The 112,149-nt window shown below is 40.1% G+C and overlaps 1 protein-coding gene across 1 annotated transcript; it reads left to right on the top strand.

Moving 5' to 3' along the window:
• Positions 1 to 19,364: 19,364 nt before the first annotated feature.
• TFAP2D (transcription factor AP-2 delta) lies at positions 19,365 to 78,201 on the top strand. The gene is made up of 7 exons (XM_086370754.1): positions 19,365 to 20,092; positions 23,558 to 23,618; positions 34,120 to 34,285; positions 34,627 to 34,745; positions 51,894 to 52,035; positions 56,606 to 56,719; positions 77,442 to 78,201. Exons 1-7 carry the CDS (start codon positions 19,544 to 19,546, stop codon positions 77,659 to 77,661), a joined length of 1,371 nt encoding a protein of 456 aa, XP_086226880.1. The 5' UTR covers positions 19,365 to 19,543; the 3' UTR covers positions 77,662 to 78,201.
• Positions 78,202 to 112,149: the final 33,948 nt, after the last annotated feature.

Below are 112,149 nucleotides of genomic sequence, written 5' to 3' on the forward strand. Positions count from 1 at the left end.
GTCTAATTTCTGAGTCTGTGGTACTCTGTGTGCTAGTTTATCACTTTAAAAGAAACTCAATTGAACGTTCAGTGGCAGGAATATTATCCTTATTTAGGAAGACTTAAATTGCAGAGCTGACCTGAAAATGATCGGGTACAAACAAAATTCACTAAAACTGACTCTCGCCTCATGCTTTTGGTTTGATATGATATGACCTGCACTTCTGCCCTAATGTAATTCTCTTATCCAGTTATCATCTAAGCTATCCCATGGGAAGTTCAGGTTTATGCTTTGAATGTGAGTATCACTTCCTTCCTTACAGCAAAGAGAACATGAGAGTTTCTTGGGAGAAAAAAAGGCTTTATATAAAGGACAAAATAATGGCCATGTTCTAATATAAAAGTGGAGAAAATTTTATCTGTCAAAGAACTAGAGGTTGAAAATGTGAATAAATTATTATGATTTTGTAACTTGATTTTAATGCCAATAATCAATGCCTAGGCTATAACCATGCTGTTTTAGAATGTCCCTCTTCATCAAATCCCAGAAAACTAACCTATGCCATTCTCTGACTCACCTCATGAGTCACACTTTATTATCACATTTTGCCTTTCATTATAATTGGTTTTGTATTCTTAATTTACTTTTTTATGTGAATACTGTTTTCCCAACTAGATTGTAAATTCCCCACTGAAAATTATTTTTATTACTTCCTAGTGCCTTCCTCACTATTTAATAACATATTAGATATAAATATAATAGGTTCCTACTAATTATGTAATTGTTTTTATTGGAATTTAATTAAATTATTGAGAAGCAACATGTTAAACCTACATTTAAATAGAGTCAAAAATAGCATTGAGCATCAAAATCAGTTTAATTTTGTGTAACAAATTTTTTCAAAGTAAAACAAAACTTTGATGATAAAAACATCAAGTCATAACCTTGATCGACTATTAAGAAATCAATAATAATCATTTTATGTTTTGACAAACAATTAGTTATTCAGCAACAATATCACCTAAAGGAGATAGGAGTAAAGAAATAAAGTAAATGTCAGAGACAATAAGTAAAAACTGAAATAATCCTGTTGATTTCAGCTCTGTTAACTAAAATCTCCATTTAATTACATCTTTATTAAAGATAAACTAAAAAGAGTGACTCAAGAAAACTTTTAACTTTGATAAGAATATCATGATGGGCCATGGAATGAAAATTTCAGGAGCTGAATTCAAAGAAGATCAGAGCATGAAGAAATCTGAAAAATGCCTAATATACTGGCCTGACATTAGAGGTAAGTCATCAGAGACCAAAAGATTTGTTATAGATGGAAAAATTAGAGACTAAACCAAGAATGCAAAAAACTCTCTATACGTTTACAGGCTATTTTAGCACAATATACAGATATTCACTCATCTATCATGAATAGTAATGCACATGGGCTCAATTGTAATGCTGCTGTTTTGACTCAACTAAAACCATCTACTTTTCCAAGGAATGTCTGATTGTCCATTTATCATCTTTATTCTCCACCTGCACAATATGTCAATAGAGTATTACTGCTAATCTTCCAAGTTGTTAGAGGAAACATTTGTTTATGTCATCCAGCACATCATGGACAAAGGAAAAAATGGGATTGAAATGGACTCTTTACGAGTCTAAGGCTATATGCATGCATACTAAGTTGTTTTCAGTCATGTCCAATTGTTTGCAACCCCATGAACTGTGGACAATTCTGAAAGAGATGGGAATACCAGACCACCTAACCTGCCTCTTGAGAAACCTATATGCAGGTCAGGAAGCAACAGTTAGAACTGGACATTGAACAACAGACTGGTTCCAAATAAGAAAAGGAGTATATTGTCACCCTGCTTATTTAACTTACACGCAGAGTACATCATGAGAAACACTGGGCTGGAAGAAGCACAAGCTGGAATCAAGATTGCTGGGAGAAATATCAATAACCTCAGATATGCAGATGACACCACCCTTATGGCAGAAAATGAAGAGGAACTAAAAAGCCTCTTGATGAAAGTGAAAGAGGAGAGTGAAAAAGTTGGCTTAAAGCTCAACATTCAGAAAACGAAGATCATGGCGTCTGGTCCCATCACTTCATGGGAAATAGATGGGGAAACAGTGGAAACAGTGTCAGAATTTATTTTGGGGGGCTCCAAAATCACTGCAGATGGTGATTGCAGCCATGAAATTAAAAGACGCTTACTCCTTGGAAGGAAAGTTATGACCAACCTAGATAGCATATTCAAAAGCAGAGACATTACTTTGCCAACAAAGGTCTGTTTAGTCAAGGCTATGGTTTTTCCAGTGGTCATGTATGGATGTGAAAGTTGGACTGTGAAGAAAGCTGAGTGCTGAAGAATTGATGCTTTTGAACTGTGGTATTGGAGAAGACCCTTGGACTGCGAGGAGATCCAACCAGTCCATCCTAAAGGATATCAGTCCTGGGTGTTCATTGGAAGGACTGATCCTAAAGCTGAAACTCCAATACTTTGGCCACCTCATGCGAAGAGTTGACTCATTGGAAAAGATCCTGATGCTGGGAGGGATTGGGGGCAGTAGGAGAAGGGGAGGACAGAGAATGAGATGGCTGGATGGCATCACTGACTCGATGCACCTGAGTTTGAGTGAACTCCAGGAGTTGGTGATGGACAGGGAGGCCTGGCATGCTGTGATTCATGGGGTCGCAAAGAGTCAGACACAACTCAGTGACTGAACTGAGAACTGAACTGAACTGAACTGAACTGTAGTCTACTATGTTTTTTCTGTCCATGGGATTCTCAAGGCAAGAATACTGGAGTGGGTTGCTATGAGCTCCTCTACAGGATCTTCCTGACTCAGGGATTGACCCTGGGTCTCTCAAGTCTCCTGCATTGGCAGGGGGGTTCTTTACCACTAGTGCCACCTGGAAGACCCAGTCTGATGCTACTTATTACCAACAGATAAAGTTTGGGCAATTCACATTCAAATCTCTCATACCCTTAAAAACTAGTTTCACTAAAATTAATACAAACTTTAAATTTTAAATGCATATTTTAAAAATACATTAGCTTCATTCTGTGTGCATTCTGGCAAGATAAAGCAAGAATTACCCCAATTTAAGAGGTTCTTTCATTAATTTAGGATTGTCCAAAATATGTAATCAAAAAATAAGTTTGGAAAATACGTCATGCATAAAATCAGCACAGTGAAGGCTCACACAGAGCATGTGATCAATAAATATGTATTTAATAAGTTAGGCTTTTTTAAAGATAGTGTTAGAGCTTTGATCTCTTTTTGCCTGGGGATTTACTGTCTGCTAAAGTGTCTTCCCTCATAGCTCAGTAGGTAAAGCATCTGCCCGCAATGTGGTAGACCTGGGTTCAATTCCTGGCTCAGGAAGAGCGGCTGGAGAAGGAAATGGCAACCCACTCCAGTATTCTTGCCTAGAAATGGAAAATTCCATGAACAGAGGAGCCTGACAGGCTATAGCCCATGGGGTCACAAAGAGTTGGACATAACTGAGCACACATACACAAAATTATAAAAACCTCACACAGAATTAAGTAGGTGTGCCAAAAAGTACATTATCAGGGCCAGATGTAGATGCATAATACAAACAATATGTGCTCTAGTAGTTCAGTGGAAGGAGAAACGCTTGGCAGGGGGTGGGAGGAAGAAATAAGTCACGTAACTGGACTGGATGTTGTTGGTACAAGAACTCTTCAGAAAAAAAATAAGAACGACTGTACAATTAAAGACTTTGAAGAGTTGTTTCACTGTTTCCATATAGAAAGCTTTTGAATGCTCTGTGTCGGACAGCATACCCAACTGAAGTGCAAAACCCCTTTTCAAAAAAAAACCGCCTTTTCCTTATTACCTTAGGATCAAATAATAAATAATAATAATAAATGCAGCTTGAGGAGGAAAAGCCACATTCCCATTTATTCTTTTTTGTGTTTTACCTTAAAAGAAGCTTTGATATTTTTATACATCAGTCAGCATCCAGCTCATTTCCGTGCTGGTGTGTTAACCTTCTCCCTCTGGACACGTGCGATATTAATATTATCCCCTGCAAAAGTGAGCAGAAGAAATAAAGCACTTACGCAAATACTGCAAATTAGATTAAACTGCAGTTCTGATGTAACCCTGTGACATACAGTTTCCTGCGAATTAAGCCAAATGTACAAGCATTTAATGACTAATCCTTTTAGGTATTTTAATGCCCAGATGAAGATTTATTGAAGAGAAAGGGAAAGCATATGCGGTTTTCCGTTAGAGCCTGCCTGCGGGCGGAGGATTGAGCAGATTGGCTTTTTTTAATTAATATTTCAGTTCTTTGTGTTTTGGCGGGCAGGTTGCACGTGGCCCTGGTACTGAACGGACAGCTCCTTTCTCTTAGACTGTGTGCTGGGGGCTAGCAGTGTAGAGGGCAGTGGCAGACCCAGGAGAGAGAAGAGAAAGAGGGAGCGGGAGAATGAGAACAAGTGCTGACTCTCCCCTCACCCCCTTTTTATGCCCCACACAGCCATAGGCTTGCCTCCCCCAGAAATTAACCTACCGATCTATATTGGTAAAATTAGTCATACTAGAAGCCTGCTCAGTTCAGCCACAAAAGGGGAGGAGAAAGCTTGTCAGACCCTCCTCTCTCCCCTGGGCTTACTACAAACAACTTTTCTGATGCTAGGAGGAGACCTTTGAAGATAAGAAAAGGCAAGTTCGCCTGCATTTTAGGAATCCCTCCTGCAGATGGGAGGATTCTTACTAATGAAATCTCCAGGATCACATTTGTTTTTAATGTTTTGAATCCTTGTTGAATAAAGTAATACATGCAGGTGAAATGTGTCTCTGTGTGTGTGTGTGAATACATATATGTGTGTGTGTGTGTGTATATATCTGTATGTATATGTATAATGAGACATGGAAATAGAGTTGATATAAATATAGATATAGACATAGAGCCTGATCCCCAATTGAAGAATATTAATGATCTTGAAAAGCTTCTTCTTTTCTATTTAATTCAATTATATACCGCTTTCAAGCAAAGTTTCAACTTTCTTTTAAGGTTCACCTAGATATAAGAAAAAAGATGTAAGTAATTGTGAGCTATTGGTAATCACACGTTGTGTTCATTTAAAGGGAACTTGAAACTTTAAAATGTTATCAAAGAAATGTGAGTCGGAAAATTTAAGCATTTTTTGACCATGTGTCAAACATTGTAGATGTTCTCTGAGTCTAGGTCTCTTAAATAAAATACCTTTACAAGTTTGTGTTAAATTGAGACCTAGAACTTGTATCTCTATTTACATTTCTCCCCTTATGGACGGTATTAATTACTATTGTTTCTCTTTTTCAATTCTCCCCTCTTTCTGGGCATATGGGAAGGTTACACTCTCTCTCAGCGTTATACTTAACCAGTGCCACGTGACTAGATCTGGCCACTTATTTCTAGAAAAAAATATCACTTTCAGTTCAGTTCAGTCACTCAGTGGTGTCGAACTCTTTGCAACCCCATGGACTGCAGCATGCCAGGCTTCCCTGTCCATCACCAACTCCCAGAGCTTGCTCAAACTCATGTCCATCAAGTCGGTGATGCCATCCAACCATCTCATCCTCTGTCTTCCCCTTCTCTTCCTGCCTTCAATCTTTCCTATCATCAAGGTCTTTTCCAACAAAGGAACAAAGGATAATTTACTTAATTTACTAGTGCTAGACCCTGCAGAGCACTCCCAAACCTCCACCTTGAGATACTGTAGAGATAAGGATCTCAGTAGGTCCCTCAGGCTATGGAGATAGAGGCTAGCAGCAGGAAGACTCCAAACCCAGGATCAATTGTGTATTTGAGAGAAATAAACTTTTGTTGTGTTCAACCACAGAGATTTTGGAGTTGTTACTACATTGAAGCATTTTGTAATTTAACTAATAAACTCCTTTAGAAGAAAAAAAAAAAAAAAAAACCTGCAGTAAGCTGTCCATGGTTGGAATTCTTAATAATTGACCTTTGGGGGGACATTATAAATCAACACTGCTCAAAAGAAATAAAATGTAAGTCACATAAGTAATTTTAAATATTTAGTAGCCACATTTTAAAGCAAAGAAACAAATAAATAAACATTTAATAATGTATTTACAAGTGTGTCCAAAATATTATCATTATAATTAGTACAAAAATTGAGATATTTCACATTATCTTTTTTATACTAAGTATCTGAAAATCAGGTATATGTTTCACACTTTGTAACACATTCAGTTTGGACTAGCTTCATTTCAAATTGCCAATGCCTTCTAGTCAAAAACCACAGAACACACCTCTGCAGCTGAAGAAACTGGGTTTATAACTTGTAGCAAGAGAGGACATACATCACAAGGATCATGGAACATCCAACAAAAGGTATTAGGAAGAACTTATTATAGGATATATGTCTTGGTTGGGTGATTTCAGGGACGGGCAAGGAAGCAGAGGTTCACACTAGATAAAGTGCTCTCAGAAAGAGAGAATTTTATGATTGGGTATATCAACAAACCTTTTATTTTGCCATGCCACAGCTTGTGGGATCTTAGTTTCCCAACCAGTTTGGGCCACGGCAGTGAAAGCACCGAGTCCTAACCACTAGACCACCAGGGAAGTCCCCCAATGAACTTTTTATAGAGAGGAAAAACTACAGCTAAAGTTGTATTGGTGAGGAAGCAACAGTCATCCGCATTAACCAAGAGATGTATATGCTGGGTGCTTCTGTGTTCTGTGTTCAGAGAGGCTTCCAGGGTAGCTTTAGTTCCGTCTTAATCCATCATGGTCACAGCGTGGCACTGTCTGATGTTGACATTCTGTGAAGGCTTGTGTTCAACGGGACACCAAGATCTGACTGTGAGTGTCAGTCAGGCTGGCCCACAGCAACACCAGCGCCTAACTGATGATACTAGTCCAACGCTTGAACAATGGAGAATCGTTTTGCTTTTTGGTTTTTTTTTTTTTTGTCTTCCTCAAAGTGCCTGTGTTAGTCTGGTTAAGTTCACCACAATAAAATATCAGTGACTGAGTAAAGGACAGAAATTTATTTTTTTACAGTTCTGGAGGCTGGAAGTCCAAGATTAAGGTGTTGGCAGGTTTGGTTTCTCCAGGAGGCTCTCCTTAGCATGCAGATGGCTGAGTTCTTATTCTTATTCTGTCCTTACATGGCCTTTTCTTTGCAGGTACACATTTCTGGTGCCTCTCCCTCTTCTTATAAGGACATGAGTCATTCTTATGGCCCATTTAACCTTAATTATCTTTTTAAAGGCCCCATCTTCAATTATAGTCACATGGGGGTTAGGGCATCAATATATGAATTTGGGGGGTTGGGGACACAATTCAGTCCATAACAGTGTTCAATAGCCACATGTGGCTAGTTATTACTGCATAAGACAGCAGTTATTTCAGACAATCTGAAATTGATTGTGTCTACTTGTTAGAGAGTCACTTTGACTGGAGATATTTTCCAGTAGAATCAAAAAGATTTTTCAAATTTCACTGCTAGTGAAGAAGCTCTGGATTTTCTTTGGTCTCTCTTTCTCATCAGTTTTTTTTCCCTATCATGTAATGTACTGACTACATGATGAAGAGTTCTGTAATTAGGTGTGTGAATATGGCCTAATTTTCTGTGTTGGTGTGGAATTGCATAAGCAGTTCAATAAATGGGTGAAACATCTTTCTACTTTTTAGCATTTCTGAGTGTCCAGTCAATGAATCACTTCTTAAAAATAGGTTCTATGATGTCATAAAACACTAACTCTGTCATTTCAAGTCACCCTATTGACATTCTTCTCAACCAAGTAAGAGTCCTAACATAACCTCATCTCATGTTAGACACATCATCTTGGGAAGAGGTAGGATGACCTTCCTACAGTTATTTTCTACAATGATGATAAAGACATTGTCAAGGTATACAATTTCTACATTTCAAGGCTTTTGAATTTTGCTACCAACTGTATCTGAAATGCACTTGATCTCATCAATGAAAAGAAACATTAAAAGGATGTCACTCTAACATTTTGCATTACTGCAGCTCCTCCACCGCCAGAATCCAAATAACTGATGGGAAAGTTTCTCCTCTAAGTCAAAACTGAATGTGCCAAAGCAGAGCAGCTACATGTGCTTAGTTCTGTCACCATCTAAATCTTAGCATTCAGATTGGAACACACTCCTTTCAACGTATTTAACTAGGGAAAGAAACCTGTTCTCTTTAACTGCTGCCAGATAAATATATGAGAAGTAGATAGTGTTCAGTCATACAAAGAACCTTACACTGTATTATTTATCAGAATGTCTGCATTCATTACAGATATTTCTAATATATGGCACATATTTAATACATCACAGTCTATACATGTTTCCAGGTCTTGTACCAGAGAGAAATCTCAGTGCTAGACTTAATCTCTAATTCCTCCAAAAGGGAAGGCTTGAGAGGTGTCATTTTCACATCTGAAGATCACAAAACATTAACCCATACTGTCCCACTTTACTAAACTTCTTAAAATGGACCTTCCATAACATAATCTACTCCCAGGAAGATTATCGGGGTACCCCTCAGGGGGCAAAGCCCCAAGTGGGTTGCTTCTTTCCTGAGGTAATTTCTTCCTTCAGTTAAGACTCTCCATCTGAAGACAGGGAGAGAGAAAGGGAGTGAGTAGTTGAGAGCGGAAAAGGAAATTGATAGGGAGGGGATTACCAGAGGGCAGGAGTGCTGATGAGTTGTTTCTGGGACTGCAAGCTCCATCTTTCAAAAAGCACACTAAGATCCAGGGAATTGGTACTTCCCTGGTGGTCCAGTGGTTACGAATCTGCCTTGCAATGTAGGGGACACAGGTTCCATCCCTGGTTGGGGAACTAAGATCCCACGTGCTATGGAGCATGTGTCGCAACTAAGCCCATGAGTCACAACTACTGAGCCAGCGAATTATGAAGCCCATATGCCACAAATAGAGAGTCATGTGCTACAATGAAAGACCCCACATGACTCAACAAAGATCCTGCAAACTGCAACTAAGATTCATTGCAGCCAAATAAATAATAAAAAGAGACCGGCAATTTAGAAGGTGCATATAGGTTCCCTCGAGGCTTTCTGTGATTCCAGAATGGAGAATAGACGAGCAAAAAGTGTCTCCTGATTCTAGACTTCTGGAACACAGTCTTCTGATATGGAAATTAGTAGAAATGTAAACATTTCTACAAAGACAGACAAAGCAGAATTTACTGTTGGAAAGGATGAGTCATGGAAGAGAAACAACACTCTTCATCACAATTAGTAAACTGAAAGTCACTCAGTCGTGTCCAACTCTTTTCGACCCCATGGACTATACAGTCCATGGAATTATCCAGGCCAGAATACTGGAGTCGGTAGCCTTTCCCTCCTCCAGGGGATCTTCCCAAACCAGGGATTGAACCTAAGTCTCCTGCATTGCAGGCAGATTCTTTACCAGTTGAGCCACAAAGGAAGCCCTCATCACAATTAGAGCTGATACAAAACTAACGAGGCAACTTGGCTTATCAGCAAGAAGGTGATTTTCAGAAATAAATCACACCCAATCATTTTAAAGCACATTATCAGTTACAATGCTGGTTCATACATATTTAGCCCCCATTTAACATTACCTGGTTGTGAGAGAGAACAGAATGGTGAAGTAACTTGTCTAAAGTCACAGAGCTAATTTGTGGCAGGATTATGCATTCTTCATCATCTTCCACTTGTTCAAAGGGAAATCAAAAGAGAGAAACTTAGCAATTGTCTAAGGACCACATGAACCCTATAACCAGAAATGACTTGGAAAGAAGGGGCATTATCACAGGCTGCCAAAAATGGCAGGACGAAAGTAGGAAAAAAAAAAATTTTTTTTTTTAAACAAAGCATCCTGTTAGGTAAGATGTGCAATAAAGCAGGATTGGTGCAAATTTCTGGACAATATCCGTGGGCATTCCAGGCAGCAGACAGATAGTAGGAAACAAAGGAATAAGGTAAATATGGATGGACTAGGAGTTTCAAAACAAAACTATTCAAGGGTAAGTAAAAGACAGACGTGAGGTCTAAACAGCATGCACAGAGCGTGGAGATTCGGCAAGATTACATAATGAAGTCAAGAAAGTGTAAAGGCAAACACTAGCACAGCCAAGTTGAAGAATAAAAGGGAGATTGCACCAGAGATTAAGATAAATAAAATAATAAGCCATTGTTCCAGTACATAAGGAAGAAAAGGTCAATGGAAAAATAAACGGGACCTCTGAGAGGCTGCTGGGGTAATTGACAGAAGAAGCAGACAAAGCTCTTTTAGTAAAAAAAAAAAAAAAAAAAAAGGAGGCCTTGGTTGCCTGGATGCCTCAAAGCTCCCCAAGGTTACTAGGAGGGAGAAGAAGCAGAGGCAGGGGCTTGGGGTCAGCAACTAGGCAGACCCACAGTGGGTGGTTAGAAGGTAGGAGGTGAGACAGGTACTAGGGTGACCGGAACTTGAAACACTGAAGATGGAGAAGCACACGACCCTCCTCTCCCCGACCACATCACTAAGAAGATGCCCAGGATATTGAGCCCAAGGTGAGACAAAAGCCTTTGGAAATTAGAAGTTGTTTGTTCTTGTTCTTTAGTTGCTCAGTCATGTCCGACTCTTTTGCAACCCCTATGGCCTGCCAGGTTCTTCTGTCCATGAAGTTTTCCCAGGCAAGAATATATTCAAGAATACTGGATCCTTCTCCAGGGGATCTTCCCCGACCAGGGATTGAACTCGTGTCTCCTGCATTGGCAGGCAGATTCTTTACCACTGAGCCACAGGGAAGCCAGAGATTAGAAAGGAGGGAGATAAATGAGTAGGATCCCAGGAAGCATATGGGGACTCTGGGGCAAAAGTAGGGGGAGAGGAGAAGGAAGGGGAGGAAATGAAGAGGGGAGAGAGAGTGAAGGAGTGAATGAGAAGATATGAAATTCAAAATTTTTTACAGACCAACATGTTAATTAAATCAAGGGAAAATACTTATTAGCCATAAAAGAAAGTGGGGTGGAGGGAGTGAGCTGTCCATTCCCTGGATCCTGAAGAGAGGCCCTGGACTATGTGGATGCAACCACAGGCGTCTGAGGTGCAGCTCTGGCCCTGGCCCTGTGGCTTATTTAGTTGTGTGACTTTACACTTTAGCAAAGGATAGGATCTTGTGGCCTCTGGAGTCCCTCTCAGCTAGATTTTCTTTGGTGCCATCTGTTCAAGGGCTGCAAAAATGGACCCTAAGGAAGCGGGGATGTCCTACTAACAAAACCTCTCTTAACAATTGCCCTCCTTTCGAATAATAATACCCAACACTTATTAAAAGCTCCCCTCGATCCAGACTGATTAAAAGGACAGATAGATAATAAGATTATTTTTCCACTTCAGCCTCACAACAGGCAGAGGAGCTAAGCGTTAGTAATTTATCTTCCGTTGTACAAGTGAGAAAATGAAGTAAGTTGCTCAAGTAGAATCGGGGATTGAAGCTCAGATTGTGTGGTTCCAAATCCGGCGGTTCTACAGCAGCACTATTAGCCATCTCAGTTACAAAGGGGCCCGGGAGGCCCGCGGTGGAGCCAAAACCACAGCCGCCGCAGAACTGGGAAGGACGTAGGAGAGGAGCTTGGCGGGTACCTCTGGCCGCCCCTGCGGCCTGGCTCCCGGGTTCGCGCCGCAGCCTCAGAGCGTCAATGCTGGGGCCGGCCGGCCAGAACCACTGTCTCCCGGGGATAGAGCCAGAGACAGACCGTCCTGGGGGTGGGGAGATGGGGGGCAGACTCAGGAAGCCCCCCACACCAGTAAAGGGAGGGGCCAGATCTGGGAACCTGGATTTGCAGCCAAGAGTGTCAAGACGATCCTCTTTTACTACTACAGAAAAAACTTGGACCGGGGGCCTCGATGCCTCGATGTGGGTACCTCGTGTGGGTGCGTTCTGTTAGACATCTAGAAAGGAATGGAGACTGGGCATAAAAGGAGGAAATTAAAACCTGGTAAAAGTTTAGATGCAGGAGAAGCCAGAAGATGTAGTGAGGAGGGGGACGGGGGAGAGAGATCTGGATTTGAATCCGAAAGTCACTGAGTTCAAAGCTCCTGTGACCCAGGCGATCACTCAAATCTCTTTGAACCTCACTTTCACCGCTTGCCCACCTGCTGGGCGAGGGAGAGTCTTGAGCAGCCGAGCGCTTCAGGGTTCTTGTTGGCGCTCACACCTGTCTCACACAGATAGTAACACACTGTACCTACCTCATGATGCTTGACTCATACGGATGCTGGAAGGATGTGTAGGGTGACAACGCTCCTGAAGAGCTCGGAACCGAGCTCACACGTAGAAGTGCCCGGTGTTAGTGTTGCTGTTACTTAATTGCTACTCTTTGCTTTATCAAAAGAAAGTAACGGGGAGAGAGTGTGCTTTCGGGATCAGAGCAGTCAACACTTGTAAATGTGCTTTAGTAAACGAGGGCTCAGGATACTGGAACTCCGGCCGGCTGACTTTCCAAAACCCCTAACACTCTCCAAGGTTAGACCAACGGAGGGAGGAGCGAGCGACGCAGCGCGGTCGTTTGCGAACTCACGCGTTTCTTAGCTAAAAGAGGCAAGTTTCCCTTGGGAGAGCAAGGCCTCAGCTTCCTGCCCAGGGAGAGCGCAGCCAGCCGGGAGACCTCCGGGCGCCGCGCCCTCCAGGGCTCGCCCGGCTGCCTAGGGTGAGCGCCCCCAGACCGCGCGGGGCTGGCGCCCCCAGACCCGCGGGGCTGCGGCTGCGCCGCGGGGAGAGGGTGGGCGCCCCGCCCCGGCCCAACTTAGCAGCTGCTGCAGCAGGGCGAGGAGTCCGCCCTCTCGGATGAGGGCCTCCGCTCCAAGTTGCACTGTTATCAAAGGGAAGACTTCAGACGAGAGAGTTCTGCCGCTTAATTTTCGACTAATACGTTCGCGGGGCTTTTTAATTGCTTGCAAATGCATTTTCTCTGTACGATTACGGAATCCGCGTTGCCTGTGGGCTGCAAGGCTACGGCGGAATACAGATCCGCGTTAGGCCTTTGACAAACAGCCGAGAGGGCGGGGCTGTAGGGTCCTGCCTGAAGGTTTTATAGGGGGGGGAAAAAAGTTTACAAAAAGGAAAGAAAGAAAAAGAAAACAGAATTTGTTTGTTTGATTTTTAAATCAATGACAACCCTTAAACTGAAATGACTGGCGAGTCTATCAGAAATGTTACTTTCTCCTAAATACCCCACAGTTCTTTCTAAAAATAGGCTGCCGTTTCTCATTTGCAATTAAGGTAACCTTTTTTCTAAAAGTGGACCTTTTCTTGTGGATGGATGGATGAATGGGATTGGGGGTAGGGAATACCCCCAAGAGGAAGAAGAGTTAGCGAATCCTCACTGGAAAGGCAAGGGGAGGGACCCTTAGAAAGACTTCCAGACTCAGCACCAGCTTAGGCAAACAGAAGAAAGGCAAGTTATTCATTTTTCTCTAGGGGTAGGGGTAGGGGAATCTGACCGCGAGCGAGCGCTTTACCTACTCACGTTGCCATGACTTTTCTCCTGTAATATCCCGGTCCATGTAACTGGATCAAGTTTTAGATTCCTGGCTCCCACCCGAATTTTCCTGATATTTGGAGCACTCTTCTCTCCCTAGCTTGTCTAGTCAGGAAAACTGAATGAACCAGGGATTATGATACTGTCTGGTGGACCCAACTTGTCTCCCTTTCCACCACCTGAAGGATTATTCCCCCACCCACCCACCTACCCACTATGGGGAGATGCCAGGAGAATCACACCAGAATCACACCAGTAGGTCCTTGGATAAGAAGATGCTTCGAGGTCAATACAATCCTGAAGGACTGTGAAACAGGGACCCCTGTGTGGTTGGCTCTTGGAGACCCTAGGCTGATGTCTTAGAAGGCTATCCAGCTCAGAGTGCTCAGAAGGTGAGAGATTCACAGGGTGAGGGCAGATAGAACCAAAACACCACCCAGATAAGACACCACTAAGATAGGACACTGTTTTTTGTTGGTTTTAAAAATCTCTAAAGGCACCTCTTCTCCTTATGTGCATCTGAAATAAAAAGTAAAAGGAGATGGGCTTGAAAGCTTGAAAGGGCCAGGAGAGGTACTGATGAACAGGTTTAACACCTCCTGGCCACTCTGGAGAGAAAATATTGGGTCGTCAGTGTTTTGCTGTTTTCCTGTACAAGTATCGTTCTGAAGCCAGGTCTTTGTGATCGTAAACATTGTCTCCTATTCTGCCATCTCATGTCTGGGTTATGGAATCATATTCCCCCACTGGGAACAGACCACACTAAATTTCATTATTAGAGAATGTACACAAGGCTGTCTTAAAGCTTGATGAATTCAATCTCTACCTTCCTCTAAGGAGGAAGGAAGAAAGAAAAGAAATGAGGAAAAACGGAGAGAGGAAATAAGAAATCTTGGTTGGTGTATGTGAATATACAAGGAAGGGGTTTTTTTTGTTGTTGAAAAATGCCCATGTAATTACAGTCCTTAACTACTCTACTTCACTTAGCATTATGCAAGCAATTTTGTAGGGGAAGTCCATTCAAGCAACAGGAAAAAAAATGTCCATTTGGAGGATCAAAAGGAATTCCAAGCAGGAAGAAGCAGGAGGAGGAGGAGAAATATATTTTAATAAAACTAGGGATAGGCCCTTGCTTGTTGCTAATTGTCTACAAAACTCAAACGCACAGTAGGTGGCAGACCTTTTCCATGGAGATGCTTGGGACTGGATGAAAACTGAGGTGACCGATATGCCACCAGCCTAGAAGATCCCCTGGAGAAGAACATGGCAACCATTCCAGTACTCTTGCCTGGAGAATTCCATGGACAGAGGAGCCTGGTGGACTACAGTCCATGGGGTCACAAAGAGTCAAACTCGACTGAAGCGACTTAGCATGCATGCTCTCAGAAGCCCAGGACAGGTCCTGAGCTTCCCGTATCAAAGTCTGAACTATAGGAAACCATTCAGAAACCCTCTTCTCCAGCTCTGGATCCCAACCAAAACAGTTAGTATAGATATAAAGATTTCCCTGCAGATCTGTAAAGCGACTGCAGTGGAACAATCCCTCCTGGAGTGAGGAGCATAGAATCAGAAGGCAGAACAGAAGCGCTGGGTGCTAAGAGAAACCCTCTCCAGCTTCTAGGGTTCCAGGCTGGTGCTCTGTGCTTTTATGAGCCATCTCGAGTGGGCGGGAGCCAGCCGAGCCTCGGGGCTCAGGCTGAGATGCTCACTATCGGTTTCCTGAGGGAGGGAGCCCCAGGCAATTGTCACTGTGTCTCCAACTCGCCTTGGCCAGTTAATTCAATTACGCCGCCCGCTGGAGAATGTGTGGCCAGTCGCTCTCCCAGAAAGGGCCCAAGCAGAGAAAGAGGAATGAGCTTTGCTGAAAAGCCCAGCCTTTTAGATCAAGCAAGATGGCATTTATTAATTGCTTAAGACTATTAATTGGATGGGAAGGGAAGATGGGGGAGGGGTCTGTCTGACAGAAACAAATCCTGTGTTCTCATATCACACACAGAACACATACACACACACAGCACACACACACACACAGCACACACACACACAGACACACAGACACCAAGCACAGCACACACCTGCCTCGATGAGTTTCTTTAGAAAAGGGGCGCGTTGAGCAACCCCAGAGCAGATGGAAGGGAGTTGCTGACCAGTATGTGCATATGGCACACATGATTCCCCCAACTTCTCTTTCAGGGACAAACAGCTTTTTTTTTTTTTTAAGTTGGGATGAGGCGAGAGGAAGCAGTTGGTCAAATGGGGTTTCCCTACAGTTTTGAGACGCTGGTGCGGGAAGCTGGGGCAGTCGGGTGAGAGGAGCACTTTCCAAAGAACACGTGGGTCCTGGCAAAGTAGACTTCTAAGCAAAAAGAGAAGCACTTTATCCTCCACACTTCATCACCTTTAAATACAAGTTATTATTATTATTATTATTTTTATCCTCACCCTTCATGATCTTTAGTTTCCTCTAATATCACGGTGAGGGCAGCGGTGGGGGGTTGTCTTGTCGCGGGGAGGTCTAGAAGCATAGTAAATGAAGCCCTGGGCGTCTTTTGTCTTGGCACCTAGAAGTCACTCCTGAGAACAGAGAGGGGTTAGGGAGTGGAAGGGAGAGGTACATTCACCAGGACTTCGGTGATGTCCAGAAGGATTCAGATGGCCGAGGCAATCAGAGGTCATTCTGTGGATGTACTCATCTCGAGGCAAAAGCTCATCACCGGGAGGATCAGAAGTGCAGGGGCTGGCTGTGGATCTTTGCCTCGACCGGGACAAACGCAGGGCCAAACAGGCTGGGACAAGCAGGCAGAGCAGGCGGCCAAGATATCTTGGGCCTCCTGGTCACTCCTGAGGGACAGGGTTTTGCGTCTGCTGCCTGGACCTAAGCCGGGGAAAGAAGGTCCCTTCAACTTCAGTGGAGATGTATCTGACAGTAGGGGAGCTGGGGGAGGGATTTGCAGCTTGTCTGAGAAGGGGCCATCCTTCTCAGCTGGGACTTACTGGGAAACCGACAACAGTCACCCAGGGAAAGAAAGGGTGTCTGGCCATTCCCCAGGTAAGCTTCAGGCCCTACACATTCTTCTTCTGCGGGGGAAGTATTGTAGGGGTGGAAGTTCCTGCTGGAAGGTCGTGGGAGCAGGCTCCCACGGACAGTTGTTTTGTCTGTGGGCTGAATATAGAGGCCTTTCTTGGTCCTGCCAAACAAAAGGTTTCACTGCAAGCATTTTTGGAAGTCATCTTCTCAGTGGCAATGGCCCTTCTCTTACCCCTCCTACTTAAAGATCAAGTTGGTCGGTCATTCTTGCTTTTCATCTTCATTGGGCTGGTTTCATTAAACCAAAATATGGAATTTCAAGAAGTTGGGAGGGGGGCACGTGCACACCTTGAAAAGGGCAGCAAGTGTTGGCAGCTGACCCTTGCTCAGGACTGAAGCATCATGGATCTCCATTTCAGAAAGTGCATTTCAATTCTTGTCATGTGCCTTTGTCCATTTATATAAAGCGAAGAGCGCTGAGTGACAGCCCCAGTTAGCCTGCACGAGCAGATCCTAATAAACCCTCCCAAACCCCGACCTAAAAAAAAAAAGAAGCCACATGCCTGTTTGCCTGCGGCTTATTATTAAGACACCTTCTTAGCTTAAACACTTAAAAGCTAACCAAATGAAATGGCAATTAAGACCAAATTACCCCTTCTATCTCTGAGATGAGTCTGTGGGGCCAGCCAGTTCTTAGGAGATAGGCAGAGTTGGCTAGCGGATCAGCAGAGCCTCAGTATTGAGGGCCTGTAGCCACAGCTACCCCCTCCAGGCGCTAGAGCACTTAGTGTGGGAAGCTGAATTTTGAACAAAGTAAAGCTCAAACACTGTTTGGAAGTTGAGAAAGCCACCAAAGAGACCAAGCTAGGTGTGCACTGCCTCCTTTCTGCCCTCTCTTTGTAAAATATTACACTCAAACATATAAGGGTTATTTAGGGGGTAATGGTGTTTAAATACCTTGTACCAGTGCTAAATGGTCCACACCCCACCCCCTATTTGGCAGTCATTCTGAAAAAGAAGAAGGAAAATACAAAAAGAGGGGGAAACGGGTTGGGTTGAGAAGTGGAAGACAACGTTTCACCTAAACGTAGAATCTTGTCACAAGTCTTTATTCTCTTATATTTTTCTTAAATATATTGCCAGTTACACTATTTCTTTATGAGGGAAACTGGGGACTGCCCATCATAGTTATTTGTTTTAAAGCTGCTGCAAGTGTAAGCTACTGCCAGGTGTTGCCTTTCAAAAAAAGGGAAAAGAACCCAAATTCATGTAAATGTGGACAGAGGAGTATTGTTCCCACTTGGGCAAAGGCAGATACCCCAATCTGGGTGAAATTGATTTGGGTGCTTGTTGGAAAAAAAGCAGCTTTCAGCAACCAGGAAGTGGAACCAATAGGAATGAACACTTACTTGGAAAAGGAAGCTTTAATTAATATATATTTCTATCTCTAATATACACACAGCAGGGCTAGATCTTTATCTTCACAATAAAATGTGTGCAAATGCTCTCTGCAGAGATGAGTCCCCACCTCAGTCGGTATAGAAAAGCATGATAAAGGTTGGAAAAAATGGATAAAAATGTTGAAAGAACCTCCAGTTCCTTATTAGGCGAAGATACAATATTTATTCCTTGTCTCCTGGGATAAATCTCTTCTGCCTATTGTCCTCCCAGTTCTCAGTGCTGATGCTTAATTTTCAAAACTTCTATATTACCAAGGGACCTACGACATCAGCCAAAGAAATACTCAGCAAGTACAAAATCTGTTCCAGGGAGCTGCTTTTGTGCAGAGGGAAAATTTTGTTCCTACAGGTTTTTAAGTGAGTACGAGGCAAGGAGCTATCTGATCCGGGCAAAGCCATTACAATTTAGATCTCTATCTATAGAACATTTTTTTTTTTTCCTTAAAAAAATTGGAAAATACAAGAAGTTTGGATTTTTTTCCTGATTCTTTTTTTGGAGGGGGAAATTGCATCGTAAGCTTTCGGAGAAACCCAACATGTCAACTACCTTTCCGGGACTAGTCCACGATGCCGAGGTATTATTACTTTTTTTTTTTTTTTTTTTGAGCGCGCGTGTGTGTGGCGGCGGTGGTGGCGGCGGCGGTGGCAGCTTTCCCTGTCTCTAATCTATATTGGACCGTTACGTTTAATTATAATCTGGCTTTCGGGGGGAAGTTAAGGAAGGAAAGGGAGGAAAGTTCGTTATGACATCTGTCGCCAGGAAGGGCAACTCTCTGCCACGTTAAGAAACATTTGCCATAATGAGGGGGAAAAACATAATCCTAATAATAAAGAAAGGGAGGAGGGGTGACGAGAAAGGGATAGAGATGGAGAAAAGATACTCAGAAACACAAAGTAAAGAGATTGATGAGGGGGGGCGGGTAGGTGGCCAAGAGGGGTGGGGAACACGCACCTCGTTTGGAATGGGCTTATTCTAGAAAGTAAAGCAGAACAGGGGGTGGGGGGCGTCGGATTCCTTGCCCCAAATGGTTAAGAAATGAGCAAGTTGGACGATTTGCACAGACTGGATTAAAAAAAAAAATACATAGATAATGATTTTGAGAAGCTCTGGCAGACCATCCCGGCAGGGACCGCCGAGCCATCTCGCCGTTGGGAGCGGGTTGGTGTGGCTCCGAGGCTCCTGTGGACTCGCTGGTTCTGCTCCGGGCAGCCCCGGAGTCAATGGCAAACCTGGCTCCCGGAGCCCAGCTCCCTGTGCAAGTCGGGCAGGGGCTGAGTGTGTGTGTGTGTGTGCGCGTGTGTGCGCGCGCGTGTGTATGTGTGTGTGTGTGTGTCACCCGCACCTATATAGGGTGGGGGATTTTTTTTTTTTCTTCCGCGCTCTCGACTGTGAGGACGAGGCCGCCCACCCCCAGTCCGCCTGCTCGCAGCCGCTCCCTGGCAAAGGCGCGGAGCCGGGCTGCGGCTCGGCCCGAGCCCTGCGCGCTCGCGCCGCTCGGAGAGCCAGAGAAAGCTCCCGGGCTCCGGAAGAGCTGCGCCTCGGTTGCAAAATGACAAACCTCAAGTTTTTCTGCTCTCCCCTTTCCCCCTCTTCCTTCCAGATACGTCACGACGGATCAAACAGCTACCGTTTGATGCAGCTTGGCTGTCTGGAGTCCGTAGCCAATTCCACTGTCGCCTATTCCTCCTCCTCCCCTCTAACTTACTCCACCACCGGCACCGAGTTTGCGTCCCCCTACTTCTCCACTAACCACCAGTACACCCCGCTCCACCACCAGTCCTTCCATTACGAGTTTCAGCACAGCCACCCGGCCGTCACTCCCGACGCCTACTCTCTGAACTCGCTCCACCACTCGCAGCAGTACTACCAGCAGATCCACCACGGGGAGCCCACCGACTTTATTAACCTGCACAATGCGCGGGCGCTCAAGTCGTCCTGCCTGGACGAGCAGAGGCGGGAGCTGGGCTGCCTCGATGCCTACCGCCGTCACGACCTGTCCCTCATGAGCCATGGCTCTCAGTATGGAATGCACCCAGATCAAAGACTCCTGCCAGGGCCCAGCCTGGGGCTGGCCGCCGCGGGAGCCGACGACTTGCAGGTAAATAAGCATGCGGCGAATTTGTCTGCGCCCTCCCCTCCTCTCCCTCCCCCTCCCGCACCATTAATACTCCGGCTGTAAGCCGTCTCCTCTCTCTCTTCCTCTCTCTCTTCCTCTCTCTCTCTCTCTCTCTCTCACACACATACACACACCACTTATGGAAAGTTATCAAAACAATTAGAGGAGGCGTGTGCCATTCTGTCCGTCTCATTGGAGCAGGCATTTCACCTGGACGCTCGGGAGTCCGGCTAGCTGCGGGGCCCCTACTTCCCGTCGGTCTGCACCAAGGTCTTTTGTGAATCCGCATTTCTGTCCCTGAGGGGATGGGGTGGGGGAGATCAAGGAGGCTGGGGTTGAGCCAACTGGACTCAGAGTAAGACCCGATAAGTTGATGACCAATCGCACCCTCAGTCTCGGCGCTTTGCTGGGTCTACCCGAGTATTTCAGGCATTTGTCCCAGACTGAGCTTGTGGGGAGCTTACTGTGAAGTAGGGGAGCTGGTTTGCTCCAAAACTTTGCGGGGCGGGATGGGGGGGAAGCCCTGAGCTCCAGCGAAAGTTTCACCAATACTCTAGATTGCTGTGAAAAGTGAAAGATCCCAAATGAAATCCTCAAAAATGAACCCCAATAAAAGCCTCTGCACGGTGCGTTTGACCCGGGTGCAAGCTTGAACCCAATTCTCGCTGCCTGAGGAGTGCCCACTCTCGTCACCCGCTGGACGATTCACAACTTTATTATTTTTTTTCTCCCGTCTCTTCAAGCCATTAACTTTTACATAAGATGCAACTCCTTAAAGAGAAGGAAATGAAATAAGGAAGGGGGTGGGGGGAGAGAAGATGAATAAGAAGGGAGGAAGAAAGAAGAAAAGATAGGTAGAGAGGAAAAGAGGGGAAAAAGAAAGAGGAAGGAAGGAAGGAATTCACATTACAGTGAAGGCCATGACTCAATCAGATGATGTACTTTCTCTCTTTATGTATTTTTGCACATTGTTTGCCAACAATAGAATTTATAATTATGTAGATACACTGTCACAGCCATATTTCCAAGTCTACACATGTCCCAAACAGACCCAGAAGACACAAATTTGTAACTTCTTTTGGCTGAAATTACAGCTTTGCCTGTGAGTCTGCACAAAGCTGGCTACTTTCTCTAAGGTCCCCAAAGCGAAAAAGGAGATTCTGGAGGAGCAGGATTTGGAGACAGAAGAGATCCCTCGTTGCGCACAGAAAATCTTTCCCCCTCACTTACCTCTGAGCAAGGGATTATTTTAAAATTAAAGTGAAAGCCCTTACAGTCCCAACAAAGAGCCCAAGCCACAAGATCGGTGCACAAGAAAAAAGATTTGGCTCCATAAACCTTGACTTTCTACATTTACATTCACGAAATAATTTTATACGCTCAGGGCATTTTTACATTTTTCACAAGGATCTCCTTATGTCTCAAGAGGAAAAAAATCTGCCATTCAATGCTTAGCTCAACTAAAACCTATTTACTTCTTTTAATAGCCGCGTCTGCTGCTGATTTTTTTGTATCTGTACAAATTTTTTTTCTGTGCTAGGCACAAAGCCGGGTATTTTTCAAAAGAGGGGATTAGAACATTTGCAAGCACCAGACAAAGAGCGAATCCCGTGCAAAAGAACACCGTAGTTTATCCAATTTTCGACTTAGTGCCATTCAACTGGTCATTTATGCAATGTCATCCGACCAAACAACATGTTTTACTTATGAGGGGGGAAAGTTTGTTAAGTGAAGAGACCAAGATTCGTTTCTTCTAAGAAAATAAACATCTTAACGGTGCGCCAGAGCCCAGGAGGAAAAGCGGTTTCCTCCCTTGGAGAGCTTCTGGGCCTCTACCATCTCCATTTCAGATATTTTGTAAACCTTTATTTTCATCCTGTTTGTTATGTTTTTTTTTTTTTTAACATTCTTAACCTACCTTTTCCCATTTATTGCTCACACTGAGGGAAAATTCATACAGAGAGACATACTCCAAGATAATAGCAGGAATGGAGAACAGAGGTATATGATATATTTATGTATCTATGTCTATAGAAGTGTGTATATACATTTTTGACAAAGATAGGGATATATGGAGAAAGTTGTAATTCTGGCAAGTTATTTTCTTCCACTCCTCCTGGACTTAGTTGTCAAAATGAAAAAGAAAAAGTCATAGCTACTTTTAAAAGAGAAATGGGGAGGGGATGTGTGGGAGAAACCCGTCTCTCTCCTTTTATTTCTTCCTTTTTAAAACATTCATCAGCATATGCCTCATTTCCAATGCAACAAATGTAAATATACTTTTCCCTGCACAGAATTTTAAGTGAAAGTCCAATGGTTTGGAGGGCGGTCTAAGTCTGCCTAACAGATGCAAACAGTCTTGTGGCTTCAGTTCCATCTTTGAGTCCCCTAAAAAGATTTGCTATGGCCAACAAAGGAAACTGTCACACCTTTTCCCATCACCGCTTTAATTTATGCTCAGTCTCTAAGTTTTTTTTTTTTCATATTGATTTGATAATCACTTTAAGGCAGAACAGTTAAAATAAGAAAGAGCTCATGAGTAAGTTGAAAAGGGGGGTCTTACAGGCCTGCCTCAATATGGTGAAAATGGGGAAGCAAAAGGGAGCCAGGGCTGTAAAGGTTGTTTTGTAAAGTGGGTTTTTATTATGCACCGACTCTCTCCGCATTTACTTAACTCTTCACGGGCTGTTGGGTAGGTTAACACCCTTCAAGGCCTCTTTCAAGTCCAATACCTCGTTTGTTTGTAAAGGAAAATGAGCCTTTAACACATTTCGACTCAGGAAAAAAAAAGAGAGAGAGAGACAGAAATTTTTATTTTTCTTAATCAAAAATCAGCAGGCCTTTTCCTTCTTCCCAGCTCAAATGATCCCTCAATCCACTAGGAGCTTGAAGATATACAGTGAGTGACTCTGAAGGTGTTCCCTCCATAAGACACATTTTGGGTAGCATGATAGGATATTTCTACATCTGGGGTAAAACAGTACCTTCATAAGGTACCTTGAATCCTGCACTTGAAATAGCTCCTCTGAGCTCCCAAGAAACCTGCAGTGCCAGACTTGACACTTCCAGTGTAATTTGCTCCATGCAGAAAGTGCTGTGGAAACTGTCTATATGTATGCTATGTGCCTTGATGGAGACTTAAAGGGCTTCTCATTCTCTTATGCCAAGATAAAAGGCACTCAGGTGCTTTGAAGTGTAATATTGTATGGTGCTGTAAAATGCATACCTTAAGATTTATACAACTTTTAGATTGTGGTTTTTCTGGCAATTTTTTTCCCCTTACAATAGTGTGTGCTGCCAAAGTTGATTCAGCTCAACGGTTGCTTTTAAATGTCTACTATGGGGTAATGAGGATATGGGGTTCAGAGTTGGGGCAGATTGAAAGACTTAACTCATGTATCTGTTAGTATCCATATGAGTGATTGTATTTCTTTTTCTTTCATTAAGGGCTCTGTGGAAGCCCAATGTGGGCTTGTTCTCAATGGCCAAGGTGGTGTGATAAGAAGGGGTAAGTAACAACATAATGAAACTAAACATTCTTCTCTCATCTGTTACTTTGTTTTCAAAGTCCAGCAGTGCTTTTAAACATCAGATCCCCACCTGATGATAAAGAAAACAATGACTCTTGGTCAATTACGCCTGTCCCACACAGGCATACCCACATTAAAAAGCTTCCCTTACTCCACTGAGGCTTGAACGAGCCTGTTCCCCAAAGAGAGTGATAGAAGAGATTTGCTCTTCCTCAGTGAAACAGTGACAGAATCAAAGTTAGAGGCAAAAGAGAAAAGAAAAAAGAAGAAAAAAAAATCTTTCTCACAAACCCTTCCCCCATCATCACATCCTCGAGCAGAATTTCTGGTCTCTTTTAGCCCTAAATGTGCCAGCCACAGCCTGGGTGTTTGAGGTGTTGGTGTTAGCTTGAGGCTTTGAAGGATTCTATGAAAGGCTAAATTCATTGGGCTTCAGGGAAAACTAATGAAACACCAATATTGTAGCTGCCCTTATTTTTCTAAGTGTCCAGAACATTTCTTTCTTTAAGGGAGGGTGAGAAGAGGAGGTGGTGTTAACTGTACTGGATAAAGCTTTCTTGTTCCCATCTGTTGAGGAAAACATCTGAACCCAGAGTTACCCATGGAATGGGAAGGTGGGGGCAAGGCAAGAATGGAGAGCTGTTGATTTCGGCCCAGACACTGAAGAGGGCTGCATCTCAAATGTTCCATTTTGACAAAAGGTTTTGAACTATGACATTTTATGAGCCTCAAGGCAATGCCAATTTCACTGGCTTCCTCACTTCACTGTACTCAGAGCTTCTGAGGCTTATTTTCCTAGCAAGCTGAGTAACCCGAGGAGCACACAAGGCAAGGGGGACCAGCTGTTATCCCAACTTCATACGAATTAATAAGACATGGCCTATTCACCAGGACTAATTCCAGCTCCAGGGCCACAGTTGTCTCTAGTAACTGAACGACTAAAAACTGAGTCACTCCTGGTGGCACCAAATAAATGTTCTTCAGTCCCTCTCCATCCCTTTCAAAGCTTATTGAAAGACTACAGTGCTTTTCCAAAGAAAGGATTGCATGGATAGGAAGCATTGGTTTCTTTCATGTTTAAACTGCAGGTTTTACAACCCAGTGTCCAGTGTGAAACATCCATTTAAATTGAGGTGGGAAGAAAACAGAATGTTTTCCTTTGAGAAACTATTGTCAGAGTGGATATTTGGGATTTCCATTACATGGAAAATGGCTATTTAAATCTGTTGTTTCACCCTATGGAGATTTGAAATTTTTTTTTTTTCCCCCCACTGCTAGCGTTGTTCCACGAAGATTTTTTTAAAATGAGCCAGATTTAAGCTTGTCAGCTAGGCCAATACTCAGCCATATTGAAAAGACATGAAATAGGCCTAGACTAGTGAAAATTGAAATAAAATATACATATTGTTGGAGCGAGGGGGTTAAAACACACAGTGAAAGAGGGACCAGGTGACAAGTGTGTTGAGGCGGCCACACTAAAGGTGACGCCAAGCAGTCAGGGCGCACGAAGATGTCGGTGGTGCTGAAGGACAGCGCCACTAATTAGCGCCCGGAGCCGGCTCCTCGCAGAGCCCGACTCGCGCTACTGCGTTTTTGCGTTCAGTTCCGCGCTTGCTCCAAGATCACCTTTTCAAATGCTTGGAAATTGCATCAGATCATACAATAGCTGACAGGGGGTTAGAATTATTTGAGACCCAGGCGGGGAGCTGGAAAGTCTGCACAGGCTGCTGTGCAATGAGTGGAATTTTTGAAGAGATCTACGGAATAGACTTCACCAGCTATTCAAGAAAGGCCAACGCTCTCCAGTCACCACAAGAAGGGAACTGCGTTCCTATCCTCTCAGAGCCACAGAAATGGTTTTCCTTACGTGATGTTTGATTGCTCTTGTAGAATTCGGTGTCATTCACCTAAAAATCACAGCTGAATGTATTTTAAACCAAATATTGATCTTTTAGAATAACAGCAGGGCTCCAAGCAAAAATGGGAGGTAACTTGGGGTTTACATCTCTATTGTTTGGCTTAAACCTGATCCATCCCCCTCCATGCGAAGGAATTCAGAATTTAGCTGCTGAGTCTATTCCATTTCCACGTGTCTTAAAAAAAGACCAATTAACTTAGTTGTGCCTCAGAGACCAGGGAGTGTGTCTCTGTGTGTCTGTTTACTCTGAAACGATCAATGTTCATGACAATTTACAAATGGATAGCAAGGAAGTCTTGCATTAAAAGGTGGTGTTTCTCCTGCCGCTGGCCCAGGTCCTTCATCTTAAGACTCGTTTTTCAAGAACAGTTAAGGAAGTTTGTTGTCTCTATTGTCATGGCAGCACACAGCATTCTAATATCCATAGCTCAAGTCACCTTTGTTCATCAAGAATTGGGAGGACTTTAACTCAAGCGCTTTGCTATATGACCACACTGTGCAATGTAGCTCAGATGGAGAAGTCTGTTTCTCGTCTAATTCATGCTTTGCAGGTGACTCACCATATGAAACATGATTTGAAAAGCACCACTTTTTGCCATTGTTTCTCTCCTGCTGAGCTCTTGGATAAACTTAAATTTCTAAAATTTGCAATGGGAGAAAAAAAAGAGATTCTCTTTTACTTCTCAAGACCCCTGGATGCTCTTCTAGAAAAAAAGATCCCTTAATGCCCTACACAAATTCACCAGGGAGAAGCTGTCCTGTTTACAGTGTTGTGTGTGTGCGCTTGTTGGGGGTAGGGGTATCTCAGTTCTTTAAATTTAGCCACTTCTGTTTGCAAAGAACAAAATACCATTTCCTTGACTCACTTTGGTAAGTACCAGTTACATTGTTTTTGCCTATAATGAAGCCCTATAGCCAAAGAAAGCGGAAGAGGGGCAGCGGCGAGGTAATTACCACCTAGATAAAATATTTGCCACCGCCTCGGAGGTGCAGCTCCCCGCGCGCTCACTCTCGGTTAATGGTGTGCACGATTTTGCCCGCAGCTCCGCCACTCCAACCATCAGAACCAATAATCTTTACTTTACCCTGTGCTCGCCTATCGATAGCTTCTCTCGCCTCCGGCATCGGCTTTGATATGTTAATATTTCTGAGTAGCAAATTCTGCAGAGATCATATTAATGTTGTACGTACAGAGTGGAGCTTTGCCTTCGTTGAATATTCAGATAGTGGGTTTCAAAAGGCATCTCTTGAAGAAATGAGGCTTCTATTTACAGGAGTCGTCTGTGTTTTTAATCATTAAAAAAAAGAAAGAAAGAAAGGAAAACCCACTCTTCTTTTCCCCATGAATCTTCTGAGGCTCCCTCATGGCCCCCTCCCCTTTGTCAGATGCTGGTCCCTTTCATTTCTGGCTCTGAGAATTTAATAGAGGGAGAACAATGTTGATGACGACGATGATGATGATGAAGCTAATAATGAGTGTATCCAGATTGAAATCGCAGGGGTAGGGGTTCAATTGGGTAGGGGCTCCTGGCTTTCAGAAGAGAATGGAGATTAGAAGAGAAGACATAGCTGTTCCATATTTGGGTGAAAAAGTGACATTTTGGCCCTGGTTTTTTTTGTGTGTGAAATCGGGATGGCAAACTCAAAAAAAAAAAAAAAAAAGGAAGAAAGAAAAAAATGAAAAAAGTGAAGAGGGGAAGCGCCCTTGTTTCGCTTTGTGATCACTCTGCCTTGCAGCCCCAGGCTAATTTCAGAAGCTTAAATACCGCCATAGCCTCTGGGCCACGCGGAGAGGGAGCGGACCCGGCCACGGGCAGGCAGGAGCGCTTACCGGATTGCCCGTGGCTACACAAAATACAAACTACTTTGAATCAAAACATTTTTGGGGAATTAATATGATCTGAACTCTGCACGTTTTAAGAGAGTTGGAGTTTGTCAGATCGCTTAGAGGTGACTGGCACGCCAGCGGAGGCATTTACGCTGCGGTACAAACATTGTCAGATCTGATTTAATTTAAAAAAAAAAAAAAAAGCTTCCGTGAAATGGAGCTTAGCATCAGTCGCCCAGTCTGCCAATAACAGTGGATGGGCCTGATCGCTCTTCCTGTCTGCTGCCTTCATGGCTGCCCACAGGCGGCTTGGGCAGGAAGATGAACTTTCTTCTGCTTTTTCGGTTTTCGTGAGGGTCCTGAGTTTTGGAGCTGGATTTAGAGAGAGCCTTTTGGCTCTTTCAGCAGGTCTTGAAAGGAGTAAGATTGAAGCGGGGTGAGAAGCCTTATTCCTCTTCTTTCCTCAGAGCCCAGGGAATCGCTCTTAAACCGCCAAAACTCATTTCTGTGGCTCATCCATTGTGAAAATATTGTCAGAAACACACCAGGAGCCTTACCCGTCTTGCATTACCCAAATTCAGATGCTGCAGATCCAGAATTCAGTCTCCTTTAAGAAGTTTAAAATTCATGTAGGAGAGGATCTAGAGGCCTGGTTTGTGGGAAATCTATTTTACGGGGAAGGGGGACTACTTTCCATAGCCTACCGCCGCCTCTCTGAATTTCGTTATTGCTTTGAACATCACCAAAAGCCCAAGCACTCTCTGCGCTAGGGAATGGGGATTAATTTCACCCCCTGCTCCCCCCCCCCCCCACCTCCGCTAACACACACCATTAAACATCCATCGCCACCTTAAGACAGTAGTCTCTCTATGCAGACTTCCCTTTCTTTTGTTCTGCGTGGAATCCGCACCCGGAGAAGCGCACTCAGACCTGGTAATCCAGTAATACCTGTTACTACATAACCTTCTCCTAAACACTGCAACTCGCTGCAGATACAGCATCTCGAGGCCTATTTAATTGCAGTTAAGCCCCTATCCCTTTGGTGTTTGATTACAATTAACATCCGCTTTGCGTGGAGGAAGGGGATTCATGGGGGGTTTGGGATGGAGAAGGTCGAGAAGCTAGAGAGGAAGCAGCCGAGAACGATCCCACCTCACCCCATTTACACGCGCACCTCGCAGAAATGCAGCCGAAGAACAAACAGGGACAGGAAACTCCTGTAATCGCTTACACATTTTTTAATGTGTCAGAAAAAACGAGCGATCACTGGAGATGAAGAAGGAGGGAGAGAGAAAAAAAAAAATCCCTGCCGTTTGTATTTCTTTCATTTGAATTGTAAACATCTGTTTGGCTGTAAGGCGAACAGAACATTTATTTTGCTCTCAAGATTTGGTCTAATTATGTCAACACCGAGGCGGCGGCGATTGGGGCGGCGCTGCGGCTTTGGAGAGGCTGCGCGCACGGGCCCGCGCCCGGAAGCCCGCCGGGAAGTATTGATCGCACCTGCAGAGCGCGTGGGGCCTCTAGCCATCACCCGCTCTGTTCCGAGACGGGAAGGCACCCAGTGGGGGTGAGTAGCCTAGAGGCAGCTTTAGGGGCTCCAGGGGAGCCGCAGTTCCTGGGAGAGGGCTCGGGCTGTTTCCTCGGCCTTAATTGCCTGGGAGGAGAAGAAAAAGCGCGCCCAGGCAGCGGCGCCTGGCTTTCCGATTCCGTAGCCGCGCACAAAGTGGGCGGAGTCTTGTCGCGCTCCAGCGCTTGCACCCAGCGCCGCGACGGCTGCTCAGCACAATGGTGGGGTTGAGTGGCCTAAACCCAGGATACTGAGGGCGTGTGCCTCCGTTTTGCCTATTTACCTCCTTAAGTTAAATAGAGCAGGTGAGAGCATCCCACTTTTCAGATGGGCAGACTGAGGCCCAGAACTACTCCCCTAAAGTGGCATGGTTCACTAGATGGCCAACGTTTTACTTCTTTCCCGCCCTGACACCGTCCCCGGCCACACCAGGAGAGGCGCAGCTCCCTCCCCGCGCTGTTTTTAGCTTCATAGGATCTGACAAAATCTGGCAGCTGGAGGATCTGCCTCTCTGTATTTTGTGCTGGTTTTGCCCCACATACCGTCTTTGGCTGACTTTTCAATACAGCTGTGGCAAAGTTATCCCTTTTATGATAGCCATGTCCTAGACAAGTGACCTTGAGTAGGTGATTTCTTATGCTGTTACTATAGCTACCCATCTGAGTTTGAAGCCTCACTGAAAATAGGAATCTCTATTTCCAAATTTTGATTTTTAAAATAGTAAGTCCGGTGGAAGTATTATTGCCTCTGCACACTATGAATGGAAAAGAGATGTACTCTTTGGAAAAGAGAGCTGGGCATGAGGACTTTGGCCATGGCAGCAGAGATGCCCCTAACTGGAGTGCTGGATCTAGAATGAATATTGCATGATTTCAATCAGAGCTGACATGCAATGCAGGTACCATGAGGAACTTCAGCTAGTGACACTGGGGAGGAACACTGTCAATGGCTTGGCATCCTTGACCCTGGCATCCTTTCCTTCTTTGAAATCTCATCATTGTCATCTGGATCCCCTTAGAGATGTCCCACCTTCATTCCAAATGCAAAACTCTGGTTATGTTGACCTGTGACTCTTTTCTTCCTCCTTAAAAAATAAAGCACTGGGAAGAAAGACATCAGGTTCCTTGCGCTGCTGTAAACTCTACAAGTTGCCAAATCTTCAGCCAGGACAAGAGAGTTCCCCAAGGCTGCAGCAATGCCAAGTATCAAAGTAACAGAAATTCCCTTTAAAGATGCTGTGACATAAAAAATAAAAGACTCTGGAGTTGATGGCTAATCCTGAATACAAAATAAATCCTCCAGGCAATTTGTGTGTGCATAAAACATATTCTTAATATGCAGTCTGTGTGACTTACCTAATAAATGCTTATTTGAGCATAAGCCAGAAGACTAACCTGGAAGCAGGGGAGAAGGCCTAGGGTTCAGGGATTTCACCTTTGGTTAGGTAGCAAACTCAGTGACTTCCTTGAAAGTAGCTGGCTTTTAGCATGCGGGTTCACTTTGTCCAAAGGGAGCAATTTTCCAGTTGGAGAAAGCCCAATTTAACTTTTTTTTTTTAATTTTTACAAAAATTACAATCTTCTTCATCTCCCTAAATTTCATGTCTCACCTACCATAGATTAGCCAAGATAGGAAAGTTCTAAAACTATGCCCTTTCCTTTCTTGGAAAACAGCACATACACTTATAATAAACTTGAGACCAGTTGAGTGAGATTCCTGTGTCTTCCACTGTGTACTGGCTAGTGTGCAAGAGAAGATTTATGCAAGAATATAAATTAGCTAATGATTCATAGTGACCACAGGGAAAGGCTCATTTTCAGGTGAAAACGTGTGAATTTTTAGCAAAAATATTATCATTTCTTTTTTGTTTGTTTCTGGCTCATGGGGCCCCCAGCAGTGCAAATACAGAGTCCTAACCCACTGAACCTTCAGGGTATTATCTTCTTAATATTTCTGCTTCAGATAAACTCAGTATGACCTAAGTTCTGAAGCTCACTGTGTCGTGATTCTTACATGACAATAAAATCCAGATTCACTGATACCTAATTTACTTTCTTATTCATCTCAACTTTTGAGTGGTTGCTTGAGTTTATTTATTTAATTTTGGTTGCATTGGGTCTTTGTTGGGCTTCCCTGGTAGCTCTGCTGGTAAAGAATCCACCTGCAATGCAGGAAACCCCTGTTCAATTCCTCGATCGGGAAGTTTCCCTGGAGAAGGGATAGGCTACCCACTCTAGTATTCTTAGGCTTCCCTGGTGGCTCAGATGGTAAAGACTCTGCCTGCAATGTGGGAAGCTTGGGTTCAATCCCTGGGTTGGGAAGATCCCCTGGATAAGGGCATTGGTCTTTGTTGCTGCATGTGGGCTTTTTCTACTTGTGTTGAGCAAGGAACTACTCTTCGTTGTGGCGACATGCCTTCTCATTGTGACAGCTGCTCTTGTTGCAGAACTCAGGCTCTAGGCACGCAGATTTCAGTAGCTGTGGCACGTGGGTTTGGTTGCTTCACAGCATCTTCCTGGACCAGGGACCAGGGATTGAACCTGTGTCCCCTGCACTAACAGGTGGATTCTTACCCAATGTGCCATCGTGGAAGTCCTTAAAATACATTTTGCATCTACAAGTACAAAGTGAGAGCATCAGTGAAAGTATGATGGTAGTTTCTAGAGCATTGTGTGCAAAGTCACTCTGTCCTGTCTGAGTCTCTGGGACCCCATAGACTGGAGCCCTCCAGGCTTCTTTATCCGTGAAATTCTCCAGGCAAGAATACTAGAGTGGGTAGCCATTTCCTTTTCCAGGGAGTCTTCCTGACCCAGGGGTCGAGGTAGGGTCTCCTGCATTGCCGACAGATTCTTTATCATCTGAGCCACCAGGGATCTACTTCTAGACATCTGGGGAAATTATTATTGCTATTATTATTATTGGTTTTAAAATCTTCTCTGAGAATATGAGGTGAAGAAGCACAGTTGAATTTGTATTCCCTGCTCCTGAGGCAGGCATTTGTATGTTTTTTCATTATATTGGCTACAAGTTTAATTACCAAGAAAAAGATTCAAATCTGATCATTGAAACTATTACCTTTCAGATTTCAAACTGAGGGCAAGTTTCCAAACTCTAGCATTGGGAATTTAGCCAACGGTACATGGCCCATCTTCCAACCTGTAGCGAGCTGGCTGCTTGGATATTCTCGTTATCTTCTCTTGTGTTTTGGGGTAGGAGGCATTCAGGGTGATTTCCAGCCTTGGAATGCTTCAGGAGAAAGACCTTGATGGGTGCCAGCACTTTCAGGGGAATCTTGGATAACCCTAGGAAAGCAGGAAGAATTCCAGGCAGCACAGGGGTAGAAATCCCCTAAGAGTGGGGCAAAGTTAGTCTGTTCTCTGCACCCAGGTCCAGGGCCTCTTTTAGCTTTTTAAAGATCCTTCCAGGTTCCTTAACCCCTGTGCCTAGAAAATATACCTGAATCTGAATGCCACAGACCTGATGGACATAACATTCCATCTGAGCTGCTTTGTCAAAGAAAGGAAGGCGGGTGGTGAGTCCTAGACCAACGCTTCTCAAAACTTAAGGTGCACATTGAACCACCTGAGGGGCTCGTTCAAATGCAGGCTCTACTCAAGATCTGGGGCTGGGCTTGCGATTCAGCATTTCTGACAAGCTCTCAGGAGATGCCTGTGCTGCCAGTTGAGAGCCACCCTTTGAGTAGAAATATTAGCTGACACTCTCCTGCCCATTTTTCTTTAATCGTCGTCTCTCTCTCTTTTTTTTTTCTCATTAACCTCATTGAACTTGACCCTTTTCTGGAAATGGGTCTTAAAATTGCCCATAACTCAAGAAATCCAGTGTATGCTCAGAAAAGTAACCTTTGAATTTGAACTTGCTACTGAACCTCCAAAGCTCTGCCCTTGGTGCCCAGGGAGGCAGCCTTGCATCCTGGGGCTATGCAGTGGTGTGGACACTGGCTCAGGATTTTTGCAATAAAGGAAGGTCAGACAATAGGAAACTTTGCCCACTGATGATTGACGGATTGCTCTGGGTCTTCAGTCTACTTCAGCTGCCTGAAGTTTGGGGATGTTCTCTGTTATTCCTGGAGAACAGAAAAGCTCCAGGGGCTTTCTGGATCCTGGAGACAGAAGGCTTCTGCTCCAGGAGCACCAGCAGTGGGATATTGCTTTGGTGATTTTTGCCAACAGCAGTTATCTTTGCTTTGTTCCCTAGTAGTAGTAATAATAACAAGCACAGCAGTATTAGTTGTGGCTAGTGGCCACTAGCATTTTATATGTTACTATTACTATGTTCTAATGTTAACTCAAGTTCGTGTGTCCCATGCACAGTGCAGGGCTTCCCCAGTGGTTCAGCAGTAAAGCCTGTAATACAGGAGCCACAGGAGACACAGGTTCGATCCCTGGGTCAGGAGGATCTCCTGGAGGAGAAAATGGCAACCCACTCCAGTATTCTTGGCTGGAAAATCCCATGGACATAGGAGCCTCGCAAGCTACAGTCCATAGTATCGTAAAGAGTTGGACAGGACTGAAGCGACTTAGCACGCACGCATGCACATATGGGTTGGAGGTGTCTGGCAATGGGCACGTGATTTTTAACGGTACCTAGGGACTAACTGACTTTGGTGCCTGTACTTGGCAGATAGACAAGGGAAGAGAGATGGCAGTTCTCAGTCATTTTAGAACAGAGCTTTCAAAACTTTTGTGTATATAGTAAGTCATGGATACAGTTATATCTATTCATTGTGTATATGTGTGTACACAACCATACACAGAGCTATGGCTATATCATACCTACCCTTTGTGGGCTAGTTGGTATAGTTTGAGATTTTTAACTAATTGAAGTTGTTTCTTGGTGTGGATGATGGCAAAATGAACATTGGTGGGCCAGCCAGCACTTCATAGGATGCTAACTTTGGCTAAAATGAAAATCATACCCTCACAAACATTTTCCGTGTGATATTTGAAAACCAAAGCTTGAGTGTTATTGGAAGAGACATCTTCAGAGCAGCTTTCTGAGATGACCCAGGTGGTGAATGTATAAGAAAAATCGTACTGTGTATTTCCAAATCCTAAGTAGCACCGTGATAGTAACTATGTTTTATATAGTTATTAGTATCTGTGCTCATGGTCATTAATATATAATATACTTTTCCCTCCAAAGGTGGCACCTGTGTGGTCAACCCCACAGACTTGTTTTGCTCTGTCCCTGGTCGTCTGTCCCTTCTCAGTTCTACTTCCAAGTACAAGGTGACCATTGCCGAGGTGAAGAGACGCCTCTCACCCCCTGAATGCCTCAACGCTTCACTCTTGGGAGGCATTTTGAGAAGGTAAGACAAAGGAGTTTTCTGATACTGTAGTTTTTTTTTGGGGGGGGGGGTAGGGGGGTTGGTGTTTTATCCTTTGGCCGCACTGTGTGGCATGTAAGATCTTAGTTCCCTGACCAGGGATTGAACCTGCACTCTTTGCATTGGCAGCTCGAAGTCTTAATCACTGGGCGGCCAGGGAAGTCACTGGCACTGTGATCTTCTAACTGTATGGTACCACACTCCTCAACCCTCAGCCCTTATGTCTTCTGTCCCATGTTGAACACCTCAGATGGTCAAGTCTTCTCATTGTTTTCCTCTAAATGTCAACCTGCAAAACCTAGCTTTTGTTTGTTCTTGGACAGAGCAAAATCCAAGAATGGGGGTCGCTGCCTGAGGGAGAAGCTGGATAGGCTGGGTCTGAACCTGCCAGCGGGAAGACGGAAAGCAGCCAACGTTACCCTGCTCACTTCCTTAGTTGAAGGTAGGACTTTTCAGCACAGCAAAGTAATGATGGCAGGTTAGCAGTTCTTTGAAATTCAGGTTTGTTGATGATGCCATTTCATTTTTGTCTATATGTTAAAGACAGTTGATTTACAGGTGAATTTCCCAACTAATTGTGATAGTGGTGATTCAATTAGACTTAATAGAAGGCTTAGATGTAGTTCATAGACTATCATTGCATTTACTAATCTTAGCAGTAATAGAAAAGACGACAGCAATGGAAGATTTCGATATTTAGACAAGTATTCCCCATATAACAGCAGCAAAAAACGGAGCCTTTTTATTATTGTTTATTTTAAAGTTCAGATCAATCTGGCTTAACTAACTGTTATTCAGTGCAGCCTGATCTACAGGATAACCAATAATCCTTTATAAGGAGTTCACAGGACTCAATGCATGGTCACGAGTCTGAGAGCACGTTGTATTAACCCTGTAGACGTCTCTTAAGGTACAGTGAAGTTCCATGGCTTTATGAGCGAATGAGCTGACCCACAAAGGCTAACCAATGGGGTTAACACAGAACATATTCTGTGCTATAGAATATGTTCTATAACATATTTTCTATAACATATTTCATAAGTTTTTTTTTTTCAATTTATTTTTTCTCTTGTGTTTCTTCTGTAAGAACTAAACTTTACATATTCTCATTCAATCTTCTAAGAAAAGATATCACTGGACATCTTTCACACTTTGTAGAGGAGCCGTTGAATGTTAGGGAGAGTTGTTTGAACAAACCTAGAATGCTATTGTTTTAAAAATGAATGAAAGAACCTTTTTTGCCAAGACTCACCTGTACACACCTGTGACACTTTCCTTGCATTGATTTCCCAATGTGTATAAGGAGGAGGTAAAAAGTAAGTGAAACACAAAAACAAATATCTTGTCCTTTTCCAGATTATCAACACACACTATTTATTGAACAACTCTGTGAAGTAGTGTGTTCTTGACATTGGTCTTGACAAAATCACTTTGGTGATTTTGCTTTTAACAGGTATCTTTGCTTTACTTCCAAGTTGTAGTAATGATAACAACCACAATATTATTATTGGCCATGAAAGTTTAATAAGCATCACATGGGCATAGGTTTGAACAAACTCCGGGAGACAGTAGAGGGCAGGGAAGCCTGGCGTGCGCAATCCGTGGGGTCACAGAGAGTCAGATGTGACTTAGCGACTGAATGAAAACAACTGTCATTATATTGTACGTCTTGTAGTACTTGCCCATGTGTGCTGATACTGAGAGCTGGCATATGGTAAGGAAGTTGACTCATAATCCACTCACAGGGGTCAAAGTAGAAAAAAATGACTCATGGGTTCATTCAAAAGAGAAGCAGCTTCCTGCTTAAGTAAAAACATCATTAAAATTATAGCTACCTAACAAAAGAACAAAAGTATGTTCAAAATATAATGGTGAATTCAAGAATTACATGAATAGAAGAACTTGATTGGTTCTCAAACTCAATTCCACAGTAAAATCAGCTGAGGATGTTTATTAAAAATCCTTGGACCCCATTCCCAAACCACTTGAAATGTAGTCTCTGGGGGTATGGTGCACATATCTTTATTTTTAAAAACAGCCCCTGATATATAATGAGGTTTAAGGATCCTTGATTTAAATGTTCCTTGAGATACTTTTCATGTAGCTAGTATGAAAAGCAAAGACCTCTGGTGGCTCAGAGGTTAAAGCGTCTGCCTCCAATGCGGGAGACCTGGGTTTGATCCCTGGGTCGGGAAGATCTCCTGGAGAAGAAAATGGTAACCCACTCCAGTATCCTTGCCTGGAGAATCCCATGGACGGAGAAGCCTGGTAGCCTACAGTCCACGGGGTCCCAAAGAGTCGAACACAACTGAGCGACTTCACTTTCCTTTCACTTTCAAGAAAGACCTTTATCCACAGTGTCTGTGAATGTGGATATTCGCGTGCTGGAATGCCAGCACACACACGCAAATAGTACCAGATGTACAATATAATAACAGTTGTTTTTGTTCGGTCGCTAAGTCACATCTGACTCTCTGTGACTCCATGGACTGTGCACGCCAGGCTTCCCAGTAAAACCTTGAGAACCCTAAAAGCACATATTCACATTTCTTCTTGTTGATTTTTATGGTATCCTGAAACACCAAGTACCCGGTGAGGAAATCCTTGAGCAATGCTACCAGAAAGGATACAGGTTAAATGTGTGAAATCCTAGGACCAATCTCATGCTTTTGGCATTTACTCTTCCAGCAAACCTCTCATCACAAAAATGCCTAACTTGGGTTCTATTCATTTGACCTCTGGTCACAGAGGAGTTATGTCAGCCTTGGCTGATGAAACTTAAAATTTTATTCTTCCCAGATACATTTTACTTTATGTTTTTCTCTTTTAAACTTTTTTATTTTGTTTTGAGGTATGGTCGATTAACAATGTTCTGACAGTTTCAGGTGAACAGCGAAGGAACTCAGCCGTTCATATACATGTGTCCATTCTTCCCCAAACTCCCCTCCCATCCAGGCTGCCATGTAACACCGAGCAGAGTTCTACAGATACATCTTACTTTTCACTGGATGCTTTTGAAATCCCCCAGATATTCACAACGTAGAGAAAGAAATATTTCATTGTTGAATTCCAGGCCAGGCATTTTGATGGAACTGAAAAAATGAGATTTAAGGGCAAAAGGACTGTTTGTATCTCTTAAAGTCCTCACATATTATGTTATGACCTTCAAGTGTGTGTTCTCTCTCTCTCACACATATGCACACACACACACATCTTAAGTTTCATTTATATACTATATTATATACATTAATATGTATTATAGTATTTTTATTCTATTCCATATTTTTATATTATTTTAGAATGCTAATTGTAGACCCACTATTTTTAAATGTTGAACATAAGCCCACTATATTTATTTCAGGACTCACTGTTGAGTCATGTGTCATGACTGACAGTTTTAAAAACCTCAAGTTGTCTTAAAGTAAGAGGAGAACCTAAAATTTTGTGACCTTGGTCCTTTTGGTGCTAATGTGAATTTGATTTAGTTATTTCAAGTGTGTTTTGCTTACATAATTTTAGCTAGTAAATATTAAAACTTTACCATATTTACTAGCTGGTATTCATGGACCTTTCTTTGACCATGTCTTTGGGTAATATTTTTGCCCCTCAAGCAAACATTTTTACAGGAGTCAGCAACATTTTAGAAGCATTTCTCCAGAAATTCTAAAATGAGATTTCTAATTGTCAAAAATAGTTCATCAGCTTTCTTGTAAACCTCTCGTTTTGTAGGAAAGAATACTAGTTTTTTTTCAATCATTTGGAATTTTTTTTTAACTTTCAATCAAGTTTGTTTGCATTTTACAAATACACTGTGATTGTGAATGCTTTTTTAAAAAATATAAATTTATTTATTTTAATTGGAGGCTAATTACTTTACAGTATTGTAGTGGTTTTGCCATACACTGACATGGATCCGCCACAGGTGTACATGTGTTCCCCATCCTGAACCCCCCTCCCTCCCCATGCCATCCCTCTGGGTCATCCCAGTGCACCAGCCCTGAGCACACTGTCTCATGCATCGAACCTGGACTGGCGATCCTTTTCACATATGATAATGGAAATTTTTTAACTTCCTGATGGCCCAATGCATTCAGCAATGGTTCAGCCCTTTCCCATTTTGGTATAGCACTTGAGAACAAGATAAGTAATATCTGATGGGCTTTATTCCTCATTGACCACACTTAGAAATACATCTCCTGAAGGTCCATCTTCTGTGACATTTCAGTACTTGTCTGCTGCTTTCTGGGAATGATGTGAATTCAGCCTTTCCATTGTTGCTATTTTGATAAAAATCCCAAAGAAAGAGTGGTATATGGGGACCCAACTAGACTCTCCATGCAGACATGACTTAACCATTGTCAAGATACAAACAATGAACAGTAAGGTACCTTATGATGGGGATTGAAATTAGCAAATGAAAGTTTATTTATCAAAAAAAAGGAACCAACAGCTAACTTGTCCCTAATCTAGTAGTGGTTTCATCATGATATTCCTAGATTTCCATGTTTGCTTTGGGTTTTCAATCATTTAGTTTTTAATTATGTTTATAATCATTCCCTTCTATATTTCTTTTAAATGGAATCTCTCTATTAATAGTGCCATCCTAGCATCGTTGTCAAATCAATGTATTAGAGTCATTATTTTAGGGACTGTTTTAAGAATGTATGAGAGGGCTGTTTCATGCAAATTTACAAGATTTAAATTATTCACAACATTTGTTACAAATATCATTGCACCTAGTAACCAATGCGATAAACTCAAAAGTAGCTGTCTTTTTTCACCTTTAAAGCTGTTTGAAAGGGCACATTTTAGTAAGGTATGTCTTTAGAATGGGGATTTATTTTTTGGTCCACATGTACAGATGTATTTGATCTATAATAAAATATAAGTATTTGAATTCAGAATCCCCTGAATGTAATACTAATCCCCTGAATGTAACTGTTTCCTTGTTACATCCCAAACAGTAAAGATGTTTTTTTGCTCATAGCCAGCATCTTGAATTTTGAGTTTGGGTCGATGGAGGGACCATGGCAGAAATCATGCTGTCCCCGTCCTGACTAGGATTCTCCTTTGTTTTGATGACTAAACCCTAAACGGAAGATGTATTTATTATTGTCGCTTTGAAATAATATATATAAAGGAGCCCTCATTGATCAAAACAGTAGCTAACAACTCTGCTTTCAGCTAAATTAGATATTGTAGTGGTTCCTTCCCTCTACTTTCTCTAGATTAAAAAAGGAAAAAACTTTGAAGTTACCTTATGTGGTTAAAATAAATATTGGTAATTTATAATTGAAAAAAAAAAATCCCCTGAATGTAACTGTTTCCTTGTTACCTTCATTTAACGGGGTTTAAATATATAACTAATGGTTGGTACAGCTTCTTTTATCCACTTTATTGCAAGCCTGAAGTTCTTTTTATTTCCCCTTGTTAATCACATTACTATGACTTCTCCTTGGTCCACTGTAGTATCTATAATACCAAAGAGTTGTCATTCTCTGGAAAATTCAGATTAGACTTACTTAACCCAATTTACTGATCTTCCTGAGATCTTGGGATAATCCCAGACTCTCTTAGAGTGGGAAAAATTCTATCTCTGGAAAGCATTCCAAGAGTTTGGCCAATATTATTGTCCTAGTTCTAATATCCTTGCGGTATATTTATTATTTATGAATCACCAATTAACTGCCTCCCCTACATTTTGCTCCAGAACAATCTTTGCAGTGTTGGTGGTGTTGAAACAAATATGAGAGTCAGGTATGTAGTCATTCTTGCCCATCACTCCCACCTCACTTGAGGTTTTCCAAGATGGTCAAAGTTGCAGAGTGTTGCTGAAGGGAAGTTTTGTTTACTTGAGTGGGGCGCTTTCCTGGGACAGTTTTGCTGAACTTGCGAAACTCACATGGCATTCTCAGGCAACACCAGGAGTTTGAAGCACACTTTAAGTCCTTAAACGTAAATGCCTTGGCTTTCGGTTTGTCATGTATGTAGTGCATGTCACGCATGCAGTGCGTGCTAAGTTGCTTCAGTCCAACTCTGCGACCCAATGGACTGTAGCCTGCCAGGCTCCTCTGTCCATGGGATTCCCTAGGCAAGAATCCTGGAGTGGATTGCCATGCCCTCCTCTGGGGGTCTTCCTGACCCAAGGGTTGAACCCGGTGTTTCTTATATCTCCTGCATCAGCAGGCAGGTTCTTTACCACTAGCACCACTTGGGAAGCCCTTTCAGTTTGTCATGGCTAGAGGTCAAATTCTACTCATTAGAAAAGACCCTGATGCTGGGAAAGATTAAAGGCAGGAGGAGAAGGGGACAACTGAGGATGAGATGGTTGGATGGTGTCACCGACTCAATGGACATGAGTTTGAGCAAGCTCCAGGAGATAGTGAAGGACAGGGAAGCCTGGCCTGCTGCAGTCCATGGGGTCACAAAGAATTGGACACAACTGAGCGACTGAACAACATATATATTTTAAAAAACAGTATAGGGGGAGGGAAGGGTATAAATATCCATCAGCAAAAGAAAGGGGACCATTTACAAATATGTGTATGATTTCTATTCACTCTTTCAAATCTAAAACCTTTGTTGCTATTGCTTCCTTCTTTAGTTAAAAAGAAATCAGTAGGCTTCCAGACCCTATCCTGTACACCCCCCATAATATCACTTTTGACATTTTGTCTGACTTTGGGTCAGTTGCTTAACCTGACTAAGCTTCATTTTCCTAATATACAGATAAAGGTCATACTATCTGTAATGGTTAGGGTAGTGCTATCTGTTATAACAGTTAATTTCCAAATTTTCAGGGGCTTAACACAATAGAAGCTGATTTCTCAGTCTTCACAGATGACATGAGTGTTCCTCCTTGGGACCCTTCCTTCCTCTCATCGTCTCATTCAGGGGCCAGAATCCTTCTGCCTCTAGCTATGCCCTCCTCTAGGTTCTCGGAGCCCTGTGCACTCAGCTCACAATAAAGAAAGATCAGATGGTAAAAGCACATAGCTTCCTACCCACTTGGCCAGGAAGTAGCCTACATTGCTGCTGTCTACGGTCCATGACAACCAGTCCCACGAGCACACCTAATTCCAGAGGTGGGTGTGAGACATGCTAGAAAATGTCGTGTCCCGAACCTTCTTAGCAACAACTCTGTAGTGTTAGAGAAAGGACAGACCTTAGACAGTCCAGCACCTCTTTCTTCCATAACATCTGCCTTATGTGTCTTTTGTGGCATTAAATCCATTTGCTAGATTAAACACTTGACACCATGGGGCACAGAGGCAGTTGTTAAAAATTAGTACCTGTCCTCTCGTTTTTCTCTCCTTAAACAGTATTACTCTCCTTAACAGTATTACTTCATAGCAGGATTTACTCCGAATCATAAAACTTTAGCCCTGGAGGGAAATGGAAGACTGAATAGTCCAAGGTGCTAAGTCATAGTACCTCTGGTTAACAGTGTGCTTCTGGAGTCAAATAACCTTGTATGAACCCACTTCCACCACTTACCACTTGCTAGCTGTGTCGTATAAGCAAAGACACACAGCTTCTCTGAGCATCAGTGTTAAGGAGTGTTAATAACAGTTCAGTTCAGTCACTCAGTCGTGTCCAACTCTTTGCAACCCCATGGACTGCAGCATGCCAGGCTTCCCTGTCCATCACCAATAACAGTACTCTCCTCATAAGATTGTCATGGGAGTGAAACCAGAATGTTTGTAGAGTGGTTCACAGGGTTCCCAGCACAAAGTTAGTGTCAATTAAATTTAGTGATCATTATTTTCAAATGAGAAAACTAAGGAAGGTACAGTGAGATTCACCATTTTGCACAGGATTATGAGAACAGCAAGGACGAGAATCCAGGTCTGATTTGCAACATTATCATGTGTTTTCCACTCAGATTTATGTTAGTGATATAGATTCTGAACAGTTGCATTGCTGAACTACTTCTGAATTCAGCTATATATTTATAGTTATAACAGTGTAACAGTATAACCAAGGAATAGAAAGAAGTTGGCCTGTTTTTCACTATGGATTGGACATCCCGTGCTGGTAGGAATCCTGAGCACGTTTGTTGAGCTTTCTTGTCCTTTTTTGTTTTAAAACATCCTGATACACCATCTGCTGCCACTTAATCCCTCAAAGTTAGGATGACATTAAATCTTGGTTCTTTCCATTTTTCTGGAATAATTATAAAAAGTATCTCTTGTCCTTTCAAGAGGATGCCAATCTAGTTGGTTAGACTATCTTACAAAATATTTTCTTTCCACTTCAGCCAAACCAACCAAAGATAGGAGAAAGGAGTGCTATCACTTGGCGCTATTTCCCTTTTGCCTCTAATCTTGAGTCTGTACAGTTGCATTTCCAAGAAAAGAGGGAAAAGAACCATCAACTTGACAATGAACTCTTTTCCTTTAAAAGAGTTAATAGGGAGCAGATTTTTTTTCTATAATTAGTTTATGGCTGTTTAATTTAGAAAGAGGTATTGTTCACTATTTGAGGCTTCAAAACACCAAAATCCTTTAGTATCAGTAATAATACACTTACAGGGTATGCTCAGGATTGTTTGCTCTTCTCAGGGATTTTAGGACAAAGCTGATATTACTGTGATATTCACACAAGTACCACAGTGGATTTCTCTGGATATGTGGAGTTTAAGGGTGACCTCCAAGGACTCACGGCATGTTTGTAGATATGAAAGGACCATCATCCTGATATAACATCTCCACCACCCACTCCAGATATATTTCCGCTTTAGTCCCTCCTCTGGGATAACAAGGTCTAGCTTTCTTCTAAAACTGTATACGATATTAAAGAAAGACCATAAATTGACTCCTTGTTATATTGCAACTGTTCTTGTTGGTGCTCCTTTTGGTCATATGATCCGCTGCTGCTAAGTCACTTCAGTTGTGTCCGACTCTGTGCGACCCCATAGACCGCAGCCCATCAGGCTCTCCCATCCCTGGGATTCTCCAGGCAAGAACACTGGAGTGGGTGTTTCCTTCTCCAAAAGCCCAATCACTAGGGGACCCTGCTGTCCCCTTTTGCACACACTCTGGCATTGACAGTGTCTTCTCGGGCACAGTTTTGCATTTCAGAGATGCCAGTGGAGTTGGACTCAATAAGTAAATGCCAGTGCATACTATGTTAGTCAGTCATGTTAAGGTCTTTCTTGGAAAATGGCTCTTTTTCAGACTAATAGATATTGTCTTATCTGTAAATTTCTTATTCTAACTCATGGAATAGTTTCTATCTGAGAGGCTCTGCTTTGACTATTGATAGATTACAATCCAATATCCTTGTCTAATATTTGAGATCTAATATTTGTCAGAATTGTCAATGATCGGTCTCAGTGTCTTATAATATTATGCATAAATAGACACAATCTCAGAGGGATTTTCTTAAATGGTTTGCTTACTTCCTAACAGTACTTCTCTGACCTGCATCTTACGGTTCTTTCATTTTCAGAGAGAAAGGTGTTTACATGTAGGGGTAGAGGAAATAGGCTATTATTACACGCATGCCTTTGTGTCTGACTGTGTGCTTGTGGGGTCCTTAGAGTCCTACTCCTATTCTGGCACAAAAAGTCAAGTTTATCCAAGCCTGTGTGGCTCAGTGCTTCCCTACCCCTTAGGTCCAGCTTAGTACTCACTCTCATGAATCGTGATGCTCCCTTAAAAGCATGTCTCTGCAGTACTTTCCTAGGTTTTTTTTTTTTTTTCTGTTTTCTATTATACTCTCTTTCAAAGTTTATGCCAACTAATGTGCTTTTCAAACACTCCTGTTTCTGCTTATTTCCATTGTTGAGATTTATCAAAATTTGTAGGTATTCTAATAAAACTGTAAACTGTGTAATTCCTAGTGCTGTCTAATGCCCATTGAATAGTAGTGGAAGTTTTGAAATTGCTTAGGTTTTAATTTGCAACTAATATTTGAGTTTTGAATAAAAACTTTCTAAGATCTAGGTCAGAGAGTAGTTTTGTTTTTAATTAATATAATTTTAAATAGATAATTTATATAGATGGTAAAAACCCAAAAGTTACAAAAGAGTGAAATAGCTTCTTTTCACTTTATCCTTCATTTAGTTCCCCTCCTGGAAGAAAGAAATGTTATTGGTTTGTCTGTTTTCTTCCAAGGAAATGTGTGTGTGTGTGTGTGTGTGTGTGTGTGTGCATAGTTTTGGTTTTTGTTTTAAAAATTATAGCAATCTAAGCCAATGGGAATTTGCTCTATGTCTCAGGGAACTCAAACAGGGGCTCTGTGTCAACCTAGAGGGGTGGGATGGGGAGGGAGATAGGAGGGAGGTTTGAGAGGGAGGGGACATATGTATACCTATGGCTGATTCATGTTGATGTTTGACAGAAAACAACAAAATTCTGTAAAGCAATTATCCTTTAATTAAAAATAAATTATTTTTAATAAATAAAAAAATTTATAGCAACCTATACATACTGTCCTACACATTTTTTCACACCTTGTCTTAGTGTTCTTTTTATTTCAGTTTTTGCAAGTTGTTCATTCTTTTAAACACTCACAGTATTCACTGTTTAAATGCATCATAAAGTATTTAACCAGTACTCCACTAGATATCATATAGGAGTTTTTAATCTTTGGCTCTTACAAATAGTGCTACAATGAGCAAGCTTACATTTATATAAATAATTCTACAGATATGCAAGTACATCTATTCAGTGAATTCCTAAGAATGCATTATAGGATCAAAAGATATTTGCATTTGTAATTTGGGGAGATTATTGGAAGATTGCTCTTTACAGTAGTTTTAAATTTAAAGTTTTATCAGTGATGGAGATAAGAAGTATCGATATGTGAGTAGTTCCCTCTATACACTAGTCCAAACCAGGTACTATCAATTTATTTTTTTTCATTTTTTTTATTAAATTTATTTTAATTAGAAGCTAATTACTTTGCTAATTTGATTGGAAAAAATAAACCCCATCTTTTATGAAAGAGATTAAGTATATTCTTAGAAGAATTTTATGAGCTTTTTTGTCTATTCCTTTGTCCTGGTGGGGTAATTTTTGACATATCTCTCATTCATTTGTAAGTGCTCATTATATATAAGGAAAACAGGTTGTATGTTTCTGATATGAGTTGTGAAGCCTCTCCACCCCGTTTCTGGTTTGTCTGTTTGCTATTATGACTTTTTTGTTTGGTTGCTTATTTGTTCAGGTCTATATCATGCAGAACTTTTTTATATTGATATAATCATATTTCTCATATATTTTATTCCATAGCTTTTAGTTTTTATTATAATATTTTGAAGTCCTTTTTTTTATTCTAAGATTATAAAATATTTCTTCTACATTATCTTCTAATTACTTTGTGGATCTGTACTTTAAATCTTTGATCCATCTGGAGGTTTTTTGTTGTTGGATATATGATATAGATATAATTTTATTCGCTTTTTTGGCCCAGATGGCCAGCCAGTTGTCCCAACACCTTTTATTGATAATTCATTTCCCCCTACTGTTATGATAAGCAAGTTTTATCTCACATTAAATCTCCTTATACAAATGTAGTTTTTAATAGACTGATGACTTTTTCCCCCCGAGAATGCTATGTCTCCGTTACCACCACATAGCCATTTTTGTTTCTATAGTGTGTACTGTGTTAAAGCCAATAAGGCAGAACACAGAGAACCCAGACAGACACAGGTCTTTACAGTTTAATATTAACTCTGTAGCAACTGCTTTCTTTTGCATCAGCCACAGAATCCTAGTTTGGGGGAAGCTGTAGAGTTCCTTCCCACATAACGCTTTCCTTTCACCTTAGGACGGTAATTCTCAAACCTGGCTAGAGAGGAGGTCGGGAGCTTTCAAAAAATGCAGATGCCCTGGCTCCAGAGATTAAATGATGAAGGATGAAACCCTGATGTGTGTATGTGTGAGTGTGTGAGTGTGTGTGTGTGTGCACACTTGTATATACACATATTAAACAGACTCCCCGGTTGTGGGAATAGCGAGGGTTGAAAAACACTACCTTTAAATTTACCTATTTTATTAATTGGCTTCACTGATACAGTGATATACTCAGTGTTTTTTTTATTTCATTCTTTCTAGCAATTCTCTTTTGCTCTAGTTTTTCATTTATATTCTTTGTAAGGGGTACCTCTCAAGACTTTTATAATTTGCCAATAAAATATTTGAAAGCTTTTCCATTTAAGAAATGTTTACTAAGTACCTATTATGAATCAAATACTGTACTAAGTACAGGGCATGGAATGGGGAATAAAACTATCACTTTGAAAACAAGGTATTGGTATTGAAACAAAATCATCATTAAATAGAGAAACTACCATCTTATAAGACCCTTATCTATAACCCAGGTTGTATGATATATAGTGTTACAGAATGCACTCCTATTAGAATCTTTCTGGATGCCTTAACAGATACATTAAACCTGTTCTTCAGCTTTAGAATTTACTGCAGCTTGATGTTATAAGATAACTTATTTAATATAATATCTTATCCAGATTTGAAAATATTCTCAAATTTGCTTTCCAATAGGTACTTCTTGGAATAATCCCAGAGATAGGTTTGAATGTATTATTTTCCACACATGTAACTAAAATTGAAATCACAGATAAGTGAGTAGAATTTAACACATATGAATTATTGCGTCCACTGAATACTATTGAGTATTACAGTAAGAAGTTAAACCTAAATAGTTTCTAAGGCAATGCAGTTAGCGACATTCGGTGAGAATTATCCAGTGAATAATAATGTAGAAGTATCTTTTGTACAAACTAGTTTTATATATTTATTGATAGTTGTCTAAAATATATTTACCTCTAAAATACAGTAATTTTAAAGGAAGAAAAAAATCCTTAATGACTGGATAAAAGGTTGAAATCAGATGTGTTCATTTCTATTTTAAAACTGTATTTAGATGCGAAGGAAAAGAATATATGTACACATGTGGCTGATTTCATGTTTGTTGTACAGGAGAAACTGACACAACACTCTAAAGCAGCTGTACTCCAATTTTTAAAAATCTTTGAAAATGATGCATTTAGATCTACTTCAGGTAAAATAATGGGGAAACCCAGAATGTCAGGAAAATGAGCAATTCACTTTCTTCAGAAAACATTTTTACATTAACTGTCCATTTCTGGGCTGCATCAATAATTGCCATTTACATTTTTCCTAATATTTACCCTTTAGTTTGGTTTTTTTTTTTTTTCCTTTTTGCCTTACAGTGTGAAAAATGAATGCCCTGAAACCAGGGAGCAAATTCTCTCTTTATGTTCTTTCCGTATTCTGTAACTTTGTGTGTACCAACTTTTGGAGAGAGATCCTCAACATGGGTCATCAACTGCTGCTGTTCCTGCTGAAAAATCGAAAACCCTGAGTGGTTTCCCCTTTTTTGGAAGGGGAGGATGGCACTCCTTGGCCTAGAGAGCCTAAAGCCTTGCACTGAGAATACTCTAAGCTCTCTTACTATCCCCATGTAACCTACCTCTGAAATAGTAATTCTTGCAATGGCATGAAATAACAATGGAGGTGTTTGCCAAAGTTACTGTGTTACTTCGGTGGTGTAAAAAAGTGGGGGTGGGCTAGCATTGGTTTGTCAGGTAGCACAATGCATTGAAATAAAGGAAGAGATTAAATCCACTTTGGAAAACAGCCACCAGGGGGCAGCCCACCTCGTCATGCCCAGAAATGAGGCAACAGCAGCCATGTTTGCTGAATGGGATATAGCCCTTCAGGGATCACTCTGTCACCCCAGCTTACTGCACCTACTTATTCACATGGGTACTTTGTCCCCCGACAGAGACAGAGACGCTTGTAGAGTTTTATTGTTACCAATCAGTTGAATCCCACAACTTATTCACATGCTTTTCTGCTCCCCCTATTTCATTTTTCTTAAACCTGTTGACTCTATGATGCCTGTGGTACAGGATTGAACTATAGATTTGTCATTGTTCCTGAATATCGTGTGGCTTTTAATTCACGGACCCATTTAGTTATTCATTCTTGGGTTTTCACACCCAAAGCTTTGTGGCACAGTCTACACCTTTTAACTACACATCAGAGTGTCTTCACTTGCCACTTCTTTTGATGTAGGACCGCTGTACATCCAGTAACAATGTTACCTCGCAAGCAGGAGAAAGCAGTAAACAGAGCTAAGGGAAGAAAGGATCTGGCTGTCAGTGCAAATGTAAATAGCAGCTGTTCCATCCAAACTGTTTTTAAAACTTCCGCACGGTGAGAGCTTTGCATTAAAATGACCCAGATCCCCAAGAATCAGGTTTTAGCATAAAATTTAAGAGGCATGCTGCCATTCCCCTGTATGTATGTTTCACTCCTCCTCCTATTGCAAAAACAGTAGAGGGGAAAAATGTACATATATCCATATATATGTGTGTGTATATATCTATAATAGTCTCTTGAATTTTTATTTAAATATCAATTTCTGTGTGAATATTGCAATATGAAGACATATCAATTTAAATAATTCAACTTGCTCTACAAGGATGAAGTTATAAAAGGTGTTTGTGTTAGTTGCAAAATACTTCTGAGTCCTAAGGTCACATGAGTTTGTTCTCTGGTCAGGTGCTATAGCCATTCTTTGTTGAGTCAAGCTTTAAGATTTTTTACCTCACATTTGAAACTTCTTAAATTATCTCCCTTCTGTCATTTTCTTAGCAAAAGTCATCATCCTACATGGCATTACAATGTCCTTTTTTTAAAAGATTTTTTTTAATGTGGGCTATTTTTAAAGTCTTTATTGAATTTGTTACAATATTGCTCCTTTTGCATTTGGTTTTTTGGTCACGAGGCGTGTGGGATCCTAGCTCCCCTACCAGGGATCGAACTTGCACCCCTTGCATTGGAAAACAAGGTCTTAACCACTGGACCTCCAGGGACGTCCCTACAATGTCCCTTTAAAAAAAGAAAAAACCTTTGTGCCTTCTGTCAAATAAGCACACATTTTCTTTCCTAATTGGTTAGGGTGATCAACTCCTGTGATAAGCACTTTTAAAATATTACTCATACCTTGCAGCTTTATCCAAAAGTGTGACCTTCCAATAATTAGCACTACTCAGACTAGTCAATATAGAGACCTTTTTAATCCATTTTGTCATCTTTCTATTTTGAATAGAGGAAAAATGATGTTTTCTACCACATGAATATAAAAGTCTTAAGACCTGCTGCTGCTTTGAAACAGACTAAGGGGAGAATTATGACTGGATCATTCACAAAGCATTATCTGATCTAGCATTTTACCACATTATCATATTTTTATATTAAATTAGACTCTTCCAAGGCCTAGAACAGGGCTTTTCAGGTTTGGGGAATGAAAAGAATTGTTAAAGACTCAGGAAATGAATGAAAAGGATGAATTGCAACATTCCTGTCTCATAGTAGTGTAAATAAAATTTAAACACACTTGTATAAATGGAAGTCTGATTTTGATGTATGGTTAATATTTGTACACATTGAAACTTCAAATCAGGGTATTAACTAATATCTGCACAGTGACAGTGGAGCTTTCCATAGGCTAAGTGTGCCTTTCTGTGAAATAAACAAGAGCAGGAACCCTACCAATTTCCATTAGCTCTGTGGGCGTAAATCACATAACTAAACCATCATTAAAGAACCCTTCATCTTGTTCCTTTTTCTTCTTAAGGCAGATAGGAAAAACCTTTGAGATAGAAGCTTTTAGGGAAAAAAAAATCCCACAAACAAATATTGAACATTATTATTTACATTTTTTACAACTAAAGATCCTAAGGGAAAAAAAAATGTATCTAAGAAAAATTTAAGGGAAAAGTACTCTCAGGATTATATTTTTTCAACTCTATACTATCCTAAAATGTTTTCCTGTTTCCTGTTGTTGATAATTTTAGGGTCATTTTTATAAATATGAGCTTCCCAATATGAAAGATTAGTATTTCTCTTTTTTCCTAGAGGAAAAAAAAATATCTTTACTAAGGGATGTTTCATTGAAATTAGTTAGCCTATTATGTGTATTTATCTATAAACTTTTCCTCCTCTGTAGTAATATTAATCATTTTTATTTCTCTCTGGTATTGATTTATTGACTATTCTTTATTCTACGAATATAAAACAGAATCAAATACATTGCTTTGGCCAATCACCAAACAAATGTCATGAGGTTTGACACATCAAACCTGACTATTTTTTAATTTCTTCATGACAAAATTTGATTGACTGTTTGGTCACCTTTCCATGAGTACCACCTTCTCCTCCTCTGAAAATCTTTTATCTCTAATAGTCACTTGATACTTGTAATACAATATGATAACATTCACTATATACAATATTAGTATAATGTTAATAAACATGTACAGATTATAGATAATGCTTACATAGATGCAGTATAATTTATGAAGTGCTACTAAGGTGTTTTCTGGGTTTATTGTTGCTGTGACTACTATCATTGATATGATTGTCATCTTCCCAGAAACAGGGACAATCTTTGGTGTCCTTTTATACCCCCTTTACTCCTACCTAGCATTGCACCTTGAGCAAAATAGGTGCTTAGTACATATGTAGCAAGACCTTGCTTTTTTTAAGTTTTAATGGTCAAGTAAGAATTGGTTTGATTGAGTTTTTAAAATACTGTTGTTTTCCAAACTGACATCCGTGGCCAAATCTTACTTTGCCGATAAGTCGTTTTACCCTTTGTCTTAAAAGTTTGCTCAGGGTTTAGATTATATGAAAGAACAAACATTATTAATCATTATACTATACTTTAAAATATTATTATTTTTAATAATGTACTGAGGAAGCACTGTACATAGTGCTAAAAGGTACTGAGGCTCACCATAAAGCCTGACGCTGCTAGTACTATAATAATGCAGTATGCTTTCTTTAGCAACATAATGTTATGAAATTGACATAATTCGATTATTTGCCTTTCCAAAGTGTTCCAACTTCTTTGAAAAATTATGTGGACCATTTGTCAATGTTTTGATAGGTCTCATGGAAAAGGCAGTGAAGTGAAAGTGAAAGTTGTTCAATTGTGTCTCTTTGCAACCCCATGGAATTCCATGGAATTCTCCAGGCCAGAATACTGGAGTGGGTAGCCTTTCCCTTCTCCAGGGGATCTTCCCAACCCAGGGAGCAAACCCAGGTCCTCCACATTGCAGGTGGATTCTTTACCAGCTGAGCCACAAGGAAGCTATTATAGAAGCCACAAGGGAAGATATCATGGAAAATATACATGAATATTTCAGTTACATTGAGAATAAGTTATAGGTCGAGCAGCAACAAAATGACATGCCCATAGAGCTTTTTGCCCAGGGCATTAAGATGTAGGATCTCTGATGTCCCTCTGGTCTAATGGTCAGAGCCTTGTGGGGAGTCAGAACTGCTTGATGGTGGTTCTGGTTTTCCTCCTACAGTTTTCAACATACCCCTGCCAGGTAAGTAACTTCTGTTTCTTCACTGCCCCTATCCCCCTCAAAGCTCCTTTCCTCTTGGATTGTTTACAATGAGTGGGAAAAATGATCCATTTGACCCACAGCCAGGAATGAGGCTTGAGGAAAGAGAAGGTGTTCCTCTTGTTGAGTGTGGACATCAGTGAGAAACTGACTTTTACTGTCTGCCAACAGGGGAGGCGTTACACTTGGCTCGAGATTTTGGCTACACTTGTGAAACAGAGTTTCCAGCCAAAGCAGTAGGAGAACATCTTGCCAGACAACATATGGAACAGAAAGAACAGACAGCAAGAAAAAAGATGATCCTAGCCACCAAGTAAGCAGAATGGGGAAGCCTCTGTGTGCCTTCATCCTGTTTTTTCATTTTCTTTGAATGAGGGAAAACAGTCTAGAAAACACCCATTCTCTAAAACAAGAAGGTCTCCCACACCAGCAGCTAGATGTATTAAACAAGGACCTCCTCAACATGGTACCCGTAGCAAGATTTGCCAATTGTATTAGTGATGGAGCTACCATTGACCCTGATGAAAGTTCTTAGAAAACCGCTTCAGAATAACAGGAACTCTTAGGAGAAAAATGTGTTTAGGAGATGTAAGTTCCAGGCAGATATGCCAGTTAGTTGGTATTAAACATGTAATTTGGTCTAAGCCACTCACTGTGCCATAGTAAATGAGGATAAAGATCTGAGACACTAAAAGTGTTCAGGGAGTGTGACAAAAATTGAGGACCCAGATACATGAGAGGTAACAGGGAGACCTCTGGGATCCAGGATTGGCGTCAGTGCCCTCATTTTTTTCCTGTATGTGATTAAGCAAATGATCCCTGTACTGTCCCAGCTTTCTTGTGATATTGTCAAAAAGAAAAAGAATGCACGAGAACTTATGCAAATTGTAAAAAGCTCAATTAAAATATGAATTAAGATAATGAGAGAAATGATGCAGAAAGGAAGAAGCTTGCATAAGATGATTCCATATTCCCTCAAACTTGAAAACTTTTTGATAATTAAAGGAAGAACTACCATTTATTGTGTGAAAACCCAGTAGAAGTACTGCTTAAGTACTTAAGTACTGCTCAAGTCACATTCAGATTTTTAGACCAAAATCTTTCTAGTGGTAGCTAATTCTTGCTCTCTTCTCTTTACTAAAATAAGTTATTGCTACATATAGACTCTTTTTTTAATTTTATTTTTAAACTTTACATAATAGACTCTTAATAGTCTTGTTTAATTTCCTAACTCTATGTTCAGATTTTAGAACTAATAGTTCCAGCTGATTAACTTATCATTTATAAATTAGTTTCTTTTTTTATTTTCTTTTTTTTAATTATTTTATTTCATAACTTTACAATATTGTATTGGTTTTGCCATATATCAACATGAATCTGCCACAGGTATACACCTTTTCCCCATCCTGAACCCTCCTTCCTCCTCCCTCCCCATAACATCCCCCTGGGTCGTCCCAGTGTAAGCCAGAAAGAAAAACACCAATACAGGATACTAACACATATATATGGAATTTAGAAAGATGGTATAAATTAGTTTCTTATTTGGGGGAAACTTCTAAAGAGAAAGTATATGGTAGATAGCGTTGGAAACATTGTTTCAAAAAATGACCTTATGATATGTTGGCTAAAATGTAAATGGTCTCAAAATGCATAAAACAAAAACTAAATATTCCTCCTTCTACCCCATCCAATGAAAGATAGGTCTTTTTTAAAATTTAAGGTTTTATATGGGATACCCAACAGGCTTGCCCAAGAAATGCAAACCCCTCATTTGGTGTTTGTGCTGCTCATGGCTGTCACTGCTTGGGTTTCAGATGTATTTACTCATTGCTTTTCTGAGAGTACTAGATAGCTCTCTCATCTTGCCCCCAGAGAGAAGGGAAACATAAGGTAGGGCAAAAGAAAAGACAAAACAAGGAGATAAAGGGGAAAGGAATAGCAGAAAGAGAATGAAGACCAAGAGTTAGAGAAAGAACGTTGTGAGGGATGTAGCATTTGGGCTTAAAATTTTGAGATGAGCTTTGTGGCGGGGAAGTTCCTGAATACTTGTTAGTGAAAAGACCTAAACCTCGATTTTTTTGTGCTGTTATCTCCCTGGGTGTCTTCACTTCTGCCTTGTTTCTACTCTTTCCCTCTTCTAACAGTTTTGGACTCAGAGGGGACTTTATCCACCATATTTCAGGTTTTCCAGAAGGAACTGAATGTTGCTACAAAAACCCTGAATGAACTTTGTGGCCAACCCAACACATGTCATTTGTTCATTTCTATTCTTAATATAATCTCAGGAGACTCTAACAATTTGTTACAGATTAAGAGAAACATATAGTGCTACAAGTTAGGTCCCATCTTCTAGGTGTTCCCAAAGCATTGTAACTGGCAGGATTTTACAGATTTCCCAATATGTATAGCCATGTGATGACCTCTGAATGATACTATTATTGCCCAATACTAATTACCCAAAGTAAAACACCTTCATATTTTATACCTCAAAATCACTTGATTGTGGTTTTACCATGCATATTCCAAGAATTTCACTCCCTGATCCAGAGAAATCCTTCTTGTCCTCCTTCCTCCAGAAATGTCTTTATAAGTGTCCACTCCTACCATCCACAGCAGCGCTACCATTCCAAACACAAGTTCCATTTTCTTAAGAATTCCCATCACTCTGAGTGTTTGGAAGCCAGTGCATTCAAATGGATGCTGAGATTTTGTTTTCATAGAAGTAAACATTAGAAGAAGTTAGGAGAAGTAAGGGAAGCATCAGTATTTTCATATTTGTCAAAGTTATACAGAAACATCTGTCTTACAGTAGTGGATTCAATAAGGAGTAGTATTTCCCTGTTACCTGGGATCTAAGTAGTATATATTATTTTAGGTGATATTTTGAACTTTGATTTCAAAAAATATTTCAAGAACATGTAATTCTTTTTGATCCCTCTGCCCAAGCAAGAATTGAATTCACTAATTAAAATTACCTTATTTTATACAAGAGTAGATAGGCTATAAACATCTAAAAATTAAGAGACAGACAAAATAATTTGTCTTTGTGGTTTTATATATCCATTCCATCTTTTTTTAGACCATATGAAGGATTGAAGAACCAGAGACTATGCAGTCATAGCAAATGTACTAAATACAAGTAGTCATTAATATAAGTAGATGAAGTAAGGAGAGTTTTGGAATTAATGCCTTTCTGTAACATATTAGTGCATCCAACATGTGTTCTGAGTAGTTTCTAATTTTTCCAGCAGTAAAGCACTGGCTGTTTTCAAATAAAATGTTCAAAGTTGAAATGAAGTAGTCTATATGGATATTCATTACATTCTGATTAGTTCACCTTTGTTCACAAGACTGTGACAACTGTATCCAAAATATATACAAAATTCAAAATTCTTTAGATGAGAGACCCAATTACTGATCTGCCTTGGCACATTGGGCTGCATATTTTTTTTTAACCTCTATGAATAACAGATTCTGTTCTATTTAATTATATTGCCAAATATACAATTGTACGAAGGGCTTGTTAAATGCCATTAGCCTCCTAACTCCTCATAGTTCCCAGGGCTTTGTTGATTAACGAAATATTTTGATTAATTAGACAATTATTTAAAGAGAGGAATAGAAATGAGTTAGACAGTTTTGGGAATCGAAAAATGTACCCGACAAAATATTTATTTGATTTTTGAAAAACATGAGTAAACCTCTTCATTGAATTTAGAATTCAGTATGATTAACACTAATCTGTGTTAGGGTAAAGCTAGGGAGTTTTAATTGATAGCGTAACATTGATGGTCAAAGGAAAAACAGAACTTTAAATTCAGACATCAGCTAAAAAGTTATGTCCTTAAGGACAATGACGTAAGTGATAAAGTTAGAATTTATGATTCACCAAAGATCATCTTGTGCATTACATAATTCATAATGTGACATTTTGCTTAAAAAATAAGAACATTTCTTACTGTAGCTTCATAAATAACAATCTAAATAAGAATGAAATCAAGCATAAAAATAATAACTCAGTAACTGTCATAATAAGATATAATAATTGCCTAAAGGAAATCTACAAAGTTGTCATCTGTTTTTAAGTCTGGAGGCTCTCCTAAGTCAGTGAGTTAAGAAGAAGAATCAAACATCAAGGTTGAAATTCTGAAACTTCTCCGGATACAGCTTCATGTGTGATGTACTTGAATTGCTTAGCATAAGCTAAATTTTTCCATACTTGCTTTTTCCTCATTTCTTCCTCAGCTTTAACTTTATTGTAACTGATTCTATTGTTTAAACAGTATGGCAGTTGATTTGCCAACTTATAAATTAGTTTATTCAATTATCAAAAATATTCAAATATCCTAATACAAGAACTAAAGCAATGTTTTAACCTCCATTTAAATTTTTTAATATATTTAAATAATCATCTTATAGTACTTGAGACATAGTTGCCATTGTGAACCTCATCTGTATGTTTTTTATGTTTCTTTTTAATAAGAGAATAATTGCTTTACAATATTATGTTATTTTCTGCCAAACATTAAGATGAATCAGCCATATGCATGCATATGTCCCCTCCCTGTTGAACCTCCTCTCACCTCCCACCCCATCCCACCCCTCTAGGTTGTTACAGAGTGCTGGGTTTGAACTCCCTGCATCATTATAGCAAATTCCAACTGGCTGTCTTTTTAATATATGTTAATGGATATGTTTCAGTGTTATTCTGTCAATTCGTCCCTCCTCACCTGTGTGTTGTAGATGGAACTTCAGAGGTTGTTTTGTGAAATTTTATCAAGCCTTCTTTTAAAAGAGAAAACAAACTTTTGAAAAGATATCATGCAATGAAATTAAAACCCTGTTTAAAGAGTTCAACCTTAATTTTGAGTCTTTCATTTTAGACAAATTTGTAAAGAATTTCAAGACCTCTTGAGCCAAGATAGATCACCGCTGGGATCCTCCAGACCCACTCCAATTCTAGACCTTGACATTCAGAGACACTTAACACATTTCAGGTAAGACTGGTTTTCCAATTTGGTTGGACTCCCCTTTTTAAAACAACTTTTTCTTTGTATTGGGGGATAGCTGATTAATAATGTTGGGATAGTTTCAGGTGCGCAGTGAAGGGACTCAGCCATGCGTATACATGTATCTATTCTCCCCTAAATCCCCTCTCATCCAAGCTGCCGCATAACACTGAGCAGAGTTCCATGTGCTATATACAGCAGGTCCTTGTTAGTTATCCATTTTAAATATAGCAGTGTGTACATGTCCATCCCCAATTCCCTAACTATCCCTTTCCCCCATTCTCCCCTCTGTTGACTCTCTTTTCCATTGTTAAAACAGTCTTTACTAACTTAGGCATGTTTGTAGTCCTGCCACAGTTCCATTTAGAGATAACATATATATTTGTATGATGTTGCCTGAATTTTTTGAAATTCCAAGCATCTGAGATCAAATTGTAAAGATAAATAAAGCATAAAGCACTTTGGATCAGAAAATTTATATTTTTGTGTGATTTCCAAGAGTTTGTGACTTTGAGAGTGAGCACTGTTATTTCAGACAATAACACTTTCAGATTAGGATACTGAAATCCTTTAAGCAGTTCTTTATCTTGATTAAATAAATTGTTGAATGGACAGATGAAATTAGTAGGCTATCATAGACTGATTTTTCCAGGACTATGTTAATTATTTCTCTGCAGTTAGAAATTGTACACCTCAGTTAATGGTTCTTAAGTTAGACCACAAAAACATATTTTAAAGAACCTGGATACTTGTAAAGAACCCAGGATTATTGAAAGCATATCTTTAATTTTCTGAGATACTTTGGAAGAGAATAGACTGTTTTTCCTGATTAATTTATACCCTGAATGCAATGTGAAAAAGATTGTGATAATTTTTCAGGTGACTTCCAATTGTAAAACTCTAGAATTCTAATGCCAACATGGTATTTCTCACCAATTAAAATATTTATCCTCTTTTTTTATTACTATCATTTAGTTTTTTAAAAAAGCAACGCTAAGGAAAGACTAACATAAATTAAACTTTAAAAAGTTTTTGATACCTCTCGATGACTATAATGCCTTTGAAGAGGATATTACATTATATAAAGTAGTGGGTATTTAATAAATTGGAATTTTATATGCAATTTCAGTTCAGTTCAGTTCAGTTCAGTCGCTCAGTCGTGTCCAACTCTTTGCGACCTCATGAATTGCAGCACACCAGGCCTCCCTGTCCATCACCAACTCCCAGAGTTCACCCAAACTCATGTCCATTGAGTCGGTGATGCCATCCAGCCATCTCATACTCTGTCATCCCCTTCTCCTCCTGCCCCCAATCCATCCCAGCATCAGAGTCTTTTCCAATGAGTCAACTCTTCGCATGAGGTGACCAAAGTATTAGAGTTTCAGCTTTAGCATCAGTCCTTCCAAAGAACACCCGGGACTGATCTCCTTTAAATGGACTGGTTGGATCTCCTTGCAGTCCAAGGGACTCTCAAGAGTCTTCTCCAACACCACAGTTCAAAAGCATCAATTCTTTGGCACTCAGCTTTCTTCACAGTCCAACTTTCACATCCATACATGACCACTGGAAAAACCATAGCAATTTAGAGATTGTCAAAAAAGAATATATTTTTCATGCATCACAATGCTCCTCAAGATGTAACAGACACATCTCTGAAAACTAAACTTAGAATTTATCTTCTAAAAATGAATCAAATATAGTATATGTTCCCAGGACTTTTTTCCTACCATTCAATTGTATTAGTGAAGGTGAATGTGCTAAAATTGGAGAAAGTATAGTACCCAGAGGTAAGAGCAAAAGGTTTGGGAGTCAAGAGAACTTGTCTTCAAATCCAGACCCCTAGTACATTTGATCTGGGTTATCTAGGGCAATGTATGTATTCTTCTCAAGCTTATCTTTCTCTAGCTTTAGATGGAATAAGAACCCTGCCATTATATAGTGGCAGTGGGCTAAAGTGAGAAAATGAGCATAGAGTAAGCATTTGATAAATAATACACTGTTTACTGCACCACTGATCCAAGTTTAAAGGTTTCTACTATCATATCTGTACAAATATTTTCCATATTTTTATTTATGTACATACTAAAAAGATAATTTCAACAGAAGTTCAATTAAAAACTTAATAATTTTTATACAAGTTTAATTCTGGATTTAAGGAAGTTTGTTGAGTTACAAATTTACTCTAAGAAGGAATTCACTGTTCAAATACAGAGAACTGGGGCTCTCTGTCATGTGTACTAGGTCATTTCCAATCACAGATGTTGCAGCTTTTTTGGACAGTGGTCTGTCCTTTACCAGGCTCAAAACAGACTACATATCAATGTGTAAATTGACTATCAGCAACCATTTGTTTGTTTAGCATAGGCACAATCCGCTGATTTGTTAATAATTTTTAGTCACTGCCAGCTTAATGTCTCAGGACTCTTTAGAGAAAATGTTCATTGCTACACTTGGGCTGAATGTTTTCTAGTGTGTTTTATATGCTATTTGGTTCCTACCCATGCAGAATATGATAACAATCTAGTCTAGAATTACCCAGAGAAACTAATCTGATGTTTCCCGAAGAAGAGCTAAATGTATGGTAAATTACCCCCTCCTTATTCTCAGTTTAAAGAAAAAAGGGAGAGATTACATTTTGGGTGTAAAACTCTCGAGAGGATGTATGGCTGCAGATTCTCAATCACAGCAATTTGAAATGTATAACCATGTCTTAAAAATTCAACATTACCTGGTATATCTACTTATAAAAGTATCACGTATAAAATTTTGGTGTTGTTATTTATATGCTGAGGAGTTTGCCATCAGAAAGTTTTAACTCTCATTTACTATACTTTTTTAATGTTTGTCAGATTTTTTTCATTTATTTTGCTTTAACTACATCCCAGATTATTTATTTAGATGAAATCTTCTGGATTTCATAATGGCAGATAGTATGACACTAGATATCACTTAACCAAAATTTACCCTATAGCAAATTTCCTAAATTATATCATTTTGAAAAATGTGGTTTAAAAAAAAAAAAACACGCAACACAAAATTTACCATCTTAATGATTTCTAATACAGTAGTATTCAGTATAGTCACATTTTTAGGCAAACAATCTCCAAGACTTTTTCATTTTGCAAATCTGAAACCCTATAATCATTAAACAACAAATTTCCCCTTCCTCCCAACCCCTGACAACCACCATTCTACTTTCTGTCTCTATGAATTTGACTAAATACTTTGTATAAGTAAATTGATAAGTATTTGTCTTTTTGTGACTGGCTTATTCCACTTTGCATAATATCCTCAAGGTTCATGTATGTTGTAGCACATGTTAAATTTCCTTCCCTTTAAGACTAAGTGGTATTCTTCTGTATGCATAAACCACATTTTGTTTATCCATTCATCCGTTAGTGGGTACTTGGGTTTCTTCCACTTATTGGCTATTGTGAATAGTGCTACTCTGTTCTTGGCTATTGTGAATACTGCTACTCTGAACATACATGTGCAAATATGTCCTGGAGAGCCTGCTTTCAATTTTTTTTATATATATGTCCAGTAGTAAAGTCACTATGTCATGTGGTTTTCTATTTTTAGTTTTTGAGAAAATGTCATATTGTTTTCTAATGTGGGTGTACCGTTTTACATTCCCACCCAGAGTGCACAGGGCCCCCACTTGTTATTCACCATCGTGGTTTGATTTGGGGGGTGGGTGGTAGTTACCCTAGTGAGTGTGAAGTGATATTTCATTGAAGTTTCGATTTGTATTTCCTTAATGATTATGATGTTAATCATCTTTTAATATGCTTGTTGGCTATTTCTGTGATATCTTTGGAAAGATATTTATTTACATCCTTTGCCATTTGTAAACATGATTGCTTTTTGTTGTTCAGTTGTCGTTCTTTATGAATCTGTATATAAACCCCGTATTAGACATATGATTTGTATTTTCTCCCACTCTATAGGTTGCCTCTTTATTCTGTGGTATTCTTTGATGTACAGAAGTTTTTGATGTAGTTCAATTTGCCTATTTTTACTTTCATTGCCTGTGATTTTGGTGTCATTTCCAGGGAATCCTTGCCATTTGCAGTGTCATGAAGCTTTCCCCCTAGTAGGTTTTCTTCTAAGAGTTTTATAGTTTTAGGCCTTATGTTTAGGTCTTTGATCCATTTTGAATTAATTTTTGTATACAGTATTTGTCCAACTTCACTTTTTTGCATGTGTTAAAGAATTTTCTTTTAAACAAAGGGTTTAAACATGATTGACATTTCCAATTAAAATCCAAACTTAAGTTTCCTGCTGTAAACTGAATTTAAATGTGTATTTTTTGGTTTTTACTATGCATTTATTAAAAGTAGCCTCAATAAAATATCTTAATAGGACTGTAAAGTCCAGCTTGTTGCCTGACCTTGGAAAAAGACTCTACACTTTAAAAATGTAGCTCTTAAATGTGGCTTCATAGTGGAATTTCTCTTGAAGCTTTTTAAAAATCTTGAAACCTGATGTACATTCTTAAAGATCTGATTTAATAGATCAGGTCTCAGATTGGAGTCAGGCATCTGTATAATTTGCAAAATCTGAAGTTGATTTTCATAGTTAGACAGCTTGAAAGAGCCACAGTCCTAGGATATTCCTAGGCTATTAGCTTTTTTTCCCTTAAAAGAAAAAATAATTCTAATTCATTTTTAAAGTGACTGAGAATTATGTAAAGTTCTATCTTGTACACTAGTGAATTAAATGAATTCTATATCTATTATCTTACTGATAATCTGGGTAGCAATGTGTTAGTGTGGAGGGTATCTATTTCATAATTTCCTGGCAGTGGTAACTTTAATTTTGACAGAAGCATCAGCTCAAGAGAAAAATGACTTAGAAAGAAAGTATATTACATCTGACATTGAAAGCAGTCCATTGGGAGAGACTGATTTCCACTGTTTTTGCTGAGTGCCGGCTGGGAAAGAAGTAAGGAGACAGTGTAATTAGACAGGCATAGAGACAACTCTGGTAGCATCAAGTTGTGCTACACTGTTTTATTTGATCAAAATCTCCTTCCCAATGCGAACTTCTTGAATTACACCTTCCAGGGTGGCTGCGTTGATATCTGGAGAACTCTGGCTTACTTTCAACAGATTGAATATGTCCAGGTAGAGCTAGGAAATGAACTGGCCTTGTGAAGCTCAAATAACTACTTCCAGTTTTCTGTGGTAGCTGACATATCAGGGTGCTCTGGGAAACTGTGGGCAGAGCAGTGACCCTTCTGCTGATTGACTCACAGCCTGGGATGCTGCTTGTTTCTATCAAAATGACAGGAGGCAGGTTTATTCATTATTTGTAGTTTATTGAGTGCCATCCAAAGTGTATATTGCTTTAGAGAACATAGCAGACACCACAACACCTACGGGAAAGGGGAAGACAGTTGATAAAAATCTACAGACACCCCTACAGACACCATTCAGACAGAAATCAAAACTCTGATTTTCTGAAATGATAGGGATTCCCTTCTTGGAGAGCTCAAGAAATTAATAACTTTGCCCTTCTTTGTTCTTATGTTCTCATAATATCCTTGAGTCTGAAGTCAAGTGAAAGCGCAGCAAACATAAAGGGAGGAAGTTAGACTGTTTCTAATGGGATTCTCCAGGGAAGAATACTGGAGTGGGTTTGCCATTTCCTTCTCCAGGGGATCTTCCCGACCCAGGGATCGAACCTGGGTCTCCCACATTGCTGGCAGACTCTTTACTGACTGAGCCACCAGGAAAGCCCTTTCTAATACTTAGTTTAGAAAAAACAGCCTATCAGAAAAATAAGGACGTTTTCTTTCTCAACACCCACCTTGGGAGTCTATTTTATTTTTTCTTGTATTTTTCCATGCTAATGGCAGGCGGTACAAAGACGGCTAAAGAATTGTCCCATCTTTAAGAACTTCTAATATGGAAGACAATTACATACAAAGATTTAAAATACAAGAGAGAGGGAGCTTATAATAGAGGGTTAAGCAGAGTGCAGGTAGTTACCGGGGATAATTGGAAAGGATGTCTTCTTTTTTTTTTTTTTTACTGTAAATACTTTTATAGTTGAAGTGCAGTTGAGTTACAATCATGTTAGTTTCAGGAGTACAGCACAGCGATTCAGTTATACATACATATATGTCCTTTTTCAGATTCTTTTCCCTTATAAGTTATTACAAAATATTGAGAATAGTTCCCTGTGCTATACAGCAGGTACTTGAAGGATTTCCTCTTTAGATCCACAGTACTTAGCACTGGTAAATGAATGACTGTGTGTGCATGCTCTCTTGTGTCCAAATCTTTTACGACCCTATGGACTGTAGCCCGCCAGGCTCCTCTGTCCATGGGATTCTCCAGGCAAGAATACTGGAGTGGGTTGCCATTTCTTTCTCTAGGGGATCTTCCCGACTCAGGGATTGAACCCGTGTCTCCTGCATTGCAGGCAAATTCTTTACTGCTTGAGCCACTGGGGAAGCTCCTAGCACTAGTATGTGCCCAATAAATATTTTACTAAATGTAGATTATGATACTAACTCTGTTAGGTCTTGTATGCATTCTCCCTTGTTTCCTTCCCAGGGCCATAGTATTTTAATTGAACCATGGGCTGGGGAAGTGAAATGATCAATGTACTTAAATTCTTCTGTTTGAGTCATAAAGTGTACTGACATCACATCTTCTTAGAAATAGACTCTCCTACAAATTCCGTAACACTTGGAAATAAGAAATGCCTAGGCTTCCTAGATATCTGTGTTTGCTGGTGATTAAATTTTCACCATTGATTCTCAGTGTTGGAAGGCCCCTCAAGTTGCCCACTCTCCTTCAACATTTGGATCGTCCCTCCAACATCCCTGTCAAGTTGTCACCCATTCCAGGCTGAACACCTTCCCATGATAGGCGGCTCTTTTCTTGCCTCGGCATCCCTTCTAGCTCTGACAGCTCTATTAGAAATGCCTTCCTTCCACTGAGGCAACATCTGTCTTCCTAACATTCCACTCCTTGGGGGCCCTACAGAGTCAGTTTAATCCTGTTTCCCTTCCAGTTTCTAAAGGCAGCTCTCATGTCTTTCTGAGTTTTCTCTTTCTGGGCTATTCATCTTCCTTTTCTTTGTGTTCCACACATAACATGCACTCCAGTCAACTTGACTAGTGTTTTCTGAGTGCTCTGGCTTGGCGACACGTGGAAGATAGGATATGTGTCTCTACTAAATGTGAGCATGTTTAGTCTTCCTCTCCAAGGAGCCTAAGATGTATACTGTTTTTGTTGTTTGCTTTTATTTTTTAAATTTTCTCGGGATGGAAAAATGGTGAGGAAGGTAATCAGGAGGGGCTATTTTATTAATCTTGTGAAAGCATTTTTATTGGCAGAAGAGAAGTAATTTCAATTTAAATTTCAATTAAATCTCCAACCTCCAATCCCCAAAGAAAAACATCATAAAATAAATTACATGACTAGGCTTGGATTTAAGAAATAGAATCATTAGGCCTCCTTGAGGATGTTTTGCCAGTTCAAGGCGACTTCAAAGACCATTTTATTTAAGAATATCGGAAATAATAGGCCTGAATTGTGAAGGAAAAAAAATCGTATGCTTTGCCAACTTAAACTCCTTTTTATAAGGTTGAAATTAAACTTTAAAACTTAAACTCAAAAAATGTACTTACATTCACAACTGCAAAGAAAAACATAATGTGTAAGTGGTCAAGTCTTATTCACTATTTAAGTTAAAAAGGATAGTCTGTATTTACATAAGAGAAAAAACCCCATTTCCCTTGAAGGAAAACTTTCAATAGAAAGAAATATAGACTAAAAAATAAAACAGACAACTGTTTTCCTTAGCAGACAAGTGAAACCACGATGCCTTTCTTGTGTGAATCTACATTAAATTACTTACCTTCATTTAATGTTAAGCAGGAAATTAAAGTGTAAATCAGTTGCCAACATTTATTATACTTCATAAGGTGGCAGTGATTTAGTCACTCAGTCATGTCCAACTCCTGCCACCCCTGCCGGGCTCCTCTGTCCATGAGAATTCCCAAGCAATCACACTAGAGTGGGTTGCCATTTCCTCCTCCAAGGGACCTTCCTGACCCAAGGATCGAACCAGGTCTCCTTCACTGCAGGCAGACTCTTTACTGACTAAGCCACCAGGGAAGCACCACTTCCCAACATGCATGGCCCCAAACCAAATGCTGCAAGAGATTCAAACATTCAAACATCTATTGCAGGTCATTTGATAACGTTTTTGGGGAGTTTTAGGTTCAGCATATAGGAGACTAGTGTTGTGATAGTTTCAGGTGAACAGCAATGAACATACTATACATGTATCCATTTCCCCCCCTAAATTCCCCTCCCATCCAGACCACTGGCATTTTTTAAATAATGTCCCTGGGTGATTTTTGCATGTATCCAGGGTTGAGAACCAGCACCCAAAGGAACCACAGAACCTTTTCTGAATGCTGACAGGCCTTGCTAATGAGTGGACTATAAGGATTCCTCACTACCAGAGAATCATACACCTTAATTATGCACCTCAATCAACCTCCATTTTAAAAGCCCTTGGGCCTATGGGATAATATAATTTATGTAGACAATAAGCACAATCAGCCAGTTCCCTTTTTCTCTGCTTCCTCTGCCGGTTAGGCTACAAAGGATAGATGTCATCAAGCAGCTCTGGGTGCAAAGGCCCCAGCTGTTTTTCTCAGGCTGAGGTCTCTCTCCATGACCTATATTCAGGAGACATGAAGCATCTTCCCCTCTTGGTTCTGAAAAGAACTAAGGTTTTGCAGAGAAGCCCCACAATCCTTTGCTGGTGTTCTCCAGTGGCTATTTCCCAGCCTCCTGCCCTCATGGCTTTTCTCACGAGTGGAAGGAGGCATTTTTCCAGCTGCCACCTAAAACTGTAGTGAGGAGTACAGACTGAGCCTCAGGCTACAGTTGGACCCAAACCTGCAGTCACTGAATAATCCAGGAGAGAAGGAAAAGAAGACTTATCTTCCCTTTAAATCTTGCTACCTGCATGCCTCCCGGAGGCCAGAAAGCAGAACTGAGGTTGGTGACAGTGGCATCCGTATGCTATGCAGGACATCAAAGATGCATGAGAGCAAGCACACACTGGCGTGATGCAACATAACAAAATAATAGGAGCAGCCCAAACTAGTTCAACCTTTACAGACACCAAAACTTTTCCAGATAGAAAGTTAAAATTTGATAAAATAAAATCAGGTTTTGCTGTAATTATCTAAATGATAATTTTCTTTCTTTCTTTTTGTCTTTTTGTTTTTTGTTTGGCCGTGTGGTTTATGGGATCTTAGTTCCCCGACCAGGGATCAAACCTATGCCCCCTGCAGGAGAAGCACAGAGCCCTAACCCCTGGGCCACCAGGGAAGTCCCAGGATATTTCCCTTGAATTTCAGTCTTCTAGTTTGCAGCATAATAGTATCTACTACGCCCAGCTTTTTGTTTCCCAAAAGAAAGCCAAAAAAATCTGTCCTTGGTTGTTGGACACAACTGAGTGAGGCAGTCTTCAGTGGCACATAGTAATGAGACTTTCATTTTCCTTCTAATCCTGTTAAATTAGTGTTTGCTCGTTGTTGTTATTGTTCAGTTGTTGAGTCTTGTCTGACTCTTTGTGACCCAATGGACTGCAGCACCCCAGGCTCCTCTATCCTGCACTATCTTGCAGAGTTTGCTTAAATTCATGTCCATTGAGTCGATGATGCTATTTAACCATCTCATCCTCTGCCACTCCCTTCTCCTTTTGCCTTCAATCTTTCCCAGTGTCAGGGTCCTTTCCAGTGGGTCGGCTCTCCACATCAGGTGGCCACAGTACTAGAGCTACAGCTACAGCATCAGTCCTTCCAATGAATATTCAGGGTTGAGTTCCTTTAGGATTGACAGCTTTGATCTCCTGGCCTTCCAAGGGACTCTCAAGAGTTTTCCCCAGCACCACAGTTTGAAAGCATCAATTCTTCAGCGCTCAGCCTTCTTTATGGTCCAGCTATCACATTGTACACTTACTGGAAGAACTATAGCTTTGACTAGATGGACCTTTGTCAGCAAAATGATGTCTCTGCTTTTTAATATGCTGTCTAGGTTTGTCATAACTTTCCTTCCAAGGAAAGTAAGTAACAAATGTCCTTTCCTTCCAAGCGTCTTTTAATTTCATAGCTGCAGTCACTGTGCATAGTGATCTTGGAGCCCAAGAAAAGAAAATCTCTCACTGCTTCCACTTTTCCCCCTTCTATTTGCTATGAAGTGATGGGACCAAATGCCATGATTTAGTTTTTTAATGTTGAGTTTTAAGCCAGCTTTTTCACTCTCCTCTTTTACTTTCATCAAGAAGCTCTTTAGTTCCTCTTCACTTTCTGCCATTAGAGAATGTTTACTTAGTAGGTAGAAAGGATATGTTGGACTTCAGGCCCAACTTTTTTTAAAATCCAAGTACAGTTGACTTACAGTACTATGTTAGTTTCAGTATATATCAGTATATAGTATATAGCACAGTGATTCAGTATGTTTAGACTTTTTAAAATGTTATTATAAGATAATGACTATAATTCCCTGTGCTATACAGTGTATCCTTATTGCTTATCTATTATACATAATAACTGGATCTCTTAATCCTCTAACCCTAACTTGCCCCTCTCCCCTTCCTTCTGCCCTCTGGTAAGTACTAGTTTGTTTTCTGTATCTGTGAGTCTGTTTTGTATTGTTATAGTCATTTATCTGTGTTATTTTTTAGACTCCACATATAAGTGATTTCATACAGTATTTGTCTTTGTCTTTTTCTGACTTATTTCACTAAGCATGATATTCACTGGGTTCATTCACATTGCTTAAAATGGCAGACCTTAGTTTTTCCTGCAGTGGCTATACCACATCTTTGCAAATTCATCTGTTGATGGACAGTTGGGTTGCTTCCATATGTTGGCAATTGTAAATAATGATGCTGTGAACATTGGCATACATGTATCTTTTTGTATTAGTGCTTTCATTTTTTTTCTGGATATATACCCAAAAGTGGAATTGCTGGATATCATATCATAGCTCTATTTTTAGTTTTTTGAGAAACCTCCATACTGTTTTCTACCAAGCTATGTTCCTATCAACAGTGTATAAGGTTTTCCTTTTCTCCACATCGTCACCAACATTTGTTACTTGCAAATGATAGCAATTTGCTGATACTTTTGTTGATAGCAATTCTGAAAAGTGTGAGGTAATGTCTCATTGTTGTTTTGATTTGCATTTCTCTAATATTAGTGGTGTTGATCCGTCTTTTCGTGTGCCAGGCCCAACTCTTGCCAAGATAGGAAGAATTCAGGGGAAGATTCCATAGAAATTTGCTTTAGGCCATGCTTTAGAAAATTACCTTAGTAGCTTAATTTAAATTAGTTTAGACAAATCAATTAAAGTAATGATAAAGCATTTCTGAAGGACAATTAGGGCAATATGGAAAAAGCTTTGTAACATGTCTCTAGCGGACAGCAAGGCTGTTGAAATGTAAACTATATTTACTTGTTCCTCTGGTAGATGTTTATTCAGATCCTATATTAACCTATATTCCAAGTAAGCACTGAAGCTTTGGAGATTTTAAAGATAAATACGTAAGGATGTAGCCACAAGCAAAAAATATTCATTTAGCCAGAGATCACAGGGAGTTTGTGAAATTTCTATTATATAGAAGTCTCCTGATAATTCCTCATGATTAATGTCAAGTAGTTTATAAACATAAATACTGCTGGAGTTAAAGATGGGTTGTTAATAACGTCTTCTTAGAAAATTGCACAGGGAGAATGAATAAAGAATAACAATTTATTCTTTTTCAAACAACAATCTCTTCTCTACTATCCTCTATGACCGCTTTCATTTTTCCTCAATTTCTTCTTTTTTTAAAAAATATTTATTTCTTTATTTGGCTGTGCTGGGTCTTAGTTGCAGCATGCAAACTCTTAGTTGACACATGTGGAATCTAGTTCCTTGACCAGGGATCGAATCCAGACCCCCTGCATTGGGAACTCGAAGTCTTAGCCACTGGACCACCAGGGAGTTCCTCAATTTTTTAATTTTTAATCTCACTAACAGAGAGTACAATTTGAACTGTTGCAGTATATTTTCCTTTAAAAAGTTAAAATCTATCTCTGTAGTATGTGTTCAGGTCAATAAAAATAGTATAAGTCAATTGTGTGTACATGTGTGCATACACTAACGCAGAGTCTGCCTAGAAAAGGTGGTTTTACCATTTGGTGTCTGTCCCATTGCTGAGATGTGAACGAACATACTTTAACACTAGGGGCAATGTCAAAAGTAAGGTTTCACCTCTGGATCCAGCAAACTGTTACTTAACTTCCTAAACTGAGCCAATTAGAAGATGGTTTATGTGGCAGAAAGATGCTCTGCTGCTGCTGCTGCTGCTACCGCTGCTGCTAAGTCAAGTCAGTTGTGTCTGACTCTGTGCGACCCCATAGATGGCAGCCCACCAGGCTCCCCACTCCCTGGGATTCTCCAGGCAAGAACACTGGAGTGGGTTGCCATTTCCTTCTCCAATGCATGAAAATGGAAAGTGAAAGTGAAGTCACTCAGTCATGTCTGACTCTTAGCGGCCCCATGGACTGTAGCCTACCAGGCTCCTCCGTCCATGGGATTTCCGAGGCAAGAGTACTGGAGTGGGGTGCCATTGCCTTCTCCGAGAAAGATGCTGTAGAGAATGTCGATTAAGAGGTCTAGCAAAATAGGGGTTTTTAAAACCATGAGTAAAATTAAGAAGATGACTGTTAAATATAAGTTACATTTTCTGGAACATTGGGTGCTGTAAACTACAACAGTCTGGGTTTTCTCAGTAGGTAGTTGTCAAAACCTGTCTGCTCCTCAGTGTGAAATTAGTCGTGGGAAAATTAAATCAATGAGCTGGAATCTACTTAGAAAACAGTTCAAGGTGAATGTAGTTATAAGCCTGACTAGCTAGCATCCAAACTTCCCATTTTGACCCTCGTTTTTTGGTTTGACTTACTGTTTGGTGAGCCTTTTCCCTGAAAATTGCTCGAGTCAGCTGTCTCCTTTTCTCAATATACTGCAAGGAGATGTTTTCCTTAATCTCTCCTAAATTTCACATCATTGATTTAGCCCACCAACTAAGCTTTTTACCACGTAAAGGTATTTCAGAACTTTGGTTCTGTTATCCAATGCAGCAATTTTCCTCTCTATTCTAATGCCAGCCATTAAGTTACAAATCCATGATGCTGTCAATCACGTTGTCAATTAAGATGTGGAGCAGAGTAGGATTAATGAGAGTCTTGCGGCATTCCACTGGAAACTGAGGAACGTTTAGCTTTTGTTAACTCAATTATTATTACTGAACCCATGCAACACTGTAGTGATCACTTATATTTTTAAAAAAATATTAGCCCCTTAGATGTATTCATTACATGAACAAATTGCAATAATTCCATTTAATGGAAAACCTACCAGCAGTAAAAAGAAATTGTCTATTGATAAACACCACAATCTGGGTGAATCCCAAAATTATTAGGCAAAGGGAAAAGAGCCAGTGATAAAAGCCTGTAGACTTCATGATCCAATTTATATGACATTCAGGGGAAAAGTAAAAACTATATAGATAGAAATTAGAACGCTGATTCCCAGGATCTTGGGATGAAAAAAGTGTCATTGACCAAAACGAATTACAAGAAAATGTTTTGGGTAATGGTAGTCATGACACAACTTTGTAAGTTTGTCGAAATTCAACAAACTACATCCCTAAAAAGGATTAGTATTACTGTATGTAAATTCAAACTAGGTATACATGATTTTTAAAAATATCTCATTATAAGAAATTTACTATGGGACTAATTAAATGTAATTTAATAACCTAGAATTTCTAAAATCTGTCTCTTTCCCCCCCTGCTTTGATTATTAAGGTATCTGTTGTTCAGTCGCTCAGTGGTGTCTGACTCTGCAACCCCATGGACTGCAGCACGCCAGGCCTCCCTGTCCTTCACTATCTTCTTAAGTTTGCTCACACTCATGTGATGCCATCCAACCATCTCATCCTCTGTCGTCCCCTTCTCCTCCTGCCCTCAATCCTTCCCAGGATCAGGGTCTTTTCTAATGAGTTGGCTCTTCATATCAGGTGGCCAGTGTATTGGAGTATTCTATTTCACTACTTCTGTTCCATCTTCTATAATTTTTCAAAGGTTACTCAGCCACTCGAATGTCTCAGAAACAAACACTTATGTTTTATCTTTAAATAGGAGTTTCCTATACTTTAAAAAAAAAAAAAAAGTTGCAGTTCCACTAATACCCTTGCCAGTTTTAAAGATTAACCTCTTTGAAAAGAAAGCAGAGTATCTTAATTACCTCTTAATCCTTCACTTGCTAACATAGTACTCCCTCACCTAAGCCTGTCTCTGTATTGTTCTTCTTCCTCATTCTTGGAACAGAAATTCAAACTACAGGTCTTAGACTTCCTTGGTGGTCCAGTGATTATGAATTCACCTTCCATGCAGGGGACACAGGTCCCCTGGTCGGGGAACTTAAATACCACATACCTCAGGGCAACTAAGCCTGTGTGCCTGCAATGGAGACCCAGCACAACCAAAAAAAATTAAATTCTACAGGCTGGGGTAACAGAGACTCCTGGACGAAACCAAGGAAACCTTAGTCTTTGTTAACTCAATTATTCCATACATGGGGGTCCTGCCTCCTCTCCCTCAAGACTCTGCCTCCTGGAAGTGACAAATACCCAAATGGTGGCAATCAGACAATGTCAAGTAGAGTGTGAAAGTGAAAGTGAAGTCGCTCAGTCGTGTCCCACTCTTTGCGACCCCATGGACTGTAGCCTACCAGGCTCCTCCCTCCATGGGATTCTCCAGGCAAGAGTACTGGAGTGGGTTGCCATTTCTTTCTCCAGGGGATCTTCCTGACCCAGGAATCAAACCTGGGTCCCCATATTCCAGGCAGACGCTTTAACCTCTGAGCCAAGGAGAGTGCAGGTTGACAATATTAGTGCCCCGCTCAGTCCTGTTTGTTTTGGTTGTTGTTGGCTGGTGGTTTGGTTCTATTTTGTGTTTTTTGAAGGCTAGACTCTAACATTTGATTACCAGTTTACAGTAAGAATTCAAGCCACAGATTGTTGGAGATACATTTAACATCTTATTTGCCACTTAAAATCTATGTTAATATAGATTTTATATTAATATACTAAATCTTATATTAATTTTTTTTCTCACTACAAGCTCTTTATTAACAAGTTGAATAAAAAAGGAAGAGAGAGAGAGGTGTAAAAATACTTTTCCTGAAGGCCCCAGGAAGGGGAGGCACTGTCAGAACTCACTTGGCCAGGGCAGGCAACCCAGCCAGAGGCAGAAGGGAGACCAGGGCCCGGCCTGGGAGCAGCCCGCGGCCCAGGGTGCTGAGAGCAGGAAGGCTCAGGCCTCAAGCAGGGGCCATGCAAACGCCAAGGCCCTGCAGGGAGTGATGGGTTGAGGGCTGCCTGGAGGAAGCCACGAGCACCATCTTCCCCTGCATTGGGTAGACACACGTGTACGCATGAGAGCTGGTATCTGTTCACAGCTTATGTACACAGAGCGGAAAGAGGGGTTCCAGAGTTGAGGAGTAGCTTTGAGAAGTCTCTAGAAACCTGAGGGCAAGGGCAGAACCTGGAGGCTGCTGTTCCCCTCGGAGCCTCAGGAGCCCAGGCCCTCCTGCCGGCACTGGAGGACCTCCATGACTGCCTTTTCAGGCATGGTCAAAGTGGAAACTTGGATGATCACTTATGCTGTAACTGATATGGCTCCATATAGCTTCCTCTTTGATGATGAGATCTTGCCCTCACTTTTTTTCTTTTCATTGTGTTCTCTGGGCTCTAGTTTTATATTTTGGGGTGGGGGTGGGGTGGGGAATGTTACTCCTTTCTCTTCAGAATTCAAGTTTTCTCATCACTTTGGCAAGTTTCTGTCCTTTGGTAGAAGCATATCCTTTTCAATGTCTTAATCAGGGGACCAGGAAACTAACTCCTTTTTTCAATATTATCCAAGGAGCTTTGAAGGGTGAGTGGTTTTTAGATTGGCTGGAAAAAAAAAGGGGGGGGAGGATAAACAAACACAAGTGGGAATGACCATTGTAGGTTTAAAGATAGAGAAGAGATAAGCCTTTCAAAAATAAAATAATAGAACATATGATTATAAAGAGTGAAGAAAGGAGAGCAGTAAAATGCAAACACATTAAGAAAGCTGATATAACCTTTGTATTGTCTGCCAGGGTTGAGCAAAATGTGTTAAATGTGGCATGTGCTAGAAACATCTAGCACAATGTTGGTTGTCTTTCTCACTTGTCTACTTGAGGGCAAACTTTTAGATGAATATGAATTTATAAAGACTTTTATATTTTGATAACCTACTTCAAGCCATCATGGCTGCTACTTAGCCCAGGTAATATTTACTTGTGAAATGCTCTCTGGTATTAATTTGATAAAATAGATGCAAATGCCAAATATAACTTAAGCGTTAAATCTATGGCTAAAAAATATTTTCTAAGGGCAAAAAAATGGCCTTATCAAAGATTTTGAAGATTTGACTATGGTGTGTTACCTTACACATGACTTTATTTTCTGTCTAGGACTGAAAATCAGCCTCATCTTTCCATTTTTCTCATGTTTTTCTGTAGACTCTACATTATTCCTTTTCTCCTTTTTGCGTGTCACTGTAAATGAGAGATATACCTATTTTTCTAAAATGGTTGGGGCCAAAAGAAAAACATGGATGTCCCCAGAAATTGTTTTAATCATCCTCTGATTTTACACTTTGTTCTGTGATTCTCATACAGTATCGGATTACTTTAATTATTTAGGTTCATAAACCTCACTGAACACTGCTAGAACAGAGCTATACTTTGTATTTAGCATTATCCTATGCAATGTTCCATGCATATTTTTTGATGTGCAGGTAGTGTGAAATCAAGGAAATTAACATTTACATTATATTTTTTGTTTTGAAGATAACACCTCAGATCCTTCCTTTTCTTACATCGAATATTTCCGAGTTTTAGACTTCTCTGTTGAGCTAAGTGGTTTTTCAATGTCCATAACCTTCTGTCATGTCCTTGGTTTTAAGAAGTGCACCATAAGCATTATTCCAGTGAACTGCAGCTTAGAGTTGGAAAGAAACTTGCAGATGTTTTCATCAGACCATCTTACAAGGCTCTTTGTAACTTCCCACAAATTACACAGTGCCTAAGGTCAAAGGCAATGTGAAGACTCTGTGCAAAGAGTTCTCAACCCAGGGCACATGGGACAATGCAGCTTACAAAAGACCAGGTACAGATTTTAGAAGCAAGAAAGACCATCAGCCAAGGAGGGATGCCAACCTGAGAATCTTTCATTATGGCAACCACTCTTGTCAACATGGAGAAGTAGAGCATTTATGTAGACCCATCTACTTTGTACTTGGCCTTAAAAAAGTTTTTTTTAATATTTATTTTTATCTATGTATTTGGCTGCACCAGGTCTTAGTTGTGGTGTGCAGGGTCTTCGAGCTTCACTGCTGTACGTGGGATCTTTAGTTGAGGCATGTGAACGCTTAGTTGTAGCATGTGTGACCTAGTTCCCTGACCAGGGATCAAACCCAGGCCCTCTGCATTGGGAGCAGAGTTTTAGCCACTGGACTACCGGGAAAGTTCCTGTAGTTGGCCTTTTAGAATCCTAGCTTTAAACAGGAAAATGAGTAAGAATGATCTTTCATGCTATGAGCCGGCCCATAGAACAAAGCTCAGTTAGAGAAGTTGAGCAAAAACAGCCAATAGACTGATTTCTCAAAATGAAGTCATAAACACACCCACAGCCTGAGAGGAATGTAAATAAGCACAGAGTCAATACAGAATTTCTCAGGCAAATTATTTAATATGTCTGAGTATCTGTTTCTTCATCTGTAAAATGGACATAATAATACTTCTTAGAGTTGTTGCCCAGATTATATCAGAGGTGCAGAAGAAAGCACTCAGAACACAGCCTGGCATATGGTCAGAACTCAGATATTGGCTACTAACCTTAATATTTACCCAAGTGGAACTAAATTCTGTAATTTCTGAAAGAGGAGTCAAAACTGAGAGGACATGGCAATAGAGAGGAAAATAAATTCATCTAATGGGCTTCCCTGGTAGCTCAAATGGTAAAGAATCTGCCTGCAGTGCAGAAGACCCTGGTTTGATCCCTGGGTCAGGAAGATCCCCTGCAGTAGGAAATGGCAACCCACTCCAGTATTCTTGCCTGGAGAATTCCATGGACAGAGCAGCCTGGTGGGCTACAGTTCATGGGGTCACAATGGGTCAGACACCGCACAGGACTAAGTGACTTTCACTTTCACTTTCAATGGTACAAGGAGCCCTGAACAGGAATAAAGCATGAGAAAAGAGGTATCCCGTTAGCATGTATAACATCCTGTGGAAAAAACTGAACGAATTTTTTGGTCAACCAAATAGTTTGAGCTCAGGGCCAAGCATCTAGACATTAATAGATGGCCTCATTTGTTCTTTATGCGGTTGCCGCCATGATTAATTCTTCTACCACTTTAATCAACTCCATTTATGTTCTGTCTTCCTGATAAATTCTAAAACATTTGGATTCCCCTCTAACTGTTATCATTGTAGAAATGGAGCTGAAGTCAGTTTTCCTGTTCAGCAATGTGAGATATGTATATGTATATGCTTCAACAATGGTGATGCCTTACTCATAAAAGGCAAACTTTGGTGTATATAGTTACCCAAGCATTAACCAGTCTTGTTTTCTAAATAATTGGTGACTGAGGTCTGGTTTTTTTTCTTTTTAATGTATGTTAGTTGTGACTTAGGCATAGGGTAGGCTTTGTAAAATGCCAGCATGAAAGATAGTAGCAACCTGTAAAATATAATGGACATGCAGAAAAATTCACCCTCACCATGAACATCCCACAGCCAACAATTTCTACCATTTGCTGAAACACTTCCTAATAGTCTGGCATCCTCCAGACTCCTTTGTGTGTATTAATATAAGCAATAACTCCATGTGCTCGATCTTACTATTATCACCATTGAGGCATATCAGTAGCTGCCTTGATCCTAAATTCATCATTTGCAATATTTTAAGAGCTTGTCATTTTTGTCCCTTAAGATTATATACCTAAAGAAGGATAACTAGCAAACTAACATATTGTGAAGGATAGTACTATCTGATTTTAAAATTGCTAATGTCACAGTGGGCTTCCCTGGTAGCTCAGCTGGTAAAGAATCCGCCTGCAATGCAGGAAACCTGGGTTCAATCCCTGGGTTGGGAAGTTCCTCTGGAGGAGGGCATGGCAACCCACTCCAGTATTTTTGCCTGGAGAATCCCCACAGACAGAGGAGCGTGGAGGGCTACAGTCCATGGGGTCACAAAGAGGTGGACACAACTGAGCGACTAAGTACAACGTCACAATAACTATAACAACTAGGGCTTGTAAGTAGTTAACGACTTCATTTATCAAATGTACCATTTATCAGCCATGTTATTTATAGATAAATGGATATAATAACATGTGCAAGATGTACATCAAACATGTTTTTCTATATTTTATAAGATATGAGTAATGGGGAGCAACCTGACAATGTCACTTCAGGAACAACAGACACAAGTGAATAATCTGGGTGGGTTCTGTTTGCAGAAAGAATGAATCTACACTTAGGTGTTTGTTCAACTAGAGAGGATGTTTGTTACGGTTGGATGGGCTACCAATGCTGAGGTTGCCACAGCCCTCCCTACATGACTCATTAGTTATGGTTATTAGTGAATTAATTACCTGCTGAAACCCCAGAAAAGAGATAGGAGACAGGAGATGAGTAGATTCCTGCCATCTTGTTCTGTTCATATCTGCACAGCTGCATGGCTATTTTGAGAGAAAGTAGAGGGCAGTACCTTTCATTTTAAGCAGATGGGAATTGCAAACATCACTTCTTTTGGTCTGTTGTGGAAAGGTTAGTCCTGGGTCCAACTTACCTGCAAGGGAAGCTTGGGAATGTGGCCTCCAGCAGGATGCCTTATGCTCAGATAAAACTTCATAACTTTGAAGAAAAGAAAAATGAAGTTAGAGGAACAGCTAACCGTCAGGCACACTCAGCCACTTTTGGTCTCTTATTGTGTGATCTCTGCTTATGTAAGTGTATGTGCCATTCTTAAAAGCAATGATTCTCACAATAGAAAGTTGTATTTACTGGCTTTCTTAAGGGTATAGAGACGCAGAGTCAAGGCATGTGTCAAACACTTGGAATTGCTAATAATTAGTGCCTACCAAGTCTATCAGGGTTTCCCTGGTGGCTCAGTGGTAAAGAACCCACCAGTGCAGGGGGTACAGGTTCAATTCTGGGTCAGGAAGACCCCCTGGAGAAGGAAATGGCAACCCACTCCAGTGTTCTTGCCTGGGAAATTCCATGGACAAAGGAAGCTGGCGGACTGCAGTCCATGGGGGTCAAAAAAGCATGGGACACAACTCAGTGACTAAACAACAACAATCAAGTCTATTAATGACATATTATAACAAATAGACCTAAAATTCTTATCATTCAGAGCATTGACTTGCGTCTACCTTCCACCATGCTTGGCACCATTTAGGAATAATAAATGCTTTTTAATGTAATGTTCCAGATTAAATGGAGAGGGAGGGATGATTTGTTATCCCATGTACTGCCAATTGCTCATCTCTTTTTCTACTGTTTCTCATTTCCAGTTTGATCACTCATGGCTTTGGGACCCCAGCAATATGTGCAGCCCTAAGCACTTTCCAAACAGTCCTCAGTGAAATGCTGAACTACTTGGAAAAACACACGACTCACAAAAATGGTGGAGCAGCAGATTCTGGCCAAGGACATGGCACCTCGGAGAAAGCCCCCCTGCGGAAAACTTCAGAGGCCGCCGTGAAAGAGGGCAAAACCGAAAAGACAGACTAACTACATCAAACAGAATCTATTTCCAGAGAGTCTTGCTGCTGATATTTTTTCTAATTTATATATCATTGAGGGTGATTAATCTTCAGTGGACAAAATCTCTGCCCTCCCCCAGCCCTCCATAAAAAAAAAACAAAAATGGAAATGAAAAATGAAACAAAAAAGGACAAAATCAAAAAAAAAAAGACAAAAAAAAAGGAAAACAGCAGTGTAACTGTGTGATAAAGTTGTCACTTTTTAATTTATGTTATGATAAACTCCTTTTGTGCACGTAATTTATTGTTCCAAATTATATACATCACAATTTTTAAGCACTTCTGGACTTTGGAGAGGCAGCACATGCTTTTTCACATCTAACTGATGCACTTTCTTATCCAACTCTGTAGTTAGGGATCAGAAAGCATGACCAAACTGGAACCCACCACCAGCGCCCACAGTGCCCGTCTTTCTCCACTTAATCCCCTATAACAAAAGAGTGCCTCTTTCCACTAAATAGACCAATTTGGCGATCAATCCATCAATAAATGCTTTGGGAACTGAAAAGGGCATTCATGAATCTTTGTCCTGTGAACTGACAGCAATTTTAAAATCTTGGTCACCGCTAGCCCACTTAACTACCAGTGCCTTGGTGGTATTTAAAAACTCCAGAAAACTCTATCCCCTCTTCATGTGATTATTCCCACCCCATCCTAAGACCAATTTTTTAAAAGAAAAGACTCAGCAGAATGTTTAAGAGATAAGAGATGACCTCTTCTATCCAATCTCCTCACATCCCCAGCCTAACAGTTTAAGGAAGCAGACGGCACATAGCGGGTCAGGGCAAGATGGATATAGGAAAGGGTAGCTCGGCTACTTAGGCTTCCAAAGAAAAGCTGTGGTAGTGTCTCACCTGGAAAAGCATGAGAATAGGAACAGCACTGCCCAGGAAGCCCTGCCCCTCAGAGACAGGAGAGGAGCCCAGGGAACTCGTGGAGGCCCCTCGAAGTGTTGGCGGCCAATGATTGTGTGGTTATAATGACAGCCGCTCTTCTTTTTCTGCCTTTGTCGTTCTTCTACCTGCCAGTAGCTGTGTTCTAAACCTTTAGAGGCTCAAAGCATTCAGGTCTGTGTTCAATAAAGAAAACGAAAACACAGTGATCAGAGAAGACTTTTGCTTTTAAGATGCTTCCTTTTTTCATAGCTTGTTCTTAAGCCTTATTGTCCTTTAGTTAAAACACTGAAAACAAGAGGTTCCTGGCTGCAAAGTCCAGGGGCTAATTGAATGAAAGTTCAGTCCATTAAAACCTGAATGTGTAGAGAAACCTAATTGGCACCACATAGTACTAACCTTTCTACTGTTAACAGTTCTCAAAGTTGTAAGCAAATAAAAATGTAGGTCATCATCAATGAAAAATATCATTTAAAAAACACGTGAACCTCTGACATTGTTTAGCATGAAAATATTCTCCTCTCGTTAACATACATCAATTACTTTCAGAAAGTCTCGGCCACAGTATAACCCCATAAGGAATATTATTATTATTTTTAATGGAAAGGAAATTGCTTGAGAGTTTTCATCAAGAGATCACAAGAAAATGTTTTTTACCTGATAATTCTTAAAATCATTTAACTTTTATCTTCAATCTTGTACAGAAAAGAGGAACATAACCAATGGATATTTAAATTTTCTAGATTAAATTCCGTTAACAAAAGACCCTAATAAGGGATTCTATAATAAAGCGGTTTTATAGTTAACGCAGTAGAAGAGTTTAAAGAAAATGTAAAAGTAATGCATTGTGACTTCGTGTGTTTCTCTAGTTCCATTTTTTAAAATCTTACCGTTATTCATGGCTTTAAATTTTTTTAATAAAATAGAATAAAAGCTGAGATTCTGCTGCAGTTCCAAATTTCATCACAAAATAAATTGATTCCATTTTACATGAAAATTCCCATATTGTAAAATATATACATGAAACAAAAAATGATGACTATTTCAGTTTAATAAGTAGTAGGAAAGCTATATGCAGATAATGCGGGCTACTTATTTCCTTAATGAAATTTCCACATTGACTTTTATTCCTTTTATTATTAACATACATATGTACTTAATATGGCATTTTGATATGCATATCTGCTAGGTGCTTAATGTAGTTATATACCATGTCAAATGTTCACCCATAATCAGACAAAAAAATTAGATCCGGCTTATAGTACCAGCTTACTTCACCCATAGATGTAACTAGTTGAGGTTCTTAACACCTCATTGGGGTGTTATATTTATTAACTTTGGAAACAGAAGTATAACTATAACTACAGTGCATATTATTTACCAGGATTTTGGGTGTCTTCAGAACCTTAAATGGACAGCACCCATCATTTAACTTAACCAGCCATTAGGACATAAATGAATCAATGGACTGGTCATGTTCAGAGTAATTATTTATCATATTTAATAGACATTGTTAACATGCCAACTTTTACCTTGTATATAATAGGTACTCAACACTTTTTAAATAAATGAGTAAATGAATGTGTGTGTGTTCTTTGTCCAAAATGGGCCAAAGGACCTTTTACTTTTGATTTTTTTTTTTTTTTTTGATACCCATTGCTTCAATCTGGCTGGATTCTTCCAAGGTAGTTTATGGATAACACTTTTTATTTGAGTAAGAAAATATTTCCACTCTATCACATTAGTTGCAATTAGGTGCATTTAATATAAAACAATAAAAGCAACAAGGTAAGTATCAGAATGTCCACAGAAGTAAAATTATCATCATTATCAGTATCATAATTTATAGCAAAGGAAGAAAGTTCACCAAAATCTGATTTTCAGTGTTTTAGTAAGAAAGCAATGAAAAAGCTTTCTAGATTAACTATTACTGGCCCAGGCATTTTGTCCAAACCTGTCATTGCTGCTGCTGCTGCTGCTAAGTCGTTTCAGTTGTGTCTGACTCTGTGTGACCCCATGGACTGCAGCCCACCAGGCTTCTCCGTTGCTGGGATTCTCCAGGCAAGAACACTGGAGTGGGTTGCCATTTCCTTCTCCAATGCATGAAAGTGGAAAGTGAAAGTGAAGTCACTCAGTCGTGTCCAACTCTTAGCAACCCCATGGAGTGCAGCCTACCAGGCTCCTCCATCCATGGGATTTTCCAGGCAACAGTACTGGAGGGGGTGCCATTATTAGAATTAATAAACTTGTGAAAGATTGAGCCAAACTCCCACAAAAAGAAATGTTTGTTTTAAAGCCATTTCAGTAACCAATTTAAATGCCGTTTCCATGGTTATTTCACTGGAGTTATTTTTTAACTTAAGTTTAGGGTTCTCTCAAAGTAAACTCTGAATTATTCTATATTTTCTTCTCTGGAAAGATCAGAGCACAGGAAAAATATCTAGTCTATTCTCCTGCATCCTTCTTTCCAGATGCTTTTAAAAAGGGTAATTCTTTCTAGTTTTGTAGTTCCTTTTTTCTTTCCCATCTGTGAGGGTGTGTTCTCTTCAGTGTCTAAGACCAAACATGACCTTTAGCATAGATCAGCGTCCAAACCCTGTCATCTGGCGCTTTTAAAGTAAACGTGTCAATGAATTATCCTTGTTAAGATGAGTAAAGCAATGTAATTCCATTGCCCTATATTTTCTTTCTTTTGGGTTTCTTTGGAGGTGTTTTTGACCAGTAATTTTTTAAATGTATCAGCATCTTTTACACAATGAATATGCCATCTCCCTATGAAAGCCAAGTCAATATATGAGAGGTGGCCTGAGATAGTGACTAAGAGCATAGTGACTAAAGCCAAATTACCTGGGTTCAGATCATGAACCTTTCGTTTGCTTCTGTGTGATCTTGGGCAAGTTGCTGAAACTTTCTGTGTCTCCACTTCCCCATCTGTAAAATAAGGATAATAATAGATACCTATTCACAGAATTACTGTCTGAATCAAAGAGTTGACATATCCAAATTGCCAAGAGCAGGGGCGTAGCTACTGCTACTTGAGTATTAGTTGTTGTCATTCATACTTAGAGTTGGGACAAACCATACTTTTTATCTCCTCAGTTTATTGAATCCTTTCTATTATATATGTCAGGCTCTGTCTGAGAGACTGAAGATGGTGGGATTAAGTGTTTTTCTTGAGGGTTTCTTGCGGTCTCCTATGATGATCCCAGCCATTAGAATATGGTTAGCATCCTGATGTAAATGTGCTCAAGTTACTCCGACACAAACCAGACCCAGGTCCAGGAGATTGTGGGGAGGGAGGGAAATCAAGGAGGGGGTTGTAAAGGTGGAAGGGAAAGGTAGAAACCAGAAATAGGAGATTTTACGGTTCTGGGTAAGTTAAAAACATTTAGGGCAGGATGTGATTTTTGAAGACTAACTGATGTTGCTTGTATTTCTGGTTATTTTTTCCCTCCATTTGCAAGGGCACCTAACAAGTTGCCCATACTGCCTCAGGGAAGGACCAAGTGGATGCAGGCAGCAGAGCCGTTGCACCACTCTACAAGTTTTCAGTTGCAAAACCCTAGGCCCTGAGGAGGACTTGAGGGTTTCTGTTTCGTTTTGTTTTTTTTCAGGTGTGGCATGCAGGATCTTTAGTTGCAACATTCGAGGTCTAGTTCCCCGATCAGCTGTGGAACCTGGGCTCCCTGCATTGGGAGCGTGGAGTCCTAACCTAGGGAAGTCCTAGGACTTGAGGTTTAAAAGTCAGTCAGGACCTTTATCTTTCTCCTCATACACTCATACACACACACACACACATACGGCAGCCCAAAAAAATAGTCCTCAGGCTGACAAAAGAATGAGAGGATAAAAGAAGCATTGAAGAAAGGTTAGTGATCATTGCATCCCTCTAAGATGAGACCACATCCTGGGGGTGCAGGAGGGAGAAAGAAGACCCGGCCCTGAGCAGAAGCTGGGATGCTGTCTATGTGGAGTGTGTCTAGGCAGACAGTTCTCGGACAACCTCACTGGGTTTTCCCCAAGAAGAGTCTCTCAGCATGGCCAGGAGAGACCAGGACGATGTGCATGTGAGCAGAAAACAAAAGCAGTAGCTATTCTGGCAACTCATAGAGATGAAGCAAAAAATGGATATTTCAGGCACACCCACAAGGAACCCAGGTAGCTGGCGAGCAGGGCAGGTTGGACTCTAAGAAAATGGACAATCATAAATTATTGAGTGCCCTAGAAGTGTTTTCAGATTCACAGTGCCAGAACAAAGAGTGATAGGAGCAAAATATCTCCTGCATTAACACGGAAAAAGTCACTGTCACGTTCATAAATCCAGTGCATAAATCCTGTAAGCACGTTGCTAAAACCAAGATTTTAAATGAAAGAGCAATGCAAAACAAAACTGACAACTTGTTGTCTCATGCACAGCAGAGCATTCTTGGTACATAGTATCATATCCTCAAAAAGCACTGAAATGGGTATAAATGCTTATTGTTCCTAATTATCCTAATTATAAAGCCTATTTACTAGCAGTTGAGATGCTTTTTTTCTGGAGTAGTGGAGAAGGTATGGCAAAGCTGCATTTTCTTTCTGACTTCCTAAATGTTTTCTCTAATTAGTTAACTTCCATTTTATAGTGGATAAATTTTGCTTTCTTAATGAATAACAGAATTTCACTGATAATTATAGTCTTTTATCCTAGAAGATATAAAGCTATTATATTGGATTTGAAACAGAAGACTTATAATGATTTTATTGAAAGGGTTTTGGCGAAGATTGCCTGTGACTTTCTTAGAACATGTAAAAAAAAAAAAAGCAGTATTATGCTCAGAGCACACTGTATATGTTTTTCCTCTATCGCCTGGCTACACTGAACGAAAGCATGTATTTAATTGTTATAAGGACATGTAACTCCTAGAACAAATAATAATAACTTTGGGAATTCCAGATTTCTTTACAAATTGTTCAAGCTAAAATTCTAATTTTCAGCAATAGATCATATTAAATAACAGACTTTCTTGAACCCAGAAATTCTTCTTATAAAATCATTTCACTGTCATGATGAGAACGGAGACTAATCAAATTCATTCATCTATTTATTCACTCAACAAATACTCACTGAGAACTTAGTACATGCTAGTCACTACGTTAAATATTTAAAGATTCATATTAATTTCAAATCCTCATGCTCATTTCCAGTGGCTATGTAGAATTTCTTATTATGTACTTATTTTTTAGTAAGTCCTTGATCACAGAGTGAAAATACCTTATTTTGTGTTATGCATTTATTCATTTATACCCCTGGATTCTTTAAAAATAAGATTTAATACAGTTTTCAGGAACTTATACAGATAATAACATAATACAATTTAGAAACAGCTGGGAAACACAAACTGATCATCAAAAGTAGAGCCAGAAATAAAGTGAAAATAAAAAATAGAGTTATGAGTATATACTATAAGTGTGCTCTGTCACATTCAACTCTTTGTGACCCCATGGACTGTAGCCCGCCAGGCTCCTCTGTCCATGGGATTTCTCAGGCAAGGATACTTGAGTGGGTTGCCATTGCCTTCTCCAGGGGATCTTCCTGACCCAGGGATTGAACCCACATCTCCTGCATCTCCTACATTGGCAGGAGATCTTTACCACCGAGCCACTTGGGAAGTCCCATTTACTACAGGTAGGTAACAAATTTAATTCTAACAGTAAAATGGAAATTGATCATTTATTCAACTCACTGTGTTTGCGCCTAAGACTAAGCCAAAACAATTGCTAGGCAGAAATACAACTATTTCTGACACTTAGATTAAGAGGGGGAAAGTCTTTCAAAAAAATCTTTGGGAAAGGAACAATGAACAACACTCTTTCAGCAGACTAGAGTTTCTCAAACTCAGCACTTCACTAATTTGAATGTAAATATATTAATACTGTTTTTGTGTTTGTGATAAAGAGATGTATATAGAAATACATAGAGATAAAATATCTTTCTGAAGGATGCTTTACAACAAGATTCTCAGTCTCTTTCATTTAATAACAGCTTCAAACAATATCACACCCAAAATACAGATTTGTCAAGTTTTGGTAATGGTAATGAACTTTTAAGTATTGTTTTCTGAAGCCAAACACTTTCTTATACACAAAAATAGGCATGTCCATTGATAACTGCATAATCAGTATTATCTGTAAGATAGACAAATGTGAAAAAACTTCATCTACTCTTTAGTCAAATCCTAATCATGATAATTTTTATTTCCCTTATATATTTCTCAAATATATTTACATTTTTAAACTAATTTGTCTTAATATTTTGCTTTATATTTTGGGATTAGGTTAAAGTTCTATGGGTCCCATGAATATTATCTGCCCTCTTGATTGGCTTTTACTCCTGAACTACTAGTCAAAATAGTAAATGGTCTTTTAAGCTTCAAAAGTCAACATAAAACTCATTTGCCATAAAAATAAATATTTAAATGCTCCCTGTTTCTGTAAACTCCTTGAAAAAAATTTTAAGGTCATCAATATGATGTGTTTCCCTGAAACTGCCCATGAAATTTGTTTTCTTACTGGAGTTGTTTTCTTTCTTTCTGTAAACCTAAAAAAGTAGAAGTTTTGTTTTATGCATTTTGGCAACCTGGAATGACCAGTTCCAAGGATGATTTGGCTTGTAATGATAATCTCTGCTTTCTTGGGTTTGGAGAACATAATTGTATTATTTATCTAGTTATTTGCTTTTCTAGTTGTTCAAAGTATTGGCTATTTTTATAAAATTCTTTAGAAGTTTCTTCAGTAGTGATTGGAAATAGATTTTTTTGCACTATTAAAGTACGTTTATTATGTAAAAAAAAAAAAACTAATTTGAAATGAATTAACAAATCAACAAGTAATGTAAAGTACTATTATGGAGACAAGATGACAAAGATTTAATTTAGGCAAGGAGAGAGAAGGTAAACCTTACTAATGAAACGGAAAATAACTTGAAGGACGGTGGTGTTTAATCCATGGGGACAGTGAAGATCACTTCTGGTGGGGGAATAGCATGTGCTGAGACTTCGAGGAGGAAGAGAGCTTGGCATCTGCAGGAACAGTCAGAGGCCAGTGTGGCTCCCATGGGGTGAGTTAGGACCAGATGAGCCATGGGTAGGGGTGGAGATGAAATGGCAGGAATGTTCCAGACCTGTGGTCCAACTCTAGATTTTGTATTTCATAGTATGTGCAGTAGAGAGCCAATGAGAGTTTTTAATCCAGAAAAATGATGAAACCAGTTGGGGTTTTCAGTCCTCAAAGCCTCTTCCTATCTGTCCTTTAGAACCCTTATGTTTTTCTTTCTTTTTAGGGCTCCCTTCCAGTTGGAAACAGGTAGATAATTTTGGGAGCTTGGAAATAAATGTTTTAAAATCTCTTTAGAAAAGCAGGTGCATGTCTGTAGGATGAGGTGGACAAGGAGCATCGATGAGAATCTAGAGGGAGGCTGCCCAGCCCCCTACCCCTTAGACCTCGGGGTAAGTGTGATAATCTGCATCTTCAAAATCCTGAATTGCTGAAGTCCTCAGTGAAGATACCCAACCAAAGATCATGGCAGAGCCACTCTCTTTGATGTCTGAAGTTTCATATTCCCCAGGAGCAGTTGCTGAGAGTGGGTCTGGCAACCAATTGATATTCAACTATTTGCCACATCATGTTTTATCTTTAGTATATGGCTTCCTTAGAAACTGAACTTGACTTTTCACTAGCAAGTATTCAGCAGCAAAAGTTCATCTCAAATTTTTATTTATTTTATTTTTTGGCCGTCCTGTGTGGCTTGCAGGATCTTAATTCCCTGAACAGAGATTGAACCGGGGCCCTCCACAGTGAAAGCATGGAGTTCTAACCACTGGACCCCCAAGAAATTCATATGAACTTGACATTTTAGATGTACTCCAAGCATTTTTGGAAACCATAGTCAAGTGTGTTTTTGTTTGTTTTGCTTTTAATTGAGATATAATTTACAACATTTTATTAGTTTCATGTGCCACTCACCGGATTTTGTATGTATTGTGAAATGAGCATCATGGTAGTCCTAGTTAACACCTGACCATCCACAGTCAAGTGTTTTGAATGTTTTGAACATGTCTGTGAATTGAACTTAATTTTCTGTGTAAACGAGGTTGACAATTTCCTCAAAGAGGGGTGAAAAGAACAGTATTAGAGACTAAACCTGTGTTAAATAAAAACTGGTTTGAACTTAGTTAAGGAGAAACTTCATTCAAAGAGATCATTGCAGGGTGGGAAGGGGGACCTCTTGCAGGAGGGAGACACCCCAGCAGGAAGGTCTGCAGGATTCAATGGTGCAGCAGAAAAGGACTTTACTTTTTAATTAAATTTATTTTAATTGGAGGCTAAGTACTTTACAATATTGTATTGGTTTTGCCATACATCAACATGAATCCACCACGGGTGTACACGTGTTCCCCATCCTGAACCCCCCTCCCACCTCCCTCCCCGTACCATCCCTCTGGGTCATCCCAGTGCACCAGTCCCAAGCATCCTGTATCCTGCATTGAACCTGGACTGGTGATTTGTTTCTTATATGATATTATACATGTTTCAATGTCATTCTCCCAAATCTTCCCCCTATTCCCTCTCCCACAGAGTCCAAAAGACTGTTCTATACATCTGTGTCTCTTTTGCTGTCTTGCATACAGGGTTATTGTTACCATCTTTCTAAATTCCATATATATGCGTTAGTATACTGTATTGGTGTTTTTCTTCCTGGCTTACTTCACTCTGTATAATCGGCTCCAGTTTCATCCACCTCATTAGAACTTTAATAAGAGATGGAGAGTAAATAAGGCTAGAAGGAATCTGGGGTGGGGGAGGACGTGGAGTGATCGACAGTTCATCCAGGAATGCCTCTTCTTTGGGTCAGCTGATTCTCGGAAGGGTTGTTAAGGAGGGCTTGTACACTGGCTCAGGTTGAGAGTAACCCAAAGTTCAAGAGTTTGTGGGAAGAAACCAACTTCACTTCACTTTGGTCAAGTCAGGTATTTTGTTCAGATTAGTCAGTGGGTACAAACTGTTCAACCCATCATTTATGAGACGAAGAATGAGAATATGGAGGGTGTGTGTCTGGTATGGCCAAAGGTCAGTGAGGGGATACCTGGGTCTTATCAAAGTCACATGGGGAAGTGTGTTTCTTGGCAGTAATGCATTTCCCGAAAGCAGAAGAGAGGGAGGATTTCTTAAACATTGCTGTTTCCCAAGAACACGGGTTTCCCATAAAGTTTAACACTGTTGGACGAATGTGAGTTGCTCATTGTGACCCCATGGACTCTTTGTGACCCCATGGACTGAAGACCGTCAGGCTCCTCTGTCCATGGGATTCTCCAGGCAAGAATACTGTAGTGGGTTGCCAGTTCCTTATCCAGGGGATCTTCCCAATCTAGAGATGGAACCTGGGTCTCCTGCATTGCAGGCAGGTTTTTTTTACCACCAGGAAAGCCCAGTGAGATGCATGAGATTGCTCTCTAAATATGGGGCCTGGCCTAAGAAACTCCAGCTCACATCTTCTTAGTTTTTAAAACTATAAATATTCCTGTTGTAACCAGGTAGGACCCTATGGGGCCAGGACAGGCCTTCCCCCATATCCTCTGCTTTAGCTCATTTCTGAAATACCTCAGTTCATTTCATTCACTGAGCCATGTCTGACTCTTTGCCACCCCATAGACTGCAGCACCCCAGGCTTCCCTGTCCATCACCAACTCCCAGAGCTTGCTCAAACTCATGTCCATTGAGTCAGTGATGCCATCGAACCATCTCATCCTCTGTCATCCCCTTCTCCTCCCGCCTTCAATCTTTCCCAGCATCAGGGTCTTTTCCAATGAGTCAGTTCTTCGTATCAGATGGCCAAAGTACTGGAGTTTCAGCTTCAACATCAGTCCTTCCAATGAGTATTCAGGACTGATTTCCCTTAGGATGGACTGGTTGCATCTCCTTGCAGTCCAAGGGACTCTCAAGAGTCTTCTCCAATACCACAGTTCAAAAGCATCAATTCTGTGGCACTCAACTTTCTTTATAGTTCAATTCTCACATCCATACATGACTACTGGAAAAACCATAGCTTTGACTAGACCAACTTTTGTTGGCAAAGTAATATCTCTACTTTTTAATATGCTGTATAGGTTGGTTGTAGCTTTTCTTCCAAGGAGCAAGCATCTTTTAATTTCATGGCTACAGTTACTATCTGCAGTGATTTTGGGGCCCCCAAAAATAAATTATCTCACTGTTTGCATTATTTCCCCATCTATTTGCCATGAAGTGATGGGACTAGATGCCATGATCTTAGTTTTCTGAATGTTGAGTTTTAAGCCAATTTTTTCACTCTGTGTTTTCACTTTCATTAAGAGGCTCTTTAATTCTTGACTTTCTGCCATAAGGGTGGGGTCATCTGCATATCTGAGGTTATTGATATTTCTCCCAGCAATCTTTATTCCAGCTTGTGCTTCATCCAGCCTGGCATTTTACATGATGTACTCTGCATATAAGTTAAATAAGCAGGGTGACTATATACAGTCTTGACATACTCCTTGACTACTCCTTGAAGTACCTAGATTATAGTATTTGATGCAAATTTCCTGAGTTGTTTTGCAGATGTGAAAACACCTACCAACTGGAAGATGTTAACTACTTGATCACCATGAGCACATAGCCCCAGGTCTGCTGGAGCCAGGGACTGACAATGATAACCTCTGTGGTGTACCATTAGCCGATCAGATAGTTTTGCACAATCTGACAAAGTACCCTGCAACACCTGCTCCCTCACCTGACTTTTAAAAATGCTTTGCCGAAACCCCTGGGGAGTTCCAGACCTTTTAGGGCATGAGTCACATGTCTCCTTGCATGGCTCTGCAATGAACTTTTCTCTGCTTTCAGTTTCTTTGTCCTCACTGTGTGTTGGGCATATGAATTTACATTAACTCTGTGATATCCAGAAATAGAAATATTGATGACATTCATCTAAAACTGTCCACCCTACCTTCTTTAGAGGAAAAATAAGAAAAAGCTGCTGCTGCTGCTGCTGCTAAGTTGCTTCAGTTGTGTCCGACTCTGTGCAACCCCATAGACGGCAGCCCACCAGGCTCCACCGGTCCCTGAGATTCTCCAGGCAAGAACACTGGAGTGGGTTGCCATTTCCTTCTCCAATGCATGAAAGTGGAAAGTGAAAGTAGGAAGTCACTTGGTCGTGTCCGACTCTCAGCGACCCCTTGGACTACAGCCTACCAGGCTCCCCCGTCCATGGGATTTTCCAGGCAAGAGTACTGGAGTGGGGTGCCATTGCCTTCTCTGAAGAAAAAGCTACTCCTATTTAAATAGATAAGCGCCATCTAGATTTAGCATACAATAGTTTATCCAAAAAAAGAGGACAGGGACTTGGGGTAAAATCAACATTCAACTTTGTGAAGTTGGATGTTCTATTGGATTGATCAATGGTTTTAAACAAAGTGGATCTTTCAAGTGTGAGGTTTTTGCCAAAAAAAAAAAAAAAATTCTGTGCTTAACTAAGACACTGGTCCTGTCTCCTTTAGTATTTTAAAATACTTTTATCCATGCAGCTCCCCAAAATGGTTGTTTTGTATGTTTGACAAGAATAGCATTTCTCGTTTTTAAAATTAACAATAATTATTGCATAAGAAACTAAATATATGTTGTATGAAAATACTATAACATTAAACTTTAAAGTAACTAGAGTTCTAGAGTTAAAGGTAACAATTAAAATATTATTTATATGATTGAAAATCACTTAGAAGCACTGACAGAGTTAAGTAGCCATCAAAAAGGATACCCAGTCTTAAATATCTACTAAAAATTTGGCTGGAGAATTCTCCACGACAGTTTTTTAAGAGGTACCACATTGACAATTTTTAAATTTTTATTTTATTTATTTATTTTTTTGAAATTTTTATGAGTATAGTTGATTTACAATGTGTTGATTTTTTAAAATTGAAGTACAGTTGATTTACAATGTTAAGTACTGTTGTCCAGCAAAGTGACTCAGCTTTATATATATATGTATCTTTTCATGTTATTTTCCATTATGTTTTGTCAAAGGATACTGAATATAGTTCCTTATGCTGTGTAGCAGGACCTCGTGGTTTACCCGTTATACACACACACACACACACACACACACACCAGTTTGTGTGTGTTTCTGTCCTCAGTCACATCCAACTGTTTTGTGACCCCATGGACTATGGCCTGCCAGGCTCCTCTGTCATGGAATTTTCCAAGCAAGAATGCAAGAATACTGGAGTGGGTTGCCATTTCCTACTCCAGAAGATCTTCCCCATCCCAGGATGGAACCCACGTCTCTTGAATCTCCTGCATTGGCAGGCAGATTCTTTACCACCAGTGCCACGTGGGAAGGCAAGACACACCAGTTTGCGTCTTCTAATCCCAAATTCCCAATCCCTCCCTCTCCCACTCCTCTTCCCCTGGCAACCACCAATGTATTCTCTACAATAATTTTACTAATTAAGCTATTTTTCGGTATGTTTTATTTTACCTTGTTCTTATCTTTATACATAAGCATGGAAAAGCCATGTAAACAGGAAAAGCAGCTTTGAAGTTTGCTAAAAGGTGTAACAAACTTCCAACAGTCACAAAAGTTCAGTTCAGTTTAGTTCAGTCGCTCAGTTGTGTCCGACTCTTTGTGACCCCATGAATTGCAGCACGCCAGAAACCCCTGTCCATCACCAACTCCCAGAGTTCACTCAGACTCACGTCCATTGATGCCATCCAGCCATCTCATCTTCTGTCGTCCCCTTTTCCTCCTGCCCCCAATCCCTCCCAGCATCAGAGTCTTTTCCAATGAGTCAACTCTTCGCATGAGGTGGCCAAAGTACTGGAGTTTCAGCTTTAGCATCATTCTTTCCAAAGAAATCCCAGGGCTGATCTCCTTCAGAATGGACTGGTTGGATCTCCTTGCAGTCCAAGGGACTCTCAAGAGTCTTCTCCAACACCACAGTTCAAAAGTATCAATTTTTCGGCACTCAGCTTTCTTCACAGTCCAACTCTCACATCCATACATGACCACTGGAAAAACCATAGCCTTGACTAGACAAATCTTTGTTGGCAAAGTAATGTCTCTGCTTTTCAATATGCTGTCTAGGTTGGTCACAGGTTTTTCTTCCAAGGAGTAAGCGTCTTTTAATTTCATGGCTGCAGTCACCATCTGCAGTGATTTTGGAGCCCCCAAAAATAAAGTCTGACACTCTTTCCACTGTTTCCCCATCTACGTGCCATGAAGTGATGGGACCAGATGCCATGATCTTCGTTTTCTGAATGTTGAGTTTTAAGCCAACTTTTTCACTCTCCTCTTTCACTTTCATCAAGAGGCTTTTTAGTTCCTCTTCACTTTCTGCCATAAGGGTGGTATCATCTGTATATCTGAGGGTATTGATATTTCTCCCAGCAATCTTGATTCCAGCTTGTGCTTGTTCCAGCCACAAAAGGGAGGATCTAAAACCCCAAACCTCCTGGCCTCTCAGAACAGGTCTGCAGGAAGGACTAAAGTCTGCAGATCTAATGTATAGAGTCAGCAAGTCACAGAAACTCACCTGTGCAGACCCACTAAGGATAGATCCAGATATACTGTTACTAAAAAAAAGAAGCAGATGCACTTCGGTCTCATTTTGCCATATAATAATATCATGGCCCATGTTGAAGTGGACTGGAACAGAGACAAAGCTGTTGGAGGACTGTCCTCCATGGATCTCCTGTGTTCCTGTCCTTTGCACTGAGTATTCTGGTCTGAACTAGCTCTTCAAGGTTGCTTGTACTGTGCTCCATCACAGGAGATAGTATAGTGTCTCCCTCTGGAGCAAGGGATAGTCCTGTTTCTGTTCACTGTCTTTTATAAAAGATTTGAGTTCAGGAAGCTCAGGTTTCCTCCCTTATAACACAACTCACTGCATGTATAGGTATTACCCGACCCTTTCACATTGTCCTGTAGGAACGGACACAAATGCTTATTTTCTGGCTCCTAATAAAGTCCTTCATCTCTGACCCAGGATTCTCATATTTTTTGCCAGCTTATATGAAATCAAGCCAGACTAAGTTGTTAGCTTGTGAGTATAGTAAAATCTTAGACTCTACATAGTTCTTGACAACAGTTCCGTGAGTAATTTTCTCCTATTTATTCCTTCAAATGAGCTTCCATGTGTGGGAAAATTTAGTGTTTCGTCCCTGATAGCTCAGTTATTAAAGAATCTGCCTGCAGTGCAGGAGACCCTGGTTTGATTCCTGGGTCAGGAAGATCCACCGGAGAAGGGATAAGCAACCCACTCCAATATTCATGTCAGTCAATTACATAAAGAAAGGCTAAACAAAGGGGCAATCCTACAATTCTTGATTGGGTTTATCTATTCACTGTGAGTTCTGCTGAGCTATTAAGTCCATGAGTGGGCAGGGATTTTATCTATCTTATTCCTACAGCACCTGGGGCAGCATGAAAAGTTATTGAAGATGTTGCATCAAACCAACCAGACAAACAGATAAGAAGAGCTATTCAGAGAATTTGGAGTTGGAATAAAACATACATGTAAACAATTCAGTCTCTTAGTCCTAAAAATAGGAATGAATAGAGTATTTGAGGTGATACAGACCTTAAATCTTCGAAAGAACAGCTACAAAAAACTTTTTGTGACTTTGCTCAGCAAACTTTCCCATCTCTCCTATGATGGCCCACCCTTCTTTCCTTCACATTGTTTCCCCAAATTCTAGTTTCGCCTTCATCATGGCTAGCAAACAACGAAGAGCCTCCAGCACCAGGAGACCTCAAGGAGTTGCGACCTGGGGGAACGTTTCCATTTTCTTACTTCCTGTACGTTGTCTTCTTAATTGAAAATTGGCACTGACATTTTGCAAATGGTGGAGATGTGTACATGTGGGTAACAGGGAACAAAAATATGATCAAACAGGCAGTGAGATCCAAGGACTGAGGGAACTTCCTGTATATCCTCACACATTTACAGGAATGGCACAAATAAACAAGGTTTGGGATAAAATCATCTATAGAGGTGGGGCTCTGGCAGAGGATCTCTGGCTCTAAAACATTTTAAAAGTTATTTTACATGTTTCTTGAATAAAATGGGATTCCCTGGTGGCTCAGATGGAAAAGAATCTGCCTGCAGTGGGAAAGACCTGAGTTCCATCCTTGGGCTGGGAAGAGCCCCTGGAGAAGGGAAAGGTTACCCACTCCAGTATTCTTGCCTGGAGAATTCCATGGACAGAGGAGCCTGGCGGGCTACAGTGCATGGGGTCGAAAAGAGTTGGACATGGCTGAGTGACTTTTACTACTGTTTACTACTAATAATTAAAAGCACAGTTTTCTCTGACTACTAATTATTTTAGTAACTATAAAGCACAGATTTACCTTACTGATTAAACTAGTAACCATAGGTGTCACGGGGGCTTCCCAAGTGGTGATAGTGGTGCCTGCAAATGCAGGAGACGCTTTTTGCCTGAAAATTCCATGCACAGAGGAGACTGGCCAGCTACGGGTCCATGGGGCCACAAAGAGTCGGACACAACTGAGCGACTGAACACACACAGACACATAGGCGTTATATTTATACTGAACCCATTTCACAAGGAAATACAAAATGGATGAAATATTCAAATATAGAAGATAATTCACAAAGATACAGGAAAAGTACAGGGTTATGTGACAATGAAGGCTTTTGAGTCATGCAGCAGTTACCAATTCCCTGAAGAAGAAAGAAGTTATAATAAAAATAGTTTTTCATTCTTATCACAAGAATTAATGTAACCCCTACTTTTCCTCTAAATTTTTTCACCTAAAACTTTCACATTACCCTCTTTCCAAATGAATACTCCCTTTTCCAAATATTAGCCGTAGCTCCGAAGGCGTTGATAAGCAAGAGACCGTATTCTACTGCCCTCTGCTGGAAGATAGAATTATCACCCATCAACTAGAAAGGAAATGGAGGCTCTCTCGGTTAACCAATCCAGGTTAGTTATCATCTGTCAGCCAAAGTATCATCTAAAACAGGTGATGGATATGGACATAGACAGATGATAGATGAATAGATGGGTGGATACATAGATGAATAGATGGATAGATGATAGAGACGATAGATAACTGATAGATGTATAGATTATTATTCAGAGATAAGATTGATTATATTCTGCAACTGCGTTAGATCTATTTTCCGTTCTAAGTCAAACTTCTACAAACTTGAAAAATAAAACTAGAATAACACTTTTTAGATGGCAGGCATTGGACAAGGAGGGAATGTGAAAGGAGATGTCCTAACCCATATACAGATAATCGATACACTGAAGATGCTCTGCAGAGGGAAAAGATTTAGGCTAGAAACTGGAAAATTGTTGTCAGGTAAGAAAAGCATAACTGGATAGATAAAGAAGGTTTTATCACAGCATTATACTTTATTTCATTTCTCTATTCTATATGTATTCCGTGAGAGCCCTAACACATTTGATAAATAGTTGCATCTCTTTGCACCTTAGCTTACCCATCTAAGTTTTACTCCAATATTCCAAGTACCCTAAGGGTGACCAACTGTGTGTGCTTGAATTTGCTTAAGAACAGATGTCGTATTTAGTGTCATAGTTTTATTAGAACCATAGGGTTAACTCAAAGTTTCCAGAAACTTGGAAGCAAAATGGCTTTAAAATTTAAGCAGGTCTAGTTTAGGAACCGGAGAAGGTGATGGCACCCCACTCCAGTACTCTTGCCTGGAAAATCCTATGGATGGAGGAGCCTGGTAGGCTGCAGTCCATGGGGTCGCTAAGAGTCGGACACGACTGAGCGACTTCATTTTCACTTTCACTTTTCACTTTCATGCATTGGAGAAGGAAATGGCAACCCACTCCAGTGTTCTTGCCTGGAGAACCCCAGGGACGGGGGAGCCTGGTGGGCCACCATCTATGGGGTCGCACAGAGTCGGACACGACTGAAGCGACTTAGCAGTAGCAGCAGTTTAGGAACATGCTGGTATCCTCCCTTGCCAGGTATTGCTGACATTCACTTCTGAGTGATGCCTCCGTGACTCACTGGGGTCATGTTTGGACAGAAATATTGACTCAAGGATGGTATTCTCATCATCACGCTGCGAACAGGCATAGGTTTCAGACTCAGACAAACTTGGAATTTTATCTCAGTTCTAACAAAGCACTGAATATCTGTTAGAGCAAATACTTGCATAGTATATACCATGTTTAAGAGACCCGGGAGGGGGGTGCCAATTTTACCCATGATGAAACTCAGGCACAGAAAGTATTAAGTAACTTTCACTGACTTCAATCATGGAGTTAGTGAGTCATGAAATATCTTCTCTGCATTGAATTTTTCTCATTCATAAAATGAAAGTAAAGAAACTCAACTTGCCGAATTTAGGGGAGAACATGGGACAGTGCATACAGAGTGTGAAGCATGAGTCCTGGCACCCAGCAAGTGCTGAAAAAAAAAAACTGTTGCTGGTATTTTGTCATTTAATGACTTGGTCCTTATGGACTACCTGGCAGTATTTCAGTTTCTAAAAGCAATGGGTCACTCATTGAATTTACTGCAGGATCTTCCTGCAGAACGCAGCATTAGAAGAAAAATGATGTAAAGTAATTAGTCTCCAATTAAAATAAAGAAATTAAAAACAAAAAAATCCAAAACCACTGTTGGAACTGTAGTTTCAGCTCAGAAAAATAGAACTGCTACAAATTTGTGTTAGAATGGAGATCTTGCTTCTTGTTTTAACTTTTTTTAAACTTGTTGTAACTGAAGTGTATAAAGCAGCTTGATATTCAAAAAAAGAAGAAGAAAACTGAAAAATCACCTTTCTTAGACCCTCCATTTTGAGGGTGGAGACCCATAAACAGGTGACCAGCTGAGAGAAACTGGAGCCCCTATAGAGCATTGAGGGGAGAGAGAAATACCCTTGTCTTTACATGTACCATTGCTTCTCCAGCTCCTTTCCCCTCTTTTATCCATAACCAGGTTAGTTAGAGCCATAGGATAGATTCCCCTTCTTGGACCTAACTGAATTGATGTTTACAACCAGAGCAGCTATGAAGGTGAGGATTTTTTTTTTTTTTTTACCTCCAGCGCTAACCTCTAAACTATTAGGGCAATCCCATGACTTACACAGATCCAGACCAGCCTCCTTGTTATCTATTATAAGAATCCATGTGTCCAAAATGCAAAGAGAAAATCAATTCATTCTCTTAAGTCATAATTTAGAAAGAACATAAGGTCCGGGACCACAGTAGAGATGGATTAGGCTGTCATTCTTGATTCTCAGAGCCTCTTGGGCAGTGAGGTGACCTCTCTACTGGTCCAGTGGTTTCAGGGTAGATACCTTTCATTTCCCTTCAGCAGGCATGTCTTCAGCCCAGATTATTCCATTAACCATTTTATAATGTCCTCCCCTGTAAGAATGTTTGCCCTTCTTGGTTGCTTTAACCAGGTGAAGCATTTCCTCCCAGGGATCAAAGTGTTATCCTTCAAGTCTTTCCTCATGTGTCTGCAACTCCAACCTGCATACGTAAGTAACAGATGGGAAGGTATCATGAAAACACCTTACTTGTGAACCACGAAATTATATGGTTCATTCATAAACCCCCTGGTGAAACAGGCTTTTATGACTCTAAGCTGGAAAATTTGAGGGAATTTCCACTTAACTTCAGGTTAGTTTCCATGGTACTAATCAGTACCTTCCAGCTGCATGTGGTTATCTCTATTTTTAAAACAATACTCTAAATCACTACCCCTGAAAATATAGTACAAATTTATATGGCAATAAAGTCACATTTAAGAATTCTTCATTTCTTAAAATAAATTATGTCTCCTTTTTTATTTTAAACAAATGATCTTTTTTAATGTCTTAAAAATAGTACTTGTTTTACAAATCCAAAAAAGCAGCAATTTTACTAACCTGGATTTTGAAGACTCATTCTATCAGCTAATTAAGAACATAAGAAAAATAGGTGTTTCATATATTTATATTTACTTGATGGAAATAGACCTTGTATTTTTATTTGCTTCCTGCCATAAAATACATGACATTCTGACACTGTCTTGAAGATACGGGAAAAGAGCTTATATGTCTATGGTCTTTTTTTAAAATTCAAGTACAAATGTTATATTAGTTTCAGGTGTACAACATAGTGATTTGATATTTATATATGTTATGAGAGAGATGTTTACCACCATAAGTCTAGTTACCATCTGTCACCATTTAAAGCTCTTACAATATTATTGACTGTATTCCCTATCATGTACATTATATCCCCATGACTTATGTACATGCAAGTTTATGCCGCTTAATCCCCTTCACCTTTTTTTCTCTCCCCCACATCCCCTGATCTCCGGCAGTTACCATTTTTCTTCTCTGTGTCTATAAGTCTGTTTCTTTTTGTTTATTTATTTTGTTTTTTAGATTCCACATTAAAGTGAAATCAGTTTTTGTCTTTGTCCGTCTGACTTGTTTCATAACACCCTCAGCTCCATCCATGTTATCACAAATGGCAAGATTTCATTCTTTTTTTATGGCTGAATAATATTCTATTGTGTATATATATATAGGTATATATATATATTACATCTTCTTTATCCATTCATCTATTGATAAGCACCTATTGATTGCTTTCATATCTTGTCAATTATAAACAATGCTGTAATAAACACAAGAATGCGTATATATTTTCAAACTAGTGTTTTTATTTTCTTCAGGTAATACCCAGAAGTGGCATTGCCAGATCATATGGTAGCTCTATTTTTAATTTTTGAAGGAAACTCCATACTGTTTTCCATAGCGGCTGCCCCAATTTTTATTCCTACCATTAGTGCAGGAGAGTTCCCTTTCCTCCACATTCTGACCAACACTTATTTGTCTGTGGTCTTTAAATAAAGAGCAAATGATTATCTAGGCTCAAAAGCTCCCATCAGTTAATCAGTAAATGTTTACTGAGGACCTACTGTGTTCCAGACACTCTTTTAGGCACTGGGGATATATCAGCAAATAAAGCAAACTTATGTCCCTGCCTTCATGGAGCATATATTCTAACTTGTGTTACCTAATGGATGAGGAAGATCTAGAAAACAAAATTTGGGTTCTAATGTTTATTGTCCAATTTATTTTCCATTAACCATTTCACTTTTCTTAGCCTTATGGCTTTTCTTCCTATTAAATAATTGTTTTTTAAAATACCTTTTATATACCTCATTTGGGTGTTTTGAAATTGAAAACAGCAAGGAGGGAATTCCTTTTTGGTTCAGTGGCTAGGACTCTGCACTTCCGTCTCAGGGCACATGGGTTGAGTACTTGGTTGGGGAGCTAAGATCTCACAAACTGTGTGGAGCAGCCAAATTAAAAAAAAATTTTAAAAGACACTTAAAAAATTAAAAAAAAAAAAGAGCAAGGATACAGAAAGCCATGTACACAAAAGAAGAGAAGAGGCAATTATGGCACTCACTAAGGGATAAGCTGTATTGTCTACCCTCAAGCAGGTGTTAATCTTGCGCAAGGAGAAAGCTATGCCATGAGACATATAATAATCAGTTACTAACCTGTGTGCTGCTGACTGTAGCCGCAGTTGGAGATAGCAAGGAGCACTAACTATTGAGGGACGATTCAAGGAGAAGGTGAAACTTGGATTGATTCTTATATAATGTTGAAATTCGGCAGAGAGTAACAAAAGTCAGATATGGGAATTGGAATGATGGGAATTGGAATGATGTAATTGATGTACAATTATGGAAACTGGTTGATAAGGACTGAGAGAAACAACCCGATAAAGGGCATGGAGAAATATTTTGGAAGTCTTAAAGTCCAGACAGAGGGTTTGATACAATACAGTGGAAGTCTCAAACATGAAAGGGAGATGTTGATAGCACTGTCTTAGGAAGGTCTGAGCTACATACTGAGTCTACTGTAAGTTTCCCTCAAGAATAGGCATACATTGTCAGCCTCTCCCAGGGATCAGAAGCCTCCCCTTTCCAGACCTAGTGAACTTCTGAAGTCTTGGGAGGAGAGGAGAAATATATGCATCCCTTCTGCACAAGAAGAAAACTAAAATCACTATACTTCTGGGTCCTCCACCTGCAGGTCTTTGGGAAGAACCAATGGTATAGCATGTCTTGACTCAATCTCCCTCAATAAATAAGCCTAAAGAATAGCTTGATCTTTGGCCATGTACTCATTCCATCAGGCCTGCCAAAATTGAAAGACTTAAGATTAACTTAAGTTTGATATCTTTAAAAAGTAAGTGCCTGGAGAGACTGTCTTATTGAGAATCTCACAGTAACATGGTTAATCAGGAAAAGGTTCAACAGAAAATCCAAAATATCAATGCCTTAAGTAAGATAAAAATTACTTCTCTCTTTGATTAAAGGACTCCAGAAGTAAGCCGCCCAGGGCTGGTGTGGTGACGCCAGTCATCAATGGCCCAAGCTCCTTCTATCCTTCAAATCCACCATTCAAGTGCTGGTTTCCATTTTTAAGATTCAATTCATGGTCCATGTTGACCGCCACCATACCCCCATAGCAGGCAAGAGAATTGAGGAAGACAGAAAAGACTAAAAGTACTCTTCCAGCCTAATCTTTCTTTGAGCATCCATCCTGAAATTTCACTGCATGTTTAGTTCACTGGTCATATACATATATGACCTTCAGAGGCTGGAAAAGACAGCCTCTCAGCAAAGTTTACTCCTAGCAAAACTGAACTCATTAAGGTTGTAAAGTAAGAAAGTGAATAGAAAGTCTAGAAATGCATTAGAACACGAATATGAAGTCTTTACAAATGAGAACAGACCGAGGTGGAAAATAGTGAGAGTGATGGTTACGGTAGTTAAAAACTAAGATGCCCCAGGATTTTTCCCAGGGTTAGACAAGAAATCAAAACAAGGACCAGCTGCCAAAACTGGGCTTTTTCTTCTGCCTTATTGATTGCTGATGGGTATGTTAATATACACTTCACCATATTCTCCAAATACTAACCATCTAGTTCATTTGCTTTTTGTATATCCATCTGAGAACAAGCAGCAGACATAACGCTGCTTTATCCTGGAAAACTTCAGTGTGTTTCCTAAGTGTGATGGTATTCTCTTTTTTCATTAAGTTTTCTTTCTTTTTTTCTTTTCAAAAAATTTTTAGTTTTCTTAATTGTTAAGATTGTTTAAATTTTTAATGGAGTATAGTAGATTTACCACATTGCGTTTGTTTCTGCTGTATAGCAAAATGAATCAGTTATACACAGACATATATCCACTCTTTCTTAAAATTCTCTTCCCTTACCAGCCATTACAGAGTACTGAGTAGTGTTACCTGTGCTATGCAGTAAGATTTTATTAGTTTTCCATTTTATATATTAGTAGGGAAAAGTATTCGCTTACAAAGCCATAACACAATTTGCAAAATCAGGAATTTAATATTGCTAAGATACTATTTATAATCTACAATCTTATTTAGATTTCACCAATTATACCAATAACGTCTTTTAAAGTGAAAGAAAATATCAGATTATGCACCCCATTCAGCTGTCTTATCTCTTTAATCTCCTTTAATATGGAACAGTTTCTCCCTCTTTTATTACATGAGCAGTTATTTTGTCATATATCTCTCAAATTGCATGTGTCCAGTGTCCCTTCCTGATAAGGGAAAAAATAACTTTACAGTGGAGACATGTGGCAGACACCATTTGAGCCAATCGATCAACGTTGATAGCACCAATCATGGCACAGGCTGACATCAATCACTTCTAATAGGATGCAGTGAGAACACGTGATTTCTGTGCCGTGCTGTGCTTAGTCATTCAGTCCTATCTGACTCTTTTCGACCCCATGGACTGTAGCCCTCCAGGCTCCTCTGTCCATGGGATTTTTCCAGACAAAAATACTGGAGCAGGTTACCATTTCCTACTCCTGGATCTTCCCGACCCAGGGATCAAACCAGGGTCTCCTGCATTGCAGGCAGATTCTTTACTGTCTGAGGCAAAACATTCAAGCAAAATGTCTTCACTTGCATTCTACCCTTGCCTATCTGTCACAATTGCAGGATGAATCAGGTGACATTAAATCACAAGGACTGAGTTTTACCATCTTATTTACTTCACAATCGGGAGAGTTTGCAAGAAACGGGTGAGTGCTACAAAGACAACTTTTTTTTTTTCCACTTGTAATCACATATAGGTTTCAAGGCTCCCACCATCTCTCCATCCTTTGTATCTAACCAATTATGTTCTCACTATTTCTTTGTATGTACATATGTAGACCCATAGCCTAGAAAGTTGAAGGGAATATTTAGTTCCCATCTGATGTTTCGGAATTTGAAAAAAAAGAAAATTGCTTATTGTGTTATTTTTTTGTCCAATTCCTCGAGTTGGTATAGACATTTTCACTTATATCTTGTGCTGAGTCGCTCAGTCATGACTGACATTTCACAACCCTTTAGACTGTAGCCTGCCACGCTCCTCTGTCCATGGGATCTTCCAGGCAAGAATACTAAGAGTGGGTTGCCATTTCCTCCTCCAGGGGATCTTCCTGATCCAGGGAACCAACCCGCAGCTGCTGTGTCTCCTGCATTGCAGGTGTATTCTTTACCCTCTGAGCCATTGGGGAAGCCCTTCACTTGTATTAAAAGATACAAAAAAAAAAAAAGATTTTAAAATATTTGTTTGAATGAATTTATCTTTTCCCATGAATGCTTAAAGTATAACATTGCTATTATTTGCATAGAAAATGAAAGCTATATTTTTCCCATTGTCTAACAACAAATTATGCCAAAATTCAAATTTGCAGAGCCATATGAAGTTTCATTCCACATGAACCCTAAGCCAAATGTTAACAAAAAGAAACATTTCCTTTATCAGTTTTTGCTACTTATCTTCCTTCACCATATTTCACTCATTTTATTTGCTCCATTTTGTATCAGGGATTAATCTGAAATGTTTGATTTTAATTACAAATCCTCTTTATACAAAAACTTTTAAAATATGACTTTAGTATAATTTATTCCTAACTTCAAATCTTGTAGATAGGAAATGTCAAGGACATAACAACTTGCTTTTGAAGATTACAAAAGCAATGATCCAGGGAAGAGGCAAATGAGAACCACTGGAAAAAAAATCAAAAAGGTGAAAACAAATAAACCAGTAAGTAAAAATAGAGCCAGATTTGCTTTGCAAATAGAGCCAGATTTGCTTTGCAAAAATCTACTCCCTAATGACACAAGTCCCTGCATAGACCCAGGAGCATCCTTGAATCTGGCCAATCCTCCTGATTTCCTTAAGTAACAAAGATGAAAACTGGGCCTTTCTTGTGATAGTTCAACTAGAGGTATCCCCCCCACCAGAATATTATGGTAAATTAGTGGACTATATTTTTTTAACCAAAATGATTCTTTTTCAACATATTTTTAATAAACCACATAATGAAATTTCATACCTAGGCTTTAGGATTTTGTTATAGTGTCTCTAAAATAGTCAATATTATTTTAATGTAATGAAGTAGCATTATTAAAACAAGGGTGGTATTATTATTCCTTTTAAAAAATCAGCCCATATATATAATGTTTGAGTGAGATACACCTCCATTTGAGCAAAAATATTTGACTACATCAGTGAGCCTATTAGCCAGCATCCTATGCACATTTCTGGTCACCTGGGAAAATAGATAATTTTTTCCCCCTTTTTTTCATCTCACTGAATGAGATTGCTAGCTAGATGAAAAAATAAACTATTGAATGCACTGTAGAGGTATGGACATCCATTTCTACATCTGAGAAGGGCACAGTCCCTCTGCTGGAGCCCCTCGCAGCTCAGACTGCCTTCTGTCCGGCTTACACACAAAGACTTCAGGTCCCAAGGTCATGAGGATCAAGTTGAATTAGATTCATCTTGAGTCACTTCGTTAGCTTCAGAACTCCACCTTCACATATAACCATGGAAAACAATCCATCAACCAAGGGCATATTTCAGTATCTTCCACGGATTTCTCAGTTGCTGTTGGGAGGAGCTATCTTTAGATTTTCAAAATTCCTGCACTCCCATTCCTCCTCTTCATGTTTTTCCTTCTCCTCTGCTTCCCCAAAGTTTTAGCTGCGTATTCACCTTCTCCTAGAAATCCTTTCTGATTAAAATCATGTTCTGACTAGTACTAGCTTTCCCTTCTATCCTTTTCTCTTTTAGACTGAGTCAGACACTTCCATATACAAGTGGGTTTCAGGCTCGTATGCACTGCTTCTCAATTAAATACATATTCCCAAAGGATGAAGGACTCCTGCTTTGATTTCTACTCATCTCCAGATCATCTGGTGGCTGCTACAGTACATGGGATAACACCTATAACACATACACTTAGAACTTTGCCTGGCACAGAAAAGCACCTAGTAAGCATCAGCCATCCTTATAATCACCTAAGTGCTGATGAGTCTGGACATGACTGAGCGACTGAACTGAACTGAATTAAAATGCTGATGACCAGTAGTACGTATCTCATGGACATTTAGGGTTTTTTTGTTATTTGTTTTTAATGGCCACACCATGTGGCACATGGGATCTCAGTTCCCTGAGCAAGAATCAAATTCTGCATTGGAGTTGCGGAATCTTAAATTTAAGTGAGCTCAACTAATTACAGTACTTAGCTTAGGGCATGGGACGGGAGAAGGTCTCAACAGGTGGCAACTATTACTTACTAATAGGAGGTTACTAGGGAAAAGGAAGCCATACCTCAGTTACCGTGAAGAGATTTTAAGAGTAGAAGAGCTCACAATAGCAGTTAAGGCATTATTATTGTTAGTTGTCAAAACAGGTACAATCTAATTAGCCCAAAGAAAATAAATGCAGAATAAAGGGCAAATTTATTGATGGTCAATCAGTCTTTGAGTCTTTCTGCCAAGTTACACCAAAAAATTGCTAATTCCTTCCAAGTGTCTGTCATGGGACCATTTCACAGGAACAACTGAGTTTATTCTCAAATGTAAGTGTGTGGTACTAGAAATACGGGATTCCCTGGTGGCTCAAACGGTAAAGCATCTTCCTGCAAGGCAGGAGACTGGGGTTCGCTCCCTGGGTTGGGAAGATCCCCTGGAGAAGGAAATGGCAACACACTCCAGTACTATTGCCTAGAAAATCCCATGGATGGAGGAGCTAGAAATACATTAATATAATAGTCATTCCAAAAGTAATGACTCCCTTTTACTATTGAAGAAAAAAATTATGCCTGGAAACAATAAATTCACCAAGTAATGTTTGGAGAATATTTCTGAAACACCCTAATTTCAAAAGGTAGAGCTGATAAATTGGTTCCCTTCATATCAAATATGACTTGGGAGGCCTCTCTTTGTAGTCAAATTCATTTTTGTTGTTCTTGGACTCCTTTGGGTAATAGGTCGCTTTGCAGCCAACATCATCACATCTGAAATTGTATTCCTCATTTTCTACGACTGTCCTCATGACTGGAGCTGAAATGAAAAGTATTTTCAAAAATAACATCAAAGCCAATGATTAAAAAGAGCTGTTGTCACAAATAGTACATGGAAGCAACTTAGAATGTCCACAGGCCGACGAATGGATAAGGAAGTTGTGGTATATATACACAATGGAATATTACTCAACTATAAAAAGAATGCATTTGAGTCAGTTCTAATGAGGTGGATGAAACTGGAGCCTATTATACAGAATGAAGTAAGTCAGAAAGAGAAACACCAATACAATGTATTAACATAGATACATGGAATTTAGAAAGACGGTAACAATGACTGTATATGCCACGCAGCAAAAGAGACACAGATGTAAAGAACAGACTTTTGTACTATGTGGAAGAAGGAAAGGGTGGGATGATTTGAGAGAATAGCTTTGAAACATGTATATTACCACATATAAAATAGATGACCAGTGCAAGTTTGATCGGAGAAGGCAATGGCACCTCACTCTAGTACTCCTGCCTGGAAAATCCCATGGATGGAGGAGCCTGGAAGGCTGCAGTCCATGGGGTTGCTGAGGGTCGGACACAACTGAGCGACTTCACTTTCACTTTTCACTTTCATGCTTTGGAGAAGGAAATGGCAACCCACTCCAGTGTTCTTGCCTAGAGAATCCCAGGGACAGGGCATCCTGGTGGGCTGCCATCTATGGGGTTGCACAGAGTCGGACATGAAGTGACTCAGCAGCAGCAGCAAGTTTGATGCATGTAGCAGGGCAGTCAAAGCTGGTGCTCTGGGATAACCCAGAGGGATGGGGTGGGGAGGGGGGTTCAAGATCGGGGGACACATGTACACCCATGACTGATTCATGTTCATGTACGGCAAAAACCGCCACAATATTGTAATTAGCCTCTAATTAAAATAAATAAATAATTTTTTTTTTTAAAAGGAGCTGTTGTCCCATGAAACCAGATTAAGAATAAACCAAGGTCAGACTTGAACTCAAGATTTGTGAAAATCAGAAAAGCTGGTAAAGATGTTAATCCTGGAACATATCCTCTTTAGCATTGCCATGTAACTGCCTAGTTGCTGCCTGACCTAGCTCTCTCCACAAGCTGTCATTCAACACTGAGTCACAGAATACTTATCCTGGATTCTGAGGCCCAGGGAGGTCAAAAGACCAGGTACTGAGTACTCTGGTGTCCAGGCCAGGACTAGCCTCCTCTTGAGTTCACAGTCCAAAGCTCTTTGCTTTCCTTGGGCCAAGTGTCAAAAGTTATGATGATGATAAGAGATGTGACCTTGAAGATAGACTTCTGCTAGTGTTAGTAGTTCAGTCGTGCCTGACTCTTTACAACCCCATGGACAGTAGCCCACCACGCTCCTCTGTCCATGGGATTCTCCAGGCAAGAATACTGGAGTGGGTAGTCATTTCCTTCTCCAGAGGATCTTCCAGACCTAGGGATCAAACCCGGGTTTCCTGCATTGCAAGCAGCTTCGTTACTGTCTGAGTCCCCAGGGAAGCCCAGGCTTCTGCTACTGAGTGTGTAAACAAGACCTGGGGTGCTCAGGCTGAGACTTCATGGGACACAGTCACCACTGGCAAAATATGGAACAGTTCTTCCTATTAAGAAATGAAAGCTCAGGGATCATAGAGCCTGATAGGGAACAAATAGACCCCACCTACACACACACTTCATGGCAAATAGATGGGGAAACAATGAAAACAGTGACAGACTTTATTTTCTTGGGCTCCATAATAACTGCAGATGGTGACTGCAGCCACGAAATTAAAAGACGCTTGCTACTTGGAAGAAAAACTATGACCAACATAGACAGAATATTAAAAAGCAGAAACATTACTTTGCCAACAAAGGTCTGTCTAGTCAAAGCTATGGTTTTTCCAGTAATTATGTATGGATGTGAGAGTTGGACCATAAAGCTGAGCACCAAATAATTGATGCTTTTGAACTGTGGTGTTGAAGAAGACTCTTGAGAGTCCCTTGGACTGCAGGATCAAACCAATCAATCCTAAAGGAAATCAGTCCTGAATATTCATTGGAAGGACTGATGCTGAAGCTGAAACTCCCAATACTTTGGCCACCTGATGCGAAGAACTGACTTATTGGAAAAGACCCTAATGCTGGGAAAGATAGAAAGCAGGAGGAGAAGGGGATGACAGAGGATGAGATGGTTGGATGGCATCACCAACTCAATGGACATGAGTTTGAGCAAGATCTGGGAGTTGGTGATGGACAGGGAAGCCTGGTGTGCTGTAGTTCATGAGGTCGCAGAGTTGGACACGACTGAGCGACTGAACTGAACTGAACCCACACACATATACACACAAATGCGTTTCATTTACTAACACTAATCACAGTTTTTGTATATTAAAACAAAACTCTTAGAAAGAAAAGCAAAATTTGTCAGAACTAGGGCTTCTAAACTCTAGATAGAATGTGATGTTATTTAAGGCTTTACATTAGAAAATAAAATAACACTTAATGTAGTTTCATCGCAAAAATCACAAACTCTTCTCATCCTATTTCACTTCCTTTGCCAGACAGTAAAATCTTTCCAATTAACTTCCTTCTCTGATTTATCTTTATAACTGTATAAAGCACTGCAAACAATAGACGCTTAAAAAATATTTAGTGAAAGGATGGGCCCCATAAAAGCATCATGAAGTCGCTAAGTCGTGTCCGACTCTTCCTGACCGCATGGACTGTAGCCCACCAGGCTCCTCCATCCATGGAATTTTCTAGGTAAGAGTACTGGAGTGGGTTGCCATTTCCTTCTCCAGGGGATCTTCCCAACCCAGGGATCGAACCCACGTCTCCCATGGCTTCAAATTTGAAAATATGACCTAATGGAAGTTTTCATTTTGATTCCTTCGAAGCTTCCAGATAGTTTTCAAGCTGAAAACTCTGTATTTCATGTATTGACCAAAATTTTGAAGGAAACTGGTAAGAAAGAAATGATTAAAAACATGCTGTCCATACTTAGTTGGGCTTTAAAATATTTTCTCACTCTTTGTTTAGGTTGTGACGGTGGCATTAATAAAAACATTTTACATACAACAGGAAAAGAATATACTCCATAATTTCTTGATAAATAATGGTGAAAGCAATTAAAGACATATTTTAGAAGAATGACTTTTCTGGGCTTCCCTAGTGGCTCAGTGGTAAAGAACCTGCCTGCCAATGCAGGGGGATTCCCTGGTAGTTCAGTTGGTAAAGAATCCATCTGCAATGCAGGATACCCCAGTTCAATTACTGGGTCGGGAAGATCCCCTGGAGAAGGAATAGGCTTCCCACTCCAGTATTCGGGCCGGGAGATTTCCATGGACTGTATAGTCCATGGGGTTGCAGAGAGTTGGACACGACTGGTTCAGTCCCTGGGTCAGGAAGATTCCCCAGAGAAGGAAATGGCGACCCACTCCAGTATTTTTGCCTGGGAAATTCCGTGGACAGAGGAGCCTGGCAGGCTACAGTCCATAGGGTTGCAAAGAGCTTAGCTTAGCAACTGAAAAACACAAGTTGGATAAATGGAAAATAAAAATACTGAACAACACAAGTTGAATAAAATAGAAAATAAAAATAGTAAAAAAAAAAAAAGACTTTCCATTATCGTGTGCTTGTTAAACTGTCTAAAGATTTTGTTGTGGTGCTGTCATTGTTTAAAATTATTTATTTATTTAATATACCTTTTCATGAGTTAAGTTGATACAGCATTACTGTAGTATGGGAGCAAAAAGATTTGCCTACCCAAAAGAACCCAGAAATAAAAGTTACTGTTCATTGTTTAGAATAACAAAATAATCTCTTAATAATAAAAGAGTTTTGAAACTGGCTCCAAGAGAATTCAGTTTGGAGTGTGGTCATTGGCTAAATCCTTGGCAAAGGATTTATTACTTTTATGGGTCAAATAAAGGCCCCTTAAAAATGATTACAAATGAAAGCTTAAGTGCCCTTCATCCATATCCTAAATAAATTTCTTTTTATAATTCTATAAAACTACCCCCCAGAAATCCAATTAAATAAAATGTCATTATCATTATCATTCTGATAATGACAGAAGCAAAAGAATCAGATACTGACAGACCAATAATATTATTGAGTATAATTATTAGGATATTATTTCTACTAATAGACATTGGGTTGCACACACAGTACCTGGAAACCCAGCTGAGTGGATGTGCGCAATTCCTCAATCAGATGATAGTCATACAGATGCAGAAAAGACAGGGTCTTCCGCATATACCTCTCAATGCCAGTCCTTTATGATGAGTAATCTGTTAGACTTGCAATAGAACGTCAAGCTGAGCACATGGAGCAGAATCACAATACTCTGGCTTCATTAAGCACCTCCCACCCAGTTCTATACAGTTGGTGTTACCCCATCCCTGACAGAGGTCGCCCAGGCTAAGCTTACATCCTGAAGGCACAGACAGTTCACCACAGTCAAAGCTGTCTTTTCCAGTCCTTTACATTTTTAGAAAAAATTTTTCTCACGTTGAGTTTAATCAGTTCTCCTGGTAACATCTCTGGACTGACCTTTATCCTGTATCTTTACAGGAAAAGGGCATGATTTCACCTAAAATGCTTTGAGCACGTCTGGGTGAACCACTTTGCTGTATGCTGGCAATGTAAGAATGAAAGAGACAAATATCAACTTCATCCTCAGTCTACATCTTCCCCAAAACCAGCCCCAAATACTGGAGGATAGGGTTTACAATTCTTAAGTTTTCTCTCTTCTAGGATAAGGATCCCAGTCTCCTCAACTCTTTCTCCCTCAACATGATGTCCAGGATTTTCTTTAATCTGGTTGCTCTCTTTTAGGGACATTTGGGTTTACAAATGAGGTCTTAAGCACATCACCCGTGATCTTTACTAATGCAATCTGGGATTTCACTCACTCTCTGTGTTTGTCAGTCTCAGTATGTTGTTGGGCAAGATGCTTATGTGATTGTTGCTGTGCTTTGTGGCTTGCAAGATCTAAGTTCCCCAACCAGGGATTGAACCCATGCCTGCGTCAATGAAAGTGTGGCGTCTTCACCACTGGACTGCCAGAGAATCCCCATACGGTACATATTTTCGTGTCTTCCTCTGTCAATTTCTCATCCTCCCCTTTACGCTTATGTTTTTATTTTTATCTTTGTTAAATTATACCCTTGAGGATTTTTTTCAAAGTATTAGCCTGTCAAAATATTTTTGAATCCTCATTCTGCAATGCAAGGTACTGACTCTAATGAACACATCTTCTAATTCTTCTGAGTCACTAATTTATAATATTAGAAAGGATAAGGCTAAGGACAAGAGTCCTATAGCAAATCATTGAAACAACTGTCTGAAATTGGTTTCTATTAGTCAATCAACCTCTTTGGGAGAGAATTATTCAAATAGCTGCAAATCTGGGGTGAAAATGGTATATACAACATATCAATTGATTTCCTTATGCTGGAGGCCATGATAAGCATTTCAAAAGTCTTACCTTATTTAATCATCATAACCATGCCCATGCAAAGACTATCGCTATGCACGTTTCATATAATGAATGTGTCTCATATATAGAGGTATGTTTCAAGGGTTTCATACAAGAAAATTATGGCTGAGAGAGGTTATGTAATTTTCTAATATCCAAGAGAGCAAAGGATGGATCTGAAATTCACAAATGTCTGTCCCACTCCAAAGCTCATGTCCTTAGTCTAAAGGCAAAATGCCTTCACACAGCATGGCATCACTCAACTCAGATTGGAGAGTCAGTGAGAAAAGTTTTGAAATGTCTCTGTGTCAGTCTAGTAAATCTACAGCAGAAGATGTGCAAACACATGGAAGGATCCGTTCTTCCAGAATCCATGCTGGCCCCTAGGGGTGCCCTCTTGTCCTTCCAGAGCACACGACTAGCCATGCTGACAACCTAAACTATCGTTTTTCTGTGGAAACAACAGCATGATTCCCCACCTGTAGTTTCTAGAGCCCCTCTTTCCCCCTCTTTATGAAAAATAAGTTTTTTTCCAGCCTCTGCTATTACACATTCTTCCCATTTTGCATACATTTTCAAAGGTTGCTGCTGCTGCTAAGTCACTTCAGTCATGTCTGACTCTGTGCGACCCCAGAGACGGCAGCCCACCAGGCTCCCCCGTCCCTGGGATTCTTCAGGCAAGAACACTGGAGTAGGTTGCCATTTCCTTCTCCAATGATTTTCAAAGGTAACTGACCATAATTTCAAGATTGAAACTGCAAACTCTTGACTATATTAGGATGTCATTCTTCTAGACTTGACACTTAATCTCTTTCAAAGCACCTATTAGGTACTATCAAAATGATTCCCTCTTCCTTCAAGTTTTATTCTTATCCTTTCTTCATTTTCTTCCAATATGATTTTCCTAAAAACTTCTGTGCATGTGAGCTAAGTCCCTTCAGTCATGTCTGACTCTTTGCGACCCTATGGACTGTAGACCGCCAGGTTCCTCTGTCCATGGGATTCTTCAGGCAAGAATACTGGAGTGAGTTGCCATATCCTTTTCTGGGGGATCTTCCCGACCCAGGGATCAAACTCATGCCTTTTATGTCTCCTGGATTGATGAACAGATGGGTTCTTTACCACTAGCACCATCTGGGAAGCCCATGTGTGAGACTAGTATTTATCAAAAGATCAGGGTCAGTTATCTTAAACTCTCCCCTAGATGGTCCCAGAGAGTTCAGATTTTGCTGTAACATGTTCAGAAAGAAATACTTTTGTTTTAAAATTTTCATTAATTACCATTAGTTGCTTTTATAAATCTCATTAAATCCATTTCTAAGGAAAAAGAACTTTGATATCATTCATTAAATTCACCTAATTTTGTAGATGAGAAAATTGAGGCATGGAAAGATCCAAGGATTTGCCCAAGATGACACAGCTGGTAAGTGAAAGAATCTGCTTAAAGAAATAAAAAGTCATAGAATACATGTAATTCTCCATTTTTCTCAAAGTTCATGAATGGGAGTTTTAGGAAATAGTTCCAATGTAATGTTAATTTCTCCTGAATGTTCCTTGGACTTAAGAGACATTTCAGCTCTGATGTTATACATCGTATGTGTTTACTCATGCTTTAAAGGTTAGATTTCTGCTCTACATCTTTCCATGTCTTTATTTGCA

Source organism: Bos grunniens, chromosome 23 (assembly GCF_055505025.1).
Source record: "Bos grunniens cultivar Pamir isolate PY7600 chromosome 23, Bosgru_T2T1.0, whole genome shotgun sequence".
NCBI classification, from domain to species: domain Eukaryota; kingdom Metazoa; phylum Chordata; class Mammalia; order Artiodactyla; family Bovidae; genus Bos; species Bos grunniens.

Bases quoted from the DNA above. Each gene is read 5' to 3' on its own strand.
- TFAP2D (XM_086370754.1), top strand. From the start codon at position 19,544: ATGACAAACCTCAAGTTTTTCTGCTCTCCCCTTTCCCCCTCTTCCTTC. The intron at 23,619-34,119 runs GTAAGTAACAAC...TTCCCTCCAAAG, and splicing joins AGGTGGTGTGATAAGAAGGG to GTGGCACCTGTGTGGTCAAC. The intron at 34,746-51,893 runs GTAGGACTTTTC...GTCTGCCAACAG, and splicing joins GCTCACTTCCTTAGTTGAAG to GGGAGGCGTTACACTTGGCT.